The sequence below is a fragment of the Chionomys nivalis genome, chromosome 9 (genome assembly GCF_950005125.1).
Source record: "Chionomys nivalis chromosome 9, mChiNiv1.1, whole genome shotgun sequence".
In the NCBI taxonomy this organism is placed as follows: domain Eukaryota; kingdom Metazoa; phylum Chordata; class Mammalia; order Rodentia; family Cricetidae; genus Chionomys; species Chionomys nivalis.
The window spans coordinates 32,003,007-32,145,078 of NC_080094.1; the positions used below are offsets into that span (position 1 = coordinate 32,003,007).

Below are 142,072 nucleotides of genomic sequence, written 5' to 3' on the forward strand. Positions count from 1 at the left end.
CATCTGATCCATTGGGTTATGGAATATTCCTTTTTGCTGTGTGAATATATGTCACTGTGATCGGCTTAATAAAAACGCTTAAATGGCCAATAGCTAGGCAGGATTTTGAGGGCAGAGAGTGCTAGGGAGAAGGGCAGAGTCTGGGTAGTCACGAACTGGATGAGAGGAAGCAGCATGAAAAGATGAGGCAAATGAGCCTTAGGGCAGAACACAGATTAAAAATAAAAGTTATAAGAGCTAGCTAAAAACAAGCCTAAGTTGCCTGGGCAGTGGTGGCGCACACCTTTAATCCCAGCCTAAGCTATTTGGCCGAACATTAGAACATGCATAATTAATAAAAGAAGTTTCTTTGTGGTTATTTGGGAGCCAGCAGTCCAGACAAAAAAAATCTGCCTACATTGGGTCTATACACCAGTTTTTCAGGAACACTGACTCTTCTTACACACACACACACACACACACACCACAATTTTCAGAGTCTCTATGCCACCCTGGTAGGTGTGAAATTTACTACTTGCCCAGGCTACCAGAAACCTTGGAGCTGTCCTCTCACCACTGCTTCCTGAGTGGTGGGATTGCAGGTGTGCACCACCACCCCTCCTGCCTCCCACAGAACTTTGGAAGACGTTTGTCACTAACCAGCAAAGACCTTTTGTTCCAAGTACTCTGAAAGATTGTATTAAATCTATATATGAGGGCTGGGCTGCAGCTCTCTGTCAGGACCTTTGCATGGCATAGGTGAGCACTGGGGATGCATTCCAGTACTCCAAAATAAGTAAGGCAATGAAAATTTAAGAACTCTCCAGATGGACTTGCACTTTCTTCCTAGTTTGGAGTCTCCTGGTCTGTCACATGGTCTGTCCACTGATCAATATCTTCTTTAATGTCTTTCATTTTCTCCAAAAGAAACCTGCACATTTGGAAGGTCTTATTTCCAGGATCTTCACATTGTTGACACTACTGTGACCATTCCTCTTCATGGATTCATTTTCCTGACCGCTGCCAGCATTTAGTAGTGTAGTCATGGGGCTGGGGAGATGGCTCAGCAGTTAAGAGCACTGGCTGCTCTTCCGCAGGACCTGGGCTCAATTCCCAGCACCCACATGGCAGCTCATGGCTGTCTGTAACTCCAATTGCAGGGGTTATGACACCCTCACACAGAGAGTGATAATATAAGTAAGCTAAAAATAAGTAATTATTTTAAAAAAGAAATGTAGTCATGACACACTCATATCTTCTATACAATGACCTACCTACCTTTCTAAATTCTATTAATTTAATAAATACTCACAGATTCTGTTGGGTTGCTCACATAGATATCCAAACTGACTATAATAAATGGTAGTTGTATCTTTTTTCATTAAAATCCTTGTACCTTGACTCCTCCCCCCTCCCCCCATTAAACAGTGTTCCTTGGCTGACTTGGAACTCACTATGTAGACCAGGCTGGCCTTAAACTCAAAGATCTGTCTGCCTCTTCCTTTCAAGGGTTGGGATTAAAGTTGTTAAAAGCTGGACAGCCATGTCCAGCTTGACTTCTTTTCTATTTTATAGCACCTGTAGGGGAGTTGACAGAATAATGAATGGTGGTTTGAGACCAGCATTAGATTGTGTTTTCTGGTGTTGTCTGTGCAGGTGAATTTGTTTATCACACACATACTCACAGAGACAGAGAGAGAGGGAGAGAGATACAGACAGACAGACAAAGAGAGAAAGAATACATCTGCCTGTCTGTTAACAATTGAACTACTCCTCCAACAGCAACCTATTTCCTATGGCTGTGTGTTCTGAGTACCACCGTGCAGGTCTGTACCTGTCTACTTCCAACCTGAGAGCAGTTTCTGGAGAAAAAGCCTTAACTAAGACTATGTAAATCTGCTGACCTGAACTTGAACTATAGGAAGAGGAGGCTGGGGAGGGGACTCAAGAAAATTATGTCACCTCCAGGACAGAGTGAGAGATGAGATGGAAACACAAGTTGAAGGAGATATGTTTAACCACAGGCAACATTGCTGTTGGAGGTAGTGAGCCTTCCAGTACTGGAAGCATTCAACTGAGCTAGATACCTATTCTACGGATCCCATACAAGATGCTCATCCTCAGTATTTCATGGGGTGTGGGTTATATCCTGTTTCTCATCTTTTGCTTCTTCAAGTCTAAAGTTTTGTTTTTTTTTTAATAAGATCTGTTTGCATACTGCTTTTGAGGCTGCATTAAATGCAGAGGCTGGTCCTTTGTACGTTAATGATATTGGTAAACACATATCAAGACTGAGTTTTAAAAATAAGAAAATAAAAACACATTAGGATTCTTTTCTTTTAATACTTTTTAGAGAGGATTTGGCAAATTGGGGGAGGGGAACCGTGAACAGAATGTATGAAAAATAATTATTCTCAATAAAAAACAAGAAACATCTAGCAAATATATATCATAGATGTATATCCCTTAAATCGTAGAATAAAATCAAATTTGTTATTCTTTATTTCCAGTGTCCTCAAGTTCGCAAAGCCTTTTAAGGTTTCTAAACATATAAACCACAAGTCTATATGATCTTTTTAAATAACAAAAATAATGATCCAGGTGTTCAGTGATTTGAAATCCGGAATAAGGGAGGGAAGGAGGGAGACAGAAAGGCTAGCTTTATCAATAGAATTGACTGGTTCTTGAATAAAAATAAGGAATTTTGAATGAAGTTTTGAAAATCTTTAAAGATGGAGGATAATTCTGTGGCTTCGTGGTTTTATTTTTACTCTTTCATTCACCACGCTCCTTCTTTCTAGCAAGTCTCCAGTTTGTTGGCAGATAAAAATACATCTGCAGAGTTGCCCAGAAGCTGCGCCATCAACTCCGTAGCCAACAAGCCTCATTTTCTTGTGCCGCTATAGACATGTCTCCCTCCTCTAGATCACCAGGATCAAATTCCTTTTCATTCTTAGACGAGTTTTCTCGGAGGAAACCTGAATCCAGAGTTGATCCCAGATGGGGTCAGTCCTTGAAGACAGACAGATCGGTAATCCTGGTGCGAACGCCTTATCCTCCTGCACAGCCTCGCCCGAGTTGCGCCCCCTCTCTGCGCTCCGTGAGAATACGGCAGGCAAGTCCAGAAATCCGTTACCAGGCCAGTATCCCCAAAGGCCATTCCAAAGGCGGAAGAAGATCGGGACAACCTCTGTATTGATTCCCCGGGCCATGTGGGTCGGGAGCGCATCGGGTCGTGTTATGGGCAGGTGAGGCTGGCGGTTCTATGAACCGCAGACACCTGAGCACCCCTGGCTAGACGCGCTCGGCAGCCTCCAGCAGCTGGCACTCGTCTGCTCACCCCCTGGAGCCGGGCGCCCACGGCGGTGGCTGTGTGGGTTGTTCTGGGCGCAGCGCAACAACACCTTGGTATAGGGGTATCGGGGTCCCCAAAGTGAGCAAGCCTCTCCTATAAACTTAGTATCTTTTACCAGATACATCCACGCCCCCTCCCCCACACTTCCCTTCAAGGAAGGAAAAAACAAAACAAAACAAAACAAAAAACCCCTAAAAACAAAAAACTCAAAGCTTTCCCGCCGTCTTCAACGACGGTGGAGGAGAGAGGGTGTATCAATTTTCAATCCTTGGCTTCCTGGATGGATTTCAATTCTTGCCTCCGAATTTGAGGATCCAGTGGTTAGCGTAGGCAATGATGGGACAGGTTGAGGACCAGAGAGACTCTCTTTAAATAAGCTTTCTCGTGACTTGCACTTGGCTTTTGTCTTGATTGTGCGTTTATCTTGGGTGAAGGGACACCTGGGATGCAAGGTTTCGGGGTGGAAGCTACTTTCGTAATACCAGCTTTATTTTCTTAGACTGAGTGGCACAGATCAGGAAAGCGACGTGCTTCAAAGATGCAAGATTTTTAGATTTATTATTGAGGGGTGTTCCAGATGATAAGAAACTTAAGCTCTCAACACCCCTCCCTTTACCTGACAAGCGTCCTGAGGACCCTCTCACATCCGACCACCGAGATTCCAGAAAGCCTGGAAACAGTCCCACAAGGTCCAGAGCCAATTGCTGGCTTGCTTGACCGAAACAAATCCACTTTGGAGGTGGGGGGCCAACTCGTGGGAGACCCCAACTCGTAGGAGGGGTGCGCGAGGCAGTGAACCTGGGGCTTGTTTTAAAGAGTTTATTCTATAAATTGCACGTGATGGAGGTATGAAGCAGAGGGTTGATTTTAAAAATGTTCTTCCTTTTTTTAAAAAGAGGAGGGGGGAAGAATCAGACGTTAAATTCTTTTGCAAACATTCATGCCTAAGGTAGGGCTGGATCAGGCAGCCCCGGCCGCCGGAACCGGTCGGACAGGTAGCGAGCTTGTTGACACCGTTATGTTGCAGGGCGCATGCTCACTCCCAAGTTTCCTGGTGCCTTTTCTATTCCACCTTATGAAACTTTTTCCCCCGGCGTGGTCTCACGCGCGATTTAAGGCATAGGTGTCGCCGAGCCCGGAGGCTGCGAGTCACCCGGAGTGAGGGGAGAGGCTGAGGCAGCGCGGCAGGGGGTGCAGGAAGAGGGCAGGCAAGGCGGGAAGGTGGGCTCAGGACTCCGGGAGCCGGGGGATCTAGGCGCCTCCACCGCCACTAGCGGGGAGCAGCGGGGAGGAGGGGGCCGCAGTTGGAAGAGGGGGATCCCACCATGCCCAAAGTCTTTCTGGTGAAGAGGAGGAGCCCGGGAGTCTCGGTCCGCAGCTGGGATGAGCTCCCGGATGACAAAAGGGCAGACACCTACATCCCAGGTGAGGAGCGTGGGGGCCCGGCCTGGGTGCGGGGCTCCCGGGTGGGGGCAGGGTGACCGCGGCCCTCCTGCTCGCGATCAGGGCTGACGTTCCTACCCCTTCCCCCTCTCGACTGGTGTCGTGGGGGTTCTTGCGGGAGGGGGAATCGAGGACCAGGCTGGGAAACCTGGGACGCTTGGTGCTTTCTCCCTAGACAGGGCTAATTGCCTGGCGGCGGGACCGTTGGCTGCAGCGCGGGCCGAGGTGGCCCTGGAAGTGGGTGGGAGGTACTGAGGGTTTCTTTGCCCCCTATGTCCTCTAAGCCGCACGTGAAGGTCCGCTAACCTCTCTGGAGCTAGGCAAGGCTAGGGCACACCCGCCTCCGCGGGCGCGAGAGAAAACTTGGCGCGCGGGGTTCTCCGCGGCGCATGGCCCTTGGTGCTTCGTGGGCGCCGAGGTGGCCTGAGGACCGGTCTCCCGGCACCCTAAGTTAGTTCGAGGGGCCGATCGCCCGGCTGACTCGTCTACCCTCGGGACGTCGCCCACTTGGCGAGGTGCCCAGGTCCGGGGCGGGGCGGCGGCACCGCCCGCAGGTCAAACTGCCGTGGGCGCCCGGGCGTGACGCCGCGTGTGGTTGAGTGTCGGGGTGCGGCCCCCTCCCTCCGCAGTGAGCCTGGGCTGTCTGCTCCCCGACCCCCCCGAGGACTGTCGCAGCGACGGCGGCAGTAGCAGCGGTTGCAGCAGCAGCAGCAGTAGCAGCGCCGGGGAGCCCGGAGGCACCGAGAGCAGCTCGTCCCCGCGCGCGCCGGAGCCTGAAACTCCAGAGCTCCACGACGCCGAAGGCCCCGATGGACACCTGGCAGCGATGCAGCGCCCGGTTGCCAGGTCAAAAATCAAGGTAGGGTGTCGACTCTGCCCCCGCCGCCACCTGCACCACGCCCTGGCGTCCGGCTCCGGAGCCCCGGCGCCCCTCCCTGCCGCGCCCGCCCGCGCACGGGGGCCCAGGCTCCGCACGCCGGCCGTCACTCCAGCACCTGCCCCTGGGCGGCAGCCAGGCTCCGCGCGACCTGTCCTCTGTGCCACAGTGCCCGGGTTGCCAGCATCTTAAGCGGATCCAGCCCCCAGGGTGGTGGCCCTGTCTGACGCTGGCAGTGGCCCAGCTACCCGGGTTCAGATGCCCACCTTGTCTCCAAGGCCACGCTATTAACTAGGCGACCCAAGATTTCGGGTGGAGAAGGAGCGCGACCCGAGATCTTAGACGTGATGCCCTCTGGGACGCAGTCCTTGGCACCTCGAGGTCCTGAGAGTTGTGTTTCCCTCCTTGTTTTTTGGGACACAGTGAGCCTCGCAGTCACCGCTATTCCCAGTGCCCTGGTGGTGGAGCCTGTTAGACGGGAAGCTGGTTGTGCAGGGCGCTGTAGATTTGCCTTTTCTCTCAAATCTTCAAGAATTAAATTAGTGGGTAAAAGATGAAAGGGTTCACCTGCAGATTTTTTTAAACGTTCCTACCCTAGTGGGTTGGAATGTCCCCCTCAAAAGCTATAGAAGGCAACGTCTTATCTGGATGGCCATCAGCGCCTTGTTGGGTGGAACTTCCATGACCACCTGTTCAAAGGTATCCGCTACCCCCAGGATTAAGGAATCCTGCCCCGCTGACTCAACGGCCAGTCAGAGGGGGAGGGGAGGCGGCGCGGTTTTTGCATAAATCCCGGGTCCTAGCCTGGCCGGCTATAGTGCCACCTTGTACAAAGTGAGCCATAATTCTAGGGTGCCCCAGTGTATCGGTTATCCAGGTTCCCAGGCCCATGCAGAGAGGGAAGGGTGAGCCCAAGGGTTATCCTAAGCTGGGGATAAAGAAAGCAGCCTTTTCTTTCCCCAGGGGTAGGCCGGGAAGCATTTGGTTCTGAATTAGGATTTGAGGCCAGAGCACCGGAAAGACTTGAGGATTGAGGGTGCTGCGAGCTGGGTAGGGGGGCGGGGGAGCCACGACTATACTTCGCAGAGTGCGCCGAGGTTTAGGGTGAGTGGTCCGGAGGCTTTTGGGCCAGGCGGGGTTAAGTGGGAGGGGAAAGTTTTCCTGAAGCGGATAGCTCTTGCCCTTTGGGAAATTCTACAAAGTGCCCCACTTGCATATTTATCGCCAGGCTAAAAAGACAATTGTAAGGTTGTTTGGGGAAGGACAGTAGTTCGTTAGCTTGCCCCTCCTCCATCGCCATCTCGGTAAGGAGAGAAGCCAGTCTCATGAGATTTTGGAAGATCTCTTTTCGGCCTGGGGCAGACACAAGTGTTGGAATTTTGGATTAAGGGAGTCAATAAACCCGTCATTTCCAAGATAAATTGCCTCTGTGGTGGGGGAGGGACTTGGGCGTATTTGCAGACCGTTAACAAGCAACCTGCTCCCCACACTTTTCCATTTCCTAGAGAGTTTTTATTCATTGAAAGCGGTCAGGTTCCTACCCTTCCTTTCCAGGCCAGCATTGGAGACATTTTGGTATTAGGATTGCCAAAGCCTCTGGAAATATCTGCCCTGGTATGGACAGTTTTCAAATGACTGATCAAATTGCCCACCTCTTAGCAGTGTGTGACTATTTCACCAGGATACAGAACTCAAAGAATTTCCTCTAAGAATTAGTTTCTTAGCCTGGTGGGGTGACCCATGCCTTTAGTCTCAACACTCAGGAGGCAGAGGCAGATGGATCTCTGAGTTGCAGGCCAGCCTGGTCTATATCATGGAGTTCCAAGTCAGAGAGGGCTGCATAGGATGAACCTGTTTCAAAACAAACAAACAAACAAACAAGCAAAGCTTGGGTTTTTTTTTTTTTTTTGACTGGAAAAGGAAGAAAGCCATTCAAGAATGAGAATGATCGTCCCCACCTTCTGTGTTAGACAAGCACCATATAACTGAGTTGCCTCCCCAGCCGTGTGTACGGTTTTAATGACTTGAAGACACACATTGGGCAGTGGGCTTGTAGGACCAAAGAAAGGGCAGGTTTGAGCCTGTACCCTACCCAGAGAGGATAAAAAAAAAAACCACAATAAAACATCCAGTAGCATACGTTATGTCTGCTGTGTGCAAGACAGACAAGAGATAAAACACTCCTAGTGTGTACCTTCCAGAACATGCTAGCAGTAGTGGCTACGTGTCTATGGACTGCATCTATAAGTTCTGCAGAACTGTGCAAGCTTGGGAGTTTTTCATTGTTCTGGGCTCTGGTTTCCTTACCTGTAAAATGAAGATATTTGTGCTCTTTGCCTGATGAGCAAAGGGTAAAATGCAGTGTTTGCTCGCTCACCATGACAGTCTCTGGTCCAGCAGGGGAAACACCTGCAGCCCCTCTGTAGAGGAGAATGAGGACCAAACTGGAAACGCCAGCAAAGATGTCATTGCTGAGCTGGGAAGGGTTTCTGTGGAAATGAGGGGGACTGCTCTTAGGGTGATGCGGGGGAGCCCTGTGCTTGAATAAGGAATCAATGTTCTGGAGAGCAAAGGACGGGAAATGTGCTGGTAAGGATCAGGGACAAGTTGGCAGCATAGAGCTGGAAGTGAAGCCTAGGAAAAGACAAGAGTGGTCAAAGGGCCAAGCCAAGAAGAGGGTTCCTATGTGGGCAGAGGAGTAGCTTTTGAAGGCTTCTGAGGAGGGAAGACTGGGAACATTTTACTCCTCAAAGCCACTGTGAACAACTGTGTGAGTTAAATGAATAAACAGAGTGGGGAGCCGTTAGCACTCTTGTGCCCTCACTGACTGCCCCTAGGTGAAGGTTTTGTTATTGCACTGCCCTGCACCGGGCACCTGGGGTTTGACCACCTGGTAGTGTTGGCTGTGGCGAGCGGGTCTAGGAAGAAGGCTTGGAACCAGGCTGGGAAGATGGAGCTCATCCCTGCTTGTCTGATCTTTCATTGCGGGCTTTTGGGGCAGGTTGTGACGTGATCTCTTTAAGAATTCTGTAATTTAAAAAAAAGCAGGTTGTGGTGGGGAGATGCATCCGTCTGGGGGTTCCAGTCGAGGACCTCATTTGCAGATCCCTAACTGTGGGCTAGACAAACCCTGGGCATACCGGTGCCCCCTGTCTCTTAAGTCTTACCCCAAACAAAAGTCTAGAGCGAACTTGGTGAGTTGACTCACTGGCTGGCAGGACCCTGGTGCAAGTAGGGACTAGCAGGCAAATTTCCATTCTCACCCCATCCTAATCTGTTCTCTTTTGGCCTTCCCCTCCCTTTTGAGTTCTGCAGAGTATAGCCAGGGCTGGTGGCACACGCCTTTGATCTCAGCACTGGAGGCAGAGGCAGGCTGATCTTTGTGGGTTCAAAGGCACCCTGGTCTACATATGCAATTCCAGGTCAGCCAGGGCTATAGAGTGAGACCTTGTCTCAATAAAAAAGAAAAAGTATTCCACCTTTTATTTGGCTCTGTAGTGGGTGGTGACAGTATGTGTCAAATGTGTGCCCTTTTTCCCTATCAACTTTAATTATGAAGAGTTTCAAAGACAAAAACATCTGTCACTTCGTCCCTGCCCGTCCTTACTGGCTTCTATCCCCCACCTTCCCATATAAGACTTTGAAGCGGTTTTCAGACATACTACAGTCATGTTCTACATAACTACGGGCCATACATACGGGTCCTGGGAGGTTATAATGCTGCGTGACGTCTTAGCCGGCTCAGCTTGTGTAAATACACTCGGTAATGTCCATGCCATGGCAAAATTGCCTAAGCAGGCTTTTCTCGGAATGGGTCCATCATTAAGCAATGGCTGACTATATTTCCATTATAAGTGGTTCCAAATGTGCCCCAATCACACCCACTTGAATTATGTGTTCACATTGTTAAACGGCTTGTAAATGCCTACTCGCCTCCTCCCGTTTGTTTAATCAGGTCCGTGTAATGTCCACACGCTGTGATTGACATTTGGCATGGCCTTTAGTTGCTTTTAATTTACATACTTTTTCCTCCCCATTTTTATGTACTTGCAGGTTAATTGTTGGAGCAAGGGGTCTTTTGCTTTGTAGAGGTCCCAGCAGTCTGGATTTTGCTCAGTTAGTCACCTTGGGCATTCCTCAGTCTCCGTTAACTTCAAATGGATTTTAGAGATGAGGGTGTACCATCCAGCAGGACAGTCCTTGTTAAATGTAGCTTAAGTCACATAGGATTAAAAGAGACAGTCCTTAGTGCTGCTGAATTGGCCAATTCTGGGTAGAGATTTCCCATCATAGAAAGCTGCATGGGACAGCACCGCTCTGTGTGCTTGATCAGCTATTTGGTTTTGGCTTGAACATGTCACTGTGTGTGTGAGAAGGTGAAGGGTTGGGTTCCATAAACAGGCAGTGCATGTTTGTTACCTTTCTTGGATGGTAGGAGCTGTTGATGCTTAGGGCATAAATATTTTGGCATTGCAAAATAGTGATATTCCAGTTCTATTCATTTGTTAGCTGTAGCTAACAGATATTGACCTTGAGGCCTTGCTCACGCTAATCCCATTCAGTCACACCCTAAGAGACCTCCAGAAGACATATTTCTTTGCTTTGTTTTGTTTTTAAGTTTTTCGAGACAGGGTTTCTCTGTGTAGCCTTGGCTGTCCTGTAACTAACTCTGTAAACCAGGCTGGCCTCAAACTCACAGAGATGGGTCTGCCTCTGCCTCCCAAATGCTGGAACCAAAGGCATGTGCCGCCACTACCCGGAAAAAGGCATATTTCTGTAGAGACAGAGTTTTCCCTCACATTCTGTTTGGTTTCATAGGGACAGTATATTAGGACAGTCAGATGAATACTTGATCCCTGTTTGATGTGACTGTGCACACCTATAGTCCCAGCACCCAGGCTATCTATAATCCCAGCACCTGGGAAGTTGAAGACAGTAGTCTCTGGCAAGCCAAGCTGTGTAATCACATAATTATATATATGTATATACACACATCTATCTATCTATCTATCTATCTATCTATCTATCTATCTATCTATCTATCTATCTAGATATACCTGAGCATAGTGGTGTACTCCTTTAACCCCAGCATTTAAGAAGCAAGCAAATCTATGTGAATTCAATTCAAGACCAGTCTGGTGTACTTAAGTGAGTTCTAGGACAGCCAGAGCTACACAGGGAGACCCTGTCTGAAAAAAAGGAAGAGTCGTAACAAAACCAAAAAACAAACAAACAAAAAAAACCAACAGTGAGAAGTGTTGATTCCTTTATGAATGAAGATCATCAACTTATTGACAAATTCTTCAGTGTCTTTTTTTGTTGTTTTTCGAGACAGGGTTTCTCAGTAGTTTTGGAGCCTGTCCTGTAACTCACTTTGTTGGCTTGACCTTGAACTCATGGAGATCCTCCTGCCTCTGTGCTGCGAGGATTAAAGGCGTAAATGGCCACCGCCCGGCAAACCTGGAAGTGAGGCTGGGTTTCTCTGTGTTGTCCTAGAACTCGCTGTGTAAACCAGGCTGGCCTTGAACTCACAGAGATCTGTCTGCCTGTCTCTGCCTGTACCAAGTGCTGGAATTAAATGCCTGTGCTACTACCGCCTGGCTTCTTCAGTGATCCTAATTAGTTATTTCTTAACAATTGCTTTGATCTATATTTCTGCTTAGCTTGTGTATGTGTGCAGGCCTTGGCCCACTCTGAGAGACAGTTCTCTCCTGTTAAATGGGTCCTGAGCTTGAACTCAGGGCCTCAGGCTTGGGAGAAGGCGCCTCTACCAACTGAGCCATCTTGTTGATGTTCTCTCTCTCTTTCCCTCTCTTTTAATTAACGAATATTCATAATTCTGGGTTTCAGGAAGGTATTTTCATGTTAATTATTAGTCATTTCTAAATATTGTTTTGAATCATATATTTAAATAGTTAAAACTATCATTGTACTTTTAGCTGGATAGTGGTGGCACACACCTTTAATCCCAGCACTCGGGAGGCAGAGGCAGGCGGATCTCTGTGAGTTTGAGGACAGCCAGGGCTACACAGAGAAACCATATCTCAAAAAAAAAAAAAAAAAAAAAACCTCGAATAAAATCAAAAACCAAGAAAACAGTTTACTTTTTAGAAGAGAAGGAAAACTACATGTAGGTAGAATTGTTCCCTGTCCTGTCTCCCTGGGCTTCTGAGCATCTTCCTGGCTGCACATTCAGCCAACCAAACTCCTTTAAGAACAAACTCGGCAAAGTCAGGAACATGGCCTTTTGGACTTGTATCCTCAGCGCTCAGTTAAGTGAATGACCACCAGCCTACAGAAAACAAAAATACAGACCTAGAAGGAAGAAGGCCACGACACCTAGATAGGTGTTATGTCATATGCAGGGAATAATATAGGAAGCAAGAAGAAAGGGGAAGTGTGATGAAATGCTTGATAAACTCGGGGAAATAGAGAAATATGAATGAATGAATGAATGAATGAATGAATGAATGAATGAACAAACGAACGAATTGGAGTCAGTGCTGGGACTTCAAATCAGGACATCAGACATGCTAGGCAGACACATATACCTCTAACCTCTGCCACAGTTTTTTCTTTTTTTTTTTTTTTCTTCTTTTTTTGGTTTTTCGAGACAGGGTTTCTCTGTGGCTTTGGAGCCTGTCCTGGAACTAGCTCTTGTAGACCAGGCTGGTCTCGAACTCACAGAGATTCACCTGCCTCTGCCTCCCAAGTGCTGGGATTAAAGGCATGCGCCACCACCGCCCGGCTCTGCCACAGTTTTAAATCTGAATGCAGATGAAGTGGATTTTTATTATTGGAAGAGACCTTGCAGGTTTAGTTGCAGAAAACAGAATCCGCTGCAGCTATTTTAAGTAAAGAATGGGTAATTACACGGCACTAAATGAACTAGAGACGTAGAACTCCGAGAAATGACTCAGAACCCCACAATGCAGAACCAAACCTCTGAGGCAGCTGCTGGGTTAGGGTTCTCTCTTCTGCTCCACCCTCACCCCCCAACTCCCTGCAATTTGATGCATTTGTTAATAATCCAGGGTCAGATACTTTGCTCCTGCCTACCTCTGCTCAGTTAACTCGGGGCTTAATCCACATCATTTCAGAATTGTGTAGCTGATAGAGCCCAACTTAAGCTTCAAGTCCTAGGTTTGAGGGAATTTGGGAAAAGGAGTTTGTAACCTTGCAGTCGAAGAAGGCTGGCAAAAGAGAGTTGGTGTACATATCGAGAGTAGCCATTCGGAGGCTATACTGTGGGGACTCTCATTCAGGGGAAGAACTGTAGAACGCAGAGAGTTTTCATTAAGTTCCTGACAGTTGTTAGTGGCAGGGGTCATTTCAGTGTTACAGTAGTGCCTTGCCATAGTTGACATGTAACTTGGACGCTTGCACTATTATCTGAGTCATAGGTTACGGAATATGAAGTTATTCCTCATGTGATATAAGAAACGAGGATTCATGGCCAGACCCATATCCTTGTCTTGAGGAAGATGTAGGCATAGAATTTGGGGGAAACAGACATTCAGAATCTTAATTTGGCATCTATTGACCATGTATCCACAGGTCAGTCCCATATCCTTGAATCTTGTTTTTGTTTGTATGTTTGTTTGTTTGTTTGTTCCTAGACAGGGTTTCCCTTAGTAGCCCTGATTGTCCTGAAACTCACTCTGTAGACCAGGCTGGCCCTGAACCCACCACTGCCAGGCAAGTCTTGGTTTCTTACTTATTCACAAGTCTGACTTATTTATTTTTATTCATGTGTGTGTGTGCCTGTGTGAGTTTATGTGCATAATGTGTGTACAGGTGCCCACAAAGGTCAGAAGAGGACACAGTATCATCTGGTACTGGAGTTGTAGACAGTTTGTAGGCACTAGGAACTGAACCTTGGGGTTTCTGCAAGAACAATAAATGCTCTTGATCGCTGGGTCATCTCATCTCTCTGGCTCCATTTCCATTCCCTTTATCATCTCGTCCTTTGAGGAGGTCCATTCTGTCATGTGCAGGAGTTGAGGAGCCTTAGGTAATGAATGGTACACGAACCCAGGAGTCCCAAAGGAGTTGGAGCAATGTATTTAGCATGTTTTGAGCAGGCGGGTGTAGCTGACACACATGACAGTGGAAATCTTGTCCAAGTGGCCACCAGAAAGTGACTCAGAATTCTCCGGTGGATACAGGAGCATTGATTTAGTGGCCTGATCGGTGGAAGCATCCCACGACCATAAAGGGCTGTTCCCTTCTGGGTAGGTTTTCCCTTAGAAGTTTGGCAGGCAATAATCTTAGACACCTGGGAAGTTGGTCATTCCAGCTCAGATCCTTGCCTCCCTGGATGCTGCTTGCACTTCAGATAGTCCTTACATAATGACTGGTTTGTTGTGGGTTGATTTTTTTTGTTGTTGTTTTTGTATTTTGTTTTGTTTTTGGCCACAGAGGCCTGCTTTTTAGAACTTAGTTGGAATTTGGCTTCTTTTATTAGATGAAAGCTGAGATCCAACAGAGAACAGGGCTGTGAGCAGAGACAAGCCAAGTCCTAGGCTTGGCGTCCTCTCTTTATCTTGCTCTGAATTAATTTCCAGGCTGATGTCATTTCCCAGCCTCTGTGGCAGTTTCTCTACTTCACTAATAAGCCTTGGCAAAGTGTTGACTTTAGATAAGGTGAGGCTGGGGAGAATTTCCAGAAGATCATCCTCCTGGAGACCCGAAACAGCACCTAGTAGTTAAATGCATTAATAACTTCCATTTCAACAAGCAGGGGGCTGGAGAGCTGGCTCAGTTGTTGAGAGCACTCATTGCTCTTGCAGAGGACCCAGGTTCAGTTCCCAGCATCCACAAAGTGACTTCTAACTTCCATGACTCCACTTCCAGGGCATGTGATGCCCTTTGCTGTATTCTTCAAGAGTACCAGACACACACGTGGGCAAAACATTAATAAACATAGACTAAAAAGTAAATCTAAAAACGCTTTTAAATAAGTAAATTCTTGAATTCCAAGCAGAGACAGAGGAAAAAGTAGGCTGAGTCAGTGAGAAGCCACGTAGCTGCTGCAGGAGACAGATGCCAGATGGAATTTACCAGTAGGCTACAACCACTTGGTGATACACAGATGAATAGAAATGCGTTAATTTAAGGTATAAGAGCTAGCCAATAAGAAGCATGAGCTAATAGGCCAAGCAGTGTTGTAATAATAAAAAATAAAATAAAATAATTAAATCCTTTTAAAGAACAAATGATGCTAACCCTGAGGGGAACAGAGTCTGTGCTTCTTGTACATTGCTGGGGTCAGATTCTACCACAGCTTTTTGGGTTTTTTTTGGGGGGGGGTGTCTGTTTTTTGTTGTTTCATTTTGTTTCGAGACAGGGTTTCTCTCTGTAATAGTCCTGGCTGTCCTGGAACTAGCTCTTGTAGACCAGGCTGGCCTCGAACTAACAGAGACCCTCCTGTCTCTGCCTCCTGAGTGCTGGGATTAAAGGCTTCCACCACCACCGCCCAGCTAGCCACAGAATTTTGGGTGAAGGACTCAGGGTTTATGGCTCACACTAAAGGAGAATTCTCTCTCCCATCAGAGAGAGCAAAATTGAAAAGCAGATTAAGGAACAGGGAATTTTGACCAGTTATCTTTGTGTGTGTTTGTTTTCTTGCCATGGTTAAAGTGTGTGTGTCAGGAAATGTCTTGCATGAGTTGGTTCTTCTTCCACCATTCACCGTGTGGATTCCAGGGATCAAACTCAGAATCATCGAGCTTGACTACAGCATCGTTACCCGCTGGGCCAGCCCTCTCACCCACCCTCAGATACTTTCGGTTTAGCTAGCATTATAGAAATTTGGAACCGCTCTAAGTGTAGTAAGACTTACTTTTGCTGCTGTTTTTTAAAAAATAAGTAGCTTTCTTCTCTTTAATTTTTTAATTTACTCCCAAGAGGCCAATACCATTATTCATATTTTGGGGGTGACAAAATTAAGGCAGAGAGAAGTTAAATTGCTTGCTTACATCCTCGGATTGTGGGAAGGAATGAACGTCTTGAATTTGGGAAGCCCGGAAACTGGCTCTGCTCTTAGCTTCTCACACTCCTGAGGAGACTGTGTGGTACCTCTTAGTATGTTTACATGTAGAGGAACTGATCTGGGGTTGTGGTTTGGGTTTTTCAGGACAGGGTTTATCTGTGTAGCCCTGGCTGTCCTGGAACTCACTGTATAGATCAGACTGGCCTTGAACTCAGAAATCCCCCAACTCTGCCTCCAAAGTGCTGGGATTGCACCATGCCTGTGTCCTGATCTAAGGTATTAAATAGGTATTAAATGGCATTTCATATCACACAGATGGTCAGAGCTAAAGATCTATTCAATCTCTTGGAATTTCTTGCCTCTCTATGGTTGTTTGTTGTGCCTTTGTGGGGGTGGTGCAAGCTTGTTCACGTATGTGTGGGTGCAGCCTATGGACATCAGAGAAAATCCTGGGTGTCATCTTCAGAGATGCTGTCTCTTTTCTCTGACTGTGCTGGAGGCCACCAGCTAGGCGAGACTGGAATCTCTGTCCCTGTGCTGGAGGCCACCAGCCAGGCAAGACTGGAATCCTTCTCTCTTGTCTCCCCAGCTCTGGGATTCGGTCATATTCCATGGCATCTGTCATTTTCAGGTGTTCTGAGGCTCTAACGCAAGTCTCCGTGCTTGTCAGCACTTCGCTTACTGAGCTAGCTCCCCCATCCGCCACAGTCTTTTTATAATTACCGTGGTTAAGATGTAATTTTGGTCTAAGTTTTGGTTCATGATGTAACTTTGGCATATTACCTGTAGAGCCAAGTAAAGAAATCAGAGTGGCTGCTCTGCTTTGAACACCGAGGAGAGAGAATGTTAGTTGTAAACCTGTGGAAGCATAATAAAGATGGCCCAGACAGCAGACGCAGGACCTGGGGAGGGAGGACTGGTCCAGGAATCAGTCATGTCTGCTGTGTCCTGGGGGGGGGGGACTGAGAAACATGGCACGTCGGATCTAGGGATGCAACTGCGTGGTAAGAATGGGTTCTTGATGTACAAAGACTCTACGTTCCAAAGTTAACAAGAAAAAAAAGGCAAGCAGTATGATAAAGCTGATATTCTGGAAGAAAATCTGTTTGTTGTTGATCTTTAGTGTTTTATTTTCATTTATTTATTTTTTTAAAATGTATTTATTTTATATGTATAGGAATTTTGCCTATGTGGCTGTCTGTGCACCATGCGAGTGCCTGGTACCCATATAGACCGGGAGAAGGCCTTGGATCCCCTGAGATTGGAGTTACACACAGTTGTGAGCCATTATGTGGGTGCTCGAGATTGGACCCAGGGCCTCTGGAAGAGCAGCCAGTGCTCTTAACCACCAAGCCATCTCTCCGGCCAATTTATTTTCAATTACGTGCATATGGGGATGTTGCGCGCACACACACACACACACACACACACGAGTGCGGATGCCCCCCTGGAGCTGGAATTATAGGTGGTTGTGAGTCACCTGTCAAGCATGAGTAATGGAAACTGAACTCAGGTCCTCTGCAAAAGCAGTGTGTGTTCTTAACTGCGGAGCCACCGCTCCAGCCCACTGTTACTGTTTTAGCTAATCCATTTCTTCTGTGCAAGTAAACCCAAATTGAGTAGCTAAAATAATGTATATCCTATTCTGTTTCTTTCTCTTTCTTTTTTGGGGGTTTGTTTTTCGAGACAGGGTTTCTCTGTAGCTTTGGATTAAAGGCGGGCTCCACCACCTCCCAGCTGTATAGCCCATTTTCTATATCTGTGGAGTGGCTGGGTAGTTCTTGGTGGCTTTCTCTGGAGGTTACAGACGTCCCTGCTGGACTGCTTAGGACTTAGTACATTTATTTTGAAGCCCATACTAATAGGCATAGCGTCCAGTCTCTTGCTATTTATTATAGACAAATTTTAAAGCACCACACCTGAAATACACCTACAAACCAAATACCCCTTTCCTTATGAGAAGTGGTACAGTCTGGCAGAAACTAGTTATTGACAGTGATCCTTAGCCAATTGTTTCTGTCTCTTTACTTTTTTTTTTTTAAATTCTTATTTGTTTTATGTGTAAAAGTGTTTTGCTGCATGTATGTACATAGATCATGTATGTGCCTGGTGCTCGTGGAGGCCAGAAGAAGGTGTTAGATCCCCTGGCATTGGTGTTACAGTGTGAGCCACCATGTGGGTGGGTGCTGGGACCGTCCTCCGGAAGAACAACCGGTGCTCTTAACATCTCTGAGGCATCTCTCCAGCCCTTCATTCCTTCCTTCCTTCCCTCATTTTTGAGACAGGGTCTCCTTTTGTAGCCTTGACTGTCCTGAAGCTCACCGAGTAGACTAAGCTGGCCTTGAACTCACAGAGATCCACCTGCCTGCCTCTGCCTCCCCAAGAGCTATAGATGAATAAAGGAGTGTCCCACCATACTTCAGTTGCCTCTGTCTTGTCTGGGAGTTCTTTATTCTCTGTCAGGCGACCTCTGCCCTCTGTAGCCATGTCCTTTAGAAGCCTAGAGTATTCAGTGGGTCTCCTTTAGTCTTTCTCCTTTGTCTTCAGAGCTCTCTCTTGCTTGTGGAGTAGATCTTACCCATTGAGTCCCCAAAGTGGACACTGCCCTTTTCTACGCTCCTGTGACTGCTTTCCCAGGCCCTGGCAGCTCACACTGAACCAGACAGATGGTTATTTTCCACCATTTTCTTATCTCTCCTCTCATTTCTGCTTGGCCACAGGACTTGGTTTTTCTGCCACCCTCTCTCTCCCTTGGTGTTCCACATCCCAGCAACTACGGCATCTTTTTGGGTAAAAGCTACTTTGACGGTGCTTTGACCATAGGGCCCATTGGTCACTTCAGTGCTAATGCAGACACTGGCTCCGAGCCAGTGAGAATGAATAGGAGAGGAAGCAGCCTAGGAAAGCCTGTCCTGGCATCCTACGGCCTCACTGCATCCTGAGGTCGCTCCCGGCTGCCCAGCACACTAAGTACTGCCCTTGGGCATGGAGGAATGGGAGGCAGCGGTGTGAGTGGACACGGGCTTTCTGTCCTCGGGGCCTTGAGTGGAGGAGTCCGCATGAACCCCTCAGAAGTGTGAATGTAATATGCTATCTGGAAAGGAGCGGAGCGACGTCCAGGCAGCTCTCTATACCCGGGGCGTCCACATCCTGTGGATTCAACCCATTTGAAAAGAACACAGTGTCCGTGCCAAATATGTACAGATCTTTTTCTTGTCTTTTGTCCCTATTCCTTAAATAGTACAGCCTAACACTAGTCACATAAAGTTTATGTTGGTACAAAGTTCTATAGACATCTGTTTAGGTCATGTAGATGTAGATGGGATGATACCCAAAGTCACAGTGTTTTATATCACGGGCCCAAGCACCCAAAGGATTTAGTGTCTGCACAGGATCCTGCTCCCCATTTCTGTGTCAAGAGAATAACTGAACGCTAAGGACTAGTGCCCAGCCTCATTTCTCTTTCCTCTTCCTTTTTTCCCCTCCACTAACTCCCCCATTTATTTGTTTGTTTATTTAATGCAGGGTTTCTCTGTGTAGCCCTGGCTATCCTAGAATTCACTCTGTGACCAGGCTGGCCTCGAACTCAGAGATCAACCTGCCTCTGCCACCCAAATGCTAGGATTAAAGGTGTGCACTTTAATAGCCCAGCTATTTCTTTATTTTGGTAGTACTAGGGTCGGAGCGCAGGACCAGCATGTCTAGGTGAGTGCCAGATGCCGAATTGCACCTCCATCCTTGGGCTTCCTACAGGCAGTTCTGGCAGAGCAGCTGGTCCATCTCCAGGGTCTCCGCTGGTAGCACATCTGGTCTGGTGTTTCTTTTTTTTCTTTTTCTTTTTTTTTTTTTTTTTGGTTTTTCGAAACAGGGTTTCTCTGTGGTTTTGGAGCCTGTCCTGGAACTAGCTCTTGTAGACCAGGCTGGTCTCAAACTCACAGAGATCCGCCTGCCTCTGCTTCCCAAGTACTGGGATTAAAGGCGTGCGCCACCACCGCCCGGCTCTGGTCTGGTGTTTCATATCACATCGATGGTCAGTCCGGTGTTTGTCCAGGGAGACAGCAGAGGTGGCTGAGAGAATCCTGCGCTGGGGATGGGGGACAGGCTGGAGGCTGGAATTCAGTTGTGATCTCAACTGGTGATAAAGCTCTGGAATCCTGACTCGAGTCACTTTCCCAAGTGATGGTTTTATTTGTGCACAGTTTGGGTATCTGGACCTGGGGCGTGGCCCGGCTAGGCAGTTTTCATCTGAATGGTGTTGTCTGCGACCACTCAGTTAGGTAGTGGTGATACTGGGTTGGATTGGAAGGTGCATAGCTAGCACCGTGGTGCCCCCTGCATGGGGCTCTGGCTCTCCACATGGCTAACCTGGACTCCGTCGGCTTCAGACATGGAGGCTGGCTTTTGAGAAGGAGGCAGTGAAGCTACCAGGTGTCCCGTATTCCAGAATTAACACATCATTTCTGCTCTCTGTTTAGTCATGAGCCCTGCCCTGGTTCAGGGGGAGAGAAATCATCTCCATCCTTCCTCTATTCCTTTTTCAAAATTTGAATTGCATTTATTTATTGTGTGGGGTATGCTATGGTGTGTGATAGCTTGCAGGAGTTGGCTCTCTACCTTTGCTGTGTTGGTCCCAGGGATTAAATTCAGGTCGTCAATCTTTGTCACCAAGGTTGGCAGCAAGTGCCTTTCCTCACTCAGCCACCTCTCCAGTCCTGTTTCCATTGCTTGGAGTCTGGACCAGTACTCAGAGGCACAGAGAAAAGAGCTGACTGTGTCTGCCTTTGGGAGCCCTTTCCTTCTGTTCTTCCATCCTCAGCATTTGTTCCTTCCTCATGGTGCAGGTGGATGCTGGGGTTCTAGCTACTGGGAACCTTGCTTCTCCCTTAAGGGGATGTCTTTTTCATCAGTCAGGTGATCACATGTCTGTGTCTTGTTAAAAGGCTGCTGTCACATGCCTTTAATCCCAGCACTCAGGAGGCAGAGGCAGTCAGGTCTCTGAGTTCGAGGCCAGCCTGGTCTACAGAGAGTGCTTCAGGGCAGCCAGGGCTACACAGAGAAACTCTGTCTCAAAAACAACAAAAGGCTGCTGTAAGACAGTGCAGAGATAGAAAGGAAAGATGCTGTGCAAAACCATTTCCCAGTACCGGCATCTTCACACCTTTCTCAAAGCTGAGCTTGCTTGCTTTAGAGGGAGCAGAAGCCATAGCCAGGCTCGACCTAGAGAGAACATGTCTGGTTTCCCAAATGAGACCCCTGTGATCTCACGTACTCTCTCTCTCTGCTCCCAGTTTACCACAGGCCTGTGCAATGACTCCGTGATTCACAACTGTGACCTGTGTGGCAAGAGCTTCCGCCTGCAGCGCATGCTCAACCGTCACCTCAAGTGCCACAACCAGGTAAAAAGGCACCTGTGCACCTTCTGTGGCAAGGGCTTCAACGATACCTTCGACCTAAAGAGGCACGTTCGCACACATACAGGTGAGGCTGCGCACACGACTTGTTCACTTCCGGTTCCTCTGTCATCCATCCATCCGTGTCATGTGTCTGTCTGTGTGCCCTCCCCTGCCAGTCTTGTCACCTATCACATGCGGGCCACCTCTCATGGCCTAGTTTTGCTCCTGTAAGGATGGGCACGATATACAGGTTTGAGGGAAGCCAACACAGAAAGTCTCTACTGTAACGCAGCCCCTTTAGTCTGACTGCAGAACGGGATGCTTAGGACAGGCTTCAAATATTTTGTGCCTCCTTCTTGACTCTTGCTTTATTATTGTCATTGGTTTTGTTTTGATTTTTTTTTTTAAGGTAAGGCTTTGTCACGTGACCTGGCCTTGAATTTTCCAACATCCTTCCTGGGCTTTCCAAATGCCAGGATTGAAGGTGTGCACACACACGCACTGCTGTGCCTGGCTGACCTCTTGAAGTAAGCTTGATTCAGGGCTCCTGATCCTCCTGAGGCAGCTGAACAGCTGCCCTGAGCTTCCTAATGGAGCAGGCATTTTCCTGGGGACCTCTTCCTTGGCTTCCTAACTTTTCTTTCTTCTTCTCCTCCTCTGCCTCCTCCTTCTCGGGATAGAATCAAAGCCTTGTGCATGCCAAGCAAGCATTTCCCCACTGAGATACACTGAGCCCATTTTCCAACTCAGGTAGTCTGGATTTGAGGCCTCCTCTGGTATGTTTCAGAGAGTCTGGGGGATGACTTTTTGCCTCGGTTGCAAACCTGCTGATTGGTCACAAGCTTCATTAGTTTTATCTTAGGCACATCTGGCCTCTAGGCTTCTCCACTTGAGGCCCAGTCTGTAACTTTGGCCCAGTAAGTCCTGGAGGAAAATTACAAGGATGCCACATCTCTGCTCAAAGTTCTGCAACTCCAGGAAGAGTAGATACAGGCGTCTCCAGGTAGAGTAGATGCAGGCGTCTCCAGGTAGAGTAGATGCAGGCATCTCCAGGTAGAGTAGATACAGGCTTCTCCATTTCACATGAGGTCTCTCACTATGTGGGTCTTGTCATCAAATCTCCATCAACACTATCCCATCCCATTTAAACATGACCCATGTTTTTTTTTTCTTTTTTTCTTTCTCTTTCTTTTTTCTTTTTGCTTTTTTGTTTGGTTTTGCAAAATAGGGTTTCTCTGTGTGTAGCTCTGGCTGTCCTAGAATTTGCTCTGTAGACCAGGCTGACTTAGAACTCAGAGATCTGCCTGTTTCTAATGCTGGGATTAAAAGCGTGTGCCAGCGCGCCTGTCTATGCATTTTCTTAAAATGCATAGTTTCTTCTAAACTAGGCTTTTCACTGGAATGACATATCCAGCCAGATAGTGGTGGTGGTAGTGGTGATGAATACCTTTAATCCCAGTACTTGGGAGGCAGAGGCAGGTGGGTTGAGGCCAGCCTGGTCTACAGAGCAAATTCCATGTCCAGAAAAATGCATAAATTATAGGTCTCTAGATCTAGATGCATGCAATTAAAATAAAATTTAAAAAAATCAGAGTATTCCTAGCCCTAGATGTCATTACCCTCTCACCTGCTTTCCTCCAAGGGAGTCACTATCACGAATTCTAATTAGTATATGACCGGTTTTTAGCTTGATGACATAAATGGGATCTGTACCCCTTTGAATCTGGCTATAGACCTTTTTCAGGCTCTAAAGGCTAATTTATTTATTTATACAGTCTGGAAATTGAATCCAGGGCCTTGAACATACTGGGCAATTGCGCTAACACTGAGCTGTAATCCCAGCCATTTTACCTTAAATTTTGAGAAGGTTCTCACTAAGCTGATCAGACTGGCCTTGAACTCACTGAATAGCCCTGATCAGTCTTGGACCAGGAGCTCTAGTGACTGACAGGTGCTTCCAGAAGGGGAAATACGGGGCCGTACCAGTCTGGACCACAGCCACTGGCTCGGTGTGGCTGCTGAGGCCCTGCCTTGGGACTAGTAACAATTAGATGTGGTTTAAGACTCTAGAGTTTGAAGACTTAATATGAAAAACAATCTCAAATTTTAAGTTTAAAAAATGATTAACTGAAGAAGATAATCTCTTTAGTCCCAGTACTCAGGGGGCAGAGGCAGGAACATCTCAGTGAGTTCTAGGACAACCTGGTCTACATATGGAGTCCTAAGCCAGCCAGGGAAATACAGTGAGACCCTGTTTCAAAAAAAAAAGAATGGTACCTGTTTCTGGTTGTTTTCTCACTTATGTTTTGAGACAATGTCGCCTGTAGTATAGGCTGGCCTTGAACTCTATATTCTCCTGCTTTTCCTGGGTACTGGAGTTATAGGTGTAGCCCACTATACTTGGCTCCTTCTGGAAATTTCTAAATTTTAAAGTGGTTTGCCCTGTGATTTCTATTGGATAGCACTATAATAATTGAAATTGATGAGTAGACTTTTCTAGAATTTTAATCATAACTTTTGCTTTCAAAGTATTCAACAAATAGCACTATAGAAATGACTGGATCCTATCTCCATGACCAGACTCCGGGGGAAGTATGCCTCCAAAGACTGGCTCATAAAGAGCAGCTGGGGGCTGAAAGCCATGAGTTGTCACTGATCTGGGCAGGCAACCGTGGTGCTATGGGCTGGAAGAGGAGGCCAGGCCTGTGATTGTCTCCTGGACTTTACCAACCATCAGCATGATTTCACGACAAAAACTATGTTGGAAAGTTCTCAAGTATGTTAGTTCATGTGATCCAATCTCACTGGCTCCAAAGATCGTCCTGGGATTTAGTGGAAACTTGGTCTTTGCCTTTGGATGAGTTGCGAGCATCACAGTTTGGCTACTGACTATTCTAAGTGTGTTTAAGCCAGAAACAAAGATACAGGCACTCAGCACAAACACAGCAGTCGGCTGAGTGAGGGAGTCCAAAAGGACCAAGCCATAGCATTTTAAAAACCTGGCTAGAATCCTAGGAACCTCCACGAGAGAACGGTTAGCGATGTTAAGTTCAGCAAAGACAGGAGTGGGCCATAGCGCTAACCTTGCCTCTCACCTGCCACCAACTGCATGACTTCTCATCCTGGGAGCTAGGAGGGTGTCCAAGGAAAGACTCGGAATACAAAGGAAACTTTCTGAGAAAGGTTCAGGGAAACAAGAGCCTGAAAATATCTTATGTTAATATCCAAACAGATGAAAGAAAGGATTGGGAATCCTTATTTGGGGAATGACGTCACCAAGAAAAAAGTAACCATAGGGTTCTCTGTCTCTGACCGTTTCTGTCTCTCCGCAGTCTGTGTGTGTGTCTGGAGTAGGGAGTGAGGACGTGGTGTCATTGAAACAAACCCAGTGATGCTGAGGAAAACTTCCATAGCATTAAAAAAAATGTGTTGGTAGCTGGCTGTGGTGGTACATGCCTGTAATCACTAGGGAGGTGAAGAAAGGCGCATTGAAGCTGCAGGCCAGTCTGGGCTACAAAATGAATTCTAGACAAGCAACAAACAACCTCCCCCCACAACACATACAAAACCAAACAATTCAGAACTAACAACAACAGAAAGCAGTAAATGAGTTGCAGTTTTCATTCTATGGAGTCTTGAGTCCTGCGTCCTGGAAGCTGTTCTGTATTAAAATGATGTTTGAAGTAAGGGTTCCTGGGAGAACTTGTCAAGACTGGGAAAGAGAAAAGTGTGTTAGCCTCAGCCCTACCTCAGAGGGCTCTGGAGTTTGAAAGATACCTCAGTGCTGTCCAGTGCATGGATTTGTGGAGGACCTTTCTATACCCATTTCAATCAGACAAAAACAAAAAAGAAATACTGAAAACATTTCATTCCCGGGCATTGGGAAAGTTAGTTGCTAGTGCTCAATCCTTGGAGAACGGGACATCGAGGAGCTGTTAGCTGCCAGCTCACATGGCCACTGGGGCTATGCATCAGCCCAAGAAGTTAGTCTGGGTGAGGAGCCAACACTATCTTCTGTATACTTGACAGATGATTGCTTTTGTCCAGTATCAGGGACAGGGATACAGAGGCCAGACTCACCCACATCAAGACAGAGAAGCCCTGAGCGTTAAAGGAACAAAACATGTATGTTCAGTTCACAGCCTGAGAAAAATGCCACAGATCTGCTTTTATAGAACGTTCTTTTGAATGTTCTACACTTAGGCCAGCTAGGTTACTTCTAAGAATGGCTGCCTGTTGGCAAACATGATGTGTTTGGGGGAGAGAGATCTGTGAATTTGAGTGGGCATTACTGGCCAGCCCTTACTCTCCACACCAGGTGTCCACAGCTACACTGCACAGTGTGGCTTGAGGACCAGAAGCACCTGGGAGTTGGTGGGCGCACACATTGATGCCTCAAGTGCCAGCTTGTTGTTCAGATACAGTGTTTATTGAAAGTATTTTATTTTTCTATTTGGTAAAATGAAGGTTTATGCAGCCGAAGACTTCAGATGGCATAAAAAGCTATAGCAAGTCAGCTCCCATAAATGGCTGATAAGGCCACGTACAACTGTGGGATTCTGCTAAGCCTTGGAGTGAGGGTTGGTTGGGCCTGGGAAAACCCATATTTCTCAAGGTGTGATGGCTCATGCCTGTAATCCCAGCACTCAGAGACTGAGGCAGGAGGATTACTGACATTTAATGTCAGACTGAGCATTTGTTTTTCTTGTAGAGGACCTGGGTTCAGTTCCCAACACCCGCACGGTAGCTTGCCAGAATCTGTAGCTCCAGTTCTTCGGGAGGGAGATGCTGGGAAGGGTCTGATGCCTTCTGACTTATGCAAGCACTACGCTCACATGGTACATGTACATACATGTAGGCTCATACACATAAAATAAAAATAAATACATTTTGTGGATTTTTTGGTTTGTTTTTGAGACAGGATCTATCTCACCATGTAATTCTGGCTGACCAAGAACGAACTATATAGACCAGGCTGGCCTCAAACTCCCAAGGTGTTCACGGTTATCCTCAGCTGCACAGTGAGTTTGAGGCCAACCTAGGCTACAGGAAAAAAGTAAAAAGAACCTTGAACCTCCAGATGAAGTAAGAAGCTCATGCCTTTCTTGTAGACTGAGTTCCATAGAGAGAACCTGAGGAATTCCAATTTGAGGTCAGGTCTGGGGAGGGGCTGTCCACAGGACAGGGGGCCCTCTTACCTTATCTTACATCAGGGGCTACATTGAGAGAGGCCAGAAGGCAAACAAACCACAGCCTGACTAAAGCAGAGAAGACAATGGTGTCTTTGTCTGGAGCCTTAGGAGAAGGATTGACTGGATTGGGAAAAATGCAGATCAGAAGTCTGAGGCAGGGCTGTTAGCTGAGGAAGCTCGGAATCCGCTCCCCAGCAGCCCCAGCTCGCCTGTGGAATTGCCTCCTCAACGGTTTCATTTTTAGTTTAACTTACATTTTTTTTTAGCCGAAAAGATAATATATTTGTATGGGGAAAATTGAAAATAAGATTTTTTTTTTTTAAAAAAGCCAGCCTCCAGACAGCCCTAGTTCCTTTCCGAAAGTGATCTGCCATTTGTCTTCTCTCCTGGACGTTTCTAAGGCGCGTAGCTGCTGTCAGGGGAACTAGACCTCGGGCCTTGTCTACATAGTGGGTGAACCTTATTCCTTTCCACCACGGCTGGCACAGTCCTTTTCCAGTTCCCCAATAGAAGTACTTGCTTCCATTTTCAGGTTGTCATCCCCTCCCCCCACCTCCCCCTTCTGTTTTGTTTTATTCTGACAATGCCACCATGATTTCTCTTTCTCCTTCCTTCCTTCCTTCCTTCCTTCCTTCCTTCCTTCCTTTCTTTTTTTTTTGGTTTTTTGAGACAGGGTTTCTCTGTGTAGCAGTCCTGGCTGTCCTGGAACTCTGTCTTGTAGACCAGGCTGGCCTCTGACTCACAGAGATCTGCCTGCCTCTACCTCCCGAGTGCTTGGATTAAGGGCGTGCGCCACCACCGCCCGGCCCACCATGATTTTTCTTGTGCATCCTTTGCCCACCAGTGTGAGTCTCTCTCTCGTGTAGCTTTCCTCAAATGAACTTACTAGGCCAAAGGGCAGGAACATTCTGGGTTTATGGGCATTGCCTGCTTACCTTGCTGGGAGGCCACCCTCAATGTCTCCTCCCACAGGGAGGAGTTGACAGTTGGATCAAAGTCAGGAAAGGAGCACTTGACCTGAGAAAGGGAAGCTGACAGAGAGTTCCTGTACTGAGGGATTTACCTGCAGATCTGGAATATGAGCTCAGCTCAGGGTCAGGAATAAACAACTCAGAACTCTGTTAACCCTCCCCCCAAAGACCCTTTTTTTTTTAAACTCTGTAATAAAGGCCTAGAATACAGAATTCAAAAGATCAGTCAGTGAGGGATATCTCTGCTAGTCACCTAGGGACCGCATTTTTTTTTTTTAAATCCTTTTTTCTTGTTGTGAAAGACATAATACATAAAAAACGGTGTCGCTGAAAGACAAAGGCTAAACGTTTAGGGACATGCAGCTGAGTCCTGCATGTCTTGTTTCCGCTGCATTGCTGGATTCCAAACACCTAAGCTGTATCTGAATTCACCAGGTCCTGGCCTGGGATAGTGCAGTTTGTCCTTAGACCATCCATCCTGGGTGTGAGTGCTGTCTGCATTTTGTGGGTGAGGAGACTGAGCTGTGGAGGGGTTAACAGGTTGACCGTGGACTCCGTTAATGAGTGGCAGACGTGAAGTGCCTGGCTTTTCAATGGCCTTGGACCTTGGAACTCAGGTGGGTGTCAGTAGGTTAATTATGTCTGGCAACAGATGGCGCTTTCAGTTCCCAGCCTGTTCTGACTGGGACAAGATTGGCTCTGGCTAGACAGAGGACTACGGGCCAGGTGTCACTGTTAGGGGAGGGGAGCTTAGTATGGATCCCCCCACCTTACACAAGGGAGGAATAGCAAACAGCAGTGCTCCAGGAGCGAGGAGCTAATTCCCAAGCCCTGGAAGGAGCTCTTTTGACAAGACATCTGTCTGTAGGAATGAGATTCCAGGGTCCGAAGAGGAAGCAGGAACATTGGTGCAGGCATCAGTTTTATAAGGGGATCAGTTTTATAAGGTGGACGTGTCATAACGAGAGCTATTATGGTCTGTCTCCTTCTGTGTCTACATCACGAGGCACCGAGCCTCAAAATCAGGTTCAATGCCTATAATGTACCCTCTTGGAAAAAACCTCCTAGTCAGACCCTTTCTTTACTGACCAGGTGATGCAGGACCCCCCCCCCCCAAATCTCCTAACCCTTGCTGGGTGCTCTGTCCATAGAAGACATGTGCAGATTGTGTGTTAAATTCTATGGGAAAAGTGATGGGGTTCTGCGCAGGCTCGGCCCAGTGCGGTCTGACTCTGGGAGTAGGAAGCTCCACACCTAGGGCGAGAAGCACAGAAGCATTCATTTCTTTCATATATATGTGTGTGTGTGTGTGTGTGTGTGTGTGTGTGCACGTGCGCTCGCGCGCGCAAAATAAAATATCATAGCCTTTAAAAAAAAAGCGAAATTACGTCATCTGCAGGAAGCTGGAACTGGGAATCCCCATGTGGAGAGAAATGAGTGACTCCAAAGGACAGATATTGCTTTTTTTTTCTCTTATGTGGAATCTGACTTGTTCGGTTTTTTTGTTTGGTTTTGTTTTGTTTCTGGTTTTTCGTGATGGGGTTTCTCTGTGTAGACCTGGCTGTCCTGGAACTCACTCTGTGTAGAACCAAGCTGGCCTCAAACTCAGAGATCTACCTGCCTCTGCCTCCTGAGTTCTGGGTCTAAAGACATGTTACTACTGACTGGCTTTTTCTTTCTAAGTAGAAAGTGGACCATTTGAGAAGAGGAAAGCAATGGAAAAGGATGAAAAGTAGCTAATAGTGTTAGGTGTGAATAGGATCAAAGTTTTATTTGTATGTGGAACGATTGTTTATTTATTTATTTGTGTGTGTGTGTGTGTGTGGTGTTTTTTGGAGGGGATGTTTTGCCTGCACTATGTCTGTGTAGTGCACAGCACAGGCCTGGTCTCATGGAGGCCAGGAGTGGGTGTCAGATATCCTGTGATGTGGGACCCGAACCTGGGGCCTCTGGATGAACAGTCAGTTCTCTAAGCTACTGAGCCATCTCTTCAGTGCTTGACAAGATCATAATGAGCCGGGTGGTGGTGAGGATTTCTGCAGTGCTGCCCCAAGCACCCCTCTTACCTCAGACTAAACCCAGCCCTAGCTGGGTCTGAAGAGAATTGTAGGAGTTTGTGAACCTACTCGCTCAGTCTTGGCTGTAGAGTCTCCTAGGAAACTGAGAAGTCCTTGTTCAGACCATGTGCTGAGCCATTAAATACATTTTAAAATAGATATAGTAATATGTACTCTTACCTATGTATTCCTAATTTTGTATAAAGTTTGAACAATCATAAGAAGCTCTTGACTGGACTAAAAGAGACATGTATGAGGTGAGGAAGGCCTTTTCAGATTTTTGTAAAAATATTTGTTTGTTTATTTATTATTGAGACCTGGCTTATTTAGTCACGTGACCTGGGTTGGCCTTGAACTCCAGGTTCTTCTGTCTCTACCGCCCAAGTACTGAGATAGGCATTGGTTTCTGAACCTGACTTTAATTTTAGATTTAAATGTCCTTCTACCCCTGTCTGATGGGATCTCCCTTATAGAGTAGCCCGGGCAGCCCCACGAGCTAACTGGTATTGCAGGCCATCGCTGCAAACACCATTTCGTTTGAAAAGCAAAACAACACACTGTTTGAAAAACAAAACTGAGATAATTTTTGTGTGAGCACAAACATGTGGTGGCCAGAGGTAGGCCAATGACACCAGGTGTCCTCTATCTTCTCCCTCCCTCCCTCCCCCCCTCTCTCTCTGCAATTGCCACCATGTGTTTTTGGAGGTCACAGGACAATTTATGGAACCAGTTCTTTCCTTCTGCCATATGAGTTCTGGTGTCCAAACAGATAGTCTGCGTTGGTGGCTAACTACTTTAGCCAATTACTGTGTGTCTACTTTCCACAGCCCCCTTTTCTGAGAAAGGGTCACTTGGCTTGGAACTTGCCAGTTAGGCTAGGCTGGCTGGCCAGTCAGTGCCAGGGATTCACCCATCATGCATGGATTTCTAGAAACCACAGAAGGGTTTCATAGTAGCCCAGACTGGCCTTGAACTCACAGATGTTTGCTTCTGCTTCTCAGTGCTGGGATTGAAGGTGTACGCCATTGTAAACAAATGGCATTTGCACTTTGCATGACTATGAGTTCCGAGCAAATGAGAAATGTTTCAGATTTCTTTCCCTCCCACTATGTTATTGTTATATTAAGACTTCTTCTAAAGGTCAGAGTTTTAACATTAATCAAACGGAGTTCCTTTGAACCTGTCAGCCACCACACCCATCTCTTGCTTTGTAAATACAGGTTCTAGGAATGGAGCTCAGATCTTGGGCTTGCTTACAAAGCAAGCGCTTTACCAGCTAAGCTGTCTGTCACCCCAGTCACCTACCCCTAGCTCATTTCATCTACAATGCTCTGCACCGTGTAAATGTGCTCTACACCGTCTCCAGTGACGTTCTGCACAATGCACCCTGCTTGGCTTCCTCCCTTTCGTGTCTTTCTCCCATTGCCTAACCTGTGCTTCCCGGGATGACCTCTCCAATAAACTTAATCTAGGATCTTTGTCTCAGGGTCTGTTTCCAGAAAAACCTACTGTGCATAAAATGAAAACATCGTGGTGGCTGGAGAGATGACTCAATGCTCTTCCAGAGGTCCTGAGTTCAATTCCCAGCAACTACAAGGTGGCTCACAACCATGTATAATGGGATCTGATGCCATGCAGGCATACATGCAAGTAGAGCACTCATATACATAAAATACATAAATAAATCTTAAGAAAAAGACAAAAATTAAATCATTTACATAATTTGCCTTGCCACTAAAAGAGAAACCATTAAGGCGAATGAGTAGGAAAAATATAATTCTCCCCGTGTCAAGTGTTGGGTTCTGCCTTACTGGCATCCACCTGTGTTAGGTTTGTTCGTGTCGATGCCAGGACCCTTGTAGATGGTTCTGGCCCACTTTCCTCACATTGGCAATGATCTTGGTCATGGGAAACTTTAATGGCATCATAGGAGGGTCGCTTGGGCTCAGCTCTGACCAGCTGGTGATGTGTCTGCCCCTCATCCTTGCAGGCATCCGCCCCTACAAATGTGATGTGTGTTACAAAGCCTTCACCCAGCGGTGCTCCTTGGAGTCCCACCTGAAGAAGATCCACGGCGTGCAGCAGCAGTACGCCTACAAGCAGCGTCGGGACAAACTCTATGTGTGTGAGGATTGCGGCTACACGGGCCCCACCCAGGAGGACCTGTATCTGCACGTGAACAGTGCCCATCCGGGTAGCACGTTTCTCAAAAAGACTTCCAAAAAGTTGGCGGCCCTTCTGCAGAACAAGATGACGTCCCCGCTACAGGAGAATTCTGCCCTGAGTGAGGAGGAGGAGAAAAAGTGAAGAGCAAGAGAAAGTGGAGGAGAGACGCCGGTGCCACGTTTACTCGGACTTTCAGTTCTGAGGTGTAGCTCTCCTCTGCCACGCCGGTTCTTTTTAGTGACAAATACTCAGTCCACCTCTCTTTTCTTTTGGGACATCGATGGTAAGATGCTTGCCAAAGTTGTCAATCATTCTGCCACAACAGGCCCTGTACCATGTGTCTGTTTTCTTGGTGGCTGAGATCATGTACGGGTTCTTTTGTGTGTGTGTGTGTGTGTTATGTGTATTTTTTTTTTTCTAATGGAATTCTCAGACATGAATAGAGGGGTGTTCTTAAAGAGACCATCATCTTATGGTGCCTTGAAATGCTACTCAAGCAAGGAAAATGTATATTCTTCTGAAAGAGTTTACAGAAACTATTTTAATAAATGAACTGTCCGTGTGAAATGTCTCTTTAAAAAAAAACAAAGTAGGGTTGAGCTTCTGCTCTCCTGTTGAGGGTTGACATGACACTGGAGAGAGGCTGATGGCTCTGTCTTGGTGGAGAGGATTTAAAGAGGCCAATCTTGTCAGCTGGGTAAGACAAATGGTTGATTGGTCGATAAAACCGACGGGGTGGCTGGTTCATGGATTGATGAACCTTGAGGCACAACCTTTGAGAACTCAACTGTTCTCTTCTCTTGGTGACCCCGGGGGGGGGGGGGGGGGCGGGGTTCCTGAGGTCCTAGGACTCACTGGATGAAGGGCCCTGCTTCCTCCCTGGAGGCTGGCCCTAGGTGAAGCATGTGACATCCCTAGAGCATGAGAAACTAGCCCAGGCATGAAGAACACCTGCTGGGAGGCTGGGCAGCAGACAGGTTTCCTTCAGGGTGCTGTACTGGGAATGCAACCACCTTGAGCAATACTACATTCTCCTCACCTTGGAGTTCCATTCCTAGATGTGGGAAAGGTTAACAGGCCAGCCTATCTTTGGACGCAGCGGAGGAGACAGGGAAGCTGTGAACTGAGTGGGTGAGGAGGTGGGTTCCACGGTCACTGGGCAGCAGGAAAGGCCCAGACCCTCCCTTCGGAAGCCCCCTAGCCAGGAAAGCCTTGACTGACAGTCTACTTTCCCTGGATTGACTGGGAAGTCATTATACATGCTGTCCTTATCTTTCTCTGCCCAGCGTCTCTAGACCCTGGCTGGGCTCCTTGGTCTAGGGAAAATTGTGGCTAACAGGGCCATTTTCTTCTTTCCTTTCTCTGTACTTTATCCTTCCCCTTCTTTTTTTTAAATATTTTATTATTTATTGTGTATACAATATTCTGTCTGTGTGTATGCCTGCAAGCCAGAAGACTCCATTACAGATGGTTGTGAGCCACCATGTGGTTGCTGGGAATTGAACTCAGGACCTTTGGAAGAACAGGCAACGCTCTTAACCTCTGAGCCATCTCTCTAGCCCTATCCTTCCCCTTCTTGCCCTCTCTCTTCACCTCCTCTTCCCTCAGTTCCACCTTCTTCCCTTTTTTTTCTGTTCTGTACTCTGAGTCAGGCATTACATCACAGACTGGACACGAGATACAGTACCGTTTCTCTTCCAACCACGGCATTGCTTTTGGGAGAGATCTGTGGAGCCCCAGTGATGTGCCGGGCACTGACCTCACTGTGCAGGTATCACCTAAACATCTGTAAAACACCCCAGAGGGCAGCAACCCCGTTTCTTTGAGTCAGTGCAGAGACCTTCAAGCCTCAGATCTGGGCAAAACGCCTCTTTTCCTCATTCTTCTTCAAAGCAGAGAAAAGGTTTCGGGTGCAGCCAGGTTGGTGCAGAGAAAGGCACAGGGATCAGAGCGGCTCTGAATTTTATCACTCCTTCAGATGCCTGAGGATGCTCAGCTTAGCAGCCATCTGCAGATCCCGCAGGTGTCTGTCCCACCCCTCCTGAAGCACCAGATGGGTGGCTTGCAGCTTCAGAGCTACAGTTGAACAGCTATGGTCAAGGCATCGGCAGTGGCAGGAGCTGAACTGGGATTTCATGTGGCCTAGGGTGCAGTCATCATTCAGGGCTTCACTCTGACTTCAGGGGACAAACCGCTGGCTGACAGGTGCCTAGCTCTTGCCACAGAGTCTGAAAGTCAGCTGACCAGCCTAGCCCAGCTTGTGCAGGTGGTGACAGTGCTGGAGCGAGCTGCTCTGGCTGGAAGTGTGTGGCTGGCTGCCCCTGGAACTGTGAATTAGGTAATGGTCCCATTAGGTCTAGTATTTTATTAAACAGCTTGCTCAGTTGCAAGTGACAGAGACCCAGTTTAAAACGGTATTAGCAATGGTTTGCATACTTCTTCCATGACCAAGAGCTGGCAGGAAGCCACCTTCAGAAAGACCTGCTGGAGCCAGGCATTGGTGGCGCACGCCTTTAATCCCAGCACTTGGGAGGCAGAGGCAGGTGAATCTCTGTGAGTTCGAGACCAGCCTGGTCTACAAGAGCTAGTTCCAGGACAGGCTCCAAAGCCACAGAGAAACCCTGTCTCGAAAAACCAAAAAAAAAAAAAAGACCTGCTGGAATCAGGGCTTCAAATCTTCAGGTTCTAGGCCTCTGAGATGGCTCAGCAGGCAGAGTGTTTGTTGCTGAGTCAGTCAGACGCACTAAGCCCATTACCCTCTACGATCCACATAGTAGAGAACTGACTCCCACAGCTGTGCTTGAGCCCCCATTTGTACACTACGGTCCCTACACACAGCCCCTACACACCCGCCCCTATAGGGGCAAAGGTTTTCAAAAGCTCAAGCTTCAGGATGACCAGATATAGTGCTCAAGAAATAGCAGCAGCATCTTTCCCTCCGTCTTTTCTGTGTTCTTATGAATTGAGATGGGATCTTACTATATGGCTCAAGGAGGTCTTGAGTTTGTAATCCTGTCTAAGTCTTCCAAGCAGCTAGGTATGCCATTATAGTCATGCACCACCGCTGCCCCTCTATCTTTGAGATCCCCCCACCCCCGTGACTTTGTAGGAGGTTCAGGTGGAGCTCTGGTGACCATCCACAGCTTTAGATTCTGTCCCAGCCAGTACAGTGGTGTAGCGGACAGTTTCCCTTTTTGCCTGAGGTGGTGGTAAATTTGGTTCTGGGACCCACCTTGAACCATCCCTGTGCCCTGGGACGTGTTGCTCTCTTGGCCGAGGCCTGAGGCGTGTGCTCTCACTGCCCCTAAATCAGGTATAGTGAGCAGATTAGCTACAGTCCTAAGAAAGTGGCTCCCCAGCAAAACCAGAGTGATGGGACCCAAAGGAAAAATGGATGTTGGGCAGGTGTACTGGTTAAGATGAGACAGCTTGGGGTTGGAGAGATGACTCAGTGGTTAAACACGTTAGGTGCTCTTGCTCAGGCCTAGAGTTTGGTTCCTGGCACCCACAAAGCTAGCCTCCGCTGGTACCTACTCTACTGTGTGCATGTGTGCACACACACACAGAGAATTTAAAAATAATCAAATTCACTGAGACTCTAAGCAATAGTGGAGAGGGTCCCTGAACTGGCCTTGCCCTATAATCAGATGATGACTACCTTAATTGCCATCACAGAACCTTCATTTAGTGACTGATGGAAGCAGATGCAGAGATCCACACCTAAGCCCTGGGCCGAACTCCTGGAGTCCAGTTGAACAGAGGTAAGAGCAATAATATGAGAAAAGGGGTCAAGACCATGATGGGGAAACCCAGAGAAACAGCTGACCTGAACTAGTGGTAGCTCACTGACTCTGGACTGACAGCTGGGGATCCTGCGTAGGAACTACGCCCCCTGAATGTGGGTGACAATTGTGTGGCTGGGGCAGTTTGTGGGGACACTGGCAGTGGGATCAGGATCTATCCCTAGTGCTTGAACTGACTTTTCAAAACTCATTTGCTTTGGAGAGATGCCTGGTTCAGCCTAGATACAGTGGGGAGGGCCTTGGTCCTGCCTCACCCTGATGGGACAGACTTTGATGACTTCCCAGGCCTCCCAGGCCTTACCTTCTCTGAGGAGTGGGGGAAAGAGAAGGAGTGGGGAGAGCAGGAGGAGGGGAAGGAGAGGGAACTGGGATTGGTATGTAAAATAAAAAATAAATTTATTTTTAAAAATCAGATAACTCTGTTACAGAGATGTCCAGTTAATTGTGTGGCATGCCAGGCACCCCGATTTCTCCTCGTGTCACCCTGTCATGTCCTGGGATGTTGCTAATACATGCTAGCTGAAGCCAATATAACAGTGGGTAGCCATCTTGGATTTGGTTTTATAAGAAACTGATTCTGAGTAGGAACTGGGCAAGGGTGAAAGGAAGGAAAGACGGTAAAGGACGCAGAAGGGGAAAGTTACTGCTGGGGGCAACTGCAGATCTAGGAGGCAGGAAGCCTGGCTGGCTGCCCTTTCAAGAGCTAGGTAGAGCCTGGCGGCGATGGCGCACGCCTTTAATCCCAGCACTCGCGAGGCAGAGACAGGCGGATCTCTGTGAGTTCGAGGCCAGCCTGGTCTACAAGAGCTAGTTCCAGGACAGGAACCAAAAGCTACAGAGAAACCCTGTCTCGAAAAATCCAAAAAAAAAAAAAAAAAAAGAGCTAGGTAGAGGAAACCCCAGGAGCTCCCAAGGGTGTTTGTTTCTGGGCCCTTCCAACTTGTCCGTGATTGCACAGGCCAAGTATAGGTGCTGTGCCAGCAACTCCCCAGGAGAGTGTCAGTGGCCAGTCAGAAACAGCCTTCAGGCCATAGACCTAGAAGCCGATGAACTACAGGTGAGGGATATCCGTGATTGTACGTGTCTGGAAAAGGTTCCTCTCACTGTGTGAACATACTTGCCGTACAGGCACGTGACTCTTATACTTCCTCATGGCGGATCCTTGGGGAGGATGTAGCTACACCAACTGAGAGTGGGATGTATAGCTTTCTCAACAAAGCTTATTTGTAACAAAGTGGGGGAATGGATTGTGACGGGCAACTTGCAATCTTTACATGACAGGCAAAGTCATCTCTCTTGACTATTTTTGGGAGGGGGGGTGCGGCTGACATGGTAGAGCATACTGTTTTGGGTTCAGAACTTGGAAAGCAGAGGCAGGTAGATCTCTGTGAGTCCTAGACCAGCCTGGTCTATATCACAAGTTCTAGGACAGTTAAGATTACATAGATCCTTGTCTCAAAAGGGGGCGGGGCAGCACTTGGGAGATGGCTCAATGGTTGTGAGCACTAACTGCTCTTCCAGAGGACCTGGGTTCAGCACCACACGGCAGCTCGCAACTGTCTGTAACTCCAGTTCCAGAAGATCCAATACCTTAACATAGACGCACATGCAGGTAAATCACTAATGTACATGAAATAAAAATAAATCATTAATTTTTTTTTTTAAAACGTCAGAGTTGAGTGTTTTTGGAGGTGTGTATGTCTAGGCCTGAGGTGAGCCAGAGGCATTGTTCTTCAAATGTCTTGTTTTTAAAGATAAGGTCTTTCATTGGGACTTGGAGCATTCCAATTAGGCCGACAGGCCAGTGAGCTCTGGTGATCATTTACCTGTCTCTGTTTCCCCAGGGATAAGATTTCAAGTACGTGCCACCATCCCAGTACGTCATACAGAAGCTGGGGTGGAACTCAGGGCCTCAGGCTTGTTCAATAGACATATAACTGACTGGTCTGTCTTCCCAGCTCCTTGTCTTGGTTACTTTTCTATTGCCCTGATAAGGCACCATAACCACCGGGTGGTGGTGGCGCACACTTTTAATCCCAGCACTCGGGAGACAGAGGCAGGCAAATCTTTGTGAGTTCGAGGCCAGCCTGGTCTACAAGAGCTAGTTCCAGAACAGGCGCCAAAGCTGTAGAGAAACCCTGTCTCAAAAAACAAGAACAAACAAAAAAAGATACCATAACCAAGGCAATTCAATTTATAGAATAAGGAGTTTATGGCTGGTGGTGGTTGTGCATGCCGTTAATCTAGCACTTGATGAGGCAGAGACAGGTAAATATCTGTGAGTTCAAGGCCAGCCTGGTCTACAGAGTGAGTTCCAGAACAGGCTACAGAGAAACCCTGTTTTGAACCCCGCCCCCCACCCCACAAAGAAGAGTTTATGAACCCCGCCCCCCACCCCACAAAGAAGAGTTTATTGGACCTTATAGTTTCAGAGGGTGAGTCCCTGGCCATCATGGCGGGGAGCATGGCAGCAGGCAGAGGGGCAAGCATGATGCTGGTTCAGTAGCGTGAACTTATATCCTCTACACAGTAAGAGGCAGAGAGAGAGAGAGAGAGAGAGAGAGAGAGAGAGAGAGAGAGAGAGAGAACGAACAAAGCATCATGGGCTTTTAAGCCCTCAAAGCCCACCCCCAGTGACACACTTCTTCCAACAAGGCCAGACCTGATGCTAATCCTTGCCAAACTGATCTACCAACCGTGGACCAAGCATTTTTTTTTGTTTGTTTGTTTTTTATTTTTTCGAGACAGGGTTTCTCTGTGGTTTTGGAGCCTGTCCTGGAACTAGCTCTTGTAGACCAGGTTGGTCTCGAACTCACAGAGATCCACCTGCCTCTGCCTCCCAAGTGCTGGGATTAAAGGCGTGCGCCACCACCGCCTGGCCTGGCTCAAGCATTTAAATGTTTGAGCCCATGGTGGCCATTCTCATTCAAACCACCCACCCCCTTTCATTTTATATATATATAAAATTGTATGTGTGTAGTGTTTTGCCTGAATGTATATCTATACACTGTTTGCACTCCTGGTGCAGCAGAGGCCAGAAGAGAGCATTGAATCCCCTGGAGGTAGAGTTACAATTATGAGCCCCATGTAGATGCTGAGAAGGGATTCCAGGTCCTCTGCAAGAGCAACAAGTGTTCTTAATCACTGAGCATCTCTCCAGCCCCTCAATTTATTTTTAGTATTTTATTTTATTTTGGCTTTTTTAGACAGGGTTTCTCCATGTAAGAGTCCTAACTGTTCTGGAACTCGCTTTGTAGACCAGGCTGGCCTTGAACTCATGAAGATCTGTCTGCCTCTTCCACCCGAGTGCTGTTATTAAAGGCATGTACCACCACTGCCCGGCCTATTTTCAGTATTTCATTTTTATTTGATGTGTATGAGTGTATTCCAGTGCTCTGCAAGAGGAACAAGTTCTCTTAACCACTGAGCATAATTGAGGTAGGGTCTCAGTAGTCCAGAGTGACCTTGAATTCCTATTCCTCCCGCCTCAGGCTCCCAGTTGCTGGGATTACAGTCAAGTACCCACCACATTCAGCTTCGACATCCACTCTTGACTTTCTGATCCCAACCTCATCTCAACCCTGCTAGCCAAGCCTGACTTGCTCAGCCAGTTGTCAGGCAATTCAGCCAAAGTGTCCAGGCTTGACCTGGGGACTAGTCCTGGTGGTAGTGGCGGCTCTGAAGCTTTGGGTCTGTTGGTGGTGGGGATCGGACCTATGAGTTCTGACATATTTTGAGTCTATTGAACAACGCCAGCTTTGGGTTAGTGTTCTGGCAACACACGGAAGCATCGCTGGCTGATGCTGATTTTAGGTGGCTGTCATCCTGGGGGTTCATTTTGGAGAAAGAAATCTACTATTTATTTATTTATTTATTGGTTTTTCGAGACAGGGTTTCTCTGTAGCTTTGGGGCCTGTCCTGGAACTAGCTCTTGTAGACCAGGCTGGCCTCGAACTCACAGAGATCCATCTGCTTCTGCCTCCCGAGTGCTGGGACTAAAGGCATGTGCCGCCACCTCCCGGCTAGAAATCTACTATTGAGCCCAGCAGTGTGACTCATTTTATGGATGTCATAGACTGGCTCCTAGAAGCATAGAATGGTACAGGGTTTCTAGAACAGGTGATGTATTGAAGGTGGCTGTGGGAGAAAGGAATAAGGAAGTGAGAGTAACAAAGTCTACCTTGTTCTTCTAACAAGAAGCAGAAACAAGATGAAGATCCGGATTCCCTAGAAATCTGGCTACAGTCTGGTATAATGGGTTCTGGAGTGTGAGTGGCACCTAGAAGTGCCACCTGGAGCAAGGGACCAGTGATCACATGTGACTGACACAGAGGGCATGACCTCGGGGCATTTTCAGTAACAGTAACTGTGAGCACTTGCAACCAATGTGGTTCACTCAGAGGTCTCCAAAGGTGGGGCAATGGGACCAGACTGATGGGTTCTCAGAGAATAAAAAACCAAACCAAAACAACAAAACAAAAACCTAGGTCCGCAGGTTCTGACCCTCCTCAGAACACATGCATTCTGATAAGGACCTACTTTTAGATTAAAGAAGTGTATCAGGTGCTGCAAATTATGTATGTGGCATTCCAAGAAGTTGTTTTTAGAATATTTATAATAATATAGTGAAGAAATGTAGTACCTCCAAATTGGTTCCTCATCTGCCTAGTCTCTCCTCCATAGTTAGCCAGTGTTAGTTTTCTCCCCCACAAGAAAGAGGATTTTATTTCACAAGATAGATGGAACTCTCATAGGATGCAAATAAAATTGACTTTTTTGGTAAAATTAATGTGTGTGTGTGTTTTGTTGTTGTTTTTTTGAGATAGGGTTTCTTATTGTAGCCTTGGCTGTCCTGGCACTCACTCTGTAGGCCAGACTGACCTCGAACTCACAGAGATTCGTCTACCTCTTGCCTCTGTCTCCCGAGTGCAGGGAATTAAAGGCAGGCGCCACTACCACACCACAATATGTGTATTCTTTATAAAGAAATTATTCGTATGTGTGTATCACATGTGTGCAAGTGCCTGAAGAGGCCAAACGAGGGTGTTACATCCCCTGGAGCTGGAGTGAACCAGCTGACACGTGCGTTGGGAATCAGACTTGGGTCCTGTGCAAAAGCAGTACACATTCTATTTTGGTTGTTAGTTTTCAGGGTTTTTTTTTTGTTTGTTTGTTTGTTTGTTTGTTTTTTTTTTTTTTTTGAGACAGGGTTTCTCCATAGCTTTTGGTTCCTGTCCTGGAACTAGCTCTTCTAGACCAGGCTGGCCTTGAACTCACAGAGATCCACCTGCCTCTGCCTCTGAGTGCTGGGATTAAAGGTGTGTGCAATCACTGTAATACACACATTCTTAGCTGCTGAGTCACCTCCCCCGAATGTCCCTTCTAACAGTACATATCAGGGCCAGCAAGATGGCTCAGCTTGGAAGGGCCTTTCGTATCAAGTCTGCATAGCTGAGCTCAGTCCCTGGAACCCACGGGATAAAAGAAGAGAACTGACTCCCTCAAATTGTTCCCTGCCTTCCACAGGCATGGTGTGGCATGTTCATACATGCACGTGCACGCGTGGGCACACACACACATACACACACACTCACATACATACACACACATACACACACACTCACTCACACACACATTCATACACACACACTCACTCACACACACTCACTCACACACACATACACACACACTCACTCACTCACACACACACACTCACTCACTCACTCTAGAATAAATGAATGAATGAATACAATAAAATAGATATTATAAAAACTAAAGCCCTATCTAGTGTTGGTTGGAGGCACCATACTTTAGGCTATCAGTTTTCCAGTGACAGACGCTTATATGACTTCCAATGTTTTGCTACTATGTAGAGAATGCAACAATGAGTAACTTTATATATGTGTCACTTCACATAAATACAATCCTGTCTTCAGGATAAATTCCCAGAAATGCAGTTGTCAGTGCTAACTGTGTCATACACTATGGGCAATTTGTGGTTCCCTTTTCTGTAAACTGCCCGAGTGCCCATTTTCCACAGGTTATTGGCCTGTTTTTCTGCCTATTTCCGCCTTCACCCCTTCAATTTCCTGTGCTGTGGATGGAACCCAGGCTCGTGCCTATGATTGGCAAACACTGTCATTGTGCTACACCCTTAGCAGCTCTGCTGAATTTCTAGGAATTGTACAGATCTTGCTAAAAACATGTATGTACGCATGTGTATATGTATATGAGGAAGGCTGGTCTCTGGTGGTGTAAGTTGCTGGCTGTTGTACATTGGTGAATAGGGCTCGATTTCCCTACAAGGAGATGGTGCTCATTTGCAGTTTGTACATGTACCCATGTCCTTGCCACTGTGCCAACATTGTATTGCTGTGGTTTTGGCTATCTGCCCATCTGATAGGAGGGAAATAGTTTTTCAGTGTCGTTTTATTTGACATTTGTCTCATTGTGTGAGAGAAAGGCTGGATGTCTTGTCTTATCAAGAGCCATTTGTAGCTGTTTTAGGGTGCAGACTAACATCCAGTTACTGCCCAATTTCTTGGTCCTTTTTCTGTTTGATATTTTAGAGTGTTTTGTTTACGTGCATGCTTGAATGTACCAGGAAGTTCATCCCTTTGTGATTAAAGTTGATTCTTTTCCTCCTAGAGTATCATTTAGCTTTGACTTTCACTCACGATGAATGGTCTTTTTCCCCATGCAGAAGTTTTATGTTGTGGGATTTGACCCTTTTTCTTCTATGGCTGCTGTTGGAGGTCAAGCCATAGGCAGAAAGGCCTTTTGACACCAAGGTTACATCAAAATTCTGCCATGCATTTTTCTAGGGCTGTAATGGCTTCATTTTATGGCATACAAATCTTTGATCTGTTTGGACTATTTCCTGGGCTATAGTGGGAGTTATGGATCCAACTTTATCATTTTCCAGATGGCTGACAAGAGATATTTTTTAACAGGGAGCTAGTCCAAAACACACCAGAGAACACTTTCTTCAGGAAAAGGTCACATGCCTCAGCAGAAGGTGTGCGAATTATAGTAAGGAGCAGTTTTCTTTAATTAGCAAGGATTCATTTGTTCAACAAATATTTCTCAAGTCCCCATGGTATACTAGGGGCTTTTCTAGATACTAAGGCTAGAAAAAGAAAACAGGCCAGTGTCCTTTCATTTATTTTGTTTTCTTTGCTTATTTGGAGATAGAGTCTCATGTAGTCTAGAATCACTATGTAGCTGAGGCTAGCCTTGTTCCGGTCCTGCTGCCTTAGCCTCCCCAGGGCTGGAACTGTAGGTGTGCACCATCATGCCAGGATAGTCCCTGATTCTCTAGGGTGGAGACAGATGACGGACAAACAAGTCCATCAACCCATCTTACCCTGGATGCTGTAGAGGACACTGAATGAAGTGGCCGGTTCCTATGACTACGTCACTAGCTGGACAACATTTACGGACTCTGTGGGCCTGGGTTTGGGGAAGGCACAGCACAGGTGCACAGAGGATGGCTTTTTCTGTCTTTCAGATGTCTGGGGCTTTAGCAGGGAGACTGCAAGGCTGGACCCTGGCATCATCTGAAGGCTTTATCAGTCACCCACCCGGTGGTGAGTGTTATCTGCTGGGTGGCATCTCCCGTTCCTTTCCTTATGCGTCAGCCCTTGTGGTCTGTATGAGCTATGTGAGCATCTGGGACATGGTATACTTTTTGCTGTTTGACACAGGGACTTACTAGTCAACCCAGGCTGGCTTTGAATTTATAGTCCGGCCTTAGCCAAGTGCTGGGATTACAAGTATGTGCCGTCACACCCAGCTTGATAGGGTCAGTGCTGAGGAAGCTGAGCGAGGCAGAGGCTGAATTACAGGTTACTGGAGTTTGCCAGTCCTGCAGCGTTGCTACCTACACTGCCGTTTTCCTTTCTCTCTCTCTTTTTGTTTTTTGAGACAGGGTCTCACTCTATAGCCCTGACTGGCCTGGAACTCACAGAGAGCTGCCTGCCTCTACCTTTGAGTGCTGGGAGTAAAGGTGTGTGCCACCAAGCCTGCCATGTCACCATGTGCTGTCCCTGTTCTAGAGGAAGAAGCTCACATCCCTTTTGAATTGGGGGAATGGTTCTTGAAGAGCTGATGGGAAAATGTGTGTTGCAATGGCCATTTTTATAAAACATCATTTGTCACCTCAAAGCAAAGAAGGTCTGGCATAAACTGGAGGTAGTGTTGTGGGGACAGGATCATCTAACCTAAGAGAAATGAGGGGAGAAGCCCTGTGGCTACCTGGGGAGGAGTTCCAGCCAGAAGGAGCAACAGAGACACAGGCCAGGAAGACAGACACAGTGGGGATGTGTTTGACATATCCATAGAGGATGTGTAGAGCGTGTGTGGAGGGAGAAGTAATGGGGAGTCGTGCAGACAGATGGGAGCAGGGAGGTGGGGGTGGGGTGGGGAGCAGATCACTGCTATAGGCAGACGTCAGCTTTCCTTCTGAATGAATCGGGAAACTATTAACCATCTTCACATTACCATAATGGAACTCCCGAGCTACTTAACTTACAAAGGAAGAAAAGCTTTGCCAGACATGGTAGTTCATTCTTGCAATCTTAGTACTTGGGAGGCCAAGGTAGCCAAGGCTTGCCTGGGCTACATGGTAGGTCTTAGGATTGGGAGCAGGTCATGGTGGGGATAGGCAGGATATGGCGATTTAGGTCATAGTCTAAGATGAGGTGGACCCATTTAGCTGGGCCTTGGATGGAGGGCTGGGTGGCAAGTATAAAAAGAACGTGACAGAGCAAATAGCTCACCTCGCAGCCAGACGCTAAAAGGGAAAGACCACCAGGATCCTACAAGTCCCCTCAAGGGCAAAGCTCCAAAGACCTAAGGACCTTCCACAATGTTCCACCTCATAAAGGGCCACAGTACCACCTTGGGGACCAAGTCTTCTTTTCTTCTCTATGAACCTTCAGGAAACACTAATCCAAACTTGAGCCGAAAGTATGGAGAGCTCTAAGGGCCAACATGTTCTTGTTTGTGTTGCAGGGGACTTGCTCTGGATGCTGAGAGAACAGATTTGGGGGTGGGAGGCAAGGGTGGAAGTGGGGAGACCAATTAAAGAACCTTTGCAAAAATAAAGCAGGACACAACGAACGCCTGGACTAGGAGGACGGTGGAGGAGGTGGTGAGAAATGGCCGGATGCTGGCTATGTTTTTAAAAATAGAACGAACTGGGTTTGCTGATGGGTTGAATATGGGTTAATGGATAGGCCATACATCTTTATTTGTCCGGGGGCAGTTCTGGTTTATGTAATTGAGTGGTTACCCTGGTATCGAGAAGAAGAGAGGACTCCAAAATGACTCCAAAGCTTTGGCCTTCCGCTGGAAGCTACCCTAGGAACTGAGACAACGCCAACTGAGATGGGATGACCGTGACCGAAGCTGGGTTAACTGAGGTCGTGAATCAGCACAGGCTCAGATCTTTTCAAGTTGCGAATGGGCCTCATAGCACAAAGGCACATTGAGCAGGTGGTGGAGTCTAAGGGGAAAGAGGAGTCTGGGTGCTGCGCATAGTGCGATGCCATGAAGCTGACTGCTCTCACGCCAGGGTGAGAAGGTTGTACGGCACACCATGCAGAAGCTGAATGGTCATGTGGACTCAGTTAAGGGCAATGCTGGCCTTTTGTTGCTATGGTAAAACACCTGTCATAGATTGTGTATTAGGCAGGGTTCTTGAGGGGAGCAGAGCCATTGAGTGTATATGTATTATAAAAGGGGATTGCTCAGGTGACTTATGTGAAGAGGGGCTGGGTAGTCCAACAATGGCTGCGCACTACAGAACACTGTAGTGACTCTGTCCTTGAAGCTAGTAGGTGCCTTAGTAGTCCCAATTTGGCACAGAAGGCCTGGAAGATTCCTGGGAAGATGCTAGTTTTCGGTCCACATTGGAAGCCAAAGCTGGAATCTGCTGGAGGCAGCAGCAATAGGCAGGGATAGATTCGCTCACTCAGGGAAAAGCAATGGCTGCTTTCCTCAAATCTCTGTGTCTGGGACAGCCATGGAAGGTTCCTCCTACACTGAGAGTCTTCTTTCAGTTAACCCTTCTGGAAATGTCCTCACAGACCCACCCAGATGCCCCACGTTGTCGGTTTTGGATAATCGAGACTCAAGTTCAATGGCTGCTTATACTAAAAAGGATAATTTAGCTCAAAGTCTGACTTATTTATTTATGGTTTTTCGAGACAGGGTTTACACTGTGTAACAGCCTTGGTTGTACTGGAACCCGACTGGTAGACCAGGCTGGCCTGGAACTCACAGAGATCTGCCTGCCTCTGCCTCCACAGTGCTGGGATTAAAGGAATGCACCAGCGTGCCCCATTAGCTCAAAGTTTGAGAGGCTCAAAATCATGATGCCTGCATCTACTTTCACCTGGAGGGAGTCCTCTTTCCCAGCAGAAGCAAGTGCGTGTATGGGTCATGTCACCAAGAAGGAAGTCACAGGCAGAATCTGGGGACTCTACAATCCCCTCCAAGGGCTGTCTCCATGACCCAAAGACCTCTACTAAGATTCATTCATCTCTTAAAGGTTCCACTTTCCAAAACGACAGCTTGGAGACCATTCTCCAATCATGAGTCCTTTTTGGACTCATAGTGACAGAAAGATAGAGCTCCTGTAGGAAAGCAAGGGCAGTGGCAAGGTCCAGTAGGGGACTGTCCTAGCTTGCTGTCTATTTCAGTAATAAAGGCCATGACTAAAAGCAACTTGAGAATGAACGGCTTTATTTGGCTTACAGGTTAGAATCCATCATCAGGGGAAGTCAAGGCAGGCTCTTGAGACAGAAACCTATGAGCAGGAACTGAAGAAGGGACCAAGGAGGAACATGCTTACTGCTTTCTTATATGACGCAAGACCATCTTCCCAAGGGTGGTACCACCGATAGTGGGCAGTGCCCTCCCACATCAATCATTAATTAAGAAAAGGCCAAGCTGGCATGGTGGCCCACACATTTAATACCAGCACTGGGGAAAAACAGACAGGTGGATCTCTGAGTTCGAGGTCAGCCTGGTTTATAGAGCAAGTTCCAGGACAGTCACGGCTACACAGAGAAACCCTGTCTCAAAAACAAAAAATAAAAAAATAAAAATGAAAACAAGAAAGAAAGAGCCTCCACAGCTCACCTGAAGGCAAACAGATAGAGGCATTTTCTCGTTATAGGTCCCTCTTCACACATAACTTCAGTTTGTGGTCAAGTCGACAAAACACCCAACCCGGACCATGTTCAACAATGTCGCCTACAGCAGAGGAAGAGCCTATTCACGAAGCCACTGTCTCTGTTTTGAATATTTTTCCCTTAAATATGTGCCTGTCCTCGTCTTAAACTGAGAATGCTGAACACAGTTTGCTCATTTATGTGTGGTGTAACAGAGGCTAGAGAGGTGGCTCAGCTGTAAGAGCACTTGCTGCTCTCCAAGAAGACCAGGGTTCAGTTCCCACTTCTGGCCTCCAGGAGCATCAGGTACACGGATGGTATATCTACATACATGAATGTACTCACATATACACATAAAAGGAAAAATTTTCATTTATATTATTTTATGTGCTATTGATTGCGATTCATATAATGAATCCAGGTGGTGGTGCATACCTCTAGCACTCTAGAGGCTGAGGCAGGAGGATTCTGAGTTTGAGGTTAGCCTGGAATACATAGTGAGCTTAAGGCCAGCTTGGGCTACCTAGTGAGATCCAGTCTAGAACACAAACAAACAAATCTCTGTAACGATTGTTACAGATATTAACTGTTGTCACCCAGTTTTTGCAGGGACAGCCTCAGGACCTGCTGAGGTTCCCAGGCCGGCTTGTGCGGCTGCGAGGCTCTGAACTGCCTGCTTGGAATGAGCGCCTCGTGTTCCCATTTTGGTTTTCTGCTTTCCTTTCGCTGGCAGCAGCTGTTTTCCTTCTTGTCCTGGCCCCTCCTCCTTCAACAAGGACTTTCCAGGCTACACTGTCCGGTAGCCAGCTTATCAAGTGTACCTGAATCAGGTGAAAGAGGGTTTGTCCTGGGACCTTTCCAAGGCCTTCCTTTTCTTTCGTTTTCTTCTGCCCTGTATGATTGCTTACTGGAAGGTGACTTATGTGGAAGCTGAACGGAACTCTAAAAGCCACTGTGCTGCCGAGCAAATTGAGACATTCATTATTGGCTCAGGCCGTGGCGTGCACCGAACGTCATGCTGGACTCAGTGGGGCCTGCAGAGGGGGGCTGAGCAGTCCGTCAGTCCATCATTTGTTGTGGGCCCACAGCTGCAGCAGACCAAGATCCTTGACTGCTTGGAGTTGACATTTTAGAGGGGGAAGACAGTCAACAAGACAGATCCTTATAATATGGAGTACTTACCACAGCCATGGAGAACTCTTCAAGCAGAGGAAATTGCAGGAATAGGATGCAGGTGGTCCTGGGAGGGCTTCGTGAGAAGTCCATGGGAGACTTTAACCCAGACTCAACCCCGCAATGAGGGGGATGAGAATTAAGCTCCCTACCTATTTCCTGCCACATTGACAGTAGCCCTGCCATGGCTTCTAGGGCCAAGGTGGTCCAGCTCCTGGCTGCCTGCGTCATTGCCAGATCCTCTAGCCTTTGCTCACTCAATTCCTACGCCACTCTTCCCTCACACATCCTTGTCTCAGGCCCTCTTCACAGCCTCTTACTGGCTTTTCTCCATATTCTGACCTCTGTATACACAGCGAGGCTTTCTGGATGACTGGTTCAGAGTGAGCCGTGCCTTTGGGCATTCCCTGCCTTGTGTAATTATTTCCCATACAAACTCTAGGGTAGCCCTGTAACTCAGTTTAACCAACAGATACTGCAGAAGGCAGTGCCTGGCAAAGTCTCCAGATGTCTTGGGAAATTTGACTTTTGGGAACTCTGAGCTGCCAGACAAGAAGTCTAGCCAGATGCGGCTATACATGCCAGAATCCCAACACTTGGAAGGCAGACACAGGAAGACTGTATGAGGCCAGCCTGGTCTATGTAGTGAGATCCTGCCTACATGCACGCACATGGAAGTCTGCCTACCCTGATAGAAAGTCCACATGGACTGGTTCCAAAGAAAGGGAAACACCCTAAGACTACATGGAAGGGGGGGCAGTGACTACATGGAAGGGGGCAGTGACTACATGGAAGGGGGCAGTGACTACATGGAAGAGGGGGCAGTGACTACATGGAAGGGCACAGTGACTACATGGAAGGGGACACAGTGACTACATGGAAGGGGACAGACACATTGACTACATGGAAGGGGACAGACACAGTGACTACATGGAAGGGGGGGCAGTGACTACATGGAAGGGCACAGTGGTCTGCAACCCCACTTGAGCTACTTTCCAGTCATCTCTGCCAAGACCTCAGAAGTAAATGAACTGCCAATTAAGACCTAGGTGACATCAGCCCACAAGGAACCAAAGAGCCACCTGCCCAGTTACTCCGTGGCATCCCGAGATGTAACACAGCTGTTTTACTCAGATGGCTGCCATGCAGCACAGCAGGAGGTCGGGTCTCCAACCACCTCAGCTCAAACAGGATCTCCATTTCCTCTTCTTCTTCCTTCCATCCCTCCCTCTCCACCTTCCTTTTCTTCCCTTCTTTCTAGAGTGAGATGTGGTCTCATGTAGCCCAGGCTGCTCTCAGATTTACTGTGTTGCTGAAGATGTCTGATTTTATGTCATGCTGGGGGTTGAACTCAGGTCCCTGTGCACGCTAGGCAAGCACTCTACCAACTGAGCCACATCCATAGCCCTGCTTGGCTTTGCAGCATAGCTGTACCTGTTACCTGCTGACTCCTTGCTGGACTGGAAGCTCCCAGATGATAGGAAGTTTAGTGTATTTTGCTCATTGCTTTATTGCTGGAGCCCTGGGCAACATCTAGCTCAAAATAAGCTCAGTAAATATTTGTTGAATGAAACGCATGTATAATTATCTAGCCTAAGATCCAAACAGCTGTGTGGTTAGGACGACCCTTTCCCTTGAAGAGATAAACACCAGATTTGCAATTCTCGGAGTGGGTACACACTGACCTGGGGCAGCCCTCCTACAACTGACCTCAAGTTGAGAATTGGCGAATTTTTGCTCAACTACTACAAGGAAGATTTACCAGAAAACCAATAGGGAAACAAACAGCAACTAGTTATTTATTTTTGGAGAGGTAAGGTATTTCTATGTAACCCAGTCTAGTTTTGAACTCACCATCCTTCTGCCTCTGCCTCCTGGGTACTGGGATTATAGACCTGTCAATATCAATCTTAAAGAAATCTAGTTCTTTCTACATGTCAAAAGCCCTGCTCTTGCAGAGGTACAAAAAGCAGTAGCTAGGGCTGGAGAGATGGCTCAGTGGTTAAGAGTATTGCCTGCTCTTCCAAAGGTCCTGAGTTCAATTCCCAGCAACCACATGGTGGCTCACAACCATCTGTAATAAGTTCTGGTGCCCTCTTCTGGCCTGCAGGCATACACACAGATAGAATATTATATACATAACAAATAAATAAATAAATATATTTTTTTTTAAAGCAGTAGCTGAGGGGCTGGAGAGATGGCTCAGAGGTTAAGAGCATTGCCTGCTCTTCCAAAGGTCCTGAGTTCAATTCCCAGCAACCACATGGTGGCTCACAACCATCTGTAATGGGGTCTGGTGCCCTCTTCTGCTCTTCTGGCCTGCAGGCATACACACAGACAGAATATTGTAAATATAATAAATAAATATTAAAAAAAAAAAGCAGTAGCTGATGTGAAGGGCTGGTTCCAGGAAAGGGCCAAGAGTGCCTAGGTATCCAGGAGGAGATGGGTGGTAAGGCCCTGAGCCAGCAGCTAGGTTCCCAAAGCTCATTCCAAGTTCACGCAGCCCCATGAGAGGCCGCCTGTGCTCCCTCTGCCCCATCCAGAAGGGCAGATCTGTGTTGCCACCACTGTCCACACAATTGCTATTTTGGTTTTCTTCTCTCTTCTGCCAGCCTGACATTTCCTTAGCCAGTTCCAAGCCCAGTGTACCATTTTAGCTGACGTGGGTGAGTGTTTCTCAGGGACAGCAGATGGATGGAATGACAAATAGCAGGATGGCGGGGACAGCTAGAAGTGCTTTTTCCTGTGCTAGAACTGTTGGCTGTGCACGTGCTCCTGCGTAGTCTAGACACGCTGTGGGAGCATCCCTGTGTGCTAGGGGACAGCCAACGGGTTGGCTTCTATCGTCATTGTGATGCGTGCTCATCCACACATCAATGCAATAACCAACCCATTGTATTAATCTGAGGTTCCCCAAAGCTGACCTGATATAGTCATTTGTTTGGTCCTGGGCACTGTCATAGGAGAAGACAGGGCCATAACAGATGGCTAACAAGCAGGTCATTGATGTGGGCACCTCTGGATGACTACAGAAAGAACATGGCCCAAGGTTGGTTTGGTCTGGTCTGAGTCACTGGTTCCCAATTTTCATTGGTTAAAAAATTTGCCCACGTGGGCAAGAGAGGTGGCTCATCAATTAAGAGCATTGATTGCTCTTCCAGAAGACCTAGGTTTGATTCCCAGTAACCACACAGTGGCTCATCACTGTCTGTAACTTCAATTCCAGAAGATCCAACTCCTTCTGGTCTCCTTGGACACTGCATGAACATGGTACACAGACATAAATACGGGCAAAACACTGATACTTGTGAAATAATAAAATAAAAGTTAAAGAGAAAAGGGGAGAATGGAGCTTGAGAGATGTCCCAGCAGTTAAGAGATCTTATTGTGCTTCTAGAGGACCCGGGTTTGAGTCCCAGCAGCACATGAGAGCACACAACTGTAACTCCAGGGCCAGAGACTCCAACACCCACTTCTAGCCCCTTGAAAGCACTAGGTACACTTGTGGTATGCAGACATGCAAGCAGAAAAGTCTCCCACAGAAAAAATTGAGAAAAAAAAAAGGTACTTCAAAGGCTAGGCAGGCAGATGTCGGTGAATTCCGGGCCAGCTGTGTCTACCTAGCAAACTCTAGGCCAGCTAAGGCCGTCTCAAAATAAGCAAACAACAGCAGCATAAAGATCTGATCAGGTGTGCTAATTCCATGGAACCCTGGCCTTACCTGTATCCAGAAAACATCCTCAAGTTGTAAATTCTTGGGTCTGTGGTAAGAAGCTGACATTTGGATTGGTGATCGCTAGTAAAGCATTGTTTTGTGTAGGGGTGTTGTGGGGTGTGGCATTTGAATCAGTGAGCTAAGGAGGTTCCACCTTTACCCGTGTGTGTGTGTGTGTGTGTGTGTGTATGTGTGTGTGTGTGTGTGTGTGGTCAGTATGGAGGGACAGACAGAGGACAGGTAAATTCACTGTCTACCCTGGGGATGGAAGACCAGTTTCTGTCCTATATCAGCACTCTAGGCTCTCTGGCCTTGGGACTGTAGGATTAACACCTGTGGCCCCTGGGTTTCAGACCCTCAACCTCAGACTGAGCTTCCTGGCTCTCAGGGCTCTGAACTTGACCTAAACTACAGTTCCGCTTTCCTGGTTCCCTAGCTCACAGTTGGCATACTATGAGATTTTCTTTTTTTTTTTTTTTTTTGGTTTTTCGAGACAGGGTTTCTCTGTGGTTTTGGAGCCTGTCCTGGAACTAGCTCTTGTAGACCAGGCTGGTCTCGAACTCACAGAGATCCGCCTGCCTCTGCCTCCCAAGTGCTGGGATTAAAGGCGTGCGCCACCACGCCCGGCTTTACTATGAGATTTTCTTAACTTCCAAAGTTATGTGAGCAAATTCCCCTAATAAATCCTTTCATATCTGTCTACGTGTCCCATTGCTTCCGTCGCTCTGGCCAGTCATGACTAGTTCCCCTTACAACTCACAGTACCGGGACTTCCAGCACCATGTCCTTACTGGCTGAGGTCTCTAGCGCTGCATATACCATCTAAATCATTGTGTTCACAGCCCCTCCCAAGCACTGACCAGCACTAAATACATTGTCTGGTGAACCATTCTGGCCTACAGATCTTTCCCTGATTTCCTGGAACAGGGCCATTTCCTGTGCCATTTGTCCCTTCTCTTATCTCCTTCTTTTGTAATAGCTTATTTTATACACATGGATGTTTTATCTGCATGTATGTCTGTGTACCATGTGTATGCCTGGCACCCTCAGAGGCCGGAAGAGGGCATCTGATCCCCAGGAACTGGATTACAGATGGTTGTGAGCTGCCACATGGGTGATGGGAATCAAAGCTGGGTCCTCTGGAAGAAAAGCCAATACTCTCAACCACTGAGTCTCTTCTCCAGTACTTTTATTTTTCTCTTAAGGTACGGTTCTATATGACTTTGACTATGTCTATTATTTACTTCACTTTGAACTAACACTGTCTTTCAATTTTTGACCAATCTCCTGCAACATATTTTATGGTCTTTCAAGTTTCATTTTATTTTTACACTTATTTACTTACTTATTTAGTATGGGGGTGCACGTGTGTCACAGTTCATGTGTGGAGTCAGCTCTCTCTTTTTACCGCATGAATGGTTCTGGAGGTTGCACTCAGGTGACTGGGCTTGGTGGCAAGCTCCTTCACCCACTGAGCCCTCTCGCTTGTCCATCCATTATTCAAGTTTTAGATCTCTCTCTCTCTCTCTCTCTCTCTCTCTCTCTCTCTCTCTCTCTCTCTCACACACACACACACACACACACACACACGGTTCATAGAGCAAGCAGCATGTATGTACTAAAGCTGTGCATTACCCAGCCCTGTAGGCATTTCCCATGCTCTGGGAGGCCACTCCCTCCCCCCTGCACAGTACAGGGACAGAGGGTAGAGTGCAAAAACAGTGTAAGAACAGCGGCACCCCTGGAGTTCAGGGGAAGGGTCGAACCAGTCCAAGAAGAAAGGGACAAATATTTTCTCAGTGTCATTTCTCTTCCCATGTTAAGTTTCCAGCAATTCTGAGTTTAGAATCTACATAAACCACCAATGAAAAAATAGGCACTGATAGCCGGGTGGTCACCACCTCTAATCCCAGCCCTAGGGAGGCTGAGGCAGATGGATCTTAGTGAGTTCAAGGCCAGCCTGGTCCACAGAGCGAGTTCCAGGACAGGCTCCAAAGCTACACAGAGAAATCCTGTCTTGAAAAACAAAACAAAGAAAGAAAGAAACAAAGAAAAGAAAACAGGCATGGAGAGGTGAAGTGACTCTCATCATTACAGGACTGGGATTTGAGCCTCTGTCAGCTTCTGCAGCTCCTGCTTCCTGTACTCCACCATCTGGGATTTGGGCCCATTTATACCATACTTATACAGTCCAGATGTGACTGGGGAAAGGGAAGAAGGGAAGTTATTTCAGGTTAAGGCACCCGTCCAGGGGCTGGAGAGGCGGCTCGGTGGTTAAGAGCCCTGACTGCTCTTGCCAGGGACCCAGGTTTGATTCCCAGCACCCACATGGCAGAGCTCAGTTGCCTCTATGACTCCAGTGTGGGGATCTGATGTCTTCTGGCCTCCAAAGGTACCGGACACGCACATAAATACATGCTAACACTCACACATGGAAAATAAATGTTAAAAAAAAAGGCGTCAGTACAAAGGAAAGTTTCAAAATGTGCATGAGCCTAGCGGTGAGATGCTCAGACTGGCTGGGCTGGGTGTTTCTAATGGCAAATGGCTCTAAGTTGGTACTTAGTCCTCTTTCCTTTCTCAGCCTTCTAGCATCCCATTCATTTAGTCACAGAATTTAAAGCCACGTTACAAGAATTTTGGCAATATCACTTTTGACACCTTACTTTCCATGAACATTTTTGTACAGATCTTTAAAAAAAAAACTATCTATGGGCTGGCAAGATGGCTCCGTGGGGAAAGGTACCTGCCAGAAAAGCCCCAAGACCCACACAGTGGAAGGAGAGAATCGACTTATCAAAGTTGTTCTGCTCCATGTGTGCCATGTCGTGCAGGTGCACACATACACAGAACACATGAATACATGTAAACTGGGTCTGTGCCTCCTCTAATTGCTACCTAGTGTTTTAAGCACTCCCAGGTCCTTTCAGGCCAGGACACGTAGTGTTCACAGCAGATAGGCTAGGGCTGATTTGGAAGGATGTGAACCAGGATTCTCCGGCAGCACGGCCAGCTCTGAGTTGTGCCCTACTGGTAACCTCCCTTTTGCAGGTCAGCCGTGCTCAATGGCAGCCCACCCTGGTGGGAGGGAGCTGCAGTCCCCTGCTGGTTTGGTAAATAGCCAGCCTCATCCCTAATTTATCCCTCGTCTGAGCTGTGACCCAGATGCATTCATTTGAAAGAGGCCTGACTGGGTTTGCAGACAGGGCTTCCCTCATCTGAGACTTAGAGAAAATTCTACCACCGTGGTCGAAAAATGAGAAGTACAGCGGCTTAAAAAATAGAGACCAGATGATGGAAAACTCACCTGGTCCATCTTGTTCCAATCAGAGAGCTGGTCCTCGGTGGCAGACACAGGGGTTTGAGGCAGGACGAGCAGTAGTATGAAGGTAGCTTGAGAAACTCTGAGACAAACAAATTAAACAAAACAAAACAGGTAAATAAAATCAAACCAGACCTATATTGTCCACCCAATTCCCTAGAGAATCCCGAAGGTGTACCCATTTCTGGCTTCCGCATCATAATTGCAGTGCCACTCGGCACCACTAGATGGCAATCCTGTTCTAATTGCAAGCAATTATGTCTAGTATTTCAAATGGATTGTTTTCAACCTATCAGGTTGGGGGAAAGTCTTGCAACTTTTCTATTGATGGGGATATGTAAAAGTCAGAAAACTAGACACTGCTTGTGGGTGTTTAAACTGATAATTTCATTTGGAAGAGAAATATTTTAATTATTTCTTTTATTTTTGAGATTATATTTACACCATTTCCCCGTTCCCTTCCCTTCCTCCAAACCCTTCCATATTCCCCTCCTTGCTCTCTTTCAAATTCATGGACTCTTTTTTCATTGTTTTGTTACATGAACATATAAAAGTTATATATAACATACATGTTATGTTTACATGTAATACACATATTTATACATGTTCCTAAGTTCCTGGGTAACTTGTCCATGGTTACAGAGCTAGTAAATGAGAGAGTCACAGCTATACTCTATTGCAGTGTATAGCGTGTGCTTTGCACATACTGGAAAGCACGTAAGAAGTGTTCCCCGAAGCACTGCCGGCACCGTCAAAAGTGAACTTGATAATTTATTAGCATGGCAGTGATCGTGAGGGAACGCCTCAGAGTACTTAAAACTACTGCCAGTGCTGGTTGTGGCACGCATCTGTAAGCCCAGCACTTGAGAGGCAGAGGCAGGCAGATCCCTGTGAGTTCAAGGCCAGCCTGGTCTATGAAATGAGTTCCAGGAAAGGAAGGGCTACGTAGAGACCTTATCTCAAATAGTAATATTAATGTTGATGATGATGATGAAATGCACCACATTCACATGTGGTCAACCTGGATAGATCTCGAGAACTAATTGTTGAGGGCAGGGCATAGCACTCATACAGAACATAAAAGGCCTTTGTTTAATTCTTAGCACTGAGAAAAGATTTTTTTTTAAAAAAAAATCTAAAAACTAAAAAAAGGAGGCAAAACTTCCTTATTCCTGGAGACCAGCCCATGTCCTAAATCTATAAAGGTGTACATTAGAAAGACCCAAACATGCTGATGTTTGTCTCGCTGAGGAGGGGAATGGGGTCAGGGAAACAGTGGACTCATCTGTTAGTGTTCTTTAGATTTCTCATCTTTTTATAGCTCTTAAGCAAAATGGGAGAACCTCAAACCCCAAACCAGAATGTTGTTTTATATTTATCAGACTCGTGGGGGTGGGGGCAGAAGGAAGTCAGTTCTGCCCTATACTTAGGGTTGATTGCTTTAGAATGGTTTCCTCTAGGTGCCAGCTCCAAACATGTTAAGTGTTTCTTTAAAAATAGACGTTTGGCTACTCCCTTGCTTCACTCTTCTGGATCTGGGGGAGGGCAGGCGAAGTTGTAATCAAATGTTAATTGCTCAGGTGGAAAGCTGCAGTGATTAGAACAAATTACCCCCTTCTAGCACCTCTTAAAGCGGGTAGGCAAATTGGTTACCTAGAAACACAGTCTCGCTAACCAACCCTCTTCCTGTATTTGCCAAGGTCAACACATAAAACCACAGGGTCACATGTTGACAAGTTTCCCTATAACTTAAAAACAGGCTCTTAGAGGTTAATGTCCTCAGATCATCCCAGGCTAATGGCTACAATGAAGGGGTCAGGTCTGAAGGGGAGGAAAGTAATTTGGGGTCAAATTGGAATTGTTTTTTATTGTCAGTGTCTCTGCCATTCTAAAGCAACGAATGAGTAGTTACATCAGGTTGTTTCTGCAGTACTGGGGCTAAACCCAAACCCTTGTACATGCTGGGTAAATGTTCCACTATGGAGCTTTATCACCAGCCCTGAATTATATTGGAAAAGAGAATATACTGAGCTTTGTCTCAAAAGCTAAGAACTTCCAAATCTTATATTTCTGTAAGGAAGTTGAGATGGCTCCGTGAGCAAAGACACTTGCTATCAAGTCAGACGAGCTGAGTTAAGGATTCCCAGAACGGGAATGGAGGGATGGTCAGTAGTTAGGAGTTCTTGCTATTCCTGTGGAGGACCCATGAACCAACACTGGGTTTCCAATCACCTATAACTTCAGATCCAGGATATCTGATGTCCTCCTCTAGACTCAAAAACACACAAAATCTTTAAAAAGATTATTAGATTCTTTTTTATGTGTTTGGCCTGCATGTATGTATGTATGTGTACTCGCATGTGTGCTTGGTGCCTGTAGAGGTCAGAAGAGGGCATCCAGATCCCCTGGGACTGGAGTGAGATGCCTGTGAACCACCATGTGGGTTCCAGGAAATAAAAACCTGGGTCTCGGGGGCTGGAGAGATGGCTCAGAGGTTTTAAGAGCACTGGCTGCTCTTCCAGAGGTTCTGAGTTCAATTCCCAGCAACCACATGGTGGCTCCCAACCATCTGTACTGAGATCTGGCGCCCTCCTCTGGCGTGCGGGAATATATCGAGGCAGAATGTTGTATACATAATAAATAAATCTTAAAAAACAAAACAAAACAACAACAACAAAAAAAACCCTGGGTCTCTGGAAGAGCAGCAAGTGCCATCTCTCCAGCTCCATAAAATCAAGTTTTCAAAAAGAGAAAAAAAATTCCCAGGATCCAGGTGGTGGAAGGAGAACCAACTCCACCAACTCCACACAATGCATGCTATAAACGGGTAAATGTTCTTTAAAGCCTTCAGTAAAGTGTGATTAGTGCACACCTGTAATCCCAGCCCCCAAAGCAGAAACAGAAGGATTGCCGTGGCTCAACTAGGTACAGCAACATAGAATATTCAAGGCAAGACTAGGCTGGCTAAGCAGTGAGGCCAGACCCCGCCTCAAAATAAAATAAAACTTTAATATACAAAACATTCTATACTCAGAAAACCCATCACACTGAATATATATACCATTTAGGGGGAAAGGAGGCATTAAAAAAATTGAGTAATATCATTACTCAAGTTTGACCTTATTGTTCTACACCTTTATTAGTGATCATTTCTTGAGATTCTGTTTTTCCATGCTGGCCCTCAGCTTTTGGGCTCAAGACGTCTTCCTGCCTCAGCCTTCAGACCATCAGGACTGTATACATGTGACACCATGTCTAGTTTTTCTTTTTAAGGTTAAAAAAATAATGCCCGTGTGTGTGGGGGTATAGATGTGAGTACAGGTGCCCTCAGAGGCCAGAGAGTGCATCAGAGTCCCTGAAAATGGAGTTAGGCTATTGTGAGGATGCTGGGAACCAGGCGTAGGTTCTCTTGAAGAGCAGATGCTGACTGCTCCTAGCCATCAGGCACTCTATTTAACACCTCTTCCCATTTATTTATTATTATTATTTTTGGTTTTTCGAGACAGGGTTTCTCTGTAGCTTTGGAGCCTGTCCTGGAACTAGCTCTTGTAAACCAGGATGGCCTCGAACTCACAGAGATCCGCCTGCCTCTGCCTCCCGAGTGCTGGGATTAAAGGTGTGCGCCACCACTGCCTGGCTCTCCCCACTTTTTTAAAAAATGTGTGTTTTGGGGCTGGAAAGATGACAGCAGTTAAATGCTTTCTGCTTTCAGAGGATCAGAGTGGCCCCCAGCGCCTCTGGCTGGCATCTCAGAGCTGTAACTCCAGGTCCAAGGGATCTGATGTCCTCTTCTGGCCTATGCACACACACATAGACATATACTAATACAGATAAATAAAAAATTTAAAATAATCTTTAAAATGTGCATTTCCTTTTCAGCAGACTGAGGCTTGAACCGATGTCATAGGAGTATCAACTGTGGACGAGTTGAGTCTGTAAGGAAGGAAGCCTGCCTGGAGCTGAGATCACAGTACCTGTCCCAACATTAGCATTTTCCAGGTCAGCCTTCAAACACAGCTCAACACAGGAACTCTCCAGGGAGCTTTGAGACTTTCAGCTCTGACAGGAACTGCTAAGGCATCCAGCTTTTTGGAGTGAGCAGCTACTGTATTCTCTGCCTTCTGGCATGGATCACCACTGTTGGACTACCCAGCCCTATACTTTATGTCAACCCAGTAAATCTTTTTTATTTTCTTGGTTCACTTCTTCTAGTGAACCTAACTCACTTCTCTATCTACATTTTACTTTGTCAGATTAACTATGGCTGAGAGCTCATTTAGGACATCTTCTTTATGCATTTATATAGAACTCAGTAAGCTAGGGGCTGGTGGTAAAATTGTGGACTTAAAAGTAAAGAGCAAAGCTTGACAGTAGGGCATATGCCCAGCACACACCAAGAGTTGGGTCCCAGCACCACAAAAAATATAAATAAATAAAGTTAAAACAATTTTCAGGCCCATGAAATTACCCCACAAATACACATTTAAATAAAACCAAACAAAACCACTTTATTACTCTTTGTTTTTTTCCTCTCCCAAGGAAATAATGACATTTATTTATCTTTCTCAATTCCAAGAACAACCAATGATTATCTACCAAACACAGAAAAAAAAAAAAAGGATTATATCAGCGTTGCTCTTAGCTAAAAAATCCCACAACAGTGTTTTTCTAGTATATGGCCTGCTGACTGACACCAGAAACAGACTCTACACCCTAACAATGGTGACCACTGCTGGGCTTAACTGGTATGGAAAAGGATCTGGCCCATGCTGTGGTGAGTGTGCTAGCTTTCTAGGCAGTCAGGCTGATGTGCTCTCCCTCTTCACACCCTGGTGGTTGGGACCCTCACCCCCTCCCTGAGAGCCCTAGGGGCATGCTTGGCACATGAAGTTTCACTGACTTCTGATCTCAATCCAAAGACTGGGCATCCTGCCAGGGACACAAAAAGATCTGCAAGTGAGTCCAGAAGTCACCAAGGTGACCGTCAATCCTGTGTGCCTTCTTCTGGGTATGTAACAGAGGTAGTACAGCTGGTTCAGTGCTGACTTCTCACTAGCAATACGTCCCAACGAATTACATCTTCAGTTTGTGTTAATGTAACTCTCAGATTCGCTGAATGTTCCTAAGTAACATCCTGGCCTCTAGTCCGGCTTCGGAATACTCTGATTCTTTTGTTTTTTTGTATATTCTTCTAGTCGAAGAAGCCACTTGGCCCAATACTTGGAACAGAGCTCTTCATCCATGAAATGAGGGTGGGCAGGGGACCCGTCTTTATAGGCCACCACAATTAAGCCACACTGAACCTGGAAAGAAACACAGCACAGCTCCACTATTTCCTCTTGTTCCAGGGCGAACCATCCAATGTTAAGCATCTACAGTAGTAGCTCCAAACCAGTTTCCAAGATGAGCTGGTTAAAGATTGCACCAGGACACAGGGAACACAGAGGGCAGATGAGAGACTCAAGAATGGACTGTGCTCATTAAGCAATGGGGGTAGGGAAACAGCCCGAGAAGGGGAAGTGCTCTGTGCTCTGTAGATGAGAGAACCCTAAGGAACAGTCAATTGTGTTATAAAGAGTGAATCCCAACACACACACACACACACACACACACACACACACACACACACACACACACAAGCTTACCAAGCAGGAGCTAAGGTTCTGACCTGAAAGCTGTAGTGGGCATCATGGTTTACAGCACCCATGTACGCCACGACCTGTAGTGGGTTGTCATACGTATTGTGAATAAAAGGCTTTGGTTTCTCTGATGTCTTCCAATCAATCAGACATAGCTTGCCCCTACGGAGAATCCAAAGGAAATCTTTGTAAGTAACAGTTCAAATTGAAAACCTCAGGTCAGCAAGATGGCTCAGGGGGTAAGGTGCCTGCTGCTAAGTCTCACAACCCAAGTTCAATGCTTCGGAGGAGCAAGGTAGGAGAGCAAACCCCACATGTGCACCATGGTGTGGGAATGCACACATGAATACACACACACACAAATAGATAAATTAAATGTAATTTTAAAATCCCCTGAAGCCAGGTGGTGGAGATGCATGCCTTTAATCCCAGCAATCAGGAGGAAGAGACAAGTGGATGTCTGTGAATTCGAGGCCAGCATGGTCTACAAAGTGAGTTCCAGGACAGCCAGGGATACACAGAGAAACCCTATCTCGAAACAAAACAAAACAAAATCCCCTGAAGCAGAAAAAACTCCAAGTTAACTCTTCTCTCTTGTCTGTTACGTACTTTAATTTTGGTTCCTTAATGACTGTTGCTTCTTTCCTCCATTTTCCCAAATAGGCTTTATTGCTTAGGACTAGAAGAGCACAACAGGCATGGTCTTCATGCCTAGAATTCTAGCAACTATGATGTGGAGGCAGGAGGATAGTCACGAGTTCAAAGCCAGTCTGTGCTATTGAGTGAGCTCACGCCTTCAGGGGGAAAACCAGGATGGATGGGCTGGACAGTTTCAACAACAGGGAATTCTATTATACACAAAGCACTCAGGAATAGGAAGCACGTTTTTCAAGTTCAAATAATAATTCTTTTTTCCTTGGGACTTCCTTGGATTCCTTTAACAGCTGGCAGAAACTAAAATTACAGCTACATCATGGTCTTGGTTAAATTTTTTTTTGAAGCACAATATATCAGTCATAAGGAACTCATTATGGACTGATTACACATTATGATACTTTAAAATAAAAGCTGAGGTTCAATCTGTGGGAACCTATAATATATAGATATAAAAGAGAGGAGATCTGGATCCTTGCCTAAAGGTTTATATGCAGACAGACACTTCTTTACCCCATCCATTCTGATATGATACAATACCCACTAACTGTAGACATTCAGAAGATTAGAGAGAGTGTAGGGACAGGCTTGGTGGGATACGCCTTTAGTCCTAGCATTCAAGAGGCAGAGGCTGGCATATAGTGAGTTCCAGGTCAGTTAGACTATGTGGCGAGACCCTGTCTGAAATAACCGCCCCCCCCCCCAAAAAAAAGAAGAAGAAGAAACAACAAACGAAGAGAGAAATTCTGTCCCTTGGGACAGCATGGATGGATGAATAATACACAGTATACTAAATGAAAGAAGTCAGGGGGGCAGAAATGATGTCAGTTACATGGGGCATCTAAAAAGTTAAATTTAGAAGCTGGGCATGGTGGTGACTCGTGCCTTTAATCCCAGAGGCAGGTAGATCTCTGTGAGTTCGAGGCCAGCCTGATCTATAAAGCAAGTTCTAGGACAGCCAGAGTTATTCAGAGGTTCAAATGTCACACACACAGATTCTACACTCTTCCCCCACATCCTGTTATTGCTCACATGCTTTATTTGGAATGGGGTATCTGTAGAAAATAGCCAGCCTTGGAATCGCAATGACTGGGGAAAAACAATAACAGCCACGACTTAGAAACCGTAGTGGGTTCAGAATCCTTATCATATCAGCCACTGTTTGGAAGCCAGGAAGAGAGCTGATGTTCCAGGTCAACAGATCACTGTAAAATTTTTGGGAAAACAGGAAAAATGGGGGGGGAGGGCAGAAGAAAACAACACTGATTAAAGAGGAAAACAGAAAAGAACATGCAGGAACAGCGGAGTCTTGCTGCTGGCATATTTCTTGGAGAGAAGGGAGAAGGGACAGGCTGGAAGACAGGCCATGCTGGGGCTATTGAAAAACACACTTTCCCCACCACTCTGATTTTTATATTGGCATCATAGTGTTTTCCCTGCTCTATTTCTCCCACCTCCTGCCCTATTCCCACTTTTTTACTTTAAAAAGGTGGAGGTCACAATTCCTCAGGCACATCTAGAAGCAGGTTAAGAGACGCCTGCCCATGGACATCACTGCACCACCCACTGTGATGGACGCTCTTGTACTTACTGGTACTCAGCCACACAGTCCAGCATCCCTACATACTTCAGGGCCTCGTGCTGAACAGCGCTTTCCAGGGCCTGCACACCACTGATTTCTTTCAAAATATGCTGGACGCTTTTGATATAGCCAGACTGGAGGAGTTCTTCTCTCCCTTCTAAGTTCTCCTGGGGGGAAAGTATGCTTTCCAAGGCTTCATGGAACTGTCTGCCTTGTAAAAAGGTATCTAAAGAAAAAAATCAAGGGAAAATAAAAACTGAACCAACCGAAACCAAACCAAAGATTTAAACTATATACATTATAAACAAGTTATCTTTAAACGGCAACCCCTTCGACACAAAATTTCATCCTTTGTTTTTGTAGGGAGGGTCTTGTTGGTACTGCAGGCTGGTCTTCAGTGTGCGGTCTTCTTACGTGTCACATGTGGTCTGTAAAATTCAGTTTCTCGTAAAACTTAAGAATGCATTTTCACCCCACCCTCCCATGCCCGAGACAGGGTCTCACTATGTAGACCAGGCTGTTTTTGACTTCACAGAGATCCATCTGCCTGCCACTGCCTCCCAAGTGCTGGAATTAAAGGCATGTGCCACCATGTCTGACTTATCTTCAAAAAATATTTTAAAAGTGTTTAAAAGAAAAACCACAGGGTCAACAAGCTGTAAATTTCTTTTTAATGTGTAAGAGTGTTTTATCTAAATGTATGTCTGTATACTACATGTATGTGCCTGTTGCCATGGAAGCCAGAAAAGGGGGTATTGGAACTCCTAGGACTGGAGTTCCAGGTGGTTGTGAGTCACCACATGGGTGTTGAGAATCTAACCTGGGTTCTCTGGGAGAGCAGCAAGTTCTCTCAAACACTGAGCATCTCTCCAGCACCCAAGCTGCCCAGAGGAGGGAGATGAAGAAGAAAAGGGACAGCCATTCTTTTCTGAGATAGCCATGGAGGTCTGCAAGCAGCCATGTGGAAAGAGTGAAAAAGCCAAAAGTACCAGGAAAAGCGTACATAGGTTCTGGTTAGTCCAAAAGACAGACAGACAGACGAAAAAAAAAAAGGGAAAATTTGTAATTTTGAGCCAGGATTCATAAAGGTGGCAGATCTAACAGAGCTACTTGTAGCTCAGTGGCGATTGCGTGGAGACCGTGGGCTTCTAGGAAGGAAAAGTAGATTATTTCATTAAGGGGATAATTATCCCTCCCCATCTCCTAGCATAGTTTTGAGTGAATATACCTTCCTAAAGAGTGGTCCCTTAGGCTGACTGACCCTTCCAATTGGATAAATTCTTCTGTTTTGGGTAGGTTGTAATCTCAGGTCTCCACCCAGGGTAGAGGGAGATTGCATACTTTTTAGCAGGCCTTAATGGAGCCCTGATCACGACTACAGTAGCCATGTTTGCCTAGCAGGCACAGCTAAGCATCTCCCTAGCCCTCCTTATATCCTTTTAAGAAAAGGAAACACAAACATATTTAATAAACGCAAGAATGCTATATTGTCACTTGATCGTTGGTAAAGGAGAAAGAGGGTGGGTGCGCTCTTAGGCTAGGCAGTGGGTGGTGCTTTCAAACATTATTTAATTTTTATGTAACTGAGCAAGACAATGAATGTGGCTCCTCAACTAACCTAGACTATCCTGTTAGTTTACCCAAAGCAAGAGTACCCTGGCATAAGTATCACCTGGCAAAGTCAGGAGCTAAGTCCAGGGGGCATGATTTATTTATTTTTAAAGATTTATTTATTATGTATATAGTGTTATGTCTGTATGTCTGCCTGCAGGCCAGAAGAGGGCACCAGATCTTATTACGGATGGTTGTGAGCCATCATATGGTTGCTGGGAATTGAACTCAGGACCTCTGGAAGAGCAGCAGTGCTCTTAACCACTGAGCCATCTCTCCAGCCTAGGGGGCATGATTTAGATGCACATAGAGACACATGCTTGCAGACAGACCCACAGAAAGAGGAAAACAATCTCATCCACATGGGGTCACAGTAAGCCATACTATGTCAAGTTCACAAAGACTTTGAAAGGCCAGTTCTCCATAAGCAAAAACTGAAAGTGCTTCTGGGAAATGACTTGGAGAGTTTAGGAGGTGAACTACTCCACACGTTTCCGGCCCTGCTGAAATGGTCGGCATGTGAAAGGCCTACAAGGAATTTAATCCTGATGGAATTAACATTTAAAGAGATGCAGTGTTAGCTTACAAACCACTTAACGAGTCAGAAGACAAACTTGTTAAAAACAGGAGGGGTTGTTAAGTAGCCTACAGGAGGCCATGAGTTTAACCACCAGCGCTATCAAATAATAATAAATTACTTCATTCATTGCCACGCAAATAGGCAACTCCCAGCTACAGACCTATCCTGGCTAGATTCTTCACAAATATGTAACCGTGAACATCTAGATCTCAGGAGCCCATGAATTTTAGGCTCAGAAAATGTGAAACGTGTTTCAACTTATAAATTTTAAAAACATTTAAAAATAGGTTGACTGGGCACAGTGTGTGCCAGTGATCCCTGCACTTGGGAGGAGGCAGGAGGATCCCAAGAATACGGTCAGCTTTCTTTCTTCTACTATTGTATGAACCCACATATGATTACTCTACTTGAAAGTAAATTTGCTCATTGCTTAAAGTCCGCATTAACGGAGAAACACAGCAGAGCCTTAGTCTAAAACTGACTAGGAAAATTGTCCACCAGCTGCCGGGTGGTGGCGGCGTACGCCTTTAATCCCAGCACTTGGGAGGCAGAGGCAGGTGAATCTCTGTGAGTTTGAGACCAGCCTGGTCTACAAGAGCTAGTTCCAGGACAGGCTCCAAAGCCACAGAGAAACTCTGTCTCAAAAAAAAAAAAAAATTGTCCACCAGGACAGTTAGTTTGTTCAGCTCCAAACAGAAGTCTCCTTTACCAAACCAGTCACCGATCCATTTCTTTTTAATTTGGCCACATTTTTATTCCTCCACAGACTAGTTCTTACATCATGTCTACCAAACACCATGTGTTCCCCCCAATAAAATACAAGCCAATCTGTACCTACAGAGATGAGCCCTGTTCAGCCTGTCTTTTTTTTCTTTTATTGAGCTATACATTTTCTCTGCTCCTTTCCCCTTCAACCCTCTCCCATGGTCCCCATGCTCCCAATTTATTCAGATCTTGTCTTTTACTACTTCCCATGTAGATTAGATCTATGTCTGTTTGTCTAGGTTCTCTAGGATTGTGATTTGTGGGCTAGCTTTCTTTGCTTTATGTTTAAAAACCACTTATGAGTGAGTACATGTGATAATTGTCTTTCTGGGTCTGGGTTCCCTCACACCAGTGCGTTCCTTCACTCTATCAAGGCCTGCCTATATGACCTGGCAGTTTTCTTTCATTTTTAAAAATACTAACTAATTAATTTAGTGGCGTGTGTGCGAGCGCTCCTGTGTGGAGGTCAGAGGATAACTTGCTGGATGCAGTTCGAGTCGTCAGGCTTGGCAGCAGTGTCTTCTCGCCTGTGGAGCCTTCTTGCTTATGCCACCTTTACATTTGTTATCAATAATTTTAGGGTTCCTGACAATTAAAACATTCTTAGTTTAAGGAAAATCAAAACAATTTATCATTAGGAAACTATCAACTCTAAATTCTAGTGGCACAAATAAAAAATTTAGGATGTTATTACGAGATTTTCATTTTGTTTGCTTACAGCTTAGTGGTTTCCATTAGTCATTAAGAAGCACTCCTGGTATATAATCCTTGCCCTTCATAGCTGGAGATTGTTATATAAGAGAGCCTCAGTCACTTTTGCCACATCTAGGTACCACCTACATAATTATATGCGTACATTATTCTGGTATTTTCTTCCTAAGATACCCAAAAATAAGGACAATAATCTTAAAAGTGCTCATGTCACCAGGGGTACATATATTCTTGGGGAAACAAAGGCTAAGGAATGTCTATGTAAGCCCCGGTTTTAGCCTAAACTATGTAATCCTTGTGAAACGAGCTCATTCTCCCATGCATGGTTTGCCCCCGACTCCCAGCTCCTCCACCACCAGGGCCTCCTTACGTAGTCCAGACTGAACATGTGATCTTCCTTCCGTCTCCAGACAGGCACGCACCGCCATGTCTGGCTCAAAAGTCTATTTTTAAAAAGAATGTTTTGTTTATTTCAAGACAGGATCTTCCTATGTAGCTCTGGAACTCACTTGTAGACCAGGCTGAATAACAGAGGTCTGTATCTGCCTGCCTCTACCACCACAGTGCTGGGTTAAAGGTGTGTTCCTCCCTGCCTGGCTGAAAAAGGACCTGCTTTAAGGGAGCTACCCTCACTTGTCTTAGAAGTCAAGTGTCGAAGGCTGCTCAAAACACATTGCACAAAAGTCTCAAAGAACTAGTAAAATGTTTAAAAATAAGGAAGTTGAAGGCTAAAGTTTACTTAACTAGTTTTTAGTCAAGAACATTTGATTAGTTCAATTAGTCAAAATGTAAGTGGGATCATGTGTTCTGAACTGTGGCCAGTCTTTAAACTTACTGGTCAACTGACAATAATAAGGAGAACAATGGGTAATAATTAGATTCTGAGTCAAGAAAAAAACCAAGACTTTTGTCAAGAGATGAAAAATAACTGATAGTTGTTTACAACTCAGATGCACTTTATGCAGTTTGTCAGTTACTCGATCTGTCTTTCCATCCTTTTCTGTAAAAACAGTAGCACCTGACAGGAGGACTAAGTGAGTTAGCAGACACTGAAGGGCTCCGGATAGCTCAGGCATAGTGAGCATAGCTCTGGCAGGCCTTGCCCTTCTCCCCATTCCCTCCGCCTTGCTAAAAACCATTAGATTACTTTGCTAAAGCTAGCCACCAAGGTCTGTTCCCTTATTTGGCCACTTCCCCCTCTTGTGACTGAACCAAGGTTCAGCTATCAAAGTACTGAAGTCCAGCAATCAGAAGCCCCCTTCGGCTTGCCGAATTAACATGCCCAATGAAAATTAAACACCTTATCCTAATACACCGTTTCCCCTTGTACTTTTATTAACAGGCGTTTTCCTATGTGCCATATCTGTCTCCTCTCTATCCAGCGGCAGTCCTTTGTCCCTCCTGGATAAATATCCCTGCCCCCTTTTCCTTGTCCTGTCTGTCCTGTGTACCCCCCCCCCCCATCTTCTGTGTTTATCTCTTATTTCCTGCCGTCTGTCCCTATGGGGCAAATCAATCTCCTTTGTGCTGAAAACGTGGCCTTGGGGATCCTGAGCTAGGAAATGCTATTTAATGCTATTTGAAAGGAGTGCTTCAGTAAGTTGCTTTTTAAGCCTCATTTTTTGGACAGGAATGCTCTATATCCTAGAAACCAGAGACCAGACAAAACCAGAAATGAGAGAATTACTTGAAGTATATTCTGCGAATCCGTCTTCTCCCAGCTCCAGAATCATCCGCTGTTTCCACCTCTCCAGAAAGAAGCTCTGTTCGGGTGTCATAGTCTGCTGAAGGATGCGTGTCACACTGGGTGTCTCGTGTCTTTGCAAAGGGATCTTCAAGGGACCCGAAGAAGCCCTGGGATGTGGTTTCCCACTTCTCTCTTCATTGAAGATAGGAAACCAGGTCTCTGGAACTCTCGCCGGCTGCTCTGGAGCTTTGTGCTTACACACAGGACCGAAGAGAACATCATCTTCCTTGAACAATGACTCTGGGGTCTGGGCCGGGCCTTTGGACAAGACAGACCGCACTAAACGGGAGTACTTTCCTTGGTCTACTGTTTCATACGGGTTTTTTTTCTTCTGGCGGCACAAATAAGAGGAAGTGGAGAAACTCACAAGAGGGCTTGGTTTTACAGAAAATCTGTTTAAATGTCTAAGCAGCCTGCAGATGGTCAGAAGCGGCTTCATGTTTAGACTTTTCCCCTTCGCTTTCTCTAGTCTGTCATGTTTAAAAGCTTGCTGTACCTTATCTTTCAGAAAACAAAACAAAAGTGATGTTAGATTTAACATGTTTTATATACTCAAACCATCAAAGCAAAAAGTCACACAAGAACAAACACTAAACTTCTGACATTTGGAGAAAAATCGTTCCAAGAAAGATTCATCAAAAATTATAGGAACCCGCATTCGTTAAAAGTCAACGTGTCAGCCGTCTGGGACAAGGTACCCTATATCTTTTTTTTTTTTTTTAAAGATTTATTTATTATGTATATACAGCGTTCTGCCTGCAGGCCAGAAGAGGGTATGCTGATATACAGATCTCATTAGAGATGGTTGTGAGCCACCATGTGGTTGCTGGGAATTGAACTCAGGACTTCTGAAGTGCAGCGATTGCTCTTAACCATCTCACCAACACCCTAAATCCTTAATGTGAAGTACTGTGACAAGGCACTGGCCAGGATACTTATCACTCATGAGGATGACACAGGATGATGGTTGAGTTTGGGGTAGCTTGGCTTTGTCTCTGAAAACAACCCACCCCAACCACACACCCCCACAAACAAAACACCTCCGCCTACCACACACACACACACGCACACACACCAAATTCACAAATCTTTAACAGTTAAACACCGCCGCCTATACACCAAACTGTTTACTAAACACTCCGAGTGGGCATTTCCCAGGTACTCTGCACACCCTTTAACATAGATGCTATCGTGACCCCGTGGTACAGATTCGGCACAGGAGCCCCTGCAGGTCACTCGTCTCAGGTGGGGCCCAACAACGTAATTCCAGAAAATGATCTGTGCAGGTGTCTCCCATGGCGGGGTTAGGCCAACTGCGGCCTCTCGTGCACGGGGAAGAGACTCTTTAGACAGACGCTCAGCCTTCTGCAGGGATCCGCTTGTACCTGAGACATCACCACGTTCCTGAGCCCAGAGCGCGGTCAACCTCCCGGGACCCGTACTTTCATCGGTCCCGCGCTTTCCCGAGAGACAGGCGGCCCCAGCATGCACTGCGGCGCTCAGGCCTCCCCGGGAGAGGCGTTCCTCCTCCCGCGAAGCCGAAGCGCGGGCGCCTCCAAGCCTCGCGTTTTCGCCAACACGAGATCTTGCGTACGTCACCGTCTGTCGCCATCTTGGATCCTGGCTGAGCAATAAATTCCCCGGGCCGCCGCGCGCGCTCCTTCTCGAGGCGCGCCTCTCCGGGAGAGGGCTCGGATCCCGCGTCCCCGTCCCGGCCTTGCGGTGCCGGTGTCCGCGTGGCGCGGAGCGAGGGTAGGCCCCCGCGTTGCTTCTTTGCCCGGCTCCAAGATGGACGGCGGCGGGGACGGGGGAGGCCGCTCTGGGGGAGCACGTGGCGTGCCGCTGGCCCGCGCCCGGGGCTGCTGGGATGGTGGCGGAGTCCAGCGGCCTCCAGCCGCCGTCCGGCAAGGAGGCCGGCGGAGGCGGGGCCGCGGCCGCCCCTGAAAGGCGCCCCGGCGGCGGCCCAGCCTCTTCTTTCCTCGCACAGCCAGACAGCCCCTGCTCGAGGCCCGCGTCGCCATGGCCGCGGTTCCCGAGTTGCTGGAGCAGCAGGATGAGGACCGCAGCAAGGTGAGGTCCTCCCTGCTTTGCTACCTCCCTAGGGCCGGAGCTCCCGCCGGCCTTCCTGGACTGCCTGTTCCTTCTCGGGGGTTCAGGCGGTCCTCGCAAGGGAAGCGCTTGCAAGACTCGGAGCTCCCCTCCACCCCATTCCCTTTATAAGTGTTTTCATGTGGGGGGTCTCAGTGCACCCTCATCCTCTGGCCAGGTGGGACCCCGATTCTTGAGTTCCTGGTGCAGAGTCGACAGATGCTCTGCCAGTCTTTTGAGTGTGGCTGATAACCTGGAGACCTTACCTTAGGAGCATGTTTCAAGATTCCTGAAACTCAACTCCTTGGTAATTGGAAAACGAATCGGAGGCTCGCTGGCGATTCCTACTCCGTTTTAAGAAAACGGCCTTTTCGTTTAAGCAAGTGGGAAAATTCCATCAAGAATCAGTAGCATGTTTCTTGCAACTTAAAAAAGCTATTTGTGGCCTTGTGGGAGTTGTAATTTTTAGTGAATCCTGTGTGTTAATCTAAGCCCCGGGCTGCAAATATCTTGAGGTCTGGTGCAATAAACGAAGGTTACTATGTAGGCAATTAAAGATCCCACTTAATTGGTCCTCTAAATTTGAATTTTGCACAAGTAAGTTATGAGTCACAATTTTGTGTGCAGAGTCGTCAGTATAGTTTTCCCAACACGAGTTTAAAAGGAATCTAAAGAACTATTAGGAGCTCTTAACATTTTAAGAATGCCTGTATTAGATTTTTTAAAAGTACTTGAGTGGACAAACTTTCTTATAGTAAGTAAATACCAGTCTGGAACACCAGTTGGATTGTTCCAACAACGGTGCTCTTGAAATAAGGGTCTGTATTGAAATAGGACTTTTTACGTGATGTTTTATTTCTTTTACTCTAGAAGAATTAGCAACTTTTCTCTCCCCTAGCATTTATAATAGGTACTGGGTGGGATTTTTATTTGTTTATTTATTTTTAAAAAATTTTTTTTTAGCCGTAAAAACATTTATTGAAGGGGAGAAAGGGAGAGAGAGAGAGGAGGAGGAGAGAGGCCAAGCCTACACCGGGAGAGAGCAAAAGAGACCTGGGTGGGATTTTGATGGCATTTTCTCGTTTTCTGATACCTGTGCCCTTGTAATTTGGAGTAGAATGAGCTGTGTAAGAAGACTTGATCGCCTCTGTATTAGTTACTAGTAGGTTTTAAAAATGAGTTCGCTGTCTCCCTGATCCAGCAAAATTGGAGATGATTAAGGGTTTAATGTGTGCGGGTACATATCTACAGTGGAGAAAATTACATAGCTTTTGCTTCCTTCCTGTTTGAGTTAGAGAAATAGAGGGAAGTTACTGCTTATAGCACGTGGTTTCGTTTTTTGTTATCTGACCTGTACTAGGCTGGCGGATCTGGTCTGGATGGCAGAAGTTACCCGAAGGAAATTTGGCAAGTGTCAAAATGGAACTGGAGTCCAAGTTGGGCAAATTTGTCAACTAATATATTTTACAATTTTATTTAAATGCACTAATTTAGCTTGTCATTTCCATGAAGGTGTAATTCTTGAAGTTGATCTAGTGACTAGTCCCTGGAATTAAAGTAATAATTAAAATAGCTGGAATGGTGGTGGGAAATGAACCCTGGGACTCAACCTCTACGTCTAAATGCCTTGCACCTTTTTTGTCAGGCTTCCAATTACTGAAAGTCATTAAGTACTTGACATCATACCAGATTCATTGTTTGTCTTGGTGGGGTCCGTCTAATTTAGGGTAGATAGGTGCAACAGCATTATTTGTGTTGGGTGTTGAGATTGTCCCTGGATAGTTCTTTGATTTTGAAAAACTTGAGATTTTTTTGACTAGATGGAAGTGGTGTTCCTAGCCTGAAATTCCAGCTTGCTGGGGCAGAAGGCTCACTTCAAGGCCAGCCTGGACTAGCTAGTGACACATCTCAAAAAAAAAAAACAAAAACAAAAACTGAAAGAGTATATCCCTTTAATTCCAGCGTTTAGGAGGCAGAGGCCAGAGGATCTCTGGAGACCAGCCTGGTAGATAATGGGGTTATGGCGAGACTATGTCTCAAGAACAAGAAAACTGAAAACAGAAAGTTAAGCCTATTTTAGCATTCAATTCTACAGCCATTTTTAAACTAGGGATTCTCCTTGTTAGAGGGCTGGGAATGTACCAGTGTAACTTGTCTGTCTTAACATGTGCAGTGCCCTGAATCCAATCCTTAGTGCCTATAATGACTTGACTGGAACTCTGTCTTAGAGCATTGGTTACATGGACTTAAGGAAAGGGTACCTGTGCTCCCACCTGCACTTGTGTTAACTGTGGTGGTTAGCATAGACAGCCTTGAACTTTGATCAGTACTGTAACTAATCTAAATTTATCAGTTTTGTGCAGTGAAGTTTTACGTTGCAGTCATAGGACTCAGGAAGTGTGGCTTCTCAAAGCTGCCTACGCCTTAGTTCTGGATCAGCAACTGGCACATGGTATCTTAGTGTCCCATTTGTGAGCGATTCAGCTGGTTATGATGTATTCAAGTTTTGGCTGTATAAAGTAGCCTGCCAGCTTTTAGGTGATTTTCTGGGTTTGGCTTAAGTATGATCTAAGTGCTTATTTGACAAGATTTTATAAGTGACTGGCATCTGATCTAGAACCTTAATTTTAACACGGGCTTTCTGTCATTGTTTTGGGAGCCTGTCTTTTTCATAGTTCATAGCTGATAGTTTCACTGGAGATGACAGTGGCCGCCTCTCTTAATCTGTAAACATTGTCAGATGTCCTTTGGCATTGAGCAAATGTACCCTTAGTTGAAAATCATGAGGTTAAATCAGCTTTCTAAAATGGTGTCATGGGTGGGGTGAAGTTTGCCAGTTTACTGCAAGGGTTTAGATCTGTGGTTAATGGATTGTGAAAGGAAATAACATGCTACATTCAACTTGGATTGGTGAATGTTTAAAGCCTTTTCCAGATATTATCAGGAACTTTATCAAAGGTGATAAAGGGTGGGCTTCTTCAAGTTTGCCTTTAGTTTAGCGTTAACAATAAATAGTACAGCTGTGTTGCCAGTGCTGAGGTTCCCTTGCTACTGCACTCACAAAACCTTGTCCCTGAGAGACAGTACCCGCAATCCTAACACACTATTCAGAAGCTTAACCTGCAGGATCAGGGTATAGGTCAGCATAGGCTGCCTAGTGGACTAGTAGCACGCACATACTTTTTAAAAAATTATTCTGTTTGGACATTATGTTGTGTTACAAACCTGAATGTCATAAGTTAGTCAAGTATTCGAAAATGTAGTGTGGTTACAATCTTGTTGATACCTTAATTGTGGTTTTTGAAAGAGTGTTTCTCAGGGGCTGTATAACAGCCCTGGCTGTCCTGGAACTGGTTTGAGACTAGGCTGACCTCAGACTCACAGAGATCTGCCCGCCTCTGTTTTCAGAGTGCTGGGATATTAATTTTTGTAATCTGAAGGGAACTAACTACAGGGCAGACATTCTGTGGTAAACTTACTTCAGTAATACATAATTGAGACATTTTTCTGTATGGTCTAACTTTCCAAAAGTGATTTCATTGCCAACACATACCCTCCCGTTTTTTAATTTTTCAGTTTGTGTGGACATAGTGGAAGTCAGGACACTTGTGGGAGTTTGTCCCCCCCATCCTGGGGTCTGTATGTTCAGGTTGGCCACAGGTGCCTTCTTGCTGGGTCCAGCACCTATTTTCTAGTAAGCCATTGAAGATCCATCTTTTAGGGATCTAAAAGGAGGGAAGTGGAATCTTTCGCAATTATTTGATAATTGTTCAGATAGCTAAGATCCCTTGATGTGACCTAAGGTAGCAATTTGCCATAATATTCTGACTAGTATCTGGGCTTGCAGCCTTGTGAAATGATGATTATGTTTATCCATTCGCTGAGTACGCTGCACTGACCTTCTTCCCAGTCTCAGTTCCTGTTCTGGGAACTTGGGGCTGAGTAGGCTCCAAATGCCCTGCTGTCTGCGGTGTTCTACTGTGGATTGCTTGTGTTGGTAGACTACTACTGGTAAGAATGGCTAGTGTCAGCAGGGATGGGTCTCTGGATTCCATCTCACCAAGATGAGTGGTGCAAATCTGATCACTTCCTGCAGCCCTTCTAGTTCACGTTCATAAGTTATTTTTTACATTTGCGTGAATGTGTACTTCCCACTTGCAGAGGTAAGAGGAAAATGGTCTGACTAGCTGAGAGAGTATAGTGCTTATGGATGCTTCAGTTGCTTTTTGTGCACAGTACCACATGTATTGACAGAACACATACTCAGATGAATTGCATGAATTTAGCTATCTTCGGAATAGGAGTAAACGGTAGGATTGATATTTGATTCAGTTAACACAAAAATTTGAATTTAGGACTGTTATGTATATGTATGGTTTTCTGCATTGGAAATGGGAATTAGAAAAATTGTTTATATAAGAACAAGTAGTTTTCTTTTGTGCTACATTTTTTTTGTAATGATTAAATGAAAATGGAAATAATAGGGAATGACATTGTGTATGACTAGGCCCCTTTCCTTCCCCCAAGGTTGTTTTGAGTAGCCCTGGCGCTGTATGACTTCTTAACACTTTACAAAAGCTGGGCTAGGTTGACAAAGCATTTTGATTGTATGGCACTGGTCTAAAGGAGAGCTTGCAAGTACTTTGACAACCTAAGCAGTTGGTTACCATGTCTCATTTTTGTTTCTCTTGTGTTCTGAGGTTTTGAAGTCATGTCTTAAACATTCTAGCTACTTGGAACCAGCTGGCATCCTGCCACAGCCTTGTAAGTGCTGAGACAACCCTTTTTAAGCTTTACTAGCAGTATTTTAATCCTTAGAGGCCGCAGGTCTCTTCTTGAGTTCAAGGTCTACATAGCAGGTACCAGGCCTTCCTCAAAGATATTTAACAATGCTTCTTTACTCTGGTGAAGTGGGTAAATATACTTGCTGGGGGATAGATGTGGTAGGGGAATATTAAGTTTGTGTGAGAGTGGATATTGCTTTAAATTTGCTCTACAAATATTTTAAAGGGTCTCAGCAAGAGGTAACTATAATAAAAATCTGGCTTGCCCAAGGTTGGATTTGGTTCTGAAGCATGTTACCACCATGGTTACCTTCCCTCTTATGATTTAAATGAATTTTCCCCTCTATCCCTAAGGCATTTGTCTCAAATTAGGCACATAGTTGACCAATACTGTGAAGTAATAGGCAGTACTTTCATGCTTCAAGATCCAGGGAAAGGGGCTGAGTCAGCCTGGAATAGGCCTTGCTTTCAGAAGCTAAGTTCCCAGCATTCATGTCTAACAAAACCTACAGCACCGGGCATGAAAAACCTTGTTTCTAAAGCATGCTTACCATCTTTGAGAGGTTAATCGGAGTCATCTAAGACATTCCTCCAAAATAAGGCTATTGGTATTGCCCTTGGTTGTTCCAGGGGTAGAAGGTAAGTCATTACTACTGAAGACACAGGGCCCAGAGATCCTCTGAGCTGGAACTGACCTGATAAGAAAGACCTTTGAGTTTTTATGGTACAAAGAGGTTCTCTGCAAGTTTCCAAAAGGGAGAAGCAGGCCGGGCGGTGGTGGCGCACGCCTTTAATCCCAGCACTTGGGAGGCAGAGGCAGGTGGATCTCTGTGAGTTCGAGACCAGCCTGGTCTACAAGAGCTAGCTCCAGGACAGGCTCCAAAACCACAGAGAAACCCTGTCTCGAAAAACCAAAAAAAAAAAAAAAAAAAAAAAAAGAGAAGCAATCAACATTCCTGCCTACCTATTCTATTGTGCCTATGAAGCATGACTGCCTAAACATGACCTGAACAAACTAATTTTATGTTGGGGGTTACCCAACATGAGAAACTGAGTATTAGTTAGCATTAGTAAGGTTGAGAACCACTGAATAGCACACTAACTCTAGTAACCTGGATTATGTGACTTAAAAATAAGGGAATGAGCCAGGCAGTGGTGGCTCATGCCTTTAATCCCAGTTCCTGGGAAGCAGAGACTGGCTGATCCTGAGTTCAAGGCCAGACTGATCTACATAGTTACTCAACAGGGCAGTTAGGGCCCCACAGAGAGCCTGTCTCAAAGGAAGAAAAAGAATTAGGATGTGATTATTCAGAAGTATGGACATTGTTGCTGAGTTCAAGAAAATACACTCTAGAGAAGTGTCCCAAAGATAGGCTGCCCTGTGTACTAGTACTGCCATTTCTGAAACCTGGCTTTTGGTTTTATTCCTATCGTAAGCCCACCTGACCATAACGGTCATGAAAGCTGAAATGACAGCTTGCCTTTGCAGTTTATATGTTGATAATTTTTGGAGGCTGTGTCTCCTTAATACCGTAGAAAAGGAAGGTTGCTTATCAGAAGTATCAGAATTAAGCAAAGTTATGATTTAAAAATTCCCTTGAACTTCAGGCTTTCAAGTGTGTTCAGCCTCTTGACATATACTCTGGTTATAGAAGAAAACTCATGTTCTATTAGTAAGCTTATTCTGTAGTCTGTTGTAAGAGTGCCTATTTTTTAGCTGTGGACTCTGCAGGGATCTCAAATGGGCATGTAGGAAACTGAGCAGAGTGCATTGGGCAAACTGGTGCTTATGCTAAGGTGTCAGATATTTTTGGTATGGTGGTATGGTAGTATTTGTATAAATTTCGTTTTTTCGAGACAGGGTTTCTCTATCCCTGGCCTGGAACTCACCCTTTAGACATGCTTGCCTTGAACTCAACAGAGGTCCACCTGCCTCTGCCTTCCGAGTGCTGGGATTAAAGCATGTGCTACTACTACTGCTGGGCAGTTAAGTGTATTTCTGAGTGCCTGATTTTTTTCTTTTTTTTTGGAAAATGTTTTCTAAAACTATTATTTCATATGGTATATGTTGAACATATTCATACACACCAGCTTCTTCTGTAACCACCTTCCCTTATCCAACTTTGAGATTTTTTTCTCTTCCCGAATCAAGTCCAGTTTGTATGACCCAGTTTGATCTTAGGAGTGGGACGTGCCAACTCAGCTTCAGGGATATGAAGAAGAAAAACAGCTGGGTTGAGCTGGGTTTGCTTTTATTGGGGTCATTTGTTTTGGTGGTGCTAGAGTTTCAGTTCCTAGATTTATATAGAGGCCTTTCTACCCAGGATCCTCTTGCCTGAGAGTGACATCTCAGACTGTGCCAGTCTGAGCTAGTGTAGACCCTTTTTTACTTGGTAATGAAGGGATGGGAACAAGGTCTCATCATGTAGCTCTGGCTGTCCACTATGTAGACCAGGTGTCTTGAACTCAAAGATACCTGTGAGTGCTAGGATTAAAGGTGTGCACCACCATGTCCTGTTACTCTAGACCTTATAGATCTTTGGATGGTCTGGCCTGTGGGCAGCCTGCCGTTGGTCACATCATTAAAGAACACTTGCTGGCTTTCCCTCTCCCAGTGGGAAATAACTCTCTGAAACTCTGTGAACTAAACATGTGACTGGTCATTAAAATGTATTTCAGCTCAGATCCGTGTCTGTGGACCTGAATGTTGACCCTTCGCTTCAGATTGACATACCTGATGCTCTCAGTGAGAGAGATAAGGTCAAATTTACAGTGCACACCAAGGTAAGTGATAAAATAACCTCAGTAGTAACTTCTACTATTATAGGTTGCCTTTTCAGATGAATGTGGAAAGAGATTTCTTGAGCTGAAATGGTTATTGTTTTTAGGGGTAGTTAGCAAACTTGTGAGAACTTGAGCTTCTGTCTTGCCTGTGGAGCTTCTGTCTTGCACGTGTTGTGCTTCTTTCTGTTGGTTCCTTCCTGCTGGGGTGGAGCCCTTAACAAGCAGGTGTGTAGTACAACCACTTCCACAGCGTTAACTCCCTTTTGCTTTTCATTTGCATATGAAGTAAATCATTTGCATATGAAGTAAATCACTGGCGTGAAAAGGAAGCCAAGGACAATTTCCAGAGCCTTAGTAAATCGTGGTAGAGACAATGATACTTTGATGTTCTGTTTGCGACTGGGGCAAGGTTCAGTGTAAAGTTAACTTCCTACAACTGAACTTTTATTACACAGCAAGCTTCTAAACGTCTTGTGCAGAGTATTTCCTAGAGATAAGACTGTTAAGCTACCTAGGTTTGTGATATTGATTGTGATGCTCCCATAGTGAAGCCTAGGGAATGAATCTTTATCTAATGGTGGGTTACCACTTTTTCTCTTTACAGACCACGCTGCCCACATTTCAGAGCCCAGAGTTTTCTGTTACAAGGCAGCATGAAGATTTCGTGTGGCTACATGACACTCTTACTGAAACAACAGATTATGCCGGGCTTATTGTGAGTTCATTTTAGTGAAAAATCACATTATTTAACTTTTACCTTGCTTTTTATTTAAAGAGACTATGTACTTTGCAGTGGTTTGTAAAAATTTTATTTTCTCTGACTATTTTTGTCCATTAACTGTTGACAACGTTTAAAATCTGTGACTAGTACAGGAGCAGTGAGCCTACAGGTCTATGCTTGTTATATAAGGCAGAGTCTTAACTTTATTTTTGGTTTTTCTCGTCTGTCTTATTTGAGACAAGGTTTCTCTGTAGCTTTGGAGCCTCTCCTGGAACTAGCTCTTGTAGGCCAGGCTGACCTCAAACTCACAGAGATCCGTCTGTCTCTGCCTCCAAAGTGTGGTAATTAAAGGCATGCTTCTTCTGTCTTTTTTAACAATTTATTTTAAAATCTGTGTATTTGTGTCTGTGAGTGTGGATGTCTCCTTCTCAGCTACCCCAGGCACCAGTAGGATTAATACTCAGGACATCTTGAGTTTAGTATATGGTAAAATTCCTGAGTGGTACTTAGAGTGACAGAGACAGTTGGCAGAGCTCGTGGCTAGATTTTAAATGGTTTAAAATGTACATCCTGTCCAGCTGAGCAGAAGGAAGAGTGTACCATTAGTGATTTCTCTCTTGTTTTTTGATATGGGATCTCAGCCCAAGATGACCTGTAGCTCTTGAGTTCTGTCTCTCTGTTCCTGGGTGCTATACACCATAGCTGTCTGTAATTTCTTACATTGAATCATTACTTACTTGATTTTTGTTCAGGAATGTTGATTTAAAAATAATTAAACTTGGTTTTGTGATGTGGAGGATCAAACACTAGGTAGGAAGCTCTACCTGAGTTAGATCTCCAGCACCAAAGTGATAATCTTCAGAAATGGGAATTCTTTTGGGTGTATGGAAACCTCGTTCTTGATGATTAGTCATCGTTAGCATTGATTGTACTTGTTCTAAGCTGACAATGAAGAAGTGTATGTGTACTGTGGTGTTCTCCCACTTGTCTAAAACTGAAAAGATGGTAGTATTCAACGCTCTCTGTGAGGAGGTTTTGAGATAGTTTTTCTGTGTAGCCTTGACTGTCCTAGAATTACCTCTGTTGACCAGGTTGGCCTCGAGCACAGATCCGCATGCCTCTGCTTCAACAATGCTGGGATTAAGGTCTGCCACTATGCCCAGCTATGATAATTCCTTTTTGAAAGGTCAGAACGAATTATGTTTGCAGATTTTCCCCCCACCCACACACTCCATTGAGGTGGCCATCTTCATTGGCAGTACTGATGAGATCACAGCTACCATATATATAGCCACTGGGATAAAATTACTTGTCTCTGCTATAGATCCCTCCTGCTCCTACAAAGCCAGACTTTGATGGCCCTCGAGAGAAGATGCAGAAACTGGGAGAAGGGGAAGGATCTATGACAAAAGAAGAATTTGCCAAGATGAAGCAAGAACTGGAAGCGTAAGTGAATTTTCTTACTCTGTCCTGTCAGAAGCACACAGGAACCAAGTGACAAAGACCTAGTGTTAAAAATAGAGACCATATTTTGTATATTTTGACATGTTAGATAGTGTGCTTCTGGAACTTGGCTGTAGAAGGTAGCTAATGCTGTCGCAGGGTTTTGAATGACCACATAGGTGCCTTCAAAGTGTAGGCCAGGGCCACAGATTATTAACACCTTAAAAGTTTGCACACAAACCAGCTAGTTATGAGACAGCAAATTGCATGTAAGCTTGGGGTCTCAGACTGCAGCAAATTCAGTTACCGTTTGCAGCACTTTTTAACCTTCATTGGTTTATTCTACTACTTCCAAAATGGCAGCTACCATATTAACTAGCTTCTGAGCTGAGTTAGAGTGTTTAGGTCAGTCTAGTTGCAGTGTTTTCTTTAGTGATCATGAACAGAAGAGTGGAGTTAAGGAGTGAGCTGTATTGGGCAGGACTTGAGCAATGCCAATTGAATTCTTTATGCACATGTTTTTTCAGTGAGTATCTTGCTGTCTTTAAGAAGACTGTGTCTTCCCATGAAGTTTTTCTTCAGCGACTTTCTTCTCACCCTGTTCTCAGTAAAGACCGCAACTTTCATGTTTTCCTGGAATATGATCAGGATGTAAGGCAATTTTTCCATTTCCATAGTTGGAATTGTAAAATATGAGCTTCTTGAGTTTAAATTTATCTGTAAAGAAGAGGGTAGAGAAACAATGCTTTCTCTTCTGCTTAGGTCCATATATAGCTCACTTTGAAAAAAAAAACACTGCAAGAACACCCTCCCCAGACTAGTTTCCTTCCTTCTGAAGTCTGCTTTTTCATGTATATTAAGCAAGCCCTGATTTATGCAACCTTTAATCTTAGCAGATTTCTGTGAGTTGGAGGCTCAGTGAGTCTCTATATAGTAAGTTCTAAGAGAGCTGGAGCTGCATAGTGAGATGTCTCAAAGGGGAAAAACATCTTTATCTTTAAATTCTTGAAACCTGATATCAATGGTACCTCCATGATTCAGAAATGTTAGGTTAGCTTTTTAGAATATGGTTGTCTGTGTTTGTTATTAGCCACTCAGTGTTGTAGATTTAATGGTTTGAGGAAGGACTAAAGTACCTATGCTAGTAAACATGTTTCTTGTGTGATTACTAAGATATGCTAGCAGAAACAGATGCCATATCAAACTTCTTTTGGAATTTCCTTCCTTTAGCTAAGTGTTAGGCGGAAAAATACCAAAGAGATGTTTGGTGGCTTTTTTAAAAGTGTGGTGAAGAGTGCTGATGAAGTCCTTTTTTCTGGAGTGAAGGTAAGAAGCTTGGGCTGTTTCAGAAAATTGTTGGTCTCATGGGAATAGATGGTTTTCTTTGGAGAAGGGGATTGTTTATAAGACAGGCATTTTAGGTAGTGGGGGGCCGTTCCCTCCCCGTTTTGGATTTCTCAAGACAGGGTTTCTCTGTAGCCCTGGCTGTACTGTACCAGCCTGGTCTCGATGCAGGCTCTTATCTGCTAGTCTCTGTCTCCTAAGTGCTGGGGTTAAAGGTATGGGTCACCATGCCTGGTAACTTTCATTTACTTCCTCAGAATACCCTTTCTCCAACATGAACTTTTTCATCCTTGGATCCAGTTTTGGAAAGATGTAGGTTACTTGATGGAAAAAGAAAATAAGCTGTAGCAGAACAGGGTGTCACAGCGCTAACTATGAACCTCGCATTGAGGTAGAAGCCAAACTGTGACATAGCATGACCCTGACTGAAAAAAAACAAGTATTAGGTATGTAGCTCTGTGGTCCTGCAGTCCTCAGATCCACAGAGTATGCTGGTGCCAGCTTAGCTGGACACAAATAAGGAGTGGTTCGCGCTTTCTCTTGAGACAAGAACTCAACTTTGCAACCTCGAATGGTCTTGGTCCTCCTGCCTTTTCCTCAAAAGGTGTTTGCTACCAGACCTTGTGGGAACTAAATTTTAAATCTTACATATACTAGATTTTATGTACTTAGTACAAGAGGACGTGTTTACTGATGTTGCTATATGCTGAAATTACTGTTTTTGGATGTTGTCAAGATTAAAGTTAACATTTTACTTTTATTTGTGGAATGGATAGAGCTCCCAGAAGATAATGAAAAAAAGTTCTATTCTTGTTCATGGATGCCTTATTTCTTCACACTGAGTGCCTTCCTGCTCTTTGTAAACAGTGATTTTGACAGCTATTGTCTGGTATCTGGTTTTGCCTCTCCAGGGATTGATAAGGGAGCTTTGGGCACAGGTGCTAAGAGAAAGGAAAGATTGGAAATGGAGTTCAAATCAAAAACAAGACAAAAACATGGACACAAAGTTACACGAATACGCATGGTATTAAGGCTAGGTGTCAGTGTCCCCGACAACTGCACAAGAATGCTTGGTGTGGCCATTCGCACAGCGCTCTGCTAGTGCAGCCGGTTACACTTGACTTGTCGTCAAAGTCTCCTGGTAACATAGTGTGTACAGGTTGAACTTAACGATTGTTAGTAACCATTTTGTTTAGATTGGAGTCCAAGCTAGGCTCGTGTTTTCTCTATTCTTGATATTTTTGCTTAAGTTTCTCCTTCCTTTTTAGGAGGTGGATGACTTCTTTGAACAAGAGAAGAACTTCCTTATTAACTATTACAACAGGATCAAGGATTCCTGTGCTAAAGCTGACAAAATGACCAGATCTCATAAAAGTAAATACCTTTACCCACTTGGCCACTTACTGCTCTGTATGTGTTCTTCTCAGATAACAAGATCTGTGCTTGTTTCTCCAGGTGTCGCTGATGACTACATCCATACTGCAGCCTGCTTGCACAGCTTGGCCTTAGAAGAACCCACAGTCATCAAAAAGTAAGTCTGTAGTTCAAGCAAAGTGCTTCCCTCGCTTATGCAAGGCCCTTACTTAGTTCAACCCATAGATTTTTACTTTTCCCTGAGTGAGGCACAACGAAAAGGGTGAGTAAAGACACATTAAAAACCCAATAATTAGTGCTGGTTTTCAGTTCTGTCCTGGAACATAATCTAATCAAATGTAATTTTTAGCATCCAAGATCCAAGTCTTAAATGCACTTTTCTTTGAATGGTTACTCTCTGGCCTCTTGATGCTTCGTTCTTTTTGCTGGGTGTTGGCCTTAACATTTTCAGGAGACCTGATGAAAATTTTGACCTTGGTCACATCTTAGACTTTTATCAGTCCTGGGATTTTCAGATTTTTCCTTATACACTTCTTTCTGACTTGGAAATTTGAGACATCTGAGATGAGTGCTTGGGGGATGGTTCTCAGTAGCTATGGAGCCATTCCTGGAACTCACTCTGTAGACCAGGCTAGCCTTGAATTTACAGAAATCTGCCTACCAAATGCTGGTACTAAAGGCATGTGACACCACCATTCAGCTAACCTTATAAATATTGTGATTTTAAGAGATGTTAACTCTTAAGAGATCATAGAGAACTGTGACCTTCTGTATGTTTTCAGGTACCTATTGAAGATTGCAGAGCTATTTGAAAAACTGAGGGTAAGTTTTGAGTTGGTCTTGGTAATATTTAGTTAAGGTCCCTAGATTTGATTTCTTCCTGGGTGGTAACTGGTGACCTTTACTTGTTTAAATTAGAAGGTGGAAGGTCGAGTCTCATCAGATGAAGATTTAAAACTGACAGAACTCCTCCGATACTACATGCTCAACATAGAGGCTGCAAAGGTAAAGTTTAGCCCATTAATTAGCAGTGCTATTATATTGCCCAATCGAAATTTAATGCTTAAGATAGTTCCTTTGGGCCTCAAAAGAATGTTGCTTTATATTGGGGTGCGTGTGTGCATAATCCTGAGAGTAACTTCATGGGTTTTTTTTTTCCTTCTGTGTTATGCATTTTACCCTCTTAAGCAGATCCTCTTACTGACCTAGGACTTACACAAGTAGGTTTCAAGGATATTAGACACATGGTTTTATTTTAAATTAGGTGGCTCCTGGTGCTGCTGATTTCCAGAAATGGGATTTGAGGGGCAGGGTGTTCCTCTCTGGGTTGTGACTCAGAGGCATTCTCCTTAACTCTGCAGCAAATATGCTTGTTTGATATATAAGTGCTTCCTTTTTTGATACAACTTCAGTTTTTTGTTCAACTCGAAGGAAGTTTCATCAGGGTTTTTCTTGTGTATTAGGATTATGAATGTTGGGAATTGGGCACACTCATTTTGGAGGTGGAGCCCCTTAGCACCCTTCTGGTGCTGAGGATCAACCCTAGAGGTATTCTTGGCAAATACTATACCAATAAACTATATCTTCAGTACCTTGTGACATTTTGAGATTATGTTGGATAAAGGGGCTAGAGAGATGTCAGGTGTACCTCCCACTCTAGGGATCTGATAACTCCAGACTTGCATGCAAATGCGTATAGCTACAAAAATAAAATCTTAATGCTAGAGAAATGGGCTACAGTCTCCGCTTTTGTTATTTCAATGTGTTGGTACTCTTTAGTCTACCTTTGTATGTGTCTAGACATTTCATTTTTGGGTACATAATATTTTTCTTTTGTTTGCTGAACATTATGTCATAGCTATAATTTTCTTTCCAGGATCTGCTATACAGACGTACAAAAGCCCTAATTGACTATGAGAATTCGAATAAAGCTTTGGACAAAGCCCGGTTAAAAAGTAAAGATGTCAAGTTGGCTGAGACTCACCAGCAGGAATGCTGCCAGAAATTTGAACAGCTTTCTGAATCTGCAAAAGAAGGTTGAGCATTTCTTCTGTACTCAGTTTTTATTTGGAAGCATATTAACAAATTATGCAGAAGTAGTAGCTCCTCCCTACAGGGCTGGAATGCAGTTCTGGTGGACTATCTCCCTAGCATTTGTGAGGCTATGGGCTTGTCCCCGCAATAAAAGAAAGGTGAATTTTAGTGCTGAAGGAAATTCAACTGTTCTTGTTAGGTTGGGGAGGCTGGAGAGAGTTGGCTCAGTAGAGAGTACTTGCTGCTCTTACAGAGTTCCAGAAACTCTCTGTATCTTGCGGGCATAGGAAACAAAGCCTCGGTGTAAATAAATACTAGAGTGTATCTTACGATAGGACAGTGAGCTTGAGTCGTCCTTATCCCTCAAGTTTTCATAAGGAAGGTCTGGAATCTTACCAAGGTGGAGGAATGGATTACTCCAAATTTGGGCAGTTCTGGGCTGCCAGTTCTCTAACCAAGGCATGTTTATAGCTTACATGCCAGCAGTGTGTGCTATAAGAAAGTGCTGGAGGTCATTTGAAAAGGGTTTTAAGTGGAAAAATTGATCTTTATAGCTTGGTAATTTTTAATTCTTTATTCCTGCAGAACTGATAAACTTCAAACGGAAAAGAGTGGCAGCATTTAGAAAGAACCTAATCGAAATGTCTGAACTGGAAATAAAGCATGCCAGGGTGAGTTCTTTAACCCTGTGTGTTAGGGACTTGCTAATAGATTGACTTGAGGTTTAGAGTAGTTTTTCTTGCCTCCCTCTCAGACCTGACAGGCCACTTTCTCAAGATCTTGTGATTTTTGTTAGTAAAGCTCTTCAGAACCTGTGTGGTGGTATAAACCTTAAGAGGCTACTATCGGCAAGAGAATTTCAAGTTTGAGGGAGACTTGGACATAGTGAGATGCTGCCATTCAGTTACACATACCAAAGGGGCATTTTAGTGTTTGAGTTTGTTTTTGAGGCTTGAAACTTTGTAGCCTTAGCAGCTAGTGTGAACTCAGAGATCCCCTTACCTCTGAAGTGTTGGGACCAAAAGTAAAAACTAAAAATGTATTGTTATATGGTATGTACTTAGTGGTAGCTTGGCAGAGAAACTGAGTGACATGTGCTTAATCCTGCACATGAGCCATGGGTTAAAGAGTTTTGATCCTATATTTAAATCACAATCGAGTTTGGGTGGGCTCCGTAGATCACTGCCCTAGAAATAATGAAGGGCATAGATGTGGTCCCTGCTAACAGCAACAATCCTTACTGGGGTTTTATCAAGTCCTTTTTTTTTTCTTCTGATTTTGGCTTTAACAGAACAAGGTACAAGTTTGGTTGGGGCGTGGCAAGAGGAGTGGCCACTAACTTCATGGACTGGAGGAAAGCGCCAGCCCAGTTGGGCTACTCCCAGTTCAGAATTCATGAGGAAAACTGGGTTTATTTCATTCACTTTCATGAACACACCTTTTTTTTTCCCTAGAACAATGTCTCCCTCTTGCAGAGCTGCATTGACTTATTCAAGAACAACTGACCCGTTTTTACTCTGAAGACACCAGTGTGAAAGCCAACATCACTTGTATTTAAATCATTACTGCAAAAGAAATAGCTTTGACTAGTTTAAAAATCATGTGAATAAATATTTTGATTTCTAAAAATCTTAACATTTAACCATGTTGGTTTAAAAATATTTCCATTGCATGTTACTTGGACATAACTAATCGTTTTTTCTTATGCATTTAATACCTCAAAGTAGGTAGAATCTAACAGATTCTCCTATAGATTGTCAGGAATTACTAATAAATGGTATGGAGATGTGTGCCTTCTGGAAATGAGAAGCAATAGCTTGGCCTGTGTCTGTCTTGGCATTTCCTGTGCCCTACAGACACGGCAGGTGCCAGTTACAGCAAATAAATGCTTGTGGGCAGGTGGCAGGTGCCTGCTTCTTTAATTGGGTAGCTTTTGCTCCCTCTTGTCAAGATCACTTTAGATGCTTGTACAGTAACATGCAAGATCTCATTTGTCTTTATATATCCTTTACAGCTCCATTTTTGTGACTGGGATATAAATGCTTGAGGGAAAAGGAGAATCTAGGGTTCTGGCGCTCCCTGATGGTGGGTCATGTGTGTTTGTGCTTTGGATGTTTTTATAGAAAGTATATAATAAAATAATTCATGTTATTATATGGAGTGTTCTTGCAGAAAACAAGACTAGAATGTGTCTTAAGAGTGCTATTGTCGGGGCTGGAGAGATGGCTCAGAGGTTAAGAGCATTGCCTGCTCTTCCAAAGGTCCTGAGTTCAATTCCCAGCAACCACATGGTGGCTCACAACCATCTGTAATGAGGTCTGGTGCCCTCTTCTGGCCTGCAGGCATAGACACAGACAGAATATTGTATACATAATAAATAAATAAATATAAAAAAAAAGAGTGCTATTGTCATCTCCACAGGTAGAAAAGCTTCATTATATGCTCAGTCTTGTAATCCTTACCTGTCTTCTCTAGGGATAGAGTCCAGGGCTTTAAGCCCAGGACTATGCCACTGACTAAGCAATGTTTCTGCTCCCGTGGTTTTTTTTTTTGTTTTTTTTTGTTTTTTTTTTGAACAAGATTTGGCCTTGAATTCAGGATTCAAGCCAAGAGTACAGAGAGGTGGGCTTAGACTATTCCTTGAGAACTGTTCCCTTGTGGACATGCATATGTGAGGATTTTTTTTTTTTATTCTGAGAGACTGTCCTGTAATTCAGACTGGTCTCAGAGTTGTTAGGTGGTCTTCTGATCCTCTCTACCTCCTGAGTGCTGGGATTGTAGACTAACTGAAGCTCCTCCCAAAGCAGTAAAAGGAAGTGGTTTTTTGTGGCGGGCCACTTGAGAGTCCAATCCAGAATACTGTGGAAGTTCCCAGACTGCCCAGTTTGTCCAAACTCCAATGAGAAGATTGTAAAGCCGAGGTCAGGAAGTTGAGGGGGGAATGAAGTGTGCAGTACATCAGGCAGCTCTGAACTGCCTGTATCCTAGTTCTAGATTAGATTCCTGGTCTTCCATGGCAACTACATGCTTACATTAGGCGGCTTCACACACAAATTTAAAAGGGTGAGTTGCCTTGCTCCACTCAGTGAGCATGAGTTCCACATTAGTCTTGCCTATTGTTGTATATTGGAGGTTCATTTTGAGTTACCTGTAAAGGTTGATATCCATTAGAGGGTATTTTGAGCATAGAAAGAATCAAGTGTCTTGCATATTCAATTTTTTTCCTATAGGCGGCAGGCAAAGTCCAGTTACCGTCTTGACCTGCAAATGTGATTAAAATGTCAATCATAATAGGAAGAGAAATGCGCAATCACCTGACCTCTCCAATAGTACAGGGTGCCAGTTATAACCAGACTAGTGAGCCTGAGGTTCCTAGTCAGGAGCCTTCCTTACTGAGGCCCTTGTGTTCTGGAACTCAGTTTTTGCCCATTGTGTTTGGAAGTAATAGGGCTTTAAAGCCAAGCCATGTGACCTGTCTGGAAATGAGTTCCAGGGACATTCTCATCTCTGCCCAGTGTACCTCAGTGCATGCGAGGGATTTGTCAAGGTTGGTTTCGCAGTGCGTTTGCCGCAGATTTGCTTAACCTTTGCCATTGGTCAACCATGAGAGTGCATATTTGATTGGAGCAGTATAAAAGCAGAAAGACCTGTTTCACTGTAGTCAAGTATTTCCAGGTTTCTTTCCTCTCCATACACACATCTTGGGTGGAAATGGGCCATGATACTAGCATACTTGTGGATGTTTCCAGCTGTTCTATCAGGATATAATAAAGGGCATTTTAGGGAGAAGGGTGTCTCTAGAGGCGTGGGAAACTGAACTTTATTGTGTGGGCCAGGGAAGTCGCCAGGCTTGCATCCCATTGCGTTCCGCCCACTCTCAGTGCTCCTTTAAGTTTCTTGGTTTGCTGGGCAGTGTTGGCATACACCTGGTGGATCTGAGTTCAGGGCTAGCCTAATCTACATAGAAAAGCTTTGTTTTTTGGGTATTTAGTTTTGAGAAAAGGTCTCTGATAGCCCTGGTTGATGGCTTTTCAGTTTTTGCCCATGTGTCGTAAATTCATCTGGTGAACGAAACAGTGCTGTTTTGGGGGTTTGCAGTATGCGGGGGGAAGTTCAGTCTTCCACCTCACATGCTTTGAAGATAATATGGACAGGTGGCTGCTTATTGGGGCTGTTGACTGAGGTCAAAACTGCAAATGAAACTGTCTGGCTGGTCAGGCTGGTTGTCAGCCACCCAGGCCCAAAACTCAAGGTAATTCTTGGCATAGTTCTTATGAATTGTACTTCATACCCGTACCCTGAGTATTAACTCAGGGAGAATCCTGCAAAGCAGTTTACTGCTTTACTGGAGAGGGAACACCAGGCTAGAGCTAGCTTTTTCAAGTCCAGCTGTAGTCACCGCAGGACCTAGGCTCCTTGGATTTGTTGGTAGTATCAGGATCCCAACTGGGATGGTGGGCAGAAAATCTGGCGAGAACAGAGAGGATGTCTGAAAAGTTTCCCATAGAGACAGGGAAGGGGCCAATGAGTGCAGACTGAAATGACCACGTGGTGATGGGGTGAAGCAGATTTTGGCCTGTTCTTTGATGCTGGAGAAGACTGCAGGTTTGCAATGGATTCCAGAAGGCCTCTGTGCTTTAAGTCTGCTTGGTGTCTGCCAGGCTCTGTGACTATTTTCTTTTCTTTTTTTTTTTTTTTTAAATATTTATTTATTTATTTATTATTATACAATTTTCTGTCTGTGTGTATGCCTGTAGGCCAGAAGAGGGCACCAGACCCCATTACAGATGGTTGTAAGCCACCATGTGGTTGCTGGGAATTGAACTCAGGACCTTTGGAAGAACAGGCAATGCTCTTATCCTCTGAGCCATCTCTGCAGCCCCTCTGTGACTATTTTCATACCCTGAAAAGTGTCACAGCAGGAGGAGTGAAAGAGGGCTGAGGGTACTGCTACCTAGAAGGGTCCTTGTTGGGAAGTGGATGGTACCAACAACTTGGCTGGAGTCATATTTTAGCTTAGCCTGAATCATGTCCCATATAGTATTTGGCATTGGTTTTTGATCTGAGATTTAAATTTTTACTGGAAAGCGTGTATTTTTTTTATTTGATTCTGGCAATTCCATACTGAGGACCTGAAAGGTAGCTAATGCAATTGAGGAGCAAAATTTCATCTTTAATTTATTTGCATTTTAATTTGGGGCTGCGTGTATACTGCACATGTGTGTGCGCGTTCACATTCATGAGCATTCATTCACATGTTCGTGTGTATACTGGGGATTAGAAACCCAGAACCTTATGCTTATTGAGCATATGCCCAACCATTGAGATAGATTCCCAGCCCCAGGTCCGGGCACACTTAACTGAAGCCCCTCACTGGGTGACACGGACTAACTGCTCCTCTCAGGCCTGTCTGGCTTCCGTCCAGACGGTCTTGTCAGAATGAAACAGTGCCAGCTTCATGCACCTGGTGCTCAGCGGCTTCTTAGCAAGTGTAATTGGAAGTCCTCAGTCCCCTCCTTTCTCGTTGCTCCACCCACACTCCTTTTTTGCCAGTCTCAGGTTCCTAAGATCCCTCGTGCATCAGGGCCTCCACTCCAATCCTTACCACCCTTAAAGATCTGGGTGTCAGTGGTAGAGGGGAACAGCCTAAGTGTTTATAATTTGGTCTGTTTGAGACAGTTTTCACTTTGTAGCCCACGCAGGCTTTCACTTCCCAGTGCTGGGGTTACAGATGGGCAGTATGTCTGGTGGGTTGGTGTGCATGTTCTTGTGAGCTAAGGTCAGGGCATTTCTTGAAGGGAGCAGCAGGAAATGGCCTCCACAGGTGTGTGAATTTGCTGGCCCTAGGTTTTGCCCTCTCTTCTTATTGCCTTCAAATTGTGGTTTAGCATTTATTTCTTTACAGACTAGGATTCCTTTGTGTACTAAGTGTTCATGCCATCTAGAATTACAGTGGTCCTGTCACTCCTCTCCCTGACACCAGTGAGCCATGTGGAACCTGTCCTTTTCCATATTCTAAGTACAAAGAGTGTTGGTGTGTGAAGGGTCTGGTCCCTACTTGATGAGAGGCACTTGGAACATTGGTCCTATCTCAGGTGAGAATGTAGGTGTCTGTCTCATTGAAGGAGCTGTGAACTCAAAAGGGAAGTAATCCATTGGAAGCTCAGTCATGAAGAGCACTGCCTGTTCTTCCAGAGGACCTGAGTTTGGATTCCTAGCACCTACAGATCCAGACCCTTTTCTGGTCTCTGGACACCAGGCACCAAGCATGTATGTGAAGCACAAACATACATGCAGGCAAAACACTAGTACGCAAATAAAAAGGCTGTGGCTGCCACCCCATCAATGCTTGATGGTGGAGATGTCCGTATTATACTGTCATTGAATGCATGCCAAAGCCAGAAAATGCACAGATGAGATGTGAAAGTGGAGGAAATCTGTCTGCAGAATTAGTCCAATAATGTACCCTCCAACAGAAAAAGTGGGGGTTTTATTCTGGGAGCCTGTATATAGTCATGTGAAGATGGGCCTGTTTATGAGCGTGCTCACAAGCTGACACCTTAACTGTGAGAGAGAGGATCATGGAGCACAATTACTTCAGTTAGTAAAGTGTCTTGTAAGCATGAGGACCCGAGTTCAGTCCCCAGAACCCATTTAATAAGCCAAGATCTGGAAACAAATACTACATGTTTTCTCTCAAGGAAAGGTGATGAGGGGAGAGTTTGGTTAAGTTTTTTAATGAAAATCCTCTAATGCAAAATTCAGTATTTTGTCTAATTCATCTATACGTAGTGATTATAAAGTTAGAGGGTGGAGGATGCAGTGGTAGAATGCTTAGCATGCTTGAGGCCAAGGCTCAGCCTCCAGGGACACCCTCACAAAGTATGGTCTGAAGCAGGCAAAGGTGATTGAAAGCAAGGAAACGGAAAGCCGTAGTGACTGCATGTGTGTGCGTAAGGCAGACTTCATGACTGCATAGGGCATGCCTTTAGGAAATTGGGGGTTGGAGTTTGGGGCTTTTGAGGTCAAAATATCCCTTGCTAGATTTATACGCACCCCCAGAGGTAGGTGGTTTCAACTGCTTTTGCTGTACAAGGCTACCTCCAAATTCTAGATGACAGTGGAAGCAATGGTTACCGGGGTGACCGCACATCTGAGGTCTGAAGTGGGCCTAGGCTGGGTTAGCTGACTCAGGTGTTGGCCTGTTTGAAGGGATACCCCCCTCCATTCTCCCACAGGTTATCTCCTCTGTTCCCAGTCCCTACCTTTCTGGTGGTGTACCCTGTCCCAGGTCTGTGGCCATGTGAGGGATATCTCAGAGCTGCAGAGAGTAGAGTTGGTCAGTGTGGTGGGTGCTGCTGGGGCCAGGTTGTTCTTCCTGTTGTCCTGGCTATGCAAGGCCACATAGAAGTTGACAGTCCTGAGCCTCTCACAATTTGGGGAAGTACAGAAATTTCTGTCCCCTCTGCACTCCGGCCTCCTCTTCTAGGCCCTCTGCTAATTGAACCTAAAAACTTCCTATTCAAAAAGGTGTTTGGGAAACAGCTGGGGTGTACATTGAACATAGAGATTGTGTGGGGACTCTCAAGAATGTGCCTTCTATCTAGCCTGGGGCCTCTGAGAACCCTGAGCCTAGACATTCTCAAGAAGCATGGTGTGTGGATGGAGGGGCACCCTCACTGCTGGCCTTTTTACCATGGAACACACACACATACACCTCAAGATTCTGGATCCCACACCCTTGCCCAGCAGTGGAGGAGCACCTGGAGGCCTGGCTCCAAATCCTCAGGAACTGTAGTGTCATCCCAAGGCACTGAAGGCTTCAGTAAGAGAGGTCCCTGGGGAGGGCAGCTTGGGCTCTCCTGGAACTCCCTTCACAGGATCCATTCCCTTCTGGCAGGCTAATTTTCATTTTGTCAATATTTCTCTTCTGGCCTTAAACAGCTTGATGTTTGTGTAAAGGGCAGGGGTAGACATGGCTGCCCTTCCTTGTCTAGCACCTGCTTCCTGCTTGGTATTTTGGGGTGGGGCAGGAGCTATCTACTCTGCAGGGAGTCTTCAAAGCAAGTCTGCCTTTCCTAGCCTGTCACTAGGGCTGAATGCCTTGGGAGACCAGATCTTGGCTGGAACAAGGCTAGCCTTGAACTTGTAGAGCTCTACATGCTATTAGATTGTTTCTTAAAGTAAAATTTTGATTTTTCTAAAGATATTTGTGCAGTGTTTTGCCTGCGTGTTTATCTGCACGTCAGAAGAGGACACCAGGTATCATTATAGATGGCTGTGAGCCACCATGTGGTTGCTGGGAATTCAGGACCTCTGGAAGAACAGGCAATGCTCTTAACCGCTGAGCTATCTCTTCCAGCCCCTAAAATAAAAATTTTAAGTTCTTTTAAAATTTTTATTTTGTTTTTTTGAGAAAGGGTTTCTCTGTATAGCTTAAGGTGGTTCACACCTTTAATCCCAGCACTTGGGAGGCAGAGGCAGACGTATCTGTGAGTTCAAGGCCAGCCTGGTCTACAAGAGCTAGTTCCAGGACAGGCACCAAAGCTATACAGAGAAACCCTGTCTCGAAAAACCAAAAAAAAAAAAAAGGTGTGAACCACCACCCTGCTACAGGAAAACCTCTTGAGTGCTAAGCCAGCCCTCCAGCCCCATACTGACCCTTACCTTTTTATTTTGAGACTAAGCCATGCTAGTTTGCCCTTGTCTGCTCAGAGCTGATATTAAAGGTGAACTATCATTCCTGGCTAAAATAAATTTATGATTTGCTATCAGCAAATGTTTATATATCCATGTTAAAGATTTTGTCCTGATTTTATATGTACGTGTATGTTCGTGAATTTGTATACAGAAGTGCGCTGTCTGTGGAGGCTAAAAGTGGGCATCAGATCCTCTGGAGCTGGAGTTACAGGTGGTTGTAGACGAAGACAGCTCTTTCATTCCTGGCCACCCAAATCTGAATAATCACACAGAAACTATATTAATTATAACACTGTTTGGCCAATAACTTAGGCATAGTATTAACCCATTTCTGTTAATCTGTGTATGACCACAAGGCTGTGGCCTACCAGTTAGGTTCCAGCATGTTCTTTGGCAGCTACATGGTGTCTCCCTGACTCCGCCTACTCTATATCTCTTCCAGCCTGGTTATATTTTACCCTGCCATAGGCCAATAAAACTGATACATTTATAGAAAGACATCCCACATAACTTGATGTGGGTGCTGGTAACTAAACTTGAAAAAACAATACCCCTCTTAGTCTCTGAGCCACCCACCTCCGTACCCCCACTTACACCTATTTTACAAACTTGTAGAGGTTCTCAGAATATTCCTAACAGCCCCAGAGACACTACTGGCTGCAGCACAGGCTCTGGGTCCAAATTCGAACAAGCTGTAGAGGCTGCAGCCAGGGACATTTACAGCAGATGTGCACACCATCTTCTGGCGAGTCAGCCTGGACGTGGGCCTGACCCTAGAATGGAGTCACGGATGCTGTTGACAAATGAGTGACAGGCCCCAACCAAACCCCAGCATCTTCTGCTCCATCTATTCAGCTGGGATTTGGCGAGTCTGCCTCTTCCAAAGCTCAGGGAGTGATTTTAAAGAGAAAATGCTTGAGCCCTGACCTCTTCTCTCCCACATTCAAAATATTTTGAGCTCTATTGCCCTGGTGTCAGACACCGTTCAACACAAACAGTGAGACACTGCTGGAAAACTGGGCCACCGTTGCTGGCTTTTCTCCCTCGTTTCTGTTAAATTTGAACTTTGGGGGAAAATAGTAAAGGAAGTAGCAGGAAGGCTGGAGATGCAGCTCACTTGTAGAACACTTGCCTGGTATGCACAGTACCCTAGGTTCTCTCCCTGCTACACAGAAAACAAGTGAAAAGTTGCAAGAATTTGGGGCTGGAGGGATGGTTCAGAGGTTGGGAGTGCAGGAAACGGGTCTATTTCCAGCACCCACACGGTGATTCACAACTGCCTGTAGCTCCAGCTACATGGAGGCCTCCATGGCACCTGACCACAAATTGTACATATGCACATAAATAACTAAGATTCTTTTTTTAAAATTTATTTATTATGTGTACAGTATTCTGTCTGTGTGTATGCCTGCTGGCCAGAAAAGGGCACCAGACCTCATTACAGATGGTTGTGAGCCCACCATGTGGTTGCTGGGAATTGAACTCAGGACCTTTGGAAGAGCAGGCAATGCTCTTAACCGCTGAGCCGTCTCTCCAGCCCCTAAAATCTTTTTAAATAGGAAATAGCCAGGTGTGGTGGCACACGCCTTTAATCCCAGCACTTAGGAGGCAGAGGCAGGCAGATCTCTGATTTCGAGGTCAGCCTGGTCTACAGATTGAATTTACGTCCCAAAGAAGAGCTGTCATGTCTTTAGCAATGTATTTAACCAAATATTAACATATCTCAGTGTGACCTCATGGATATGAGTTTTATCCTATAGGTCACAGCGTGATTGCTGTCATTTAGTTTCTTGTTCATATTCCTTCAGCCCCAGCCATTGGAAACCTTTCCCCTGGAGCTTCTGCATCCTTTCTACAAACCCCATCTTTCTCTGATTCCATGCGATGCCCTAGGGTTGGCTACAAATGTTGTTTAGTTCATTTTGAGATAATTCTTTCCAGGCTACAGATCGTATCACTCGACAGCGAATGATGTTCTGCCTCAAAGCTGCTCAGCACATCTGTTAGCTGCTTGGTGTATTGGGCTGGGTCTTTGAAAGTCAGAGACCGAAGTTATGGGTCTGTAGGGAGCCATTAAACTAGGCAGGAGCCAGGGCTCCACCTCTGAGTTACGTGCCCAGTTTCCATGTTTTATTGCGTATGTCCCTCTTAAAGTCTACATAGTATTGTGGGTGGGAAAGCTCCCGAATACCCACTCAGAACTGTGGCTCATGGCTCCTGCCTGCATACAGAACAGTGCCGAGATTTCACCCAAACTGTGACAACTCAGGTGCAACCACCTTATATGGGAGGGGGAGGGGTTCACGGGGAATTGAAACAGGACAGAGGGCAGCTGATGAGAATGTGTGATCCAGTGCATTGTCACCATGAGCCATAGAATTCAGACTCATTGTTGAGCTCTGGGAGACATGCAGATGGCTTTTCTGACCGGCCTGCCCTTGGGAGTCTGGGAGTCTGTTTTACAGCTCCTCTTGGTCCCTGGCTGGTGTCTTTCTGGAGTATGCTGAATCTTCCCTCCCTGTGAGCATGAAGGCAAAGTTGTGCACTGGCCAGGAAGGGTCTGCAGCATACTGGGGAGGCCCTGACAGTTCTACTACAGACTCCTATTTTACAAACCAAGAAACAGAAGTTCTGAGAAGCTAAAGGGCTTCTCCCAGGATGAAAAATAGGACAGTTGGTCTCTACCAAGTTCTGAAATAATCTCATTTGCACTCTATTTCTCCTGGCCCCTCTCTTGTGTCCAAGGTCAGATAATGAATGTCAGATAAAAAGAAAGCAGGACATTTAGGCAAGGTAAAAGCCACAAGCCTTGGAGCTGCACATAGATTAATAGGAATGGGTTAAGTTGCAACAGCTAGTTGGTAATAAGCCTGAACTATCACAGAGCATTTATAATTATTAATAAATCTCTAAATGGTTATTCGGGTAGCGGCTGGCAGAACAGAGCTGATTGCATCCCAATGAAAAACTCTGCCTCCTACAGTACACAGTGGTCCTATGTATTCCTTCCCAAGTGGTAACACTTTCTTTTTCTTCCCTTTTTAAAAAAATATTTATTATGTATAAAATATTCTGCCTGTGTGTATGTCTGCCAGAAGAGGGCACCAGACCTCATTACAGATGGTTGTGAGCCACCGTGTGGTTGCTGGAATTGAACTCAGGACCTTTGGAAAAGCAGGCAATGCTCTTAACTGCTGAGCCATCTCTCCAGCCCCTACTTTCTTTTTCTTTTTAAAGAAAGTAGTTGCAGGTAGTGGTGGCACATATCTTTAATCCCAGCACTCAGGAGGCAGAGGCAGCAGATCTCTGTGAGTTGGAGACCAGCCTGGTCTACAAAGTGAGTTCTAGGACAGCTAGGGCTACACAGAGAAACCCTGTCTCGAAAAGTCAAAAAAAAAAAAAAGTTCAAAGTCTCTCAACTGTGGGTTCCTGTAAAATAAAAAATACTTTCTTACTTCAAAAAGGAAGAAGCAGGACATAGGCACAGTCTGAACAAAGCAAAATGAAATTCCTACAGCATAAATAACTCTTGTGCCCAGTGTCTCGGACCCACTCACAATTGTCTGGACTCTTCCAAAGGGCCTGAGTGACTCACAGAGAGAGATCCACCTGTCTCTTCCTCCAAGTACTGAGATTAAAGGCATATATACATACAAATTCTTAAATACATGAGGACAACCTGCTCAGTCTGTATAATGCTACTTCTATGTATATATTCAAGGTTGACCATTTGGTACCGGATAACCAATTGTGTGCTTTGTCCTAGAGAAGACTATTTCTCCTGCTCACAGCATTCCGTAGTTGCCAGCAGTTCTTTGTGTATGTTGAGGCCTCATGGGCTTTCCATTACTCACATGGGCGTGTCTGTTGTTGCTACCCTTGTTCAGGTCATGGTCAGGCAGCCATGTTGGTGTAGCTTCTGACATTTCTAGGAAACAATCTCACAGCAAACATCCTCTGGCTCTTACAGTCTTTCTGTGTGTCCCCCCCCAAACACACACACACCTTTTACAATGTTTCCTGAGCCTTAGGAGGGGCAGTGTTTTGTAGATTTATCCGCTGGGACTGAGCTTCATAACTCTGCATGTTGATTGGTTGTGGTTTTTTTTGTAATGGTCTCTGTTGCAAAGAAAAGTTTCCTTGGCAAGAGGTGAGGACGGCACCTATCTGTGGGTACAAGGGCAAATATTTATTTATTTTCTTAAAAATTTATTTATTTATTTATTAAAGATTTCTGCCTCCTCCCCGCCACCGCCTCCCATTTCCCTCCCCCTCCCCCAACCAAGTCCCCCTCCCTCATCAGCCCTAAGAGCAATCAGGGTTCTCTGAAGGGCAAATATTTAGAATGTAGTTAGGGATTATGCTGGCTTTGTAAAGTGGCAGTTTCAGGCTCTCCCCCAAGACTCCTGCCTTTCCTAGTCCTGGGTAGTTGGCTAGTTTTCCAGTACTAGGCATGATTTCCCTCTTGTTGAGTGGGAATTCTTTAGAGATTGTCACCTGTTCTCCAGGGCGGCTGTTCATTTTACAGCCACACAGAGGAGCAGCATTTGCTGGTGTCTCCGTGGTTTCAATTTGCATTTCCCTGGTGGCTGATAGTGCAGAACATGTTTTGACGGACCTGTTTTCTGCCTGGATATCCTCTTCAGAGAAATGTCTGCTTTTTCTTTTTTTAAACCTGTTTTTCTAATTGAACTGCTTGTTTTCATTTCTTTTTTTTTTTTTTTGTTTTTTTTTTGTTTTTTGTTTTTCAAGACAGGGTTTCTCTGTAGCCCGGAACTGGCTCTTGTAGACAAGGCTGGCCTCGAACTCACAGAGATCCGCCTGCCTCTGCCTCCCGAGTGCTGGGATTAAAGGCGTGCGCCACCACCGCCCGGCTGCTTGTTTTCATTTCTGAGGAGTTTTGTGAATGATGTTCTTTGTTGGCTAAGTGGTTCGGAACATTATCTCACATCCTGTGGCCTGGCTTCCCATCACTTTAACAAGATCTTGTTAGTTTCAGCGAGGTCTAGTTTGACCACTGTGGGTAGTGACCTTCAAATAAAGCTCAAGTGCTGAATCCCAGAGCTGTTCTGTGCCTCCTCTGAAGGGCTATGCTTTACATTTTGCACATAAGTCAGAAACCCATTTATTTTATTTTATTTTGGCTTTTCATATTAGGATTTCTCTATGTGTAGCTCTGGCTGTCCTGTAACTCACTCTGTAGACCAGGCTGGCCTCGAACTCACAGAGATCCGCCTGCCTCTGCCTCCCAAGTGCTGGGTTTAAAGGCCTGTGCCACCACCACCCAGCCTTTCATTTATTTCTTACACAGGGTCTCACTATGTAGACCAGGCTAGCCTTGAACTTCAGCATCCTCCTTCAAAGCCTCCCAAGTGTGCTTACTGCTCTGTGTTCTGCCACACTGGCTCTATGTTCCTTTTGAGTTTTGTGTCGTGCTTGTCCTGTGGGTGCCTGTTTGTTCCATGGTCACTTCACGGAGGCTTCTGTACCACTCTGCATAGGCAGCTGGCTGGATCACGAGCATCTGGTTCTCTTCTGTCCTCCACTGATCTGTCTGTCTGTCCCCTCTCCAATTCTGTTGTAGATTTTCAAACTACTCAGTTGTATCAGTTCCTCCAACCTTGTCTTTCTTGGAATTATTTATTTTGGTTCCTTTGTCATTACATGTAAAATTTAAGATAATCTTGTTCATATCATTAAAATCCTGACTGGAATTCTGATAGCAATAGCTTTAATCTGGCAGTCCGTTTGTGAAGAACTGACCATGAGTGGGACTGTCTTTCTCATGAACATGTTCTGCCTCCCTACTTCCTGTTATTTATGTGTGATGTACACATGTGTACTACAGCACACATGTGGAGGTCAGAGGACCACTTGTAGAGTTGGTTCTCTTTGTATCACATGGGTCCCAGAGGTCAAACTCAGGTCTTTACTTACTAGTTAGAGTATTCATTTTTTTATTTTTTTATTTTTTCCAGCTTCCTTGGGGTTTTCTACATAGGCAGTTATATCATCTGCAGGTAGGAACCTATTTCTCTCTCACTCACTGGGAATGGGATCCAGGATATTATAGATATTAATTCACAAGCTCTCCATCCCAGAGCTATACCCACAGCTTAGGGCAATACTATTTCTCCTTTGCTTTCTTTTCCTTTTCTCTTTCTTTTTTTTTTTCAGACAGGGTCTCTCTACATAGCCCTGACTGTCCTAGAACTCACTATGTAGACCAGGCTGGTCTCAAACCTAGAAGAGATCTGCTTGCCTCTGTCTTCCAAGTGCTGGGATTAAAGGTGTGTGCCGCTACATTCTGTATGTCTTTTGTCTCTCGTGTCTCTTTCTTTTGTTTTTGCCTTATATCACTAGCTAAAGCTTCTAGTACGGTGCTGAATATGAGTATGGAGTTCTGCTTGTCTCATAATGTTATTGGGGGGGCATTCAGTAGGGAGCTGTTTAACATAATGTTTAAAGAAGACTTATTTAGCCAACCTGGTCTACAAGAGCTAGTTCCGGGAGAGACACCAAAGCTACAGAGAAACCCTGTCTCGAAAAACCAAAAAAAAAAGACTTATTTACTTGTGTGTGGGGGTGGTATGCATGCCCATGTGTGTGCTGTAACCAGAGAGGATGTTAGGGGTCTGCCTCTATTGCTTTCCAACTTTTCCTTCGAGGCAGGATCTCTCCATGAACCTGGGGCTGGAGTATTCTCAGGCTGTAAGCCTGCAAGCACAGCAATTCTGTCTCCAAACCCCTTGGAGCTGGGGTTACAGGTGCAAGCATGGCACCCAGCTTGCTGTGTGAGTGCTGGGATCCAAACTGCTCTTTACGATTTCACAGCAACGCTCTGAGCCTCTGTGGTAATTCTAAGTCCATTTGTCTAACTATGAAGATTAATTGTCACAAATGGAATGTGGAATTTTGTTGTTGTTTTTTTTTTGTTTTGTTTTGGTGTTTTTTTTTTTTTTTTTTTTTTTTTTTTTTTTTTTTTTTTCGAGACAGGGTTTCTCTGTGGTTTTGGAGTCTGTCCTGGAACTAGCTCTTGTAGACCAGGCTGGTCTCGAACTCACAGAGATCCGCCTGTCTCTGCCTCCCGAGTGCTGGGATTAAAGGCGTGCGCCACCACCGCCCGGCGAATTTTGTTGTTTTTGAGGAGTCCATCTATGATGGGTGTTCTTCTTAATTTCAACTTAAAAGCCAGGCTTGTTTTGCAACTATAAATCCAAGCATTCCTAAAGTTGAGGCAAGAGGGTCATGAGTGCAAGTCTAATTACTCATGAGCTACTCATGGGACTCTGTCTCAAAAGAAAAACATTTTTTTTTTTTTTTGGTTTTTTTTTTTGGGCTCTCACTTTGTAGCCCTGGTTGGCTGTGTAGACCAGGCTGGCCTCAGTGCACAGAGCTCCTCCTGCCTCTGCCTGAAGAGTGTCGGGATTACAGGTGTGTGCTGCCGCCACCACCCTGACTACAGTTCTTTTATTTATTTTTTTAATTTTTTTATTTTTATTTTTGGTTTTTTTCGAGACAGGGTTTCTCTGTGGTTTTGGAGCCTGTCCTGGAACTAGCTAGTTCTTTTATTTTGAGACTGGATTTCACTATGTAGGTCAGACTGGCTTTGAACCCCCATTTCTCTCACTGCCAACCCCTAAATGCTGGCTCTGCAGGTGTGAGCCATCTCTGTGATGGCCGATCTTGATAATCCGTTTGAGGGTGGAGAGAAACCTAGGGAAATGAATAAATCACACCCTTGTGAGTGTCCCTGAGGTCATTTCTTGAGTCAACCACCTTGAATGTAGGCAGCATGGCCAATAATCCAAAAGCCCTGGTGGAATGAAAGGAGGGAGCCATAGAGCACAGTACATTCTGTTTCCTGGCTGCCGTGGTTGGTTTTTTTTTTTTCCCTGCTACCGTTCAAGCCTGTTGCTGTGATCTTCAGTTTAGCCTCAGGCTCAAAGCAATCAATCCAGCTGACCATGACTGGAACCTCTGAAAAGCTGAGAAAAAGCATCTGAGAAATTGGTACAGGGATGAAAGGCTGAATGACATGCCACACATCTTACTGAAATGATCATATTTATACATATACAGTCATGTAATATTTCCGTGGTATTATTTGTTTGTTTAAAGAGATCTGGTTTCTGGTTTTGAATGAATCTCTTTGCGTGTCTTTCCCCATGGTTTCTCTAGTTGCATCAGATATGAGTGATTAAAGGCTAATTAGTTCTCTTACCCTTTCTCTGTAACATGGTTGTATTAAATACTTATTGTCAGGTCTTCCACCTGCAAATGGCAATGTGGGCTCCGCTCGGGCTAGACTCTGCCCCAGCAAACACTCATCATCCTTTAGAAATCTTGTAAAATGGGTTTCTGTTTGTCAGGAAAAGCCATTACTTTCTTATCTGCTCCTACAGCCCTCAACCTCCAGAGAGGGCATTTAGCTCTCTGTCAACTCGAACAAGCCTCCAACAAATGGGAGCCCCAAGCTAGTGTCCAGGCTGTTCCCGCCAGTCTGCCTTCCTCCCAGATACCCGTTCTCTTTAGAACCCTCAAGACTTTTCACTGTCCCTCTTCTCTCTGCTTTTCCTTGGAGAGATAGCCTTGGCAATGTGAAATAACCTTTCCCTTTTCCACCCACAGAGTGGCCGTTTCAGCGTTGTCTGTTTTGCACTTTTTTTTTTTTTTTTTTTTTTTTTTTTTTTTTTTTTGGTTTTTTCGAGACAGGGTTTCTCTGTGGCTTTGGAGCCTGTCCTGGAACTCCCTTTGTAGACCAGGCTGGTCTCGAACTCACAGAGATCCGCCTGTCTCTGCCTCCCGAGTACTGGGATTAAAGGCGTGCGCCACCATCGCCCGGCCTGTTTTGCACCTTTACACACCTTACTGGATCATCCTTCACACACCTTACTGGATCACCCTTCACACACCTTACTGGATCACCCTTCACACACCAGAGCCAGGGTTATGCGGGTTAGATGTTTTCCAAGCTGCTACAGAGAAAGCTGTAGACCGAAGGGAAAGAGGCTTGGGCTGATCTTAAGCCGGATACCCACATGTTTATTCATTGTGAAGGGGCACTTTTGTCGCCCATGTGTGCGGATGCCCAAAATGCCTACCGAAGATGAGATTCAGGGCGGAAACGACTTCTGGCATCTGTGAGAGAAGTGTAGTCTTTTTTTTTTTTTTTCGAGATAGGGTTTCTCTGTGGTTTTGGAGCCTGTCCTGGAACTAGCTCTTGTAGACCAGGCTGGTCTCGAACTCACAGAGATCCGCCTGCCTCTGCCTCCCGAGTGCTGGGATTAGAGGCGTGCGCCACCACCGCCCGGCGAGAAGTGTAGTCTTTATCAGGAAACTCTGAACAACGTCCCCTCAAGTGTCAGACTTAATTTAGGAGAGGAAATAGGGTCCATTGTGCTTCCCCCCAAATGTTTTCTGCTTGTGCTGTTTTTATCTCTTCCTGACGTTCCAAGGTGCCTTCTTTGATCAATTTCTTTCCTTTAGAAGCTTTCCTATAACTGTTCTTCCAGCCCAGGCCTGCCAGTCACAAATTGCTATGTTTCCTGCATCTGAGAGAGCCCTGACTTCAGTTCTGAAGGATATTTTCATGAACGTGGGTCTCTAGGTTGGTAGTTCTTTTAAATGCTTGACAAATACGCTACTTCCTTCTGTCATCTCAAGTTCCTGATAAGAAAAGTGCCATCGGTCTGAAGGCAATGAATGCATCCTTGCTTTGCTGCTTTCAGCCTTATTATTAGTAGTAGTATTTTGGTCCTTGGGTTTATCCTGTTTGGGATTTATGGACTATCTTTTTTTTTTTGGATTTACTTTTAGGTGTGTGTGTGTGTGTGTGTGTGTGTGTGTGTGTGGTGTTGCTTGAGAGTTCTGGTGCCCTCTGAGGTTAGGGGTGTTGGATTCCCTCCTGGAGCTGGAGTTACAGGCAATTGGTACAGCCCTCTGTAGATGCTAGGAGGTTAACTCAGTCTTCCTCAAGAGCAGTTATATTCTCTTAACTGCTGAGCCATCTCTCTAGCACACATAGCTGTAAATGGTATGCTTTTAGCTTTTTTTTCCCCCAAACTGGGAAAATAATAAGCCATATTTTTTCAGCTGCTTTTCAGTTTCAACTGCTCACCCTTTCCCGGGACTCCAGTGGCGTGGATGTCAGCCCTTTGATCATAGTCCCATGGGACCCTGAGACTTTTATCTTGGTCCTTTTCTTTCTTTCTTTCTTTCTTTCTTTCTTTCTTTCTTTCTTTCTTTTTTTTTTTTTTTAAAAAAAAAGTCTACTTTATTTCTTTTCTTAGATTGGGTGATTTGTATTCTTTATTTCCCAAATGTTTTTGTGAGACTCTTTTCCTCTAGTAGTTTGGCTAAAGAGAGCAGTCCTCTTTCCCCCTCCCCTCTCTCCTGTCTCCTGTTTTATTTTTACCCCTTCCTCCTCTTCCTCCCTTCTCCCCTCCCTTTCTAGTGCACCTGTTTGCTTGCATGTATGGATTGTGTCTTCTCAGGCACTTGTTCTGGAATACACGAGGCAAAAAAGAAAATCCCAGAGAGCTGGGAATGATACCACATGCCTTTAATCCTGGCACTTTTGAGGCAGAGCAGGTGGATCTGTATTAGTCTGGGGCCAGCCTGGTCTACATAGAGAGTTCCAGGCCAGTCAGGGCTATGTACTGAGACCCTTTCTCAAAAAACTTAGAAACAAAACAAAACAAAAAACCCCAAAAAACAGATTCCAAGGGCCTTAGTCATGGCCTCTTCTCTGTCTTTTTCCTTCCAGTCTCCTTATGCGTATTTTATGTGCTATGTTCAGTGTTCTTAGCTGCACTGGGCAGAGGAAAAGGGAGAAACTTGCTCAGCTCACATTCCTCCAACAGAAGTCTACTTCTAGTTAACTGAACTTTAGAATCTTGGCTTATATTTTTAATTTCAACAAACACTATGTTTTCCTTCTTTTTTGCTTTCATTTTTGACAGTCTCTCACTATGTAATCCAGGTTGACCTAACTTGCTATCCTTCTGCCTCTGCCTCCACAGTGCTGGGCTGACAGGTGTGTCTCCTTACCTGGCTCCCGCTTTCTACCTGTCTGTTTCCTGGAGCCTTGTTCTTGTCCCAGGGTACAGTGCACTCTCCCCTCTTCCTGTTGCTGAGTCTACAGTTAGAGTGTGTCTTAGCTACTGCTCCGTTGCTGTGAAGAAGCACCATGACCAAGGTAACTTAGAAAGCACTTAACTGGGGAATTGCTTACACAGACTCAGATGGTCAGAGTCCACCATTATTATGGCAGGAAGCCTGGCAGCAGGCAGGCTGGCATTGGGGCACTGGAGCATTAGCTGAGAGCTTAAATCTGAATGCAGGTTGCAGGCAAAGAGAGAGTCTGGACCTGGTATGGATTTTTGAAACCTTAAAACCTGCCCTCAGTGACACACCCACTTCAACAGGGCCACGCCTCCTAATTCTTCCCAAACAGTTCCACTAATTGGGAGCCAAACACTCAAATATATGAGCCAGTGGAAGCTGTTCTTATTCAAACCACCAGAGTGTGTTAGGGAAATTTCTTGGCCCTTACAATGCTTTGTTTCTCTCATAGTATTTTTCACACCTTGTTTAAATAGACTTTAACTATTCAGGGTTATTTTGGCAAAACTGAGAGGAAAATACAGAGTTGCGCATTCCTTCTCCCCTTCCCCATATATTTGTCCACTGTCAACCTCTGCCGTAACTGAAGTATCTTCAGTCTGTAGTCTGCACTGGTATTCTTCCTGCTGTATTAGTCAGGGTTCTCTGGAGGAACAGCTTGGGGAATGAATCTTACCGCATATAAAAAAGGGATTTGTTAGAATGACTGAGCTGTGCAAGTTCAAGAATCCGAGAGTTGCCCAGTTCACAAGGCTGGATGTCTCCGCTGGTCCTCAGTAGAGGCTGGAATCCCAGAGAAGTAGGCTGCAATGCCAGTGAAGGAATGAACTTGCTTGCGAGTGAGAGCAAACAGGCGAGGCGCAAAAGCTTCCTCCCTCTGTGTTCTCGTATGGGCTTCCAGCAGAAGGTGTAGCCAGATTACAGGTGTGTCTTCCCACCTCAAGAACTGGATAAAAGGTGTGTTTCTTCCCCACCTCAAAGGTCTGGATTAGAAGTGGGTCTACCAACTTAAAATTTAGCAAACTAAATTTTCCTCACAGGCATTCCCTCCATTTCTGGATTTTAGTTAATTCCACATGTAGTCAAGTTGACAACGAAGACTGGCCATCACACCAGTGTGCATTCTCTGGATTTTGAGCAATGTGTAATGACATGTTCCCATCAGCAACATACAAGATAATCCCAGAGACAAACACATACACAACTGAAAAATAATAAAAATATTTGTTGTTGTTGTTGTTTTGTTTTTGTTTTTCGAGACAGGATTTCTCTGTATAGCCCTGGCTGTTCTGGAACTTGCTCTGTAGGCGAGACTGACTTGAATTTAGAGATTCACCTGCCTCTGCCTCCCAAATGCTGGGATTAAAGGCATGCATCACCATCGACCTGCTAAAAATAAGTATGAAAGAAAGAAAGGGAAGGAAGGAAGGAAGGAAGGAAGGAAGGAAGGAAGGAAGGAAGGAAGGAAGGAAGGAAGGAAGGAAGGAAGGAAGAAAAATGAGCTGGAGAGATAGCTTAGTGGTTAAGAGTGCAGATTCCCAGCATCCACATGGGTATTTCACAGTTTACTGTGCTTCAGTTCCGGGTGATCCAACAACTCTCACCTCCGTGGGCACCTGCACTCACACATTACAGACCCATACACAGACACACACAGAATGAAGAAGAATACAAAGGAAGAAAGATAGACAGGAAGGAAAGGGAAGGACAACACCCCCAAGAATAGAAGTGAACTGAAGAAAAGTTCAAAAAGGGATATGCCATGAACTCCATGTCCCTTTATAGATCATCTACATAGTGTCTACCTCTTTGGTGAATATGTGTGTGCGCACACGCTTGTGTGTGTGTGTGGGGGGGGGCGCTTTTCTTGCGCATGCTCTGTTTATAATATGAAGCCCAGGTGGCGTGGGCCTTGTAATCTTTTTCTGTCAACTGGCTTCTTTCATATGTTAATCTTGATGTTGCTGTTTGCTGCATCTACAGTTTGAAATGCTATGAGGATACTCACAGCAGCATGCTGGGAAGGGCCACAGCCACTTGGGAAGACAACACAGCAGTTTCTCACAAAGCTAACCACACTTTTGCCATCTGACCCAGCATAGACCGGAAGAGCCAGTCCCGGCAAGAAGTGTTGGCTGCTTGTTCGCAGTCTATCTTAGTTGGTGAAGATTCTGTGAAGACGTTAGGCTCATTTTTTTTTTTAAATTCAATTGTTCCTTTTACTATTGTTGAGGTTTATAATTTTAATTTCTTTAGTTTTTTGAGACAGGGTCTCTCTACATAGCGAGGCTGTCCTGGTACTTACTATGTAGACCAGGTTGGCTTTGAGCTCAGGGATCCACCTCCTGAATGCTGGGATTAAAGGCACGTGCCACCACACCTGGCTACTATTGTTGAGTTTTAAGAGTTCTTTGTGTACTTTGGATACATCGTTTATCAAATTCAAGTTCATCTTTTGCAAATACTTTCTCCTGGCAAATAGCTTATGTGCTCCTGACAGCTTTGAGAAATTCCTTGTCCGTTATGTTTTGCTTTTTTTTTTTTTTTTTTTTTTGAGTCAGGATCGCTGTGTAGACCAGACTAGCCTCAGACTGAAGATTCTCTGCCTCAGCAAATGCTTGTGGTCCCTGAGCCATCTCTCTAGGCTCTCCTATTTTCTTTTTGAGACAGAATCTCATATAGCCCTGGATGACCTTGAACTAGGTATGTCAACATCGACAAGAGATTTGGTGCTCCTGGTTCTCCTGCCTCCTCCGTTCAAGTGCTGGGATACCGGTGTGGACCACCAGGCCTTCTCTCCTTGTGCTGGCTTGTGTTTGCCAATTTCATATATGCTGAAGTCATCTGGGGAGAGGGAAGCTCCTTCCAGCCTCCCTGATCTCCTCCCTGGGCTCCCTTTACTAATAGACAGTAAGCTAGCTGTCAGAGAGAAGCACTGTCCTCAGGTGGTTTAGTCAGTTTTCATCTCAGCAACAGAGAAGTCAACAGGGCACGTCTCTTCTGAAGCATAGTTTTACATGAGAAAGGGCTCTAGGTTTGTTTTATTTCCTTGGACCAATTTAGGCATTTCACTCATTCTTTGAAAAATCATTTTAAACGATTTTAACTTTTTGCATACACATGTTTTGCCTGCATTTATGTCTGTGCCCCACATGCAAGCCTGGCACCTATGGAGGTCAGAAGAGGGCATTGGGGCCCCTGAGCTGGGATACGATCTCCAGCCAGCTCTCCACCTCATCTCATTCACTCTTGTTTGCATGGGGAGTGTTTTCTTCTTGTTTCTTTCAAGATTGTTTCCCTGCAGTTTGGATATAATATTCCTAGTTTTTGTTTTTGTTTTTAAACATTTTTGTTCCTACTCAGCATTCTCTGAGCTTCCTGGATCTGTGTCTTTCAGTGGAGAAATTCTTGCTATTGATACTATTTAAGATAGTCTCCAAATGCCTTTTTTGTTTGTTTGTTTTTCTGTCGCTTGGGAGCCTGTCCTGGAACTAGCTCTTGTAGACCAGGCTGGCCTCGAACTCACAGAGATCCACCTGCCTCTGCCTCTCTAGTGCTGGGATTAAAGGCGTGCACCACCACCGCCCGTCAGGCTAGTCTTGAACTCAGTGTGTAACTGGAGATGAACTCATGGTCCTCCAACCTCCTCCTGTGGGACTGTAGGCATGCACCACCATGCCTGGCTGCCTCAGAGGTCCTTTTCTCAGCCATGTCCAGTCTAGCAATATGACATCAAAGCCATTCTTCATTTCTGTTACAGTGGATTTTTTTTAAGATTTATTTTTATTATTTTTTAATTGTATGTATGTTTGTGTGTGTGTCTGCAAGTGCATGATGCACATGTGCATGCTACAGGCATGTGAGTATAGGTGCCAGTGCAAAGCAGAGGCTTCAGGTCTGATGTGGGTGCTGGGAACTGAACCTGGGTCCTCTCTAATGTGTTCTTAAACCACTGAGATGTCACTCTAGCCTCTGATACAGTGGTTTATATATTTTAAAGTGTCTAGCATATCTGGTTTATTATTTTCCTTAATATCCATGTCTGCTTAGAGCATCTACCTAACATCTGTCTACCTTTGCATTAAAGTTCTTATCACATTAATCATATATGTGAAATATATTAGTTGTGTGTGTGTGTTCATTTTTTGCGACAAGGTCTCTCTGTGTGGCCTAGGCTGGTCTCCAGCTCCCTGTTCACTCAGCTTCCTGAGTGCTGAGATCACAGATGTGCGCCACCATGCCCAGCTCCACAATTTTTCAAAGCCCTGGTTTGGTCATTGCATCGTTTCTGCCATAGCAGATTCTCTGTCTCCTCAAACCTTTCAGCTTTCAGCCTTGCAGAGTTTTTTGGAAGCTGGGCTGATGTACCAGGTAAAAGGAACTGTGGTAGAAGGCCTCTAACAACCCGGCTGAAGTGTTCAGGTGGGTGGCATTCTGAATTCCCATGATTGGCCTCTGGCCCTTAGTTACCTGTGCCCCAGGCTGGGAATTTACAAGCAAGTTTCAGCTATCTCCTCTACTTTAGTGAAACAGGATGTCTGCAGGAGGCTGGGGTTGGGCTTTTTCCTTTCCCTGGGTCAGTTCAACCTGGGTTCTGATTGGACTTCCGTAAATTAGGCTATGATATAATAGTTTCTCTTGGAGGCAGACTTGGTTCAAAAGGACAGAATGCTCTGGTATATTTCAAAGTGACTGAGCTTCCCATCCTACACCCCCACACACGTCCAGGCTTGAGAACACTTTCCTCTGGTTGTTAACATGAGACCTGGGTAGCCATGGCGGTGAACTCACAGAAGCGTGGGTGTGCCCCTCCTGGACCTGTCCCCTAGAGCTGTCCCTCAGCACTGTGCCCACAGCATATTGTCAACCACATTCAGGTTGTCCTACCCTCGTGCTGGCTGTGGCGAAAGCTTCTGTTGGTGGCCCTCACAGCAGCAGGTCACACTTCTTGGGCCCGGGTCTACCCTTTTTCCTGGGGTTCATCTTGAGGACAGTTTCTGATCAGCTAACTAAAACATTCTGTTTGTTCCTGTGCTCCCTCTGCCCCGCCTGGTGATTAGCTGTAGGCCATTGTTTACTCCATCTTTGGTGTGGTAATTTCCCACCTGCCTGGGTGGAAATCCCTTGTGCAGCAGCGAGGTGTATAAGGATTTCCCCAAGGTTGAATAAATGCCTTTTGGCTGATCTCCTTTCAAATGACCCAGGTCTCTTTGTGTGTTCTTTCAATCTCCAGGCCCTTGCCCGACTCCTGTATGGTACAGTGGCTCATGAACTGTACCTAGAGGGTAACACAGAATTGGGTGTTACAACACTGAGAGTCTATGTATGGAGCACTCTGGTCTGCCTTTATTTTCGTTCGTTTTGGTTTTTGTTTTGTATTTTTTCCAGCGGTGCTGGGGAGTAAAGCCAGGGCCTTGCTCATGTTAGGCCAGCACTGATCCTCTGAGGTTTGTTCCTAGCCTGGTCTGTCACTCTGTTGGATCTTAGTAAGATGGAGTGATGGCATTCAGACTCCTCAGGTGCTGGGCTGGAAACCGCTAGTTCCTTGTCCCGTTTGAAGTTATTGGTTGCCTGTTGGCACAGGCGGGCTGCTTAACAAACAGCTGTGGGGAGGAAGTGGTTCAGTGGTAAAGCACTTGCCTCGAACCTCTGAAGCCCTGTGTTCCATCGTCCAAGCTCGAGTGAGCACACACACAGGCGCGTGCGCACACATGTTATCTCTCTGTCTCTTTCTCTCGGTCTCTCTCGCTCTCTTTCTCACTTTCTCTCCAATACCAAGACTCCCCACAGTTATTTTTAGTCACAACCAGTAGGGTTTCTGCTGCTGTTGCTTGGGTTCTGCTGACTTCCTGGGGTCTTTCTTGTGTACAAAGCTGGTGGTCAGCTAGGACTGACTGGCTGTTCATTGGGCGGTCTCTTCCTTTAACAGGCAGCTCACCTGTTCCCTGGAGGTCTGGGCAGGGCTCAGCAACACAGCAGAATACCTCAAACTCTTCAGAACGACAGTGTAAACTCTGCCCCTTCTTGTCAGACAAGGTTTTGTCAGACAATGTCCCCGGAAGATTTTGGATTCTAGAGCTGACCAGAGTAGCTACCGTAACCTCGCGGCAGAAGATCTAATGAATGGATTGAAAAGGGGAAGAAATAAAGGGTTTGTTCTGTCTTCAGAGTACTGACTGGAGCTTTAGGTTCGGGCAGGGGACAAAAGGTCTGTAATTAAAGCACCCTGGTTCAGGCATGCTCCTGCCCAGCATTGTCTCCTCCCACTCCTGACTGAAGCGTAGCCTGCACAGATAATTGTTCTCCCTGGAGGGGCTGCCCCTTAGAAGCCTCACCTGTTCCTGGAATCCAGGCTGATTACACCCTGACAAAGACTCTCTTAGCTCTCAGCCTTCAGCATTTTTGGGCTCACGTGTGGAGTTCACGATTTTAGCCAAAGTTCTTCCTTCCTTCCTTCCTTCCTTCCTTCCTTCCTTCCTTCCTTCCTTCCTTCCTTCCTTCCTTTCTTTCTCTTTTTTTCCTTTCCATTCCCCATTCCCTCCCTCCCTCCCTTCCTTCTTCCATCTCTCCCTCCTTCCCTCTCTCTCTTTCGGTTTTTCAAAACAGGATTTTTTTTTGTGAAGCCCTGGTTGTCCTGGAACTCTGTGGACCAGGCTATCCTGGAACTCACAGAGATCTGCTTGTCTCTGTTTCCTGAGTGCTGGGATTAAAGGTGTGAGCCACTACTACCTGGTCCAAAGTGGTTTTCTAAAGACCCATTATAAGCTGTTCGTTCTATCTTTGTCCTGGTCCTGACAATGCCTCCAGACTGCCCTGGTTGAGATCCTAACTCTTGGGGCTGGTGTGGTGGCTTAGTGACTAAAGGTGCTTGCTGTCAAGCCTGACAACTTGAGTTTGATCTCAGGGACCCACAGAATGGAAGGACACACACACACATACATACAGACAGACAGACACACAAACACACACACACAAATGAATAATAAAAAATTTAAAATCCAGGTGTGGTGGTGCATGCCTTTTGTCCTAGTCCTTAGGAGATCGAGGCAGGAGAATTGTGCACTGCAAGCCAGCCCTGGCTGTCCTGCAACTCACTATATAGACCAGGTTGGTTCTGAACTCACAGAGCTCTGCCTGCCTCTGCCTCCTAAGTGCTGGACATTGAAGACTTCTGCTCCCTCATTCTTTATTTCTGTACCTCATCCCCCTTAGGAGATTTAATCAGTTTCTGTGGACTTAAAGACTGAATTTGTTCTAGTGTGTCTTCAGCTTGGCTCGTTCCTGCACTTGCCTGCCCGAGAGCTCTGTCAGTAACCCTCTGCTCATAGCTATGGGACCAGGGCGGGTACCACCACGCCTGGCTAACTGAATGACTAAACACCCGCGCGATGGACTTGGTAAATGTTGTACGGCAGCAGTTCTCAGTCTTCCCAATGCTGGGACCCTTTAGTACAGTTCCTCATGCTGCAATGACCCCAACCACAAAATTATTTCCACTGCTACTTCATAACTGTTATTTTGCTACTGTTATGCATTGTAATGTAAATATTTTTGGGAGATAAAGGTTTGTCAAGGGGGTTGTGACCCACAGGTTGAGAACGGTTGTCATGGAACTACAAGGGAAAAAGACAGCGAAGCTTTGGGTGTGACATGGGGGCACAGCCCAGTTCTGAGAGGTGACCAAGCAGAGTCACATTCTCAGCACTGTTTAAAAAAAATGGAGTAGAGTGTGGTGGTGCACACTTTTAATCCCAGCACTTGGGAGGCAGAGACAGGCGGATCTCTGTGAGTTTGTGGTCAGCCTGGTCTCCACAGTGAGTTCCTGGACAGTCGAGACTACATAAAGACCTTTTCTTAAACAAATGAGCAAGCAAACATTCATAAGTAATAAGGGTTGTGAAAAGGCTAAATGAAGCAAGAAGCATATTAGTGCCCTGGTGGTGGCATACGTCTTTAATGCCAGCACTTGGGAGGTGGGGGCGGGCAGTTGGATCTCTGAGTTTGAGGCCAGCCTGGTGTACAGAATGAGTTCTAGATTAGCCAGCGCTGTACAGAGAAACCCTGTCCTGAAAAACCAAAAATTATCATCTCATCATCATCATCGTCGTCAGCAGCAGCGTGTCAGCGATTACGTGGGGATGCAGATGCTATGTAGCTTCCCTGAAGAAGTGGATTTTAGTTGGGATTGGGATGGGAGGGGGTTGTCACCACAGGGAGACTGAGTGCTCTGGATTCCAGGCAGAGCCAAAACCTAGTTTAAATGCACCAACTGGAAAAAACAGTGCGTCTCCCCAAAGTGATGTGCCCCTGAAACCAGAGTTTCTTGTTTCTCTGGTGGGCATCCTCGGGTTCCAAGACACCTGAGGCCTGCTCACCAAGTCCATCTGAGAACCTTCAGTGAACCTCGAATTTCTCTCCCTGTTTTAGTCAGAGGAATTTCTTCTCTGGTCTAGAGAATACTTTTTAAATTTTATTATTATTATTATTATCTTTTGGTTCTGAGGATAAAACATTAAGCACACCAGGCAAGTGCTCTGACACTGAACCTCATCCCAGCCACTTAAATATTTTGTGGGCAAGAGCTGGGACTTTTAGGACAAGACACAGGCATTTGTCAGAGGCTCTCACCATAGGCAAAGTCCTGATCCTAATCCCAATCTCTCCTTGAAGCTGGACTGTGTCTGGTGGTTAACCTTGAGCTTGGCCACCCCACCCACCCACCCACCACTCTCACTGTCTTCTCTCTTTTCCCGGAGGCTGGAGAGGGATGCTGAGACAAGAGTCTAAGGCTGACAGCTGGCACCCACACACCTCAAGCCATGTGGGCAGGGCCTGCGTCATTACCTTCTCAGGTAGCAACCGCTGCAGTGAGATTTTATAGAAACCCTCTGCATCTCCCTGGGGATGGAAACCCATTGAGCTTGCTAATGAGGCAAAAAGAGCCTTTCCTTAAACAGGGGAAATATTCCTTAATTTGACTAGAACACACTGAACAGCTAGTGTTTTTAAACAGTATTAAATTCATATCTTTCTAAAATTAAAAAAAAATAACCAAAGAACGGTGTATCAAAAAAGGTACGTATGGTGATAGCCAACTGTAATTCTTGCTTACAGGAGGCTGAGGCAGGAGAATGACAAGTGTGAAGTCTCTGCTGCACAGCAAGTCTGTATTCCCAACCTCCTGTCTTGAGTGGAAAGACGTCTTATAACACAAAGCCTTCCTTGCAGCTGTCTCCCTCCATCTAGCCTCTGGCTACAAGTCAACCCAGTGTGGCAGGTGGACTTGGGGCTCCTCTGTTTATTCTGAGGGTGCTAAGCTCTCTCCAAGAATAGGAACAGCATGACCTCCCAGATTATGGGGCACAGAAGGCAGTTTTCCTGTCAGAGCCTTAAAGAAGACCCCTCAGGGGAGTGAAGCACTAAGGCCTCTGTGGGCCAGACTCACGAAGAGCATCGAAGCTACTGTCGAGAGCCTTGGGGACCTGAGTGTGAAGCTGTGACAAAAGGATGCTAAACTCCCAGATGATTGCACTCACAGGCCGCAGCATGCAGCATTGGGCTGTTGAGACTTGCTTATTTTTGATTCTTGCTCTTAAAAAAATATTTATTTAATTTTTTTTTTTTTTTTAGGATTTTGTATGTATATACAGTTTATCTTCATTACACTCACCCCCAGGTGCTCTTCTCCCCTTCCCTTAGATGCCTCCTATACATTCCTCCAACCTTCATGTCCTGTCTCTCCCCACCCCCCATCTTACTGAGTCCCATTAGTGCTGCCTGCTGGGATGTTGCCCATCTTGTTGGCTTGCTCTTGCATAGGTCTTGTGCAGGAGTAGTTCATGAATGCATGGCCCTGTTGTGTACGAAGACGGGATTTCACAGCACTCCTCCCGTCCTCCAGCTTTACATTGTTTCTGTCCTCACTCCCTCCATGTTTCCGAGCCCTAGAAGGAGGGATCAGATCCAGAGGTCCCATTTAGGGATGAGCACTGGACAGTCACTTGTTCTCAGCACTTGACCAGTTATGAGTCTCTGTATTAACAGCTGCCTGGCAAGGTTGAGAGCAGCGCTGGTCTATGGATCTGTGGGTATAAACAGACGTTTTTAGAAGGCAGATTGATAGCATGTCCATTGAGCAGAACAACAGAAGGTTCCCCTCTCCAGAGACTGTAACTTGCTGGATCAGGGTAGAGAACCTTGCCCTTTGCTCTGGTCTCAGGCCCTTCCCTAATCAGACCCACTTCCCACTGTCCAACAGGTGCTTACGGTCACTATTCAGGCATCTGTACTGGCCTGCCCTTGGGGTCCTGACAGGATAGGTGCTCAGCCATAGTCACTGAGAGTGCCTCCTATGCATGTTCACTACTGTCCCTTTCAAAAGGTGGGCTGCCCACTTCCTGTCTCTCTCTCTTCCTCTTCCTCTTTCTCCCTCTCTCTCTTTATCTCTTCTGCCACTCTTGTCCCCAGGGACCAGTCTCTCCCCCCCCCCCCCGTTCTCTCCTCTTCCAATAAACCTCCTATGTGAGCCTTGTTGCATGGTGTGACTTCTCTTTTTCACATGTTTTAAATTATAGCACTTACCATACTTCCTCTTTATACTTTTAAATTAATAAAATTTTGAGACGTGGCTTCACTAAGTAGCTCTGGCTGGCCTTGAACTCACAGAGACCCACCTGCCTCTGCCTCCAGAGTGCTAGGATTGAAGGTGGGCATCACCACACCCAGCTTGCCTGTTCTTGAACTTTACATAAATTAGTCCTAGATGAATGCTCTTTTGGACCCCCTTCCTCTGCCTTCCCTTTCTTTAGTTGTGTTTACACTACTAGGGCATCAAACTCAAAGTCACAGACATTCTAGATAAGTACTTTATCTCTAAGCCACACCCCCTTCTCTCTGTGTCTGATTTCTTTTGCTTAACATTGTGTTTTTAAGATTTATTCATAATATTGAGTGTCAGGTCAGTTCATGGATTTTTGTTGTGCTGCAGACCATTCCTCTGTGCACTGCTGTTTGGCTTCTACTGAGTTTTCCCTATTATCCGTGTAGCTGGGATGTATGTATTTTGGCACACACAGGTACCCCATTTCTTCTGAGTGGAACCAGGAGTGGAACTGCCTGGTCATGTGGTCAGTGTATGATTAATCTTAGAAGCATCTGCCAAGAGGTTCTTCAACATCCTTACACCAGTGCCTACTCCCACAGCAGCTTCTGAGGTAGCTCGCTCTGCGTGCCCACCGATCCTAGTGTTTAGCCATCTTAGTATGGGTCCAAACTGGACCCTTCGCATCATTTGCGTCTGACTGTAACCACTCATGCCCAACATCTTTTCACAAACCTGCTGGCTGTTAGCGATTGCCTTTGTGCAGAGTGCCCATTTTGTTCACTTGCTGCCTTTTTCCTGTTGTGCATCTGAGATCTTTTAATGAAGGCGAAGGGCTGTAAACAGCATCTCGCTTATCCCAGGAGTTAAGAAGGGGCTCAAGTTTATGCAGAGTGTGATGAGGGTGGGAAGGGCTCTCCAAGAATCTAGCCTCCCTGAAACTTTACTGCCTCTCTCCTCCTAGAATCTAGCCCATGGCCAGGCCCAAGGCAAGAACCCAGTGAAAGCTCATCAAAGAGTCAGATGTAGGGCCACGAGGACCGCCAGCTGCTTCCCAAATAACCACTCAGACACTGGATATTGATTATAAATGCTCGGCTGATTGCTTAGACTTATTACTAACTAGCTCTTTTTTTTTTTTTTTTTTTTTTTTGGTTTTTCGAGACAGGGTTTCTCTGTGGTTTTGGAGCCTGTCCTGGAACTAGCTCTGTAGACCAGGCTGGGCTCGAACTCACAGAGATCCACCTGCCTCTGCCTCCCGAGTGCTGGGATTAAAGGCGTGCGCCACCACCGCCCGGCTAACTAGCTCTTACAACTTAAATTAACCCATGTTTTTTTTCCTCTCCCTTCTACCACGTGGCATACCTTCTTTCAGCACTGCATGTTTATCTTGTTTCTCTCCCCATCTCCTTGTGACTTCTTGGACTCCGCCGTCCTTCTTCCCAGCATTCTCTCTGCTTTGAAAATCCTGTCTCACTATCATCCAATCAGCGTCTTAGTTACAATGACAGTAGCACATTTTCACGATGTACAAAAGGAATATTCCACAGCAGGGGGATGATCCTTGTTTTGAGGCACTTGCTACTGTGGATTTTGAAACAAATGATACATCCGGTGCTCTTCTTCCATCCCCCAAACTGAGACCCCTCCAATTCTGGACAGGTGGCCCATTAGCATTCTTGGGCCACCAACTCATGGACTCAGTCTTGAGTCTGACTCAGTCTTGCTGGCTACATGCTGGTCCCACAGAGTTTCACCCCAGTAATGGGGTCCTCCCCACCCCTCAGGGATTGCATCACAATCTACGCTCCATTTTCTTTAAATTGGAGATTTGCATCCAGAACCTGGGATTGCCCACATCTGGACCCAGTAGATTCTGAAGTGTTCCCAGAGACCACAGTCTTCTTCCCCAGCCCAGCCCTCTTCAGAACACTTACTGCCCTAGGATGGTGTCGGTGGCCTTTGCTGGCATGTTTTCTTCTCTTTGTTATGGGAAATATAATGTGTCTGCTCCCCAGGTCCAACTCTGACTCCATCCCTCTTGCAAAGTCAAGAATTCATTCAGGCCAGGTGTGGTGGTGTCTACCCATAATCTCAGCACTTTGGAGACAGAGGCAGGAGGATTACCAATTTGAGGCTAGTTTGGGCTACATAGTGAACCCTGTGTCAAACAAACAAACAAACAAACAAACAAACAAACAAACAAACTAAAGCAAACCCCAAACAAAACTGGACTTCATCCTTTAACTACTTTTTCTATGGTCTGAATTCCAAGCATCCTTTGTGGGCTCATGTACTGAGTTCCTTGTCCTCCGTGAATGACCCTATTTTGGGAAGTGGAGGACTACTTAGGAGCTAGAGGAAATAGATCACTGGGGGGTAGGGTGAAGCCTGCCTTCAAAGGTTCTCTGTTTCTTCTCTACCGTGAGGTAAATGGCTCCTTGGCCATGGTGTTCAGCTTCACCTTAGGCCCAAATCATAGAGCCAGCTGACCACAGACAGAGCCATGAACCAAATCCTTTCTCCTTTAAAAAGTTTTTTTTTTACTTTAATGACTTTTATTGTATGACTATGAGCATTTGCCTGCATATGCACCATGTGCATGCAGTGCCTCTAGTGACCAGAAGAGGGCATCCGATTCTTTGGGACTGGAATTACAGATGATTGCGAACCACCATGTGGGGGCTGGGAATTGAACACTGGTCCTCTAAAAGAACAAGCAGTGCTCTTAAGCACTGAGCCATGGCACCTTCCCAAGTTTTCCCTCCTTTCAAGTTTTTTTTTTTAATTTTTTTTTTTAAGATTTATTTATTGCATATACAATGTGACTCCTGCATGTACACCTCCATGCCAGAAGAGGGCACCAGATCTCAGTACAGATGGTTGTGAGCCACCATGTGGTTGCTGGGAATTGAACTCCGGACCTCTGGAAGAGCAGCCAGTGCTCTTAACCTCTGAGCCATCTCTCCAGCCCCTCCTTTCAAGTTTTGTATGATATTTTGTCCAGGGATATAGAAATCTAAGGCCAGGACCAAGCCAACGAACCTTGTGTTCAGGACTCGGGACTTTTCCACCCCACTGCTCCCTGGATGCTGTGAGGCCTGATGAGTGTTTGTGAACTGAGTGGGTCAATAAATAATTTAGATGGATCCGTCTCTCAATCAAGCAAGCCACCGCTCACTCCTGCATCCTTGTGCCGAGAGAGAAAATGGGAACGTCTCTAGTGCTTTTCTTAGAAATCTCCATGTCTCCGTGCTTGATGACTCCCATAAAGTTCAAACACCCCTTGATGTGTTTTTACACCATGAGTTGCCTGAAAGTAGATCCTGTTTCCACACTGATGTCTCGGTGGATGATACATCCAGTTAAAAGCCAAAGTTAGGACACGAAAATGCCCGGCGTAGGGTTCTGGAATCTTCCTGCAAATGAGTCGGTTGCTTACACTAGACATTTCTTCATGGATATAGTTAGTGTTTGCAATGGATTTCCCGGGTGGCCCTCCTTGTGCTAACCCTGTGGGCTATGCCGCTAGAGGGTTCAGGCTGGAGGTGGATGCACATTTTGCCCAACTTTATCTTCCTGGTACTTTGTCCTCATCTTTTCCTGGCGTGGCAGGTTTTCTCACAAGTTCAGGCCACCTATGACCTCACAAGTGGCTGCTGATACCTTTTAAACCAGAAAGAGGTCCAAAGGTTGGTGTCTGCTCGTGCTAGGGTTACAGTTCCAAATACTCCCTGTAGGTGTCTCCCTTTGACGCCAGAAAAAATGAATTTGTGCTTGACAGAGACACTGTTGTGAACTCCAAGATACCCAGGAAGTTGGGCGTGGATGTGCTGCAGGCCTTTTATCCCAGCCCTCAGGCAGAGTCAGGAGGATCTCTGTGAGTTAGAGGCCAGCCTGGTTGATGAAGGTAAAGATTCTCAGGACAGCACGGAGGGCATGCCAGTTGGCAATGGCAGAAATGTTCATTTGTCTTCAAAAACAGCAGATTTTAACTACACAAGGCTGTTGAGCTGAAATGTGTCCAGTGCTACTGGGGACTGAGGTTTGCATTTTGATTGTGTGTAATTTGTGCATTGATTTGTGTGTAGCCAATGCTTGCTGTACCAGGTAGCCTTGATCTCCTTTTTCCATCCATCATTTCAGCAAAGGACAACCAGAAGAAGTTTAAAACAGCAACAGACAGGAAGTCTCCTCACCAGTGTCAGAGTGGGTCACTGTGGGACAGTGATGATTTGGGGGGCCACAGGATAACGGCTGTGGCCTTAATAAGCAAGCCTCAGTTCCCTCATTTGTAAACTGGGAATAGCAATAGCAACTTCAGGAACCCATTGTAGTCTGGACATGGTAACACAATCGATGCTCTCAGCATTGGGAGAGCTGACGCAGGAGGATAGCTAGTTTAAGGCCAGCCTGGGCTACATAATAAGACCCTGCCTCAAACAAAATAAAACAGCTTTTTTTTTTTCCTTTTCCAGACAGGGTTTCTCTGTGGCTTTGGAGCCTGTCCTGGAACTAGCTCTGTAGACCAGGCTGGTCTCGAACTCACAGAGATCTGCCTGCCTCTGCCTCCCGAGTGCTGGGATTAAAGGCGTGCGCCCACCATCGCCCGGCTCAAAACAGCTTATTTTGGTAAGAAGTATCACTCAGCTAGCCTGTTCAGGGTGAAGAAAGTCAGGGGTCAATTAGGATTCAATCTTTGTGTTATCTTCATTAACACGGGTTCAAAGTCAAAAGAGACAGAAAAACACAGAACTAGAACAGAAATTGTCCCAGAGTTCCCAGATTGTAAATTTTTTTTTACCATATTTATCTTGTTCTCTTGTTGTTTTATTTCTACTCTTGTGTATCTGTTTGTGTATGTATATATTTTCTTTCTTTCTTTCTTTTTTTTTTTTTTTGAATTTTGAGAAAGGGTTTCTCTGTGTAGCCCTGGCTGTCCTGAACTCACCCAGTATACCAGGCTGGCCTTGAACTCATACAGATCTGCCTGCCTCTAAAGCCTCCCTGTACTAGGATGAAAGGTGTGTACCACCACCACCTGGCCTATACTTTTTCTAAATCAAGTGAGAATAAATTACAGACAAGATGATGCCCTTGACCCCCACCCCAGAGCGTCAGTGTGATTTCTAAAGAGAAAATGTCATGCTAGCCATAGTCACAGGCTGTTTCCTGGGTCAGGCAATTGACGGGCATTGACACGATTATCTAATTGTGATTAAATGTCACCAACCGTTCCAGTGATATCCTTTACAGCATAAACAATATCCCATTTCTCTGCTACATTCATTGTCCTGTTTCTAGCCCTCCTTCCATGACATTGACATTGACGACAAATGCAGGCAGCGATCTTGCATCGCGACCCTTAGGTAGAGTCTGACTGACATCTCTTTGTGATTGGCCTCAGGTTGTATGCCTCCCGACAATTCTCAGAAAATAATGTCCCCTTCTCCTATCAGCAGGAGATCAGTTTCTTGGTCTGGGAGAATAAAATCTGATGATAAATATTCCAGGTAAGAAGGAAAAATCTAGAAGCTTCTAAGGAGCCTAGTTTAGTTCCCATTAACCACTGCAATTAGCACAGAGTTTTCAGGGACAGAGGAAGGGGCTGAAGGTGAGGACTGGAAGCCAAGAGAATAACAGCAAAGATAACAGCAAAGAATAACAGCTGGAACCCAGGATGAACAGAGGCCGGGAAAGTGCTCAAGGCAACAGAGCGAGCTTTTAAATTGCTTACTTAAAAAAACCTATCATTTGTTTCTCTGAAGCTTAAAAAAAAAAAAAATAGAAGGTACGCACTGTGGAAAATAGAAAAGGAATAAAGAAGAAAATAGCAGCTGGAGGCCTGCTGCCGCTGCAGCCCTGTTAATCTTGCAGGCTCATGCCTTCCCAGCATCCAGAAAAGCCTTTCCAGACTGCTCTTGAAGTGGGGAACAATGAGGAAAAGCCACGTCTTCTCTGGAGAGCAGTGACGTCAGGCCAGCGGAGGCTGGCCCTGAGGGAAGCTTGCGCTTCTCGCTGGGCTGTGTCTGTACCCTGGGAGGGACAAGTGACTGGACACCTCGGAGAACTCAGAGCTGCTCTTGCCCTATCTGTGGGACTCTCAGGCTGCTCCCGTATGTTTGGAGCCGAGAGAGGAGTTTACTGATTTTTAAAGATACAAAGGAGAGGAGAGAGAATTGCAGACCCAGCGCATCCTTCTGGTTCCAATGGGAGTGGCATGCAGGCTAGGGGCAGGCTAGGAAGAACCCCCCCTTGAAGACAAAGCTGGAGGGTCCAGGAGGGGCCCAGGAGCAGGCTTCATTCAGTTGCTGTCCTGAGAATCTGTGCAGCCCTAGGGACAGGCCTGGGGACATCACATCCTTGGGCCTGTAGGGCTGAGTACGAGCTACTGTAGCAACTCTGAGAGAATCAGGGTACCCAGAGCAAGTTTGCCTGACTTTTGGGGTCCAATTCACCCTAGGGTGGGGCACTGGGAAGCAGCTCTGTGGAACAGGGCTTGATGGGGTAGGAAATAGTGCCTCCTTCCAGAAATCTCACAGAAGATTTAACCGAACACACTGCAAGGTGTTTTCAAAACTGCCCTGGTAAATCTTCCAATCGAGAATTAGCCTCATCTCTGGCAGACAGGCGAGGAAACAGAACACAAGGTAAATGAGATAGCAGATGTAGTGTGTACCTTGCGCGTGTCCTCAGCCACCCAGAAGTGACATCTGACCCAGTCTTTATGGGCCCGCAGCTTTGTGTATCTCTGTGGGGCGTGTGTGAGTGTGTGCGTGCGTGCACGCACGCTTTTGTGTGTGTATGTCTGTGTGTGTGTTCACTGGACTTTAGAGTGTGGGCCTCTAAGACAGTGAGGGATGGCAGACGATGGGTATGTATGCTACTTAATAAGACTATTATTATTATTATTAATTATTATTTTGGCTTTTTCAGACAAGGTCTCACTATCTCTGACTGTCCTGGAACTAGGTAGAGAAGACTGCCTTCCAGCTCACAGAAATCCTCCTGCCTGTGTGCACCACCTTGCCTGGCCAAGACATTTCATTTCATTTATTTATTATTTTTAAATTTCATTTAAATTTATTTTATGTGCATTGGTGTGAAGGTGTCAGATCTCCTGGAACTGGAGTTACAGACAGTTGTGAGCTGCCATGTGGATGCTGGGATTGAACCTGGGACCTCTGGAAGAGCAACCAGTGCTCATAACCGCTGAACCATCTCTCTAGCCCCAACTATTTTCTTTTTTCAACTGTGGCAAAACATAGAACTTCAAGACTGAGGATGCAGCTTAGTGGCAGAGCACTTGGCTAGGACCTGAGTTCGACCCCCAACATCAGACGAACAAAGGCAGAAAACACTGAGTTTATGGCCTTTACGCTGCCGAGTGTACGTGCCACTGTTAACTGTAGGTACCACATGTGAGGGATAGATTTCTAGACCGTGTCACCTTGCAAAACTGAAACTCTGCACCCCGTGGAACAAGTCCTCGTTTCCTTCTCGCCAGGCCCTGGTGACCACATCCTCTTTTCTGTATTTATGAATTCGACGGTTCTAGGAACTTCGCATAAATGGAGTCAGGCAGTTTTATTCTTCTGCAAGTGACAGTCAGCATGATGTCCTGAAGTCCTCTCCCCGTTATAGAATATATCTGGATTTTCCTTTTCTTCTTTTTGTTTCCAGGGAGGGCTCCTCTTGCTGCCCCCCCCCCCGCCTGTGTGCTGGGACTGTAGGTGTGTGTTGCTGTGCCAGCTTGAATTTCACTCTGTTCACAGCTAAAAATCTTCCAGTGTTTTCCTATTGGCCACCTTTACTGTTCATCTGTGGATGGATATTTGGCTTCCTCTTACCTGTCGGCTGCTGGGGCTAAGGCTGTAATAAATGTGAATGTGCAAATATCTTTTCAAGAGTAATTTGCAATCTAGTCCTGCTTCTTAGTTTCTTTGGGCAGCTACAACACAGAACTTTGGACTAGGGAATTTTTTTAAGTTTTTTTTTTAAATTAAAAAATTATATCTGGTGTGGTGGTGCACACCTTTAATTCCAACACTCAGGAGACAGAGGCAGGCAGATCTCTGTGGGTTCAAGTCCAGCCTAGTCTACATAGCAAGTTCCAGGCTAGCCAGAGGTACACAGTGAGACCCTGTCAAACAAACAAACAAACAAACAAACAAAAAACAAAGACAAAAATCCCCAAAATGTCTTTATATCTTTATTTATGTATATGAGTGTTTTTTCTATACGTGTGAATGTGTACCACACAAATACCCGGTACCTGTGGAGGTCTCCAGAGGGCACTGGATTCCCTGGACCTGGAGTTATAGGCATTTATGAGTTGTCATGTGGATGCTGGGAACTGAACCTGGTTCCTCTGCAAGAGCAGCAAGTGCTCTTAACCATTGAGCCATCTCCCCAGCTCCTGGACTGGGTGATATTAAATAATAGGATTTTTCCCCCATAATCTGGTGGCTGGGAAATCCGAGATTAAGGCTCAGAATTTGGTGCCTGGTGAGGGCTTTCTCAGTGTCCTCTGGGAGGAGGGTGCTGTGTCCCCATGCTCAGGGCGGCAGAAGGGCAAGGTAGCTAAATGTTGCTGCTTGAGTCTTTTAGGAGGTCCTCAGTCCCACCCACTGGGAAGCCTTCAGGTTTCTCACCTCCTCTAGTCTCTACCTCTTAATCACATTGGCCTGACCTGAAATTTAAGGAGATGTAGTCAAACTATGGCAACCTAGAAGTGTGATTGTTGATTATATATAGTATTATCTTCAAACATTTTCAGCAATTTCTATTACCGTTTTCAAGATTTTATTGACTACCAGATTTTATTGAGACAGTATTGAGATGTGTCCTGTACTCTCCCCAGGAGGTTCCTAGTGGTATTCTAAAAGTGAAGTCTTTCTTCCCATTGGTGCCTTCTCTTGTCTCTCACAGCTCCACCCCTTCCTGTTTACTTCGGGGCTCACCACCCCAATTCACCCAAATTTAGCATCAGGTCTTCATCGCGGTCTTTTTTGCTGGGAACTCATTAAGGCCCGCTGCTTGCTTCAGGTTCTGGAACTCCTAGGCGGCTCTTCTGGGATCCATCGCTGTATAATGAACTGCCACAGTCTGGCGGCTACAGGTGGCTTTATTGCTCTGTAGGTTGACTGGGTTTGGCTGGATGGCATCTTACAGAGACGTCTGCAGGCTCCACTGCGCTCATGTCCAGAACGGCTAGGAGCTCAAGGGCGAGAGGCAGGACAGGAATCTGCTGAAAGAGTTTTCTGAAACGGCATGGGGTCGCCTCTATCCCACGCTAGTAAAAAGTACTTTCAGGCTCTCAGTGCAGGAGAGGGGGAGAAATGAATCATGCTACAGTTTGAATATGAGATGCCCCCACAAGCTCTTGTTCACAGACAGCGGAAGAAAAAAAACATCAAGATGTGAGGCCTAGTTGTAGGAATAGGCCAGTGGGGCCAGGTCCTTAGGTGTGTATCTTACCCTTTACCCGCTCACTCTGTCTCTCTCTATGCTGTTTGATTGGCCTCTCTGAGCAGGCTCTTGCCTCCATGGAACTCTGCCTCACCGCCGGTCCACAGCGATGGAACAAGCTGGCCCTGTACTGAAGGTGGGAGCCCACAGGATATCTTTGTGGACCTCAGGGCCAGGGCACAAACCTAGTCAGTATGCTTTGAGAACTCATTGTAAACTATTTTGCCTCTACTGAAGACAAGGAAGCCTAGTCATTTCTAGAGGACCCGTGAACTGAAAGCAATGGAAACCTTGAGGAAGAATGATTTATCTGGATCCCATTTTCAAGTCCAGACTGATAGGTCTCAAGTGATTCCAAAGTATAGCATCAGCAGTCCTGACAGAGACTTGGGAAGCTCAGAGCAGCCTACTTTAGCGTGTTTGGGATAATTAGCAACAACTCTGGTGGGGCTGGCAAGGTGGTCTGGCGGTGCTTTCCTTTGCCAACACTGTTGGCCTCAGTTTGATCACTGGAAGCCATGTGGCTGTCGGAGAGAAATGTCTCCCCAACGTTGTCCCCAGACTTCCACATGTGTGTTGTCAAGGCTAGCCTGGGCAACTTGGTGAGACTCTGTCTCAAAAGAAAAAGAACAAGGGTTGTGTGAAAAGCTCAGTGAGGAGTACTTGCTTACCATGTGTGGGACCCTCGGCTCAATCTCTGGTACTGGGGAAAAAAAGTCTCTGGAGATGTGCTGAGAGGATTGTGAGTCAAAAGGATTGATTATTCTAGATTTCCAAGATAGGCCTCACATGCCAATTATGTGTTCTTGTGGGAGAGAATCTCAGAAACCTGAAACATACCTCACACAGGAGAAAATGATGTGCCCATGAAGCAGAGATTTGAAGGCACCAGCCTTGGAGAGAGATGTCTCCAAGCCAGGGAATGCAAGCAGCCATTAGAAGAGGCAGAGAGTCTCCCCTGGAGCCTCTGTTGGACACGCTGATCTTGGTCCCAGTACGTGATCTCACCTTCTCCATTTTTAGTCCCGGACCTCTCGACAGAATGGTAGCCAGCTCTCTCAAGGGAAGGGCTCACGGCCCACGAGAGTGAGGCAGGAGCCGCTGCGTCTTTTATGGCCAGGTCGCATGCTATTATCCCACAACAGATTATACAGGTAACTGCTCAACATGGGAGGGGACTTCTTGGGGTCCAGCTACCAGGAGGTGGGGTGTTCTCAGAGCAGTCGAAAGGGGTGTCATGTGACTGGAAGACCAGGATGAACAGGCTGGCTGCAGCGGTGAGATCTGCTTCAGTCAGACTGCTCAAGTCTGGCTCCAGTTCTGGGATGGAGTGCCTTTCCTTCATCCTGCCCGTCAGCCTCTGCCCAGGCTGCCAGGGAACCAAGGCCTCCTCTGGGCACGGCTGGATCCTGTTACATTGTCACGGAGCAAGACCAGAACTGCGGAGCCTGTGGCAGGAGACAATGGCCTCCATTGAGGAATTATGACGTAAAGGAACCAGTCTGCAGTCACCAGTGTGCAGAAACACAATAGGTGTTTCAAGAGGGCCCAGGAGGTGCTCAGAAGAGACAAAGATGCTCACCACCAACCCGGCATTCCCTCCCTCTCTGAGGTCTCCAACACTGTGCCAAGAGAGGAATTTCTCTAGGATCTGTCTGAAAAGGTCAGTTGTTAAGAACAGCGTCTTTAAAATCTGGCTTCTGACCTTCATGCAGTTTGCCCTTTCCTGATCCGCCTTCCAAGAGAAAGGCCCCTACCTAGGTGCTGGCAGTGGCGGAAAATGTTAGGGGAAAGGTTTGAGCGTGGCTTGTGATGGCTTATTCTATTTCCACAGCTCCTGCTTTGACACCTCAGGTCCAGCAGGGTACTGGGTGACATCCTATCTCAAGCACTTTGTGTAAATCTCCTACACTGATCTGCATCTTTGTTAGACTCTTCTCAGACAGCCCAGGCGAGTGTGCTGTTTGCCTTTCTAGGGACACTGGTCCATTCAATATCTAAAGTCTTATTTGTACAGTAGCGTTCTTTTCTTTTTTTGAAGGCCCCAAGGAAAACTTGAAGCTACATTGGAATTGGTGCTGTGTGAACTTGAAAGCCCAGAGCTGGCCTTTGGGGCTAGGGGCAGACTGATTTTGTGCCTTCCTTCAGTGCAAAAACCCAACTAATTGAGGATGACTTCATCCCCAAGGGGAATATTGCAGACTGCTCAGAATAAAGTCAGACTTATTCTGAGAGGGGGAAGGGAAGAGGAAGGTGAGGAGATGGGGAGGGAGATAAATGATTTGGTATTTTATTTACTGCTGTGAACTTCAAATTGCCAGGTTGGCAGGCGTGTTGGTGCACAACTCAGAGGCAGGAGCATTGCTGTGAGTTTGAGGCCAGCCTGATTTACATAGTGAGTCCAGGTTGGCCAAGGTTACACAGTGAGACCTTGTCTCAAACAACAACAACCACCACTACCACCACCAACAAAATACTAGGTCAAATGTGTAGGGCTGCAATGTTTCTGCTTCCTAAGGGAGTCTGGGAGAAGACTCCAGGGAGATAACTTATGCTTTAAATTCCAGTGATAGTTACTAAGGAGACATCCTGAGTTAAGGGACAAGTCAACAAAATAAATACAGGTAGGGCATCAGTGGAATACAGTGGGGTTGCCCAGAATAGAAGGACATCAACGGCCCAGGGAGATGAGGAGAGCTTGAACGTGTCTGCTAAATTCCTGCATTTGGAACTTAAGTTTCAAAGTATCTGTTTTGCGAGTCAAGATCTTTGCCCTCAGGGCTTAACTAGTTATCCTGGGGGTAGGTATTTTGTACTGACAGTAAAACTGGCTTCAAACCATCTTGTTTTCAGCCTTTCTTTCCCTGTTGCAGGGGGGGGCCTCTAGTTAGTTCCCAGCAGCAGGCCCCCAAATAAACACATAGCAACTGTATTATTTAAATCACTGCTTGGCCCATTAGCTCTAGCTTCTTATCGGCTAACTCTTACATTTTAATTTAGCCCATTTCCATTAATCTGTATATCACCATGAGGTCGTGGCCTACTGCTGCACACCGCACCCCCATGTCTGCGCTCTGTGTGCTGGCACCCAGTTACCGAGCTTCGGGCAAGGGGCTAGAGGCTGACACACGCAGCTCCAAACGCTGGTTCAGAAAGCCCATATTTTAAAGTTAAAATATCTTTCTTAGCAATGTCACTCCTCCAGCCCTTGTTCTTGTCAGGAGTCCAGAGCCTGTTGAAAACCCTTCTCTCCTCTGGACTGGTGTGAAGAGGGTTGCAGGATGCTCAGCCCTACCTGCCACCACCCTCATTTTCCAGATGTGAAAACTAAGCTGAGATGCCATGAGGTCATCTGGGCCAAATATTGATTTGGATTGCTTGAGGTGAGGCACAAGGGTCCTTGCTGAGGATCTATCAGGCTGCCGTAGTGTGGACCACGTCAGAAGACAAGTGAGAACTCAATACGCATCACTGTAGAGCCTGTCTTCGTGGAGGGGCTGCTCTCCCCTGAGTGTGATGAGGCCCTCTTCCTGAAGGGCTCCAGGGTGAGTTGCCAGGGTCTGGACAGAAAGGCATCCCACAGAGGTCACTGCATGGAGCCTTCACCAGACCTGTGGTGAGGGAGGGAGAAATGGGGTGTCTTCACCTCATCTCTTACCATTGTCTCCTATAGACTGGATCTAAGCAATTGCAAATCCCTGTTGTGAGGAGGGGGCCTCTTAGCCCTGAAATAATCACACAGAAACTGTATTAATTAAATCACTGCTTGGCCCATTAGCTCTAGCTTCTTATTGGCTAACTCTTACATATTAATTTAACCCATTTCTGTTAATCTGTGTGTGGCTACGTGGCTGTGGCTTACCAGCTAAAGTTCCATCTGTCTCTGGTGGGGCTACATGGCTTCTCCTTAACTCTGCCTCCTTTCTCCCAGCATTCTGTTTAGTCATGTCTCCTGCCCTCACTAGCTTTGTTCCCTTATAGCTCTGCTATAGGCCCAAAGCAGTTCCTTTATTAACCAATGATATTCACACATTTTGTGTGCCTGGTAAAAATCCCACATTTTGTCCCTTGGAATTGATGACATAGTATCTATCAGCTATGCCTCCCTCCTCCCTGGCCCTTTTCTCACTCTTTGCCTTGTGCAGATCCCACTTTCTTCTCTTTCCTCACAAGGTAAGAACAGTTAGAGGAAAAGCTGACAGGGCTATCCCGAAAAGGTTACAGTGCCCAAGTCACTGGCCCAGCTCTCATCCCTGACTTCCTTCAACAGGGTGCCATGTGCCTGGTAAACGCTGGCACCCTACCACTGGGCACCCACTGTGCTCATAAGGGCACACAACTTGCATCAACTCATGACCCAACCCAGGAGCCATTGCTATGGAGACAGATGCCCCTGGGGTGCTGTTTAACATGGATGCCAAGCATTGTAGAACTGCGCTGACAAAACTGTGCCTAGCACACAGAAGGCATGCAATAAAATGTGTTGAGGGAGCATTCCTGGCAGCGGAGGGGTTGGGGAGATTGAAGGCAATGCAAGGATGAGGGATGGAATGACTTTGACAGTCTGGGAGCTCTGACTCAAGTGGTCCCAGTCTCTCCAGAGAGTTCGAAAGCAGATGGAGTCATCCCAACCACGAAAGAGGTTGAGGCAGGAGACTATAAAGTTCAAGTCCTGCCTGGGCAGCTCAGAGAGAGACTCTACCTCAAAATGAAAATTAAAAAGAGAGCTGGGGATGTCACCCAGTGGTAGGGTGCCAGCTCAGCGTTTGAAAGGCTCTGGGTTCAAGGTTCGGTTCTAGTGCTGGGGAAATAAAGACCAATCGGACTGAGCTGCAGTATCCAGGAGAGGCGGGAAAATGGACTTAAGGGACAGCTGTGGCCTTTTTCTGCAGATCGTGGTACCCGTACCCAGTGTGGGAAGATTGATTAGGGGAGAGTGTGAAGGAACTACCTGACGGGACCAAGAGACTCCAGAGAGACGGGCAAATCGTTCAGCCACTGCAGGAAGGCCACAGCTCGCTTGCCCACTGGAGTCCATTTTTGCATCCTTAAACTAGGCATCTCCCTGTCTCTTCAGCTGCCTGGGTAGCCTCCTGGGAAACTCCGATGACTTTATCCTTGTGCCTGGTGGAGGAAGGGAGGCAGTGGGCTCATCAGGCAGGCTGCACAGAGCAGCCTTTGTGCCCTGTGGCCTCTAGGAGGGGTAGGCTGTCTGCAGGCTCAGCGTCTGCTGGACGATAACACAGACACTCTTTGTGGTGCCCAGTATCCAGGAGGCATGGGGGTGGGAGGCCTAGGGGCAGGTTCCTGTGGGCCAGCCAGCTTATGGGTGGCATGTTGGAGGTGATATGATGGTCCCAGCAGAGATGTGGGGTTGGGTTAGGCACACACGGGTATGTGTGTATGTGTGCATGTATGTATGTCTGCAGAAAGATCCCTTTGCGCTAGCCTGGATATTCCACGCAGCAAACAGACACCAGCTCCAATTCCACTGGCCCAGCCTGAGTGAAGCTCTCCTGATTTACACTTTTGCTAACTAAAGTTATGGAGCAACCATGACCCTCAGAATCTTCTGGCCTTTAAACATCTCTAGAGCCAAGGTTTCCAATGCAAAAACATGAATACTTACTTTATCTTTTCTGGTGAGATTCCTGGGGGCAGGAGGGGGCTGCGCCTCACTCAGGACCTGGCCTCCTAAGGCCAGGATTCACCCCTCCTTGACCGATTTTCCTGGCTCCACTCCTAGCTATGTTTCTGGTGGAAATCGTCTATACTTGATTCAGCCAGGTATTGGTAGGCAGGGACCAGCTGCCAGGCCCACTGTCTGCGGAATCACACAGGGCGCCATGCTCAGAGGTGCCCCCCGCTGGGCTTCATGCTGTTGTCGTTTTGAATTTTTTTGTTTCTTGAAGAGTCAGAGACTGAATTTCAGGTCTCATGTGTGCCAGGGAGGCGTTCTACCCATGAGTCTTTTCCAGTCCTTTTCAAAATGTTGTTCCATATCGTATCTGGGTACATTAGTCCAGAAAACGTAATGAGGATGAGGACTCACCAAACAAACTCTACACATTGGTAACTTACGTGCCTGTTACCACATTCAAAAATCTACAGACAGTCAATGTGGATGAGAACTAACCTACTGAATCTCAAATAAAGTTGGAGAACTGCCAAAAAAAAAAAACTTATTCATGATTCAAATTTTCCTCCTGCTTGTTTCTGCTTTTTTCCCTTGTAGTTTTTTCTTTTGTTTAATGGGAAAAGCACTTAATATTAGATTTGCCCCCAACAGACTTTCATGTATATAGCACAGTATTCTTCATTGAAAGGTCCTAGTTGTACAGTAGATCTCTGGAGTTTGCAACCTGCATGTCTGAGTTTGTGCCCTTTGACCTTATCACCCCATTTTTCTCCTTCCCTAGTCTCTGGCCAACACCATTCTACTCTCTGTTTTGATAGATCCCGTGGAGACAGTACCTTAGCATAGTACCCTCCCAGTCCATCTACGTTACTGCAAATAGCAGGCTCTCCTTTCAACATTTTATCTGTTGTATGTGTGAGTGTGTGTGTGCACGGAGGCCAGAGGATGATTCCCAAGATATGGTCCTCACCTTCTTGTTGGGCAGGGTCTTTCCTGTTTCTGCAGCTATGCATGCTCCAGGCTAACTGGCCTGCGGGCTTCTGGCCATTTGTCTTACTTTTCTATAGCTGTGACAAAACACCATGACCAAAGCAACTTCTAAAAGTAGGTGTTTAATTGGTTTACAGTTTCAGAGGGTTAAAGTTCATGATGTCAGAGCAAAGGTGTGACTGGAACAGCTGAGAGCTCACATTTCACACACTGGGAGTCACAGCGATCTTCCAAAACGTCAAAACACACCCCCAGTGACATACCTCCTCCAAATCCTTCCTGAGCAGTTCCACCAACTGGGACCAAGTATTCAGATGTATGACGCTGTGGGGCCATTCTCATTCAAACCATCATAGTACCCTCCTATCTCTGCTTCCCTTCTTTTTTTTTTTTTTTTTGGTTTTTTGAGACAGGGTTTCTCTGTGGTTTTGGAGTCTGTCCTGGAACTAGCTCTTGTAGACCAGGCTGGTCTCGAACTCACAGAGATCCGCCTGTCTCTGCCTCCCGAGTGCTGGGATTAAAGGCGTGCGCCACCACCGCCCAGCCTCTGCTTCCCTTCTTGTGTAGTACTGATGGGACCGAGGTTCATGACCCACATCTACTTTTTATGTGGCTTCTGAAGACGGAACACAGATCACCAGACTTCACCCTTTACTCACTCTGTCATCTCTCCAGCTTGTTCCTCCTTTTAGAAACTATTTCTCCATCTATAAAAATTTAGGTTGTTTCTCTACTTACCCTCGGCTACCACAGGTAACACTGCATTGAGTGTAAGCCTTAGGGCATCCCAAACTTAATCTTAACTTTTTCCACTTGCCATTACCCACTTTGTCATCACTCTTTCCCCAGGAATGCACACCGGTCCTCCCTTCTCCATGGGAGATATGTCTTAACATCTCTAATGGATACCCCAAATCATTGAAATTATCGAACCCTACATATGATATTTTTCTCATGTATTCATAATTATAATAAAGTTTAGTTTATAATTTAGGCACGGTATAAGACTAATAATAGTAATACCAACAGAACAATTGTCACAATAAACCATAATAAAAGTTACATGAATGTCTGTTTTTTTCAGAATATCTTTTGTGGGCATGTGTATGTGATCTGGATGTACATGCATACTTACATTTGTGAGGGTGTTTGTGCACATGTATGCATGTGGAGGCCAGAGATTGGTGTAATGTGTCTTCCTCCATTCCTCTTCTCTTTATGTGTTGATGCAGGGTCTCCCACTTCTCTCAGTGAACTTGGAGCTCTCCAATCTGGTGAGTTTAGCTAGCTAGCCAGCTTGTTTAGCCAGGGTCAGGGTATTTTTCCTTGGTCCTTTTCACCCTATTGATAGGTGACAGAGAGTAACCAAACCACAGAAATCAGAGCCATGGACAAGACAGGACTACAACAAAAATAATGATTTTTTGTTTACCTATAATTTAAGTGTAACTGTGTGCCCTGCATTGTTTATTTATTTATTTGTAAGTCTGATCCCCTGACCCCCTGATGCCCTTTTGCCTGTTAAGGAAGTCTGGCACTCACGGGCTGAGTCAGAGAGCTCCTGTCTCTGCTGTCTGCTTCCCTGTGGCGGCTGAGCCAAATCCTCCCGGAACCTTCCTCTTCAGCCAGGAAGTGCTGTCCTGCGCCCTGCATTTCCATATATTCTGCCAAGGGCACGGCTTGTTTATCCGATGGTCTGTTACTTGTGAGTCCACACAAAGAACTTGCTCACTCTGTGCTCTTAAAATTCTAGGGTCCCCTTGGCCTTCCACTGACTCATGAGGGTATGGAGGATCAGAGGGGCCTGCTGGAACCACCCGTTTTGACTCTGAACTCTTGTTAAATCATAGCATGCTAAACCACACCTGGTAGTTAAGAGTCCTGTTTGGGGGCAGTTCTGGGAATTTGAGGGACAAAATCTGGCCTTGAGGCTGCTAGGGTAAGATGGGGGCAGGGCATTTATGTTAGCTCTCCTCGCCCACGTGTACAAAGTCCAGACACTGCAGCAGGTTGCTTATCTGCCTGGCCCAGCTCCTCCCCTCTCTTGTCTTCCAGGGATCTTCAGTGGAATTTGGAAGATGGAGTAGGAGGAGGGGTGTGGGGGCCAGCTTATGGGAAGTCTGCTCCTGGACAGATAGATAGATGCCCCTCACTTTTAGTGTCTCAGCTTCTTTTTTGTTGCTGTTGGTTTTAAAATATTTATTTTATTTTTAATTTGTGTGTGTGTGAAAGAGAGAGAGAGAGAGAGAGAGAGAGAGAGAGAGAGAGAGAGAGAGAGAATATGCCATGGCAACTGCCTGCAGAGGTCAGAGAGAACTTAGCATCCTCTGGAACTGGGGTTACAGGCAGTTGTGAGCAGCCCAACATGGGTACCAAGAACCAGACTCTGGGTGCAAAATGGCTGTGGCGTGTCGGAGCGTGAAGGGCCTGGTTGCTGTAATAACTGGAGGAGCCTCGGGCCTTGGTCTGGCTATGGCCGAAAGACTGGTGGGACAAGGGGCCACAGCTGTGCTTGGACCTACCTCTAACGGGGGGTGAGGCCCAAACCAAGAAGTTGGGAGAGAGCTGCGTGTTTGCCCCAGCCAACATGACCTCTGAGAAGGATGTACAAGCAGTTTTGACTCTAGCGAAAGAGAAGTTTGGTCGCATAGATGTGGCTGTCAACTGTGCAGATATTGCAGTGACATACAACCAAAAGAAGAACCAGGTCCATACCTTGGAGGACTTCCAGCAGGTTCTCAATGTGAATCTCTTAGGCACTTTCAATGTGATTCACCTGGTTGCTGGGGAGATGGGCCAGAATGAACCAGACCAGGGAGGCCAACGTGAAGTTATCGTTAATACTGCCAGTGTGGCTGCCTTTGAAGGCCAGGTTGGACAAGCTGCATACTCTGCATCCAAAGGGGGCATAGTAGGCATGACACCGCCCATTGCTCGGGATCTGGCTCCCATAAGCATCCGTGTGATGACTATTGCTCCAGGTTTGTTTGCCAACCCACTGCTCACCATCCTTCCAGAGAAAGTGCACAACTTCTTGGCTAGTCAGGTGCCCTTTCCCAATCGACTAGGTGACCCTGATGAATACGCTCATATGGTACAAACCATAATCGAGAACCCATTCTTTTTTTTTTCTTTCTTTTTTTTTTTTTTTGGTTTTTCGAGACAAGGTTTCTCTGTAGCTTTTGGTGCCTGTCCCGGAACTAGCTCTTGTAGACCAGGCTGGCCTCAAACTCCCAGAGATCCGCCTGCCTCTGCCTCCCAAGTGCTGGGATTAAAGGCGTGCGCCACCACGGCCCAGCTGAGAACCCATTCTTGAATGGAGAGGTCACCTGTTTGGATGGGGCCATTCGAATGCAGCCTTAAAGGGTGAAGACAGGAAAAACACCAGCTTCTTTTCAGCGTGAAGGAAACCTAACAGTCATTTTGTAACTCTGCTCCAGTCACTCTCTGTGCCTAATAAATTCTCAAATTAAAAAAAAAAAAAAAGAACCAGACTCTGGTTCTCTGCAAAAGCAGCATTTGCTCTTGACTGCTAAACCACCTCTTCAGCTCTAAGCCTCAACTTTTGTACCTGCTGGATCGACCGAAGGAGTTCTGCTTACGCCAGTTGTAGAGAAAATGCAGCCACCTTGTGTCTGAGTCAGAGATGGGTATCCTTGTGACCAGACGCTTTCCCAACTGTCCTTCCTACCCAGAACTGTGCCCTCTTCCGTCACTTCAGTGTTTCCAGCACGCTCCTATTACTAGAACAGGAGCTCCATCATTCCTACGGGGCTGGACCGGGAAGAGGAGAGCAATGTCCCTCTATAGTTTCTGTATACAAATAGTGCTCAATACATGTCTAGTGTAAACTACTGGCTGCTGCAGGTGAGACAGACTGTTCCAGTTCACCGGTCCCCATCTCTACTATAATCAAAGCCTTAAATGCACTAACACAAGCCGATAAGAAGCTAGTGATTCATTGGACTTCCCAGCATCCCTGGGTTCCCCTGCTACAGCAAGAATGAACATCACGAGCTGGATGAATGGGTATCATGACTGCAAAGTCCTGTGGTCCTGAATAACAGGCTCCTCATGAAGGTACCCAAGGGCTGGTACCTCTCATAAGATTCCCAGAACCAGGCATACCCATTTGCAACTCCAGCAATGTGTACCCCCCGCCCTCCACAATGCAGCATGCCCAGCTGAGCTTCTTAGGGTGCAGCTCCCAGGAGGGTGTCTCAGTTTTAGAAGTCACAGTCTGGTCCAGGGTTCTACATCCCAATCTCTGCTCAGTTGCTGCATCCTTCCTGAGCTCCATGGAGCTCCCCTCAGCCCTAGATGTCTTCCTGAGATTTATCCCCCCACCCCCACCCCCAGCCACTAATCAGCCCCTTGGGAAAATAAGGCTTCAAATCTAGATTCACATTTTGTACCTAACAGTGCAGTCCTGATTTAATCCCAGTCCTATTTACCGGAGTCATTTTACCATTCTGAAAATAACTACAAGGTGGATGGATGGAGTTCATAACGCTTTCGGCAGATGGGGAGAGTGAGGACCAGTGATGTTACCTGTGGGAAATCGCTGCTGGTTGACAGTGCTGGAGGTTAAGACATGCTGGACTCTACTGCCTAAGGGTTTTACCGGCTCTAGAGTGGTAAGGATAGGGGACTGTGATCGAGGGTGTGTGCTAACGTATCCATCTGTGGCACACAAGTGTGACAGTGTGCTCTTAAGCAGGCTTACACAGAAGTGGCTGTACACTAGGAGTGACAGCAGGTAAGAAGGGGAGCTCCGGAAGGGGCGGGGCATTGGCACTGGGAGCTCCATGAAGATTAAGGAGTGTTGAGACAAGGAGGCCACACCTCACCACCGTCGGTCCCCCTCACCCCCACCCCAGGCACAAGCTAGGCCTCTCTCACAGAAGGAGCAAGCCGTGGGGGCTAGCTAGCAGAAGGCAGCCTCTGTGACGTGGCATCCTGTGCTTGCTGTCAACAGCTGGCCAGCGGAACTCTCTCAGACTTTTCTCCAGGTCGGACTTGCCAGCCTAATGCTGGGTGTTCTATGACCAGGCGGATTTAAACGTCCGGCAGCTTTGCCAAAGATCCGGCACACCCTAAGAGCGCGTCCTGGGGCCAGGTCTTGCCTGAAGGCTCTGCAGCATCCACCCACCCGCAGCCACCCACCCTTTCAGGGAGTGGGGGAGCTCAAAGCAGGGGCTTTGAAGGTGAAGGGGCAGCTCCCGGGAGTTGCTGCTCTTGAGTCTCCTTTCTGTAAAAGTAGGGTCCTGAGGTGGCAGGACAGGGCGTGTCTGTGACAGCTGTCCCCAGCGCAAAGTTGACAGAGCACCCAGAAGCTGCAAACCGATCAGTCCTGGCTATTAGCACAGCAGCTCTGCAGTTCAGCCCTAACATTTGCTAGCTCAGGAAGGATACGACCTATTTAATAAAGCTTTGGTTTTTCTGTCTCTAAATTGGGGACAATAGTAATCCTTACCTTTCTCAGAGTGCTTGGAAGGTTATAGCTGATACCCATGAGCATTTAATATTGTTAAGATGTTGCTTTAAGAGTTTTAACTGTGTTAACTCACTGAATTTCCCCACTGGAACTTTCTGAGCCAGATATCATGGCCTTTCCCATTCTGTAGGTGAGAAAAGCCACATTCAGAGATGTTGAATAATTTTACCAAGGCCACCTAGCTGGCAGGGGGCGAAGCCAGGCTTCAGAATGGCTTTAAGCCAAGTCCTGAAGCAGGTTCCACTGGCTGCCTCTGCAAGGTACAAACACTGGCATGTGTCTGGAGAACGGTCAGTGCTCAATTAAAGGTCACCATTTGATAGGGAAGTGTCGGGTGAGACACTGAAGTTGAGGAAAAAGGGTGTGGGCATGGGGAGATAAGGACATTCCCATCTTAGAATCTGCTTGAAGCCTCTTGCTAACAGAGAATCAAGAATTCCAGCACAATCAGCATTTGCTATAGCCGGGCAGTGGTGGCGCACGCCTTTAATCCCAGCACTTGGGAGGCAGAGGCAGGCGGATCTCTGTGCATTTGAGGTGTGCCTGGTCTACAGAGTGAGTTCTAGCACTGTCATGGCTACACTTGAAGAAACGCATCAAGCTTAGCGCCTAAGCCGTATGACCTTACTCCTCCCTTAGACGTTTTCCAGGAGCCTCACGCATTACACCCAACCTTTGTTTACAGTGGACATCTAACTCACCCAGCAAACCTTGTGGCCTAAGGTTTTACTTCATCACTTGTGATCCTATCCAGGGCATAGGAACCACCCCACGATCCGAGCCAGGTTCCTTAGCAACCCTTGTGTACCTCCAGAACCCACCAAGACTGCATATATGGCTGCCATAAAAACACTAGCTGGGAGTCTCTCTTTGAGAAGTCCACACCCTGCTCGCAGATGTGTCTTCGTGTCTTACCTTCTTCCAAGCACCTCTCTTTCTGGTTCCTCCCGTGCTTACGATCGGTGTTAAGAGTGACAAACAATTGATTCTTACTGTCTCCTCTCAGAAGTCTTTTCTGTGTTGAAGAATCAGATTTTTACCAGAGTGGAGATCCCTAAAGGATGAGGGAGCTCCTCAGGCTGTGGGGGGCAGCGTGGAACTGTTTCTCCATGCTTCCTCTCACTGCTGACAAAGTATTGCTATGTTGTTATCACCTTCCTTCCTTCCTTCCTTCCTTCCTTCCTTCCTTCCTTCCTTCCTTCCTTCCTTCCTTCCTTCCTTCCTTCCTCTCTTTCTTTTCCTTCCTTCCTTCCTTCCTTCCTTCCTTCCTTCCTTCCTTCCTTCCTTCCTTCCTTCCTTCCTCTCTTTCTTTTCCTTCCTTCCTATCTACTCATTCTTTCATTTTCATCCAATAATTCTCCTGACATTTTCCTAGCCTGCACTTGGTTTTTTTTTTTTATTTTTGATTGATTTTTGTTGAGCTCTACATTTTTCTCTGCTCCTCTCCCTGCCTCTCTCCTCCCCTCTTCAACACTTCCCCAAGGTCCCCAAGCTCCCAATTTACTCAGGAGATCTTGTCTTTTTCTACTTTCTCCTTCCCATGTAGATTAGATCTATGTAAGTCTCTCTTAGGGTCCTTACTGTTGTCTAAGTTCTCTGGGATTGAGGTTTGCAGGCTGGTTTTCTTTGCCTGCACTTGTTAAGGGAACAAATGACTCTGAGGCCATTGTGTTCTTTGAAGCACACTCAAGGGCATTCAGATGGATTTAAGGGACAAAGGGTTCTCTACAGGGACCCTGAGACTCTGGGGTACCCATTACAGGAGGAAGCGTGACGCTTGCTGAGAACAGACAGTTGCCAGCCCCCCACCTCCACCCCCACTAAGACCCTTCTCAATGAGCCTATAGTCACAATAGTATCGATGCTGCAAAGAAGTCCCATTCGTGTGCCCAGCTCTGCCACTTGTCAGCTTCCCCCACAGACCACTGGGCAGCTGTGTCCACTCTGCCAAAGGACAGTGCCAGGCTCTGCAGCCTCCAACTTTTCCCCTGGTCACCTCCCAGGCTTCCTTCCTCACCTGATCCTCGTGAGCTTTCAGCATCATACCTAACTCCCATTTCCTCCAAGACCCTCCCACGAGGCCAATCTGGGGCTCGAGTTCTGAATGTAGCCTCAGTATCTCTTCCACCAATGGAGTCATCTCACGGACAACCATCGGGAAACTCACCAAAGGCTTCCCAACAACACAAAAAGGCAGTGGCTTCTACATGTCTAGCGTAGAGAATTCCTCCAGGTTATCTCTGCCTTCACTGTCTTCGGTGACATTTTAAATCAGAAGAATCAGAGCAATGCAAATGTTTCACAACCACAGACATGCAAATTAATTGTGTCCAATGGAATGTATTGCACTCGCTCGTTGCCCTATTGATAGACTTCAGCGTCCAATGGGAGCTCGTTTCAGCGTTCTGATAACCCATAGGTGCGTGGTTCTTAGAATCTTCCTTTGAATCAGATCAGTTAATATATTTTTATGTGTTCCCTTATTAGCTAATGATATGAACAAAATCTTCATGTTTTATGAGGATTATAATTTCACATCTCCTCTCCAGTTGCTCTCGAATGCTATTTAACTCGAGCTTTTTTTTTTTTAAAAAAAAATCCTGATTTGGGGACTAGAGAGATGGCTCAGCCGTTAAGAGTACTTCCTGCTCTTGGAAAGGACTTGACTTTGAGTCCTAACATCCACATTGCAGCTCACAGCTGCCAGGTCTAGGGGATCTGATGCTCTTTTTGGCTTCCAAGGGCTGTTGCACACAGGTGGTGAACAGGAACTTACACAAGCATACACATGCATATGAAAATGAATAAATAAATAATTTAAAAAATCCTGATTTGGCATCCCATGTCAGTCACTGTTGGGAGAACAAGCAACAGAAATCAACGCTGGGCTCCCCTGTCACAATATGGAGGTTACAGGACAACTTGCAGGAGTTGGCTCTCTCCTTCCTCCACGTTGGTTCTGGGACTTGACTGTCAGGCTTTTCTCACTGGGTCCAATGGTCTGTTTCATCTTATGATTTCGGGCATGGCTGAAAATGCTCGTGAAAGGGCGAAGTGGGGCCTGGTCATTGTCATTAGTGGGGGGGGGAAGTCATGGGCTAATTTAAAACAGAACGTTTCAAGGTCTGTTTGGCTGTGGGACCATTTCCCAGCATCCTTGGCTCTGGCCCTCTTTTCTGATGTGTCTTTTATGGGCATGGCTGGCCGCCAGAGCTGGGATGCACAGCTTTCTGAGGGATGGTTTGCAATCCTTGCCTTTGAGATCTCTCTAGAAATCATGGCTATGGAGAGGTGTGAGCTCAGTGCTGAGGGCAGCCTTCCAGCAGGCTTTGGAGACCCACCTACAACGCGCCTTGGAGGCCCCAGCTTTGTCTGATGGTTTACAGTCTGGCTCCATCATGGCCCCTCTCAGGGTTCTAAGAGGAAGAACAGAATACCTTCCCTTTGCTGCTGTGCTGACCTCCGTCCTTACTAGGCTGCTCCCTCCTCTTCTTACCATTCCTGTGTCCTGATTTCCACAACTCAGCGAGCCTGCTCCTGGGACCCAGGGGTCCAACCAAGTACAGTTGTTGGGCTCTGATCTGCTTGCTCTTGGTGTGGAAATAGGACCCCATTTAGAGGAGGTGTCCAATAGTGTGGATGAGGGGTTTCTGGCAGACAGGCCATGTGATCTTCCCTCAGGGAACACCCTTGCATTTGCAGGAGAAACCTTAGAAAAGTTGAAACTCTATGTTCCCTGTTTGCCATCCTAGTTATTCGGCTTCTCCAGAGGGAACCAGTCCATTCTGGTACCCCTGTAGCCCGACTAGAAGCAGAAGAGCAAAGGATGGGATGATCTGAGGAAGGATATTAGCCTTGTTGTGATGGCTCGTCTTAGATGTCATCTTGACTACATCTGGAGTCAACTAAAGCCCAAGTAGCTGGGCACACCTGTAGAGGAATTTTTCAGATCTTTTGAGATGAGAGGTCCTACCCTAAATCTGGATCATTGTAGTCAGAAGGTCCACCCTGAATGTGGGCCCACATAAAAGAACATAGAAGAAGGAAGCTTTTACTTTGTGCCTGCTTGCCCTTACTCTCACTGGCAACTACATCGTACTATGGTTGAGCCATTTCTTTGCTGGGATTAGAACCTACTTCTTTGGGATTCCAATGGAGACTGAAGACCAGCTAAGACATGCAGCCCTGTGGATTGAACAGCTGCCACATTCTTTCTGTTGAGAGACCATCATTGTTGGACTAGGCAGATCACAGCCTTTAAGCTGCTTTGATAAAGTATGCGCTTGTGTGCACGTGTGCAAGTGCTCTCTCTCTCACACGCACACACGCCAGTGCATGCCCACATTCATTCTATCAGTTCTGTTCCTGATTAGTACAACAATGCATTCTGACTAGAGTACAACACGCCGCATCCTTCTTCATTATCATCTGCTCTTTGGACCAGTCCTGATCTACAGATGGGGGAACCCAAGGCCAGAGAGCAGCTCTGCCCAGCTTCCAAGCCCGCAGCTCCCTTCAGACACTATGCTGCACTCTCTCCCTGATGATTATCTCCAGACTTTCAGTTCTGTTAGTCAGCAACTCCCTGCAGATGGGATTGCCTGGTGACTAAGGCAGCAAAGAAAGGGGGAGGCGAGACTTCTATTTTGTCTCGTTAAAAACCCTTGCAGCCGTTGTGTGCTTGCTCATTTGAAATGATCTTGGGTGTGGTGCTTGGAAGGGGACCCAGATGTCTGGCTGGAACTTTTCATTTCTGGAATGAGAAGAACCACCAGACCTCCAGCTGCAGAGTCAGAGGTTGCCCTTGACTCGGGGGCTCAGGAAGCATAGCTGCCCAGACATCCAGGCTATGCTCTCCTGGGGTTTGCTGGTTCATGAAAGGGACTACCACTGGGTCTGGAGAGATGGCTCAGTGATGAGAGCACTGGATGCTCTTCCAGAGGACCTGGGTTTGAGTCCCAGCACTCACATGGCTGCCCACAGCCGTCTATAACTTCATCCCTAGGGGATCCGAGACCCTCTTCTTGTCTCCTTGGGCACTGTACACATGTGGAGCACAGATATGCATGCAGGCAAAATGCACATACACATAAGAATAAACTAATTAGTTAGAGAAGAGTGTTTCTAATGCCAGTGCATGCAGGCAAAATGCACATACACATGCTAATTAGTTAGAAAAGAGTGTGCCTAATGCTCGTGCTTTGGGAGAGGTGAGAACAGCCTAAGGTCATACCCAGTACTTTCTTTCACTCCACTGCTCCCCGATCTGCCCCAAGCCTTCGTTTCTCATGTGTAAGTTGGAAAAGCACATGTTGCATTATGAGGACTCTTTCCCCACCTCCACTTAACTTCTACCCCATCAATACTGGATGAAAAATAAAAAGAACTAAAAGGAGGACATGACTGCTCCTAGGTAAGGTGGAGGAGGAAGTTCACTGTAGATAAGAGGGAGACCATAGCCAGAGACAGAGGCATCTGGGAGAGGCCGGAGTGAGCATGGTCAGACTGAGGTAGGCCATGTTAGGAGAGAGGGAGAGCAAGAGAGAAAGCATTGACCAAGAAGGG

At 46.0% G+C, this 142,072-nt stretch overlaps 3 protein-coding genes, 1 non-coding gene and 1 pseudogene across 6 annotated transcripts; 4 read left to right on the top strand and 1 right to left on the bottom strand.

Moving 5' to 3' along the window:
* The first annotated feature begins 4,659 nt into the window (after positions 1 to 4,659).
* Ovol2 (ovo like zinc finger 2) lies at positions 4,660 to 31,919 on the top strand. The gene is made up of 4 exons (XM_057780863.1): positions 4,660 to 4,759; positions 5,407 to 5,636; positions 20,937 to 21,126; positions 31,252 to 31,919. The coding sequence occupies exons 1-4, from the start codon at positions 4,660 to 4,662 to the stop codon at positions 31,566 to 31,568; spliced, it is 837 nt and encodes a 278-aa protein (XP_057636846.1). The 3' UTR covers positions 31,569 to 31,919.
* A 22,650-nt stretch (positions 31,920 to 54,569) lies between these two features.
* On the bottom strand, positions 54,570 to 69,429 carry Mgme1 (mitochondrial genome maintenance exonuclease 1). Of its 2 annotated transcripts, none has more exons than XM_057780862.1 (5): positions 69,298 to 69,429; positions 67,853 to 68,413; positions 62,508 to 62,724; positions 60,292 to 60,424; positions 54,570 to 54,705 (listed from the first exon to the last, which is right to left on the bottom strand). In XM_057780862.1, the coding sequence occupies exons 2-5, from the start codon at positions 68,349 to 68,351 to the stop codon at positions 54,628 to 54,630; spliced, it is 927 nt and encodes a 308-aa protein (XP_057636845.1). In that variant the 5' UTR covers positions 68,352 to 68,413; positions 69,298 to 69,429; the 3' UTR covers positions 54,570 to 54,627. The 2 variants fall into 2 exon arrangements, with proteins under 2 accessions (XP_057636845.1, XP_057636844.1); XM_057780861.1 differs by lacking the exon at positions 54,570 to 54,705 and adding an exon at positions 59,144 to 59,926.
* Positions 69,430 to 69,524: 95 nt separating this feature from the next.
* Snx5 (sorting nexin 5) lies at positions 69,525 to 86,651 on the top strand. Of its 2 annotated transcripts, XM_057781637.1 has the most exons (14): positions 69,525 to 69,664; positions 69,900 to 69,982; positions 77,464 to 77,568; positions 78,173 to 78,283; positions 79,614 to 79,735; positions 80,260 to 80,383; positions 80,963 to 81,058; positions 82,345 to 82,450; positions 82,532 to 82,607; positions 83,233 to 83,272; positions 83,369 to 83,455; positions 84,327 to 84,486; positions 85,070 to 85,155; positions 85,939 to 86,651. In XM_057781637.1, exons 2-14 carry the CDS (start codon positions 69,932 to 69,934, stop codon positions 85,987 to 85,989), a joined length of 1,215 nt encoding a protein of 404 aa, XP_057637620.1. In that variant the 5' UTR covers positions 69,525 to 69,664; positions 69,900 to 69,931; the 3' UTR covers positions 85,990 to 86,651. The 2 variants fall into 2 exon arrangements, with proteins under 2 accessions (XP_057637620.1, XP_057637619.1); XM_057781636.1 differs by lacking the exon at positions 69,525 to 69,664 and having other exon boundaries at positions 69,699 to 69,982; positions 85,939 to 86,650.
* LOC130882179 (small nucleolar RNA SNORD17) lies at positions 73,852 to 74,087 on the top strand. The gene has a single exon (XR_009057808.1). It is a non-coding gene; the product is annotated as a small nucleolar RNA SNORD17 (small nucleolar RNA).
* A 46,756-nt stretch (positions 86,652 to 133,407) lies between the features above and the next one.
* LOC130881956 (3-hydroxyacyl-CoA dehydrogenase type-2-like) lies at positions 133,408 to 134,373 on the top strand (annotated as a pseudogene).
* The last annotated feature ends 7,699 nt before the right edge of the window (positions 134,374 to 142,072 follow it).

Coding starts and splice junctions, on each gene's coding strand:
- Ovol2 (XM_057780863.1), top strand. CDS start 4,660: ATGCCCAAAGTCTTTCTGGTGAAGAGGAGGAGCCCGGGAGTCTCGGTC. Junction 5,637..20,936: donor TTGCCAGGTCAAAAATCAAG/GTAGGGTGTCGA, acceptor CTCTGCTCCCAG/TTTACCACAGGCCTGTGCAA. Junction 21,127..31,251: donor GCACGTTCGCACACATACAG/GTGAGGCTGCGC, acceptor TCATCCTTGCAG/GCATCCGCCCCTACAAATGT.
- Mgme1 (XM_057780861.1), bottom strand. CDS start 68,351: ATGAAGCCGCTTCTGACCATCTGCAGGCTGCTTAGACATTTAAACAGA. Junction 62,725..67,852: donor ATTCGCAGAATATACTTCAA/GTAATTCTCTCA, acceptor TTTTTTCTTTAG/ATACCTTTTTACAAGGCAGA. Junction 60,425..62,507: donor GACTGTGTGGCTGAGTACCA/GTAAGTACAAGA, acceptor GATTCTCCGTAG/GGGCAAGCTATGTCTGATTG.
- Snx5 (XM_057781637.1), top strand. CDS start 69,932: ATGGCCGCGGTTCCCGAGTTGCTGGAGCAGCAGGATGAGGACCGCAGC. Junction 78,284..79,613: donor CAGATTATGCCGGGCTTATT/GTGAGTTCATTT, acceptor TCTCTGCTATAG/ATCCCTCCTGCTCCTACAAA. Junction 82,451..82,531: donor AATGACCAGATCTCATAAAA/GTAAATACCTTT, acceptor TTGTTTCTCCAG/GTGTCGCTGATGACTACATC.